At 54.8% G+C, this 119,643-nt stretch overlaps 3 protein-coding genes and 3 long non-coding RNA genes across 13 annotated transcripts; 3 read left to right on the top strand and 3 right to left on the bottom strand.

The window, feature by feature from the left end:
* The first annotated feature begins 9,432 nt into the window (after positions 1–9,432).
* On the top strand, positions 9,433–16,432 carry LOC133227912 (uncharacterized). Its single transcript, XR_009730004.1, has 2 exons — positions 9,433–9,698; positions 16,158–16,432. It is a non-coding gene; the product is annotated as an uncharacterized LOC133227912 (long non-coding RNA).
* Positions 16,433–19,413: 2,981 nt separating this feature from the next.
* Positions 19,414–24,254, bottom strand: LOC133227910 (uncharacterized). 2 transcript variants are annotated; one of them, XR_009730001.1, is made up of 4 exons: positions 22,891–24,254; positions 21,381–21,589; positions 20,631–20,733; positions 19,414–20,192 (listed from the first exon to the last, which is right to left on the bottom strand). It is a non-coding gene; the product is annotated as an uncharacterized LOC133227910 (long non-coding RNA). The 2 variants fall into 2 exon arrangements; XR_009730002.1 differs by having other exon boundaries at positions 20,631–20,703.
* A 95-nt stretch (positions 24,255–24,349) lies between these two features.
* Positions 24,350–27,504, top strand: PRXL2B (peroxiredoxin like 2B). The gene is made up of 7 exons (XM_061382987.1): positions 24,350–24,537; positions 24,732–24,936; positions 25,626–25,677; positions 26,231–26,294; positions 26,375–26,450; positions 26,744–26,862; positions 27,358–27,504. Exons 1-7 carry the CDS (start codon positions 24,475–24,477, stop codon positions 27,382–27,384), a joined length of 606 nt encoding a protein of 201 aa, XP_061238971.1. The 5' UTR covers positions 24,350–24,474; the 3' UTR covers positions 27,385–27,504.
* A 994-nt stretch (positions 27,505–28,498) lies between these two features.
* MMEL1 (membrane metalloendopeptidase like 1) lies at positions 28,499–67,319 on the bottom strand. 7 transcript variants are annotated; one of them, XM_061382980.1, is made up of 24 exons: positions 65,420–67,317; positions 63,347–63,509; positions 47,732–47,809; positions 46,965–47,024; positions 45,541–45,702; positions 45,286–45,366; positions 43,381–43,476; positions 42,882–43,000; positions 42,343–42,408; positions 40,949–41,116; positions 40,756–40,845; positions 35,051–35,187; positions 34,603–34,696; positions 33,197–33,325; positions 32,711–32,809; positions 32,186–32,269; positions 31,666–31,769; positions 31,323–31,381; positions 30,989–31,108; positions 30,398–30,531; positions 30,234–30,299; positions 29,555–29,650; positions 29,010–29,086; positions 28,499–28,937 (listed from the first exon to the last, which is right to left on the bottom strand). In XM_061382980.1, the coding sequence occupies exons 1-24, from the start codon at positions 65,450–65,452 to the stop codon at positions 28,838–28,840; spliced, it is 2,415 nt and encodes an 804-aa protein (XP_061238964.1). In that variant the 5' UTR covers positions 65,453–67,317; the 3' UTR covers positions 28,499–28,837. The 7 variants fall into 7 exon arrangements, with proteins under 7 accessions (XP_061238964.1, XP_061238963.1, XP_061238965.1 ...); XM_061382979.1 differs by having other exon boundaries at positions 40,919–41,116; positions 65,420–67,316; XM_061382981.1 differs by having other exon boundaries at positions 40,919–41,053; positions 65,420–67,313.
* Positions 67,320–70,458: 3,139 nt separating this feature from the next.
* TTC34 (tetratricopeptide repeat domain 34) lies at positions 70,459–95,435 on the bottom strand. Its single transcript, XM_061382978.1, has 9 exons — positions 95,267–95,435; positions 93,548–94,371; positions 85,279–86,113; positions 83,402–83,627; positions 82,062–82,266; positions 81,242–81,408; positions 76,186–76,456; positions 75,179–75,393; positions 70,459–72,305 (listed from the first exon to the last, which is right to left on the bottom strand). The coding sequence occupies exons 2-9, from the start codon at positions 94,326–94,328 to the stop codon at positions 71,778–71,780; spliced, it is 3,228 nt and encodes a 1,075-aa protein (XP_061238962.1). The 5' UTR covers positions 94,329–94,371; positions 95,267–95,435; the 3' UTR covers positions 70,459–71,777.
* LOC133227911 (uncharacterized) lies at positions 71,037–73,887 on the top strand. The gene is made up of 2 exons (XR_009730003.1): positions 71,037–71,120; positions 72,749–73,887. It is a non-coding gene; the product is annotated as an uncharacterized LOC133227911 (long non-coding RNA).
* Positions 95,436–119,643: the final 24,208 nt, after the last annotated feature.

Raw genomic sequence — 119,643 nt, 5'->3', positions numbered from 1 at the left:
CATCCAAATGCAGCAAGTGCTGTGCCCCCTCCTACTGCCTAGTGGCTTCCAGCGAGTCCCTGGCCAGCCCTCCATCACCACCTGGACCACCTGCTGTGACCCCTGAGAGAGCACCCAGGACAGCAGGGAGGCGCCCAACTCATCTCCCCAGGTGTGAAGGGACAAGGCTGCCACTCAGAGTCACCCCCAGCCAGGCAGGCCCCTAGGGGCCCTCGATGGCCAGGGTCTACAGGCTGCTGAGTCTGTCTAGGGGTGGGGAGGGCATTGGGGTCTCTCTGTGGGGATCCAAGCAGTGCTCGATGGGGATAACAATTTCAGTTTTTCAGCATCTACTAAGCACCACACAAGGACTTCCAAGGGCTTCTTAGGACTGCCCAGGGAGGGGACTATCCCTTCCCTGTTTGACAGGTAGCAACCAGGGGGTCATAGAGGTTAAATGTTGCTCATGGTCCCATGAACTCAGAGACAGCTGACATGATGGTGACGGTGGTGAGTCCACGTTTTTGAGCATTTATTACTAGGTACGAGGCAGGGAGAGCCCATAGGCACATCGAGAGGTTGCTGAGGCCACACGGAGGATGAGGGTGGGAGCTGGGACATGGACCTGCAGAGATGGGGTTGGGGAGGGGAAGGAGTGCAGAGTCAGGGCTGGGGGCCCGGGGCCCGGACGTGAGTGGAGCCTGCTGTGGAGATGGGACTGGGGAGAGGCAACATACTTCCCCCTCCCTTACCCCCGGGTGTGTGCGAAGGGGCACATTGATCGCTCCCTGGATCCCTGGCTGGAGCCACGCTCCAGATGGCGAGTGGCCAGAACTCTGGACAAAGGGCGGCCGCAGCTCCCAGGCAGGCTGCGAGGCACGCGGGCTGCCTTTGTGGCTTGAAGGTGGAGGGTCGGGAGTGTGGGAACCTCTGGCTGCGTGGCCACACTGCACTGCAGTGGAGGCGCTCTGGGGGAGGAGTGCTCTGGGGTGCGGGAGCACTCGGCCCTCCACTGTCTGCTCTCTTCCACCCTAGCTCCCCGCACCCCCGGAACCAGACCAGAGAACTGGATGTGAGAGGAGGCTCTTCTCCCCTCTGCCCACTGTGGATGCTTCCCTCTCCTTCCCTGGGAGGAGACACCTGGATGATGTACCTGGCCTGAGAGGGGACTGAGGCCTGGCCCCTGTCCTGGGGCTGGAGCAGGGCTAAAATTGGGGCTGGGAGACCTTACACGTAGGAGGTCACTTTGAGGGAGTAGTTAGCCTACCATGGAGTTACAAGGAAGAAAGAATGTCTACCTGACATTAGCAGAGAGGTTGGGGGAAGCTTCCCAAATGCTGACAGTTTGGGGCCAGAAACTTAGTTTTTCTTCTGTCTGCTTTCTTCAGATTTTCTGGAAGGAGCATCAGCTGCTTGTATAATTTCTAAATGGGCACATTTAGGCTCACTCACGGAGAAGGCAATGGCACCCCACTCCAGTGTTCTTGCCTGGAGAATCCCAGGGACGGTGGAGCCTGGTGGGCTGTCGTCTCTGGGTCGCACAGAGTCGGACACAACTGAATCAACTTAGCAGCAGCAGCAGCAGCAGCAGGCTCACTCATGGCCCCAAGGAGCATGGGGAGTCTTGGGGAAAGCTTGAGACACTGACATTTTTCAGAAGAGCCCTGGATTTAGAGGGCTGAAGAGAAAGGTGGGGATACCAAGGGAGGACTTTCTGGAGGAGGCGGTGCCCAAGGAGGTCCTTGAAGGGAGACTAGCTGTGTGCCTGGTAAGGAATTCTGAGAAGCTCTATCTAGGTAAAGAGATTGGGGGGATACAGACTTGGGGGTGAGCAAGGCAGGGATGGGTAGTCTCCAGGTCCGGCTGGAGGAGGCTTCCCCATGTGTGTGCCATGCATGTGTGCCCTGGCATGTACACCATGGATGTGCACCCATGCCTGGGCTCTGGAGGTAAAGGGCCTGGCACTGCCCCCAGCCCCTCAGCTTGGCTTGCTTCCCTTGGTAGGTCAGTGTGTGTACGCACCTCAGGCGTCCTCTCCTCCCTCCTGCAGCCTGGCATTAGGGGCCCCAACTGGAGGAGGACCCGAGTTGGGCTGGATGCTACTCTGGGCGCCCCCTCCTGAAGCAGGTGAACTCGGGGCCCTGGGTGGGTGTGGGAAGACCTTGTCTCTTAGCAGCCCCCATCCTCACTGTCTGGGGGTCAGTGCCCTCCCCAGGGCGGCACCACGGCTCAGCCAGGCCTCCGGCAACATTTAGAGGCAGGAAAGATTATCCCCATCTCACAGGGGAAACTGAGGAGTTGAGAGTGCCATGGTCCACCACCACCCTACCTGGGGCTGGGCCGTGGTGCCGGGCCACATGGCGGGTCAGTCAGCCCCCCTAGCCCAGAGGGGCTGAGGGTTCAGGGTGTCTGGGGAGGGGCCTCTCCCCAAGCACTACACTCAGAGCTCAGGACCAGCGCTCCTGGGTTATGTTGGACCTGGGAGGTGGACCGGAAGTCCGGGGATGGCAGGTGAGGGGATGTTTTCAAACAGCAGGAAACCCGAGGCCCGGGGTGGAGGGGGCGCACAGATGCCTCCTCCTGTCCCTCAGCCTGCAGCCCCCATAGTAGAGGCCAGGTTTCAGAAAGGGGGCCCCCAGCCCTCTCCCCAGGGCAGTTGGGGTTCCACAGACAGCTTCTTGGCCAATTCTGGGTGCTGCTGGGCGGGGATTCCAGGGGTTACCCTCTTCTGCTCCAGGACAGAAAGCAGGCTGCAGGGGGTGATTCGGGAAGTGGGGTGGTCTGCCATACTCTCTCCACAGCTCCTCCTCCAGTCAACCTGGAGGCCGGGCCACTCCAGCTCACAGGGCACTAAAGTAAAGCTGGCATTTCCTGAGCGCCCACCGCGCGCCGAGCCAGAGGAGAGGCTTGGTGTCTGACTCTGGGATCCAAGGATGATTATTATCATGTCCATTGCACAGATGAGGAAACTGAGGCTTCGAAAGAGGAGGGGTCTGGCCGAAAGCCGCAGACCGAGCCAGACAGCTGGGGCCCTGCAGCTCCTCCTGCCCGGAGGTCAGAGGAGGTGGCAGCTCCAGGGGCTGAAGCAGGGGCTGGCGGCTTTGTCTTCTGCACTCCTCTCTACCCAACCTTCGCTCCCGCTAGTTTTGTTCCTGTGCCCTAAGGCTGCAGAGCCCCTCCCCGAGCCTGCTTCTGGGGGTCAGGCTCTCAGCCAGTGCCTTGCAGCTTCTCCCCAGGCTCAAAGTTCTCCAGGCTGGGTGCCCAGAGACCCACTGAAACCCCTATCCAAAGTGGGGTGGTTTCCAGGGGCACCATTAGGGGCACAGACAATGCCCTTCTCGGCCCTCACCCCAGGTGCTGGGTGGGACCAAGTTGCCCATCCTGTGGTGGGGCAACTCTGCAGCCAGCCCCCAGTTTCTGGGGTCTGTACTGCCCCTGCCTGTGTAGACACAGACCCCCCCCCCCCCACCCAGAAGATGGTCTCCTTCCCTTTGGCATTTCAGTAGTACACTGAGGGGAGCTGGTTTTGGGGGAGGAGGGACTGGGCGGGATGGGCACAGGGTGTGTCCAGGCTGAGGCTGGGCTCTGCTTTTGCCTTCTGTGCCTTGATTTACCTGTGTAGGATGGGCTTTCTCTGCCAAGACCACCTGAGGCAGGGGTTGCTGGAGCTAACTGAGGGTGGCCAAAGGGGCTGGGCCAGGTCATAAACCTGATAACTGGATCATATTCTGGGATCCCGGAGCTTGGACCCTCCCCAGAAGTTGCCCTTGGATGGCTGCCTGGCCTCCCCCACCCCTTACCCCTTTCTCTCATCTCATCAAGGTTATGCTCTATCCTGGGGTTGAAGCAAGGTGTCCATAGATCTGAGGGACCCCTGCATTCCATGAGGGGGTGAGGGGTCAGCCAGGGACTGTAGACTTGGGGACCCCCCTCAGATTTTGCGGACCAAACAGGCCCCAGGTTCCCAAAAGAGCTGCGCTGCAGGCTTGGCAGACAGGAGCACAGACCCCGGGCTCCATCAGCCCCTACTTCCTGAGCTTCAGTTTTCCAGGTCTAAGGTGGTGGTGGTGGCGGGGAGGGCGGGGGCGCAGGGGGGTGGCCACAGGGACGCGCGGAGGTGGGCGGTGGGAAAGCGCAGGAGCCGCGCGTCTCACGGCGCCTTGGGATTAGGGGCCGCGCGGGCCCACGTGGCCGCGTCCCGCCCCCGCCCCGCGAGGCCAGGGCAGGGCCAGGTCGCTGTCCCCAGCTGGTTAAAAACCCCGCGGTGTCAGAGAGCAGCTCGTTCCCAACCTCTGAAAGGCAGACAAGCCCTTTATTGCTCTATTATAACGCGGAGCCAGATGGTCTTTTGGGAGTTGCCCCCCCTCGCCCCCCGCGGCCGCCCTCATTCATTCAGGGGCAGACCCCGGCGTTAATGCCGCCGGGAGGCTGGGGGCAGGGGAGCAGGCACGCTTCCGCCGCCGCCGCGCAGTGTGGGAACCGCCAGGCAGTGCGGACCCACAGCCCGCCGGCGGGGAGGGCACGGATGGGCACGCACGGAGCTCCCGCGGGGCTGCCCGCGCCCGTGGAGAGCTCGCGGGCCGGGCGGGGCGGGAGGACTCCTGGCGGCCCTCACCGGGTAGCCTGAACCCTACCGTGCCTCGGTCTCTTCATCTGTAAAGCAGGGAGGATGCCTGCGCCCACCTACTAGGTTTTGGAGTGCTGGGTAGGGGCGGGCCGCGGCCCTCCGCCATTTTCATGCCTTCCGGGAAGAGCGCTGTTACATGTTTAAATCCTTGAAAAAAACATCCAAAGAAGAAAAATATTTTGAGACACGTGAAAATGAGATGGAGTTCAAATTTCAGCATCCAGAAATAAAATATTACTGGACCACAGCCAGACGATCCCTCTGCTATTAATATGAGGAGTGCTGTTCTGGATGGAGGCAGACCCGAGTGCGTGAACCACAGGCCCCTAAACCCTGACATATTTACTGTAGGGCAGGTTCGCTCTCCTGCAGTCAGGAACGGCACCCACCACACCATCGGTGTGTTAACTGGTATCCTTACCACCCCCCACCCCCAGCTCAGGGATAGGTCTTGCCCCCGCCCCATCCCTTTTGCTTCTGGGGCTGGTGTGGGAGCCCCACTCAGAGGGGACACCTTGCTGAGGTGAAGGTTTTCATGGCCACTCTGCGTGCCAGGTTCCTCAGTCCATGGGATTCTCCAGGCAAGAATACTAGAGTGGGTTGCCATGCACTCTTCTAGGGGATTTTCCTGATTCAGGGATCACCCCAGGGATCGAATTCCAGTCTCTTAAGTCTTCCGCACTGGCAGATTCTTTACCACTAGTGCCACCTGGGAAGCCCTCATGCCCATTGTACAGGTAAGCACACTGAGGCCCAGTTTGTGGCTGAGACCAGACTGGACCCTGGGTTAGGGCAGATGGGGCAGCATAAAGCACCATGGTGGTCACTCAGCTCCTAGACCCCACCTGCATGTCTTCCACTGCCCGGGGAGGATCTTCCCCTTCACACCCGTTGGGAGGGGTCCATGCCCCAGCACAGGTGCTGTTGTGCACCACAGAGAAGATCCGTTTTGTGCTAAAAGCACCAGCTCCACCCACCCCCCCTTCCCGGGCTAAGGTTAATTCTCACATGGCTGCTCCATGGGCTCATTGGGGGCCCTAGGCTGGCTTGTCCAACCCCTTCCTCCACCAGTAGTCCAGCTCTGGGCCTCGGTGTCCCCACTGATGGTTGGATTGGTCTTGCTGATCTGTAAGGCGCTCCCCTGCCTTGTGCTTAGGTCACTGGGGGCTTGAGGGATGGGAAATACAAGGGGCAACAGCTCAGAGGAAGGGGGCTTTAGGCAGGCCCACTGGGGCCTGCCTGCTGTTGGATCAATTATGGGGGGATGCCAAGGAGACCTGCAGTTCTGGGGCACTGAGTTTGGAAATCCTTTCTCTTTGCCTCACTCAGCTGACCTATCCCCATTCCCTTGTCCTGTGATGGCTGAAAGGAGAAAAGAATCCAGCTCTGCAGGTATGGTCCCAGCCGGGACCCTCTGCTCCCAGGTATTATGGGGATCACAGATGTGAGGCTCCACATCCTTCTTGGTCATTCCTCTGTGATCCCTGGACCCTCAGTTCCTTCCCAACCTCCCCCCCAACAAGATCCCTGCCCTGATGCCAAACTACTACATCAGCATTCCCTGTGGGTACCTGCTGGCTCCCACCTCCTGCAGACCCCACGTTATAACTGGCACTCAGAGTCCAATGCCAGGGGCTCCAGGCTTCCAGCCCATTTAGGGGACCTCTCAGTGAGGCTCAGCAGTGGTCCAGGGCACACTTGGTGCTCCCTGAGCCACTGGGCTGGGGAGTCTCCTTGGACCCACTTAGTGGGGCAGGGGACACGATGCCTGGTTCACAGGTGAAGGCAAGTGTGGCCAAACCAGTCTTGGGCTCCTGGCCAGCCAAAAGCTTAGGGGAGGGGGCAAGATCAAGCCTGCCCACCCCCAGCTACTTAAAGTGGTGGTTAAATGCCAGGCAGGGTGCCCAGAGCCTGGCCATGGGGTCTCCACTCAGGTAGAGGTGAGGGCTCCCTTCTCTGGTTTGCCCAGGTCTGGCAGTGACCCCATCTTCGGTGTCCCACCTCTAGCCTCTGGGACTCAAGACGGCTCCTGGGCTCAACCACAGGTGTCCAGCAGGCGACCCCCTGGGTTCACCCAGTAGCTCTGGGCCCCATGGAGCAGCTGCCATCTAACCTGGAGCTCCTCGGTTTCCCTGCGTATGGAACAAGACAGGAGAACCCCAGTGGTCTTGCTGGCCCTGTGGACCCCTTTCGTCGGATGCTACTTGAGAAAGCCGGGGGGCCTGTGGACAGGGAGCCTGTGCTGCCCAAGGCTGATGCCGGCTCTTGGCTCTGGGGCTTTTTCTGAGCAGCCGCCCCGCAGCCCTGCCCACCCCCAGTCCGCGGGAATTTGGGCGGGAGGCCCACTCCGGGTGGCTTCCCACACCCCGCCCCCTGCTGGGGACATTCATCTGGCACAAAAGGCGCGTGCCCGGCGACAAACTCATTCACACGGGTTGCCGGGCTTTGTGTGCGGGGCTGCGGACCCAGAGGCCATCTGGGGAGCAGTCGTCCCAGCAGGGCGGGGCCCCGGGCTGCCTTTGAAGGTTGAGGAAGCAGCAGTGGCTGGAAGGCCACACATCTGGCCTGGCATCACCTTCCTGTCCCACAGCCCCCAGGGTGTCCCATGCACGCCCCAGCCTGGCACTGCTAGGATGACGAGGGGGTAAGGGGGACGCCTGCCTCCCTTCCCCAGCCCTTAGGATTGCTACCCCTTGGATGCACACATCAGAGAGCCTCTGGGGGCAGCATGGCCTCAGGACAGGGCTGTGGGCTCAGGACTCAAACCCAGGCACTGCGACTACTACTACCACTTAGTAGTAGACCTCAGTTTCTTCATCTGTAAAATGGGGCTAACAACAGTCCACCGCAGGACCATGCTGAGGACGAAGGGAGGGGATAAAGGCAGAGAATTCAGGTGGCCATGCAGGCGCTGCTGGTACTAATGCTTTTGTTTCCACCCACCCCACTTGGTTCCATTTCTTGGGTTGGTGATCCCTGTCTACATCTGGGCTGCGTGAAAGCCACCTGATGGAACAGGAAAAGGCTGGGTGCAGGGCCAAGGAGCACCCAGGACGATGTGACCTCAGCAGTGGCGGGGCTGGTCTGTCCTCTGTCCAGTAGAGCACAGGTGGGCCTGCCTTCCTCTCAGGATTCCAAGCAATTCCAGGGAGAAGCCGCATGTCCTGCTTGGTCTGCATGCCGTAGGAGCTAAGTAAGTGTGCCCCACTCTCCTCATTCAGGCCCCCTGACCTCCACCCTGGGCCTGCCCTGAGTCAGCCCAGGGTGGGCACAGCCCCAAGCATACCCTTCTGCTGACCAGCCCCTGAAGGGCTAGGGACCTGGACAATCTGAGGGGAGAGCCCTGAGGGGCAGGGTGGGGGGCTCCCTGAAAACCCCACCTCATGTGGCAGGCAGTTCTGAACTTGGCAGCTGGACGGCTGGGGGCAGGGAGAGGGGCATCAGGGTTTCCCCCACTCAGGGATCCTTCCTGTCCAAGGGGCTGTGGGGCCAGGGCTTGGCGGACAGGACCTCTGCGGAGGCGCCCTGCCCCCACCCCCGCCGGGAGGGATGTCCTTGAGAGGGTGTCCTGCAGGCCCCGAGATAATCCCTGCCTTTGAGAGGCTGTGAGAGGCTGGCCGAGGACTTTCCCACAGCCCCACATAAAGGCCGGCCGCCAGCTGCTCTCCCACAAAAGGCTCCCAGCCTTTCAGGGCCCGGCGGGTGGGGTGAGCAGAGGCGCAGTGCAGCCTACCTGGCCACCCCCAGGCAGAGCTTGCAACCATGGGGGCGGTGCCTGCCCACTGACCACCAGGGGCTGGGAGGTCCTTGTGGCTGGGCACTTGGGAGAGCCCTATGGGGCCACCCAGGCCAGCACCCGCCTCCCCCACCTCCCCCCGCTGGAAGCTGGCATGGTTCTTGGGCCTGTCACTCATTCTTGGCCTTCTCCCTCGGACCGGCACACTCCCGCTGCTGTGCCTGCCTCGCCACCAGCCTGCCCTCTCCCACTCTCCCACTGGCCTTAGATCACCATCACCCGCTGGCACGCTGCCTTGCTGCTCTCACCTCCTTTTTGCTTAGACACCTCACCTGCCCCAACCCCATTCTGCTACACCATGCAGGTGACAAGAGGGATAAATGGCGAAGGCAGAAGGCTGGGCGCAGCCTCCATCTTGACCTCAGCGTCCTCATCTGAGACATAGGACAGCACTGCCACTTCCCTGGGCTGGTGTCAGAGCCCCCTAAATTCAGATGTTTCAAAATACCAAGTCCTGGAGGAAGCAGGGGGTGGGGTAAGGGAGGAGGGGAGGCAGGGTGCCTGGCCTCAGGAATTAACTGCCCAGTGCACATCAGACAAGGACCAGCCTTGGGAGGCCAGGGGAGCTTCCCAGAGGAGGTGGCAGGTGGAGGCTGGCTTCTCAAAAGCAGGGAGGAGTGTGGGAACTCTCGGGGGCAGAGGCAATGGCCTCTCAGTGCAGCCTAGCTGGTAGGACCCTTTTCTGATTCAGGCTGTATCTCCATGGGGCTCCACATTCTGGGCACCCTGCACCAATTGTCGCCCAGTGAGGATGGCCTTCTTCAGAAGGTCCCCTGTCTGGGAGAGCTCCTGGTCAGGTGTGAGCCACTGGAGAGGTTCATAGGAGGGACCAAATGTGTCACCGGTAGACAGACAGCGACCAGAACGTGGCCAGTGGGGACGCCTGTCCTCAGTGTCCGGGAAGGAACTGATCCGTATGCCAAGACCCCAGGGAGGGACACTTTCTCTGGTCCTGAGTCCTACAAGGCTGCTGGCTGCTGGGGGCCGGGCCATGGGGCTTTGAGGACTGGTATCAGGAGCAGAGATAGCTCGCGCCCACGTGTCCCCGAGCGTCCCGCCCACACCCCCACCTGCTGGGGGCGGAGGCACTGCCTTATACCAGTCAGCGGCCTCTGGCGTCCAAGCTTCATCTAGCTCCGGCCTCCGATTGGCTGCTGAGTGAGCGTGGGGAGGTGGGGAAGCGTGCCTGCCCTTGGGCCCCCTACCCTAGTCCCAACCCAGTCCCATAAAAGCACCGCCACTACCGCCTTCCTGCCGCCCTCCTGCACCAGGCGCCCCAGCCCTTGGCGTGACCCCGTGAGTACCCCAGAGTGAACCCTGATCCGGGTCTGGTGAGACTGCAGCGTAGGGTGTCACCAGGGGTCCCTGCAGGGTCCAGCGTACACCTCGCTACCACTCTGCTCTCCCTCCTGTTCGAGCAGTTTGCGTGGGCGCTAGGTCAAGTCGGAGCCGGGGAAGGGACGTGCTGGAGATGGCGGTGGTACCATCCCTGGTGCGCTTTGCATCCGTCCTGGCGAGGGTCGCGGAGGGGTGTCACCCAAACCCAGAGGTCGGGCCCCAGACAGCCCTCGCTGCCCCCCACCCCCACCCCCGCGCAGTCCCCAGCTGGGCTCACTCTCCCTAACACTGTTCACACTGCGGATGGATCCAGGGAAAGCGTGGCCTGCGGCCTCCCAGAAGCCTTCCGGACTTCTCCCTGCACCAAGTGAGGATGGAGACCTAGGTGGAGCTGAAGAGCGCCTTGCGGAAGAACCCCCGCCCCCGCCGCCAGAGCCGCACGCGAAGGCACTCCCCTCCCACTAGGTTCCTCTTCTACTAGGGTCCCAGGTCGGGGCTTAGCCGTGATGGCCAGCTGCAGTGCTCCTCCCGAAGAAGGCAATGTGGTTCCCCTCCTTTTCCCGCCAAGGCTGAGGAGCCTGGCCTTCCACTGTTCGCTGTGGGCTGTGCCCAGGCCTTCACCTTGAAGAGGAGTCCTGGGGACAAGGGTTTTGTATATTGCAAAGGCGGTAAATGATCAAGTTTGTCCATGGCAGGGAGTGGGGTGGGGCCGGGGCGGGTGTGCCTGGTCATCCCAGCCGGGCCCTGCAGCTCCACCTCTCCTTCTTTCAGGCTGGGAGAGGACTAGATGCTTTATGTTAGAGCGGGAGTGAGGTGGTGGCGTGCTGTGGCCTTAAAGGGCATGCCCACCTGCTGGACATCAGTGGGCTAAGGGGCATGTGCCATTCCCGTGGGATACAGGGGTATGTATTGCAGAGGTGCAGGGTTCATACCATGTGTGTCTCAGAACTGGACCACGTGGAGCTTGAATAAAGCTCCTGGTCTGCAGACTCTACCTGGGTCTCTGCCCCACCCTCAAGTGGACCACCACCCCTGAGATTTGGGGTCCCTGCCCAGGGCATGGGGAAGGGTCTGGCCCTCCAGGGGGGGGGGGCATTGTGCCAGGGTGTCCTGGGCTGGATCCCTGCCCTGCTGACCTCTTCCCTGGAACCATGGTCATTGCCCAGTCTACTCCCTCAGCCTCTAAGGACAAAGAAGACCCTCTGTCTTCTGGGGCCACCCTGAGCCAGGCCTCCTAGGGGGAGCCTCCTGTCTCTGGGAGCTCCCTATGGTGCCCACGATGTGGGTTCTGAGCCAGAGCGACATTGTCCCCAGTTCACGGCAGAGCGTTCCTAGTGTGACCCTGCTGGCCCAGGGACCCTGCAAAGGACACACCAGGAATTGGGTGGGGGTGGGCTAGTGCCTCTCAGCAGTGGAGGCTGGCCCTAACCTCCCTCGTTCCCTTTCCACCCCTGTGGTGACCGCCCAACATTACTGAGCAGAGGAAGGACTGCGGCTCCCCCAGGTACCTCTTCGTGGACCCCTCAATCTGCCCCCATCTGTTCCCCATGATTAGAGCCCCCTCCTCCCTTGGCAGCAAGGCTGAGAAGTCAGGAGTCCTGGGCCCAGCCCGTGTCCCGCACTGAACCGGTATGGGAGGGGACGCGGGGTCACAATCTTAAAGGGAGTGTGGCCCCAGGCTCCTTCCCCTGGCCCGCTCCTCCCCTGCTCCCTGACTAAAGCCCATCCAGGAGAGACCAGGGCATAGATCTGGGGTTTGCTGCCCCCTGGTGTCTCCTGGCCTGGTCCTGCCGCCTGGAAGTGCTGGGCTCCCAGAAGGTAAGGGGCTCTGAGTTCCCTTGCTTCTCAGCAGAGGTGGAGGTGGAGGTGGAGGGTCCCTGGGCTCAAGCCTGCCCCAGGCCCGGTGTGGACAGACAGCCAGGGGCTGCCCCCGCCTGGGTGGGGCTTCAGTCAAGCTCTGGAAAAGGGGTGGGCTATGCAGAGAGCAAGCAGAAGTCAGAGAAGGTGGTCAGCGGGCAGAGGTGGTGACCACAGCAGCAGGCAGCAGCCTTGTGGATGGCGCCGCTGCCTCTGTGCCTGGAGTGGCTCCAGATGATGGGGTTGTGAGCCATCTCCCACCCTAATGAAAGTTTCCACCTCTGAGCCCCCTGCTCCACGCTCAGGGCTCCAGTTACTCCCCCTACCAGCAGGTCACTCCTCTAGGGGAGGGGGCAGCCACCAATGGGCCATCCCTCTGCCCCATTCCTCAGCATCTAGTAGGTGTTTAATAAATGTGGGTTACACAGAGCTTGGCTTCCTGGAGGCCTGAGGAGCCTGGACTCAGGGTAAGGCCCGCTGGCTCAGAGCCCTCCTGTTTCCCTATCAGAGGCGGGCAGAGACTCTCAACTGTGCAGCGGGTGACTGCCTGGTCCCTGGGCCCTGGAGGGCCCCCCTCCCCACCAGCCTATCTGGGAACCTTGGTCCAGGGACGGGGCTGGGGCCATGGACACGGTCCTCTGCTTCCAGGTCAATTGGGCAGTTGGTTAGCATGGCTGGCTGGAGAATCCAGGGAGCCAATCTGTCATGTGTCAGATATCTCAGCAGCAGAATATGGGGCATAGGTTGACCACGTCCATGTCACAGGTGGTGGAGACTCAGGGCTGCCTCACAAGTGCTGCTCAAAAGGACAAGAACCCGTGAGTTGGGGGTGGGGAGCCTCTCACCAGGCTGTGGCCAGACAACATTCCCCTCATGTCCCAGGTTTTCTTTGTGAAATGAAGCCCGTGACCACATTGAAACAAAGGAGACAGGCTGGGGGTGAGCAACTTTTTAATGTCCTGGTATCAGTTTGGGGGAAGGACATGATCATGGTTCACATTTAAAAAGGAAACCATAGCTCCTGAAGGTGGACAACACCAGGTCCCAGGCCCCGGGGCCCCACCCTCCAGCATCACCTCCTGGAGGCAGTGATTCCTTTTTTCTGGCCAAGGAAGGAAGCTGGAGCAACACCCCGGGGTGGCATCTCAAAAGTGCAGGGTCCACGGCCCAGGAGCCTGGTCAATTGGCCAACTCTTCCTGCACGTAGTGTGCAGACCTTTAGTTCACATGCTTCCTTTTTATTTATATTCTTTTAGTTGAACGTTTTGTTTGGAGATAATTTACAGGGAATTGTGTGAAGCAACACGAAGGAGCTCATGCACCCTTCACCATCAGTAACACCTCACAAAATGTTAGCGCAGGGGGACTTCCCTGGCTGGCCAGTGGTTAAGAATCCATGCTTTCATTGCAGGGGTGAGGGGGCGTGGGTTTGACCCCTGGTCTTGCATGCTGCATGGCACGGTTGGGGGTGGGGGGGGACAAACTATAATACAGGGATCAGATTGGGGGTGCTGATTGGGTCCAGATACAGAACATTCCAAAACCGCGAGGATCACTTCTGCTTTCTTTGCAAACAAAACATTATTGAATCATTAATTTCAGGTTGTGATAAAACATACATACATACTTTAAGTTACCACCTTAGCCATTTCTAAGTGTGTAATTCTGTGACCTTAAGGATATAAATATTGTTGTGCAGCCATCAGAACTGTCTCCAGAACTTTCTCATCATCTCTATAGAAACTCTGTCCCCATTGAGCACTCACTCCCCTTCCCCCTCTTCACCTGCTGTCTCTGTGGACTTGGCTGCTCTAGACGCTCACGTGACTGGAGTCATTCGGTGCTGGTCACTTGACGTCAACTGTCACGTAGCATCATGTCCTCAAGGTTCCTCCACACTGTGGCGGGTGCCAGAGCTCTGTCCCTTCTTCTGGATGAATAACCCTCCCTTGTATGGGGGTGCCATTCCTCCGTGGCTGGATTCCCGGGTGTCTTCCACCTTTTGATGCCAAAGGTGACTAACTCTGCTGTGCCACGTGAGTGTATGGAGCGCTGGACGTGGGTCCTGGGGGCAGGACTGGGCCTGATTCATTTCTGAATCCCACAGTCCAGTGCTGAGGAGTGAGGGCCCATTGTGGAGGGTGGGGGGTGCAGCAGGCAATGAATACCTGACAAGGCTTCCTTCTGGGGTCAGTATGGAGCTCCCAGGGGTGTCCTGGTCACGTGGCCTTGACCAGCAGTGAATGTTAATCCATGTCCTCATCAGCCTTTTTCTCATAAAAGTAAAACATGCAGTTCCCAAAACTCAGAGCCTGCAGAAGAGGATAGAGGAGAAAGTGGAGGTTGTCTGTGGCAGCCCTTCTCCCTCCCCCATACTCCCATCCCTCCATCCCCCATCCCCAGATCCAGCAGCTTTATCAGGCAAAGGGGCCCATGTGGGTGCCTTCCCTGGAAAACGGTGTCCCTACCCAGGGGGATTTGATGAGGAGTTTTACAGCAATGGTTCAGGGGTGGGATTGCTAAGGATCAGGGTGCGGGCAGGGCCTGAACTCCTTTAATCTGGCCTCAGTTGCTCCCCTCCATTGTCCCCTTCCTTCCCTGATTACCAACTGTCTGAATCTGCTCTTTGGAACTCAGGGAAGGTCATAGAGGCTGGAGTCTATTCCTTACAAACAAGAAATGGTGCACACAGAAAGGCTTTTGTGCCTGGGAGCCCCAGAGGCTCTGATAGGTTTCACTGTCAGGGACAGGGTAAGTCGATGATGGAGCATCTCAGTACATTCTGCTGAGCAGGTGGAACGAAGCTGGAGCTGAGGCTGAGGCAGGAAGGAGCAGCAGTCACTGCATCAGCAGGGTCACTTCTGTGGCCTGACTGCGATTGTGTTCCGTCTGCGGTCAGACCTGGTTGACATGTCTTTGCGGGCACTGGCTGTGCTGTTGTTCTGTTCACTGGGAGAGCAACGAGGCGGGCAAGCAGCTATCCTTGGCCTCACTGTTACCCATCGGGTTTGTTCTGAATCTCTGCTCGGTGCCAGGTGCTGGGGACACAGACAGCACTGAACAAGGGAGAAAGTTCGTGGCCCTCAGGAATTGCATTCTGCTCCGTGTCTGTTTGCCCTGAATCCCATCTACTCTGGATTCATGTGTTGAAGTGCTGACTCCCAGCATGGCTGTGTCTGGAGACAGGCTCTCAGGAGGTGGGTAGAAGGGAGGGGCGCTGGTCCCTGGGGACTGGTGTCCTCCTGAGAAGAGAGACATGGGTGATGTGGGTGAGGATGTGGCAAGAAGACAGCCATCTGCGAGCCAAGGAGGGAGGCCTCAGGCCGACCCTGGACACCTTGATCTCAGACCTTCAGCCTCCAGACCAAACCCTCCAGACTCAGGTACATTGCCATGGCAGCCCTCACCATTAGCCCCGCCCACCTTCCAGGCAGGCCCCAGCCCCATCTAAGCATCCCTGATCTCTGTTACTCGTGATGTCTGCCTGCTCCCAGATTTCACATCAATGCTGTCATGCAGCCTGGCTCTTCACTCAGCATAGTGACTGCAGGGTTCCTCTGATGCTGTGTGCACCAAGATTCATTATCTTATTGCTGAGTAGGGTCCCATTGTACGAATATGCCACGCTTTGTGTCTACTCACCCATCTGGGTGGTTTCTGGCTCTTGGTGATTACTGGGAAAGCTGCTCTGAACTTCTGTAAACAAGTTCTGATGTGGATGTGCGTGTGGACTCGGTCGCTTCAGTCGTGTCTGACTCTGCCACGCTATGGACTGTATGTTGCCCTCCAGCCTCCTCCGTCCATGGGAACCTCCAGGCAAGAATACTGAAGTGGGTTGCCATGTCCTCCTCCAGGGGATCTTCCCGACCCAGGGATCAAACAAACGTCTCAGGTCTCCTGCATCGGCTGACGGGTTCTTTACCACTAGGACCACCTGGGAAGCCCTCTGGTGTGGACACATCTTCTCATTTCTCTTCCTTTTTTACCCAGGAGGGGAATTGCCCGGTCCTGCGTTAGGTGTGTCTGTAAGTTCGTAACAACTTGCCAATCTGTGGCCCAAAGTGGCTGTTCCATGTTCCATTCACCTCTGGGAGTGTTGAGATTCCCAATGGCTCTGTGTGCTCCTCAGCATTTGGTCAGACGTTAATCTTGGCTGTTCCGTTGGTTTCAGTTTGGGTTTCCCTGTTGACTCACGATGTTGCACCGCTTTGCCGGTGCTCTCTATGCATCTTCTCGGGTTTGAAGGATTTGTTCAAATCTCTGCAAATTGGATTGTCTTACTGTAACAGTTCCCTGGTGGCTCAGATGGTAAAGAATCCGACTGCAATTTGGGAGACCTGGGTTTGATCTCTGGGTTGGGAAGATCCCCTGGAGGAGGGCATGACAACCCACTGCAGTATTCTTACCTGGAGAATCCCCATGGACAGAGGAGCCTGAAGGGCTACAATCAGTGAGGTTGCAAAGAGTCAGACATGACTGAACGACTAAGCGCAGATCCTGTAACAGTTATATCTTTTGGCTCCAAGATATTAATGTATGTGATGTATGTTTTCCCTGCAGGTGGTGTGCCTTTGCTCCAGCCCCTCTGCAGGTTGGGCCATGGCCAGCAGCGTTGCCACCCGCTCTGGATCTCACCAAGAGTGGAGCCGGCCACAGTGCTTAGCGCACATTCTTCCTCATTGTACACCTTTCTCACCTTGTCTCCCGGACTCCCAGGGCTCCTATTCATCCTTCAGAGCCCTGCCTGGCATCTGCTGCCCAGAAGTGAGCCTTCACCACATGAAGCTACTTTGGCTTTTTAAAAAATTTTATTTTTTAAAAAAGATTTACTTATATTTTTGGCTGTTTCTGGGTCTTTGTTGCTGTGCACTGGGTTTGTCTAGTTGCAGCGAGTGGGGGCTATTCTACTTGTTGTGAGAGAGTTTTCCATTGAAGTGGTTTCTCTTGTTTTGGAGCATGGGCTCTAGGTGCTCAGGCTCAGTAGTTGTAGCTCGTGGGCTTAGTTGCTTCACGGCACACAGGATCTTTCCTGACCAGGGATTGAACCTGTGTCCTCTGCACTGGCAGCGGACTTTTGACCACCAGACCACCACAGAAGCCTTACTTTGACTTTTAGACTTCATTTCCTCACTAGACCATGAGCCCAGGAGGCCATCCAAGGCCTTGCAACCCAATGCTGGGGTGTGGTGGGGAGGGGGCGGGGCAGGGGGAGAATGGTCCAGCCAGCAGTGTGGCTCCCTATTCAGGGTTCGACTCGCTGATGCGTGTGGGTAATGTTGGAGCAGTCCAAGAGCGAGATGAAAAAGAATTTCTGGACACAGAGCATTTCAGAAGGGAGTGAGTTTATTAAGAACAAAGAGCAGAAATAATGTGGGCACCGCGAGCGCAGCAGGCTGACCTCTTGACAAACCAGGGAAAATGGACAGTTTTTGTGGGTTAATAGCCAATTGTTATAGCAAAATTCCTGCTGGATGGTTGGTGTTAGGTGATTGGTTGGGGAGCTACAGGGTGCTTACTGGAGTGGGCATCTTTGCCTAATGGGGAGTCAGGAAGCTCCTTAGTGATCATCAGGGGCTTTTGGCAACAGTTACAAAGGGGCTCAGTCAGTTTCAGAGGTGACCTTGGTTCTGGGCTCTGCTTCTGTGGTCTTGGGGGGAGGCCTCAACAGGTAAGTCCTGCTCCTTGCTGTGCCTCAGTTTTCCTACGTGCCCAGCATGGGCAGGGTGAATGAAATGATCTCTGAGGATGTATCAGATGTGGGGGGGATTCAAGATGTTGGGGTACCCCTACCTGGAAGAGCACCCCATGAGATGGGAGGACAGTGAAGGCGTGGGAAGGAGCAGAGGAGGTGCTAGTGCCCCAGACCAGGCCCTAGGCCCCTGCCATACTATTGGGGTTCCAGAATATTCTAAAGCACTACTCAGAGTCCATCATGGCCAAGCCAAGGCTGCAGGGGGGTGCAGCCTTCCCTGGAAACACTGTGAAAATAGTGGGGCAGGAGCCCAATCTGATGTACCCTCCCAGGGGGATGAGAGCTGTGCTGGTGGGCATCTCATGGGGGCTCCCAAGCTGCTGGGTTGAATGCCCTCCACGCTGCCTCCAACCCCTGGAGTCCATGGGGCTGGAGGCCAGTCTGGGGGCCAGCTCTGCCTCTGAACTCTGGGAAACTTTGCAGAACAGGAAGGTGGTCAATCCCCGCCCCACCCCCATGACTGAACCCCTGCCGTATCCCAGCCTCTCCTCCTCAGGTTCCCCTGGAAATGGAGTAGGTGGTGACCATGAGCACATGGTGGCTGCTAGCCAGTTCTACCAGCAGAACTCCTGCCTGGGGAGAGCTGGGTAAAACTGGCTGACCCATGTGCCTGCAGCCTGGGGATGTGACCTTCCCGTGGAGTCCTGCCCTCCCAGCGTCCTGCTCTGTGGGAGGCGGGGCTCCTTACACCCTCCTTCTGCAGCCCAGAGGTCCCTGCCCCCAGGCCTACTCCCTGTCCATCTGAGGATTGCCAAGGAGCTGAGAAGTCTGGGTGGGGACAGCCCCAAGACTCATTGGACGGGAAGATCGGGGTTTGGGTCTGAGCACAGTTGGCTGGGGTTGCAGGGGAGACTCTGAGCAAGGCCTGTCCCTTTCTGAGCCCCATCTCCCCTTCAGCGAAGTGGAGCAAAACTGTCCAGTCCAGCCCTTTTCCAGAGACAGGTGGGGGTGGACACAGTGGGGAGCCCCTGTGGTCATCAGAGATGACTCAGTACACCATGCTGCAACTCACGAGTCCTCCGGTGGTCGGGAAGGAGCCACCCTCTGCAGAGCTGAGGGAAACAGGGTAAACAGCCAGAACCACAGCCTGGCCGAGGTGGGGACACGCACTGGGCACACTGCATGGGGGCTGCTGGTGCTTCTCTGGAGGACTGGTTACTGTTTCTGCAGAGTCTGAGACAGGTAAGGGGGAAGCCAAGCTGAGCTCCTTTGGTGGGCTCAGTGTTGTGGGGAGGAACAGGTGGGCTTTCGGGGGGTCAGAGCAAGGGGAGGCACGGATGACTTTTGGGGGTCACCTGCTTCTATAGGAACTCTAATGCATGACAGAGGGGGCAGGAAGCTGGTTCACTGGGTGAGGCAGAGGGGGGATCTGTGATTGTGGGGGGCCTCACCTCTCCACTTACATGCCCCTCCCCCATGTGGCTAATCAGTAAAGAGAACTTCTGCCATGCAGGAGACCTGGGTACAATCCCTGGGTCGGGAAGATCCCCTGGCGAAGGGCATGGCAACCCACTCAGTATTCTTGCCTGGCGAATCCCGTGGACAGAGGAGCCTGGCGGAATACAGTCCATGGGGTCGCAGAGAATCAGACTGAGTGACTAACACTCACTTTCACTTTCCCTCCTTTGGCCTGGTCAGCCTCCTGCCGCCCACACAGGCTGTACCCCTCCCAGCCTGACACTGGTCTCCCCACCTCTCCCCTGAGCATAGCCTGCACCTGACTCTGAGCTGTCACCAAGGGGCCTGCTCCCCCGGCAGCTGTGGGCCCAGGGGACACTGGGGACTGGGGAGCAAACCCTTCCTGCCTCAGGTGACCCCTGTGTGGCTTTCCAGGGGACTGCAGCCAGGATCTGAAGGGTCCTGAGGGTGAACATGGAGCCTCTGCGAGCTGGGGTCCACCACTCTGGTGCCCGGGGCCCAAGGCTGACAGTGGGAGCCTGGCGAGACCCCTGAGCCTCTGCCTGTCCCACCAGCCAGCCCTGTCCCCACTCCTGTCCCTTGGGTGCTCCCCAGTGACCCCCTCCCTCCCCAGTCCCTCCCTGGGCCATGTCCCTGTCCGGGCCATGTCCCTGTCCTGACCTCACTTGGCCTCTGTCCCCCAGTATCCAGATCTCCTGGACTGACCCATGTTGCTGGTGCCCAGTCCCCCTGACCTCAGGAGAGCCAGACCCACCCTCAGCAGAAGACCCCTCTGTGGGCCCCTCCCCAACCGCTCCACTCAGGAGTCTCAGGTGACCCCACTGCAGGTAAGGGCGCTCCCTGGCCTGGCTGCACTTGGCTGGAATGTGCTTTGGGGTGGGGCCCTGTGGCTGGCGCCCATCTCCACTCCCAGCTGGCAGCTGGTCCTGGGTGATAAGCCAGGATACTCCTGCAGCCGGGTGGAGACCACCTTCTTCTGGCCAGTGTGGCTCCCCTGCCAGTCCAGTCGTCACTCCTCAGGGAGGCCCCTGACGGCCAGGCAGAACCTGCTCTGGAACTAGAACCCCCGGCAGGGCTTCTCCCAGCCTCCAGCCCAGAGCAGTCTGTCCTTCCTGCCAGCCGGGCCTGCTGAGCCCCAGGCCCAGCGCAGGCCTGCAGGAAGGCTGATGGTCTGTCCAGCCTGGAGGGCCTTGGGATTCCTGGGGGTGGGGTTCCCACTCTGCCACAGGGAGGCTGTGGCCTGAGCAGGGCAATCATACTCAGCCATTCCTGGAGCTGGTCCTGGGTCCACTGTGGCATTTCTACAGAGCGTGGTCAGCGGCAGAGCTGCTGCCCCATTTTACAGAGACAGAGACTGAGGCCAGTGCCATCTCCCCTAGGCGCTGTACCTCTTCCTCCTGCATCTCTGTGCCCTGGCGATGACCCTGGGCAAAGAGGAGGAGATGGGGGCTGAGTGCTGCCCGAGAGCAGCCCTGGAAGGATCTCCTCTGAGGGGCTGTTTCTGGGGGTCAGCACTATGGGCTGAGGGCAGACACCCCACCCCTCCTGGTCCAGGAGCCCCTCCATTCACAGCGCCCACCAGCAGCGGCATGAAGCTCCTGACAGGGACACAGATAGGGACACCCCCTGTGGCCCCCATTCTTTCCCCCGAGATTCTCACAGCCACACTACACAGGGGACCTGGCCTGGGTACCTGCCAGTTTATTTTTGGCCAGAGCCTGAGGCTCAGAGCAGCCCCTGTGAGAGAACCATGCCCCAGGAGGGCCTGACATTCTCACAGAATGATCTGACATACCCCAACAGGCTCACTGTGGGGCCAGGAAGAGCTCAGGTGCCTTTAGGTCCCTGTGGGTGGGTCGTACCTGCCAGAAGTATCCAGGTGGCCGTGGTGGGTGGGCTCCCTTTGGCCCTGTCAGCCTTGAGTGCCCTGGACCCCTGAGAGGCAGGGTACGAGGTGAAGCAGCCCTGGGGGGAGTTGCCTGGTATGCTGTGTGCTCCCTGCACCCTGGGGAAGTCCACCATCCCCCTCAATGCCTGATCTAGGGTCTGCAGTGCTGTCTGTGACCCAGGTAGGAAGCTGACCCTAACCCTGAAATCCTGCTGCCAACTGATGCACGCCCTTATTCCAGGCAGATGTGCTTCAGCACAGAGGATATCACATGTGGCCACCACCAAGATCACTTCTGCGATAGCAGGAGTGGAGATGACTGTCCTGGGGCTTGCCCCACGCCATCTGCAGAGCAGGCCAGAGGTCTCAGGAGAGAGGTGAGCCAGAGGGGCTGGGCACCCTGATCCCCAGGTCTCTGGCCAGTGCAAGAGCAGCCTAGTCCCCTGAAACCCTCTGAAGACACAGACCCCAGACCCAAGCCTGAGATGGCAAGCCCAGCGCCCCCTCCTGACTGGGTCCTTGGGCCCCTCTGCCCGGCCCACTTGTTGCTCAGGCACTGAGTGGTAGGTAGGACAGGCTGTGAAAACTGCCCTCCTGGGATCTTCTCTCTTGCAGGACCCTGGAGGAGTGCCAGCCCCAGACCCAGTAGGTGGTCCTCGTGGTCTTAGCCCCACGTTCCTGAGAGGTAAGGGCCCTCCCCCAGCAGAAAGCCCACAGGCCTCACCCTGGCTGCTCCCCGTTGTGTGCCAGTATCCAGAAGACGTCACCTGCGCCCTGGGCTCACACACTCATCACCGCAGCAGAGAGAGCCAGAGCCAGCAGGTACCAGTTTCTTGGAGGTGGATGAAGGCCCTTCCATAGAGCGGATGCAGAGGGGTGCTGCTGCCCCTCCTGTGGTTCTGAGGTCAGGGCTGGGGGAGGGCTCCAGGGGTCCTATAAGGGAGGTTCTGGAAGTGAGGACCCCTCTCCTGCAGCAGGACCCCCACAGGCTGATCCCCTGGCCCCCGAGCTGACCTGGGTGCTCAGAGACTCTCGAGGGAGCCTGGGGTCACTGGGCAGGGGTGGGGAGACTGCCACAGTGAGGGAGTCTGAGGGTCCTCTCTCCCCACCCTGCACCCCCTTCCTCTTCCCAGGTCTGTCCCTCTGTCTGTGGCGTCGGCTCCAACAGTTTCCATCCCTGACACGGTTCTCTCCATACTCCTCCTCCTCTGGGTCTGTCTCTCTCCCACTCTGGGTCTTGAGGCCTCACTCTCCCCTCTTCCTTGCCCTCCCCTTACCCGTCTCTCCTTCCTCACTACATCCTGTTCTCCCTCCTCCAGCTCCCTCCTCTCTTCCCCAACCCCACCTGCCACCCTCCACCCCAGCATGGGGGCCGGAAAGTCAGATAGACCTGCACTCACACCCAGAGCTGCCCACTAACCATGTCCAGGCCACTGCCTCCACTTCTCTGAGCCCAGCTGTGGGGTGGGGACCCTTGTGGGCACATGAGCCTCAGGCCATCCAGCTGCTTTATTCAGGGAAGAAAATCAATGAATAAAGAGCTTGATGTGAAATAGGATATTTGCACAGTCTCAACATGTCTCCTGGAACAGGCTCATTGCTGGGAAGTGTCCTTGCTTCTCATGACTTCCCAGAAAGTTTGAGGAGAAATAGATTTATAGAATCTCAAATCATCTCCCCCCAAATATATCTTTTTAAAAATTAATTAAGTTTTGGTCATGCTAGGTCTTTGTTGCCGCACAGGCTTTCTTGGGTTGTGGTGAGTGGTGGGGCTAGTCTTTGTTGCAGAGCTCAGACTTCTCATTGCAGTAGTGGAATAAATGAACAAACCGATAACGGAGTGAAGCACACCTGGGGTCTTGGTGGGGACACAGCCCTGCTCACAGGACTGCTACATCTTTATCCCAGTGCCTCTCCCAGCTGCTTACTGCCTGCCCTGTGCCCCCACTGCCCCCTCAGGGTGGACAGGAGCTCGAAGTCCATGGCAGTGAGTGGGCATCAGGGAGGCAGAGAGCTCCCTGGGCAAGGCTTCCGAATCCTGTCCCCCCTGCCGTTGAGAGACCCCATGACACAGTGGCTCTGGCTCCTTGGGAGGTCCGTATTCCCAAGGGGCAAGGAATGCTGGGGGGCACTCTTGGGGTCTGCCTCCTCTGGGTCTGAGGGATGGAGCTTGGAGGGTCTTTGGGCTGTAACTCCTGGGGACCTGAGCCCAGATGGCCCACAGCTTTGCTCACCAGGTGGCTTTCTGGTTTTCAGGCCTGGCCAGTGTATCATGCCAAGTCCCAGACAATAAACGCTCCAGGAGGAACATGTCCTATGCCGTTGTGCTGTTGGTCCCAGGGCTTGCTTCCATCTCAGAAGGGCTGCTGCACCCTGGAGAGACGAGAGGTGGGGAGTGGAGCAACACACGTGGCACCTGGGTGCCCGATGACAGAGACCCCTGAGATACCATGGCCTCCGTGGTTGCACTCCTGGATTCCGAGCTGTGACATTTCCTGTTGTTTCTCCTTCCCTGGTGGACAAGGGGCTTCCTGCCGCTGTTAGTCTCTGCATGGCCTTTCCTTCCTGCCTTCAATACCCAGGAAATGAAATCCTTCTCTTTTTGACATAGTAACTCAATTTTGGGGCCTGGACTTCCAGGCACCCCAGCACCCTCATCCTTCCAGGCCCAGCGGCAGGTTGGAGGCAGCAGCAGCCATCTTGGGCCTTCGTGTTCCCCCTATTGGGGGCCCTGTGGAATACAGTGAGGTAGCAAGAGGGGGCGCCCCTCCTTCCAAACCCCAGGTGGGCTGCTGGCTGTGGCTTCCTTCTCCAGCCGAGTCTGGGGCCTGGAGCCGCCAGAAACCGCAGACTCTCCGCGGGGGTCAGGGGACACCCAGGTGAGACTCCGCTGTCCGGCTTGCCTTGGCTCCACCTCTCAGCCTCCGTGCTAAGGACCCTCGCTGCTAAAACTGAGCGATACTGGAAGGCGTCGCAAGGCTGTCGCGAGGAATGACAAATTCACAAGGCACCTAGCAAACTGCTGTTGTTTCTTTCAGGTCTATTTTACCCAAAGTTTGGGGGTTAAAGCAGATGTTTAGCTGGCATGATAACGGACAGTACTTTATGATGAAAGCCAACACGGACGTGTAACTCAGAAATCGCTGCACTGTCATGGACTTTCAAGATACGTTTTATCTTGGTCTTTTTAGACCATGGAAAAGCTAGGCCCTCGGGCTACCCTCGGGCTCCTCCACCAGATGGGACCCCACCGGAATCCCAGGACCCTGGCCGCTCCGCCCCTTATCTTCCCGCACACCAGGATCGAGCCCGCTGCCCCGGGCAGGTCGCAGCACTCTGCTCCGGCGCGTCGCGTGCCTGCGGCCGGGTTGCCAAGCTCCGCCCGCTACCAGCAGCACCTTTGGCTGGCGGGCTCACGCATATACAAAATCTAAGCACTAGCAAGTACTAAGCAGGCCCGACCCTGCTTAGCATCCGAAATCAGAAGACTTCGGGCGCGTTCAAGGTGGTATTGCGGTAGACACAAAATACAGGGGCTATTTTGCATACGAGCCGCTGCAATGGGCGGGGCCAGGGCGGAGCGGGGTTGTCGGGGGCGGGGGGTGGGCAGGGCGGAGCCGGGCCAGGGCTCTCCCAAAGTGGGGCGGGGCGACGCCTGGGGGCGTGCCCAGGGCAGAGCGGGGCCAGCGCACGCGCATAGTGGGGCGGGGCGACGTCTGGGGCGTGCCCGCGGCGGAGGCGAGTTGTGCGTTGGAGTGTAGGCGGAGAGGGCTGGTGGGGACCCGGGCTCGCGGCTGAAATCTGGGGCGGCCGGCGCCATGAGCACCGTGGACCTTGCCCGCGTTGGCGCGTGTGTCCTGAAGCACGCGGTCACCGGGGAGGTGAGGCCTGGCGGGCTTAGGGCGGTGTGTGCGCCCCGGCACTTGGCAGCGGCATCCGAGTCCCGCGTCTGGGCGGGGGGCGGTGGGGGTGGGGAGCTAGCTGGCTGGAAGTGAGCGGCCCTGGCGCGGGGCTCGGGGTGTGGACGTGCTCGCAGGCTGTGATCTGGCGGCGCTCCTTACCCGCCCACACGCAGGCCGTAGAGCTGCGGAACCTGTGGCAGGAGCAGGCGTGCGTGGTGGCCGGTTTGCGGCGTTTCGGCTGCATGGTGTGTCGCTGGATCGCCCGGGACCTCAGCAACCTCAAGGGGCTCCTGGATCAGCACGGCGTGCGCCTGGTGGGCGTGGGTCCAGAGGCCCTGGGCCTGCAGGAGTTCCTGGATGGTGGCTACTTCGCGGGAGGTGCCTGCGCTCCCCACCCTCCTCCCCCAGCACCGGCCCCTCAACTGCCCAACCGCCATGAGACCCCTCTCCTCCTCAGACTCAGGGCATTCGCCTGCCTCCTCCTCGTCCAGCCCTGATCCTTCTCTACAGGAGCGGCTTTGACATGCTCCTGTATCCTCTCCCCTGCCCTCCTCTCGTACTTCCTCCCTTCCCCTGCCCCCTCCAGCTGTGGCCCCTACCTGCCTGCCCAGCCATGATGTTCCTCCCACTATGGAGGGCTCAGTGGTGACTCTAGCCTGGAATCACGACCAAAAGTCTTTACTGTGTCCTCTGCCAGCCTCCCACCTCCCCAGGAGCCTGATCCTGAACTTCCTCGGATGTTTCCCAAGCCCAATAGTAGTGGCTGGGCCTAGAGCCCAGGCTGCACTGGCTCCCACCCGACCCCTCTGGCCCACCTCTCTTTCCAACCTGTAATATGCCCTCACAGAGTCCTGCTCCTCCCGTTTCCCCCTGTCCCCTCTGGGCCTCTGCCCTTCCTCTTAACAGTGGGGACACAGCCCTGTTCTGCCTCTCCTGATCATGGGTGTATGAGCTGGGATCCAAGGGTGGACAGAGGGGCGGATGCAGGAGAGTGAGCCCCCTGGGTGGGGGCTTGTGGGGGAGGGAAGACAGTCCAGGGGCACAGAACTGTGGTCTCTGCTTTCCAGAGCTCTACCTGGACGAGAGCAAGCAGTTTTACAAGGAGCTGGGCTTCAAGCGGTGAGCTGAGAGCTCCGGGCTTCACTGCTCCCCTCTTCTTCTGCCTGCCACCCTCTCCTTGGCCAAGCAGACTCTGAGCATCCACTGCTCCAGTCAGCCCTACCAGTCTCTCTTGGGTGCCTGTGTCTGTTATGGGCTATAGGTTAGGCTTCTCACCCAGGACTTCTCCCTAGCTGGCTCCAGCGGGGGCCTGGGCCTAGGGCACCAGTCAGGGGCCCCTCAACCACCTTGGGTGCCTTGCTACAGGCTGGCTGCCTTGTCTGATTGGCGGTGCCAGCTGAGCCAGATCCCCGGACTCACCCCGTCCACACTCCCCACACCCTCTGTGGGGCCCCAGGCCTGCCAGCCCGTGGCTCTGGCAGCTGCTGCTCCTGGGGCTGGGCCAGTTGCTGGCCTGGCTGTCCCATGTCCCCTGAGCCCCTGGAAAGTTGGGGTGGGGCTTGCTTGTGGGAACTGGTGGGTGCGTCTTGTGGAGTCAGGGTCGTGGGCAGGCTCTGGGGCCCAGTCTTTGGTGCAGAGTCGGAGCCTGCATGAGCCAGCTGTGTCTTGGCAGGTACAACAGCTTGAGCATCCTGCCGGCTGCCTTGGGGAAGCCTGTTCGTGAAGTGGCTGCCAAGGTTTGTGAGGGCCAGGGTTGTATGGGGCTGGGGTGCAGGGCTTCTGTCTAGGGCTTACCTGGGCTGCTCCCCTCCTCCAGGCCAAGGCTGTCGGCATCCAGGGGAATTTGTCCGGGGATCTGCTGCAGAGCGGAGGGCTGCTGGTGGTTGCCAAAGGTGGGCTAGGGCACGGGCATCAGGGCTTAATGTGTGGTCATGGGGTGGGGATTGCAGGGCCACATGCTTAGGTGGGAAGGTCTTGCTGAACTTGACTCTGCCCTGACCCTTCCTCTCTCCCTCCCTCTGGCTTGTTAATCACAGTTTCCCTCTTTGCAGTGTGGCCCAGCTCTCAGTGTCCTCTTAGCTGGACAGGGTGTGGCCAGAGCAGCTCACCCATCCCCATAACCAGATGGGGTGGTGGCTGCACAGGGGCACCCTGACCACTCCACCCCCACCTCCACCTGCTGCAGGTGGTGATAAAGTGCTGCTGCACTTTGTCCAGAAGTCCCCGGGTGACTACGCCCCACTGGAGAGCATCCTGCAGGCCTTGGGCATCTCTGCGGAGGTCGGCCCCAGTGAGCCGCCCCAGGTGAGCCCAGGCCTGGGGTGGGCACTGCACTAAGAATGCCTCCCCCCCAAACTCCCCAGGGTTGCGTGCTTGATGTGGCCAGACTTTGAGCTGGGCCCGGATGGCTTTAGGTGATTCTGTGCCCACGGCAGCCCCAGGATGTCACTGTTGCCTGCCCCACTTTGTGGTGATGGGCCAGGGGCAGGGTGACTGTACGGGCAGGCACAGCAGGGCCTCTCTGGAGGACAGGGGGTCACTCAGGGGCTGCAGAGAAGAGGAGTGGCCTGTCCTCTCAGCCTAGGAGGGCCAGGGTTGTCCCAGGTGACTGTAGCCCATATTAGCATGGTTCTGGTGGCCGACCTTCTGTGCTCTACGTGGAGGGGACTGTCCAGCATGCTTCTCCTCCTACTTGGGCCTTAGACACCCCTGGAGGGTCTATGGCCCTGGAGGGTGGGATGAGCGGCTCTTGGCCCCAGGGGCATGGCTGGCCTGATGGGGCCCCTGCTGCCTCCACAGTGCGATGAAGAGGCATGCTCGAGGTGAAGGTCCCAGGAGGTGTCACCTGCCCCGGGCACACTGGGAGCTGGATGTGAGCAGACTCCAGAACCTCTGGACGTCCTGGTCTGTGAGCAGCGATGAGCAATAAACTGCGGTCTCTGGGCAGCGTTTCTTCATTGCCTCTAAATCTTGCGCTCAGCAGCCAGGGCCTTGATCACTGATGGTTTCATCCGGGGCGGCGGGTGGTCGTGCGTCCCGAGGCTTCACTTTCCCCACTAGGAGAGTCACTTTCCCTGGTGGGTTGGTGGTGGTGGACATGCCCCTGGCAGTTTCTCTGGAGACCCTGGGCCTTTGGCGCCTGCAGGTCAGGGGTCTGCAGACAGGCCCAGGGTGTGGGAGACGAGGGTGGGGTGGGCTTCATCTGATAGGAAACACCCCAGGTGGGAGCCCAACCTGGAAGGCTCGGGGTCAGAGTTCACGTCTGGTGGGAGCTAGTTGGGTTCTAGGGAGCTCTGCTGGACAGCCGAGGCCTTGTATGGAAGCCCTCCTGGGGGAGGGGCTTGCCTAGACAAGGTCTAGCTCCCTGAGGCTCTGTCACATGGGGGTGACCAGCGCCTCAAAATTGACAGGTACAGAGCAGAACTCCTGTCCTGCCCGCCTTCAGGGCCTCTCATCTGAGTCCAGATGAGTTTCTCAGCAGCCCCGCCGTGTCCCCTGGTCTGGGTCTGAACAACCACAGGGGCCTTCTAGCTGTTCTCCCTGGCACCCAACCCCCTCACTCAGCCTCTCTGTGGTCATTTAAAACTCAGGGCACGTGACAAGCTTTAACCCCTCACCGGCTTCCAGTTACACAAAACCCCACATCCAGATAGTGGGGTGCAACTTGCATCCCCTCTGCCCCATCCCCCACCTTAGTTCCTCCCTGAGTCAGGAGCCCCCCGCCTTGTTTGAACCGTTGGCATGGGTGGGCATTTTGGGGCATCGTGGTCACTGCTGTGCGTCCAGCACAAGGACCCTGGGGTCTGTCAGGAGCGCCCTGCCATGTTCCCACTCGGCCTCCAGCTCTCAGTGGCAGGTGCAGCGGGAGAGGGGGCACTTTCTCGGGTACTGTCACCCAGACCACTGGCCCTGGGCCCTGCTACACAGACAAGGCAGCCGCTTCTTTAAAGCGTTTACTTAGCTGAAGTCTGAAGCTCGTGGACATCTGAGGAGGACGCGCTTTGGAGAGCGGGCAGAAGACGGATAACCGCGTCTACAGGGCTGCGGTGGGCGGCGTAGACCCTCGCGGGCGGGCGCAGAGGCGGCGCTGGGCAGGGCGGCGCTCACCTCCGGTTGTCTGAAGCGCCAGCTGCGGTCCAGGCCCGGTGCGGAGGCCGGGCGCGGCGCGGGTGGGTCGGCTGCTGGCTGCGGGGTCACCGCCGGCAGCACTGTCTCCGCGCGGATGGGACGCCTCGGGGCGGCGGGTGGGCGTGGGCCGCGCAGCGCGGCTCGGCCTTGGCTACCAGACGCGGCATCGCACCGTTGGGTGCATGGGGGAGCCATTCGCGCAGTGGAACGCGTCTGCGAAGGCGCCCAGGTTCTGCAGCGAGCCCAGCACCCTGTGGGTGGACGGAGGGGCCTGAGACAGCGCCGGCCTGGGCGCGGGGCGCGGGGACGCCAGGGTCACTTGCCTGTACTTCAGGGGACTGTGGACGTCAGTCTTGATGGACTGGATGGCGAACTCTGGCCGGTAGGATCCGCACCACACCTGTGGGCGCATGAGGGGCGTGGCTGCAGAACTGGGGAAGGGGCGGAGGTGGGATGCAGGGGTAAGGAGGACCAGAGGGGATGACCCCCCGCCATGTCCCAACAAGGGCCCGGAGAGGTGGGGCTCCCCTAGGGCTGTGGCAGTGCTGGAGTGTAGTCTCCTTCCTCTAGGCACAGAGGAGTTACGTCAGGACCCCCTGCTCCTTGGGTGGGGAGAGAGAAGGCAGCCGGTTGCCCCTTCCCTCAACAGCTACATCTGAATCTTCCCCAGCCCCAGCTCCCCTGACATCCTTTCCCTCCAGGAAGCCCTCTTGGCCCATTAGTTCCGGTTCTGCCCAGCTTGCCAGCCCACAGTGTCCCTGGAGGCACCCTGTAGTGAGGGCTCACCGAGGATAGGAAGTGGGAGCCAGTTCCCAGTGGTGGGTGTGGGGGCAACTGGGGAGGGTGTGGGTGGGGAACTGACTCCCACCTGCGCATAGTTGATGAAGAACAGTTGCTGGTAGGTCAGTTCCAGGCCTGGCAGCTGCTGGTCCTTGCCGCCTTCTGCCACCCACTTCAGGTAAGCCTGCAGGCACCAAACGGGTGCTGGGCCAGGGCCTGCCCTCCCCGGGGGCAGCACCAGCCTGGTCAGGACTCCTGCTCCTTGGCTTGGGGCAGAATGGAGGTCTGGCTCTCAGGCCTCCCCTTGTGAGGGTCCTGCCTCTGCAGCGTGGAGCTTCTGAGCACCCCAGGGACCATCTGAGCACAAAGCCTGGCTGGGCTCTGTGGGGGCTCACTGCCCAGGCAACCTGCCCCACAAATGAGCTCCTGACACCTAGTGCCCAAGGCTGTCAGTGCAGGGGTGTCACTGAGGCTGGAAGCTGTGCAGTGACTGTCACTGTCTTATTTGGCAATGGACAGTGGTCTCCGCAGAGTGCAGAGGCCTCAGCTAAGAGTGGAGTGAAGTGAGGGCCAAGTGGCTATAGCACTTGCCCACCTGTGGCCAGCAGGCTCCCCCAGGGCTCTGCTGCCTCCCGTCAGATGAAGAAGGGTCCCAGGATACACCTGGGCTTGGGCAGGGGACAGTCCCTGCCACACTGAGGGGCCTGTACCTGCCTGGGCCTGACCACTCCCTTCCACTTCCTCTGGGGGGCCCTACTTGGACCCACCTTGTATGCCTGCCGCACCCCTCCATTGTCGGCAATGTTTTCCCCGAGTGTGCTGAAGCCATTCACCTACAGGCGGGAGACAGGATTGGGGGGAGCGCCTGGGCTGCCCTCCTCCGCCCTCCCCTAGGCCAGGGCTGCGGCATGGTCCAGCGGTGGCTGCTCACATTCTGGTCATCAGCCAGGTCCCAGGAGTAATTGCCATATTGGTAGACCATGCACTCTGACTGCTCCCTGAAGTGCTGGGCAGAGAAGTTGCTCCACCAGTCCAGCATGTTCCCATTCTTGTCGAAGTTCCGGCCTGAACGGAGGTTAGGGGAGGGGTAGGCTACCCATGATCCCCAGCCTGCCCAGCGCCAGCCTCGCCCCCACGCCCTCCTGAAATCCCCATGTCTGGAGCCACATGAGCAGAGAATGGGCCCCAGGTGGGGGCTGTTCAGGCCCTGGGGGACAGAAGGCTTCAGTGGTGTCCACGCCACCCCCAAGGTCAGGGCCTGGGGTCTCTCTCAGGAGACTAGTGACTAGTGACCCTTGCTGTGATGTCCAAACTTTCCAAACCCCAGGGAGGGAGTGCATGCACTCTGGGGGTTCGGGGCTGCCCTCAGAAGATCTGGGTGGGCCAGTCCTAGGGGAAGGCCAACCTCCCTGGGTAGCAGCTTGAGGACCCTGGAAGCAGGTTGGGGGGGTCCCCCAGGCAGTGGTGGGAGGAGTGAGTGTGTGATTGGAGGTGCGGCTCAGCGCCCCGGGCAGCCCCCCACCATTGTCGTCAAAGCCGTGGGTGATCTCGTGCCCGATGACCATCCCGATGCCCCCGAAGTTCAAGGCTTGAGGCTGCTCCTTGCTGAAAAAAGGGGGCTGGAGGATCCCAGCGGGGAACACTGTGGGGGGGTGGGGGGTGGGGGGAGATAGAGTAAGCTTTAGGTGAGCACACCTGTGTGCTGGGCTTTGGGCGGGCACATCAAGGGGTCCTGCCATTTAACCCCACGGCCGGGGAGGTAGAGGTTATCACCCTCTCATTTTACAGAGGAGAAAAACCAAGGCTCAGAAGGCGGGAGGGCAGGACTAGAGGAGCAGGGTGGAGAGGGAACTTACCAATCTGGTTTCGGTTTGGAGAGTAGAAGGCGTTCACCACGGCAGCCCCAATGATCCAGCTGTGGAAGACAGGTGCATCGTTCAGAGCCCAGTTCTCCTGGGCCTTAACTCCAGGCCCCTCTACTTGGCTGACCAAAGCCCACTCTGACGCATGCACAGCGGTCACGTCACGGGTCCAGCAATGCCAATGGCCAGGGCTGGGTCTGGGCCAGTCTGAACACCTGGTTTCTTCCTGGAGCCCCACAAGCAGAGGGCAGGCACAAGGGGCTCGGAGTCAGACCACTGCCCTCCCCAGCTGGCCTGGCATCTGGCCCATCCCCCACCCCACACCATCCCCACTCACAGGTTCTGGTCCACCTTCTCCCTAAGCTTCTTGAGGCTCCGCTGGGCGCCAGCCTTCAGATTCTGCAGTCCGTTCTCAAAGTACAGGTGCTCTGAGAAGTTCAGCTATAGGAGAGAGGTGGTCATTTCTGGACATTTGTGCGGGGTCCTCGAGAGGCTGGCGGGGAAGGGAGGTCAAGGACGGCTGCAGACTGGCCTCAGGACTCGCCAGGCAGTCCTGCACGTGGCTCACAGGCTCTGGGTGCAGGTGGACTAAGGGCCAACCTTGGCTCTCTGTGTGTTTACTGGGCAAGATCCGAGACCCTCCTGGCCTCAGTTTCCTCACTGGTAACGGAAGGTGACACTGGAGCCCTGGCACATGGCCAGATGACTAAGTTAGGAGGGGTCCACCCCTGGTAGTTGAGGAACGAAGGTCCCCTGGGCTGGTTCAGGGGCAGGTTGGACTGGGGCGAGGGGACAGGTGGGGCTCTCGAGGGCCCCCGGCCTGGGGGTGGACTGGGGGGCCCCATTGGAACACGCACGTTGGAATACTCCTCGTCCAGATGTTTGTTCCCCTCCTCCAGGATGTAGTCAGGGTACCCAATCTGCTCCCGGATGTTCATGGCCTGGGTAGGAGAGGGGGCCAATCCATGCCCACCCTGCCATGGGCATCCTGGTTCTGTCCCTACCATATGGGTTAGGGGCTAAGGGACTTGGCTTTCCTTGCAGGCTGGGGGGAGGCTAATGGGGACAGAACGTGAAAGGGCTTGACTGGAGACTGACCTTCACCACTGACCTTCGTCCAGCTGCCAGCTGGGATCTGGGGTGGGGGTAGGGCCGAGCTGCCACGCTGCCCTCTGTCACACGGGCCCAGAGGGACCCCTGCTCCTTGCAGCCGTGGCCGTCCCACCACCCTCCCCCCCTTGCTGGGGGTGCCTCATCTCTGTCCAAAGCCCCTTCCTGAGTGAGCCCCACCCCCTGCTCATTGTCCTCTCTCTGAAGTGGGTGTGGTGATGGTCACCCCATGGCCCTCACACTGGGGCCGCCCTCCCTGGCCTCCTTCCCACCTTCTCCTGGGCCTTCTTCTTGGATGACTCATCCATCCAGCTCAGCTCATCCAGAGTGTCCACGAACACTGCCCGCACCTTGTCAATGAGCTCTTTGACCTGCAGGAGTGCACGGCCCTGGTGCCTGGGGGGGCCAGCACTGGGTCTCTGCAGGGGGCTGGTACCTCTGAATGTGGAGGGGATTTGGGATAGGATCCAACCCCCTGGGCGCTTTGTCCAGGGTGGACCTTCCGACCTCCTGGGCAGGGGCTTGCCGGGCCCTGGACTCATGCCTCGTACAACTTCTCCCCCCTCCCAGGCAGGCCATCAGGGGTCCTACAGGGGGCACAACTTCCCCGAATCCCCATGTGTGACAGGGCACTGGGGCACACATGTGCTCCCCAGTATGCACAGGCCCTGCTGGACAAGCAGGACCCCCTGACCAGGGGCCAGGAGGTCCCTGCAGGGAGGCTGCCCTGGGCCCAGGATGGGTCATGGAGCACCCACCACGTCCTTGCTGTCACCGGAGAAGGCCTCCTTGACATAGAGCGAGCCCACGGCGCTCTCCATGTTGCTGTTGACATAGCTGACGCACTCCCGCCAGCGAACCTCCTCCACCGTCGTGCCATAGAGTGCCTGGCATGGTTCATGTCGTCATCACGTTTACCAAAACCTACTTCCCTGGCCTCGGCCCCAGGGTGCCCAGGGACCAGTGGGGTACATGGGGGAACTCAGACACTCCCTTTGAACCCTGACCCCCAGGGGTGGGAAGACAGTGTGTGGTTTGGAGGGTGGGGCTCCCGGCACAGGCCGGCCTATGGAGGCCGGGGGCCCTCCTTGTCCCCTGTTCCTGGCCTGACTATTTGCTCTCCAGGAGTCCAGCCCCACCCAAAGCACAGGGTGGCATTGACCTTGGAGGCCTTGTCTAGCTCAACCGTGAGCTGCCAGCTGCCTGGGGCTCCGTTTTCCCATCTCCAAAGTGATGATGGGAATGCTTGTGGTCCTCGGGGACACAGGGCACAGCCCACCAAGCTCCTCTGTCCATGGGATTCTCTTGGCAAGAATACTGGAGTGGGTTGCCATTTCCTTCTCCAGGGGAATCTTCCTGACCCAGGGACTGAACCTGGGTATCCCGCATTGCGGGCAAATTCTTTACCGTCTAAGCCACCAGGGAACTGCCTGATTATACTTTTCCAATCTCCAAAGTGGCAGTGAGAATGTTTGCTGTCTTTGGGGACACAGAGCACAAGATGGAAACGTTTCCCCTGTCAGATTTCCGGCCCTGAGTCCTGGCCAGCCTGGAACTCTGGCCCTGCATCTGGGCCCACACTTCAGGGTTGTGGGGTCTCCTGACCCCAAAGCACTCTGACTCAGCCTCTCTCCACTGAGCTTCAGGCTCCACTCTCTTCCCCAGCTTGGCTGCTAGTGTCTCCAGCCTGGCTGCCCCAACCTGGCTACCACTCTTAACACCCCTGGGGCTCTCAGTGCCTGTGGGACCTGAGAGCTGCTCTGGCCCACAATTGCCGGTCCCCCACCTCATCTCCCTCCTTCCCCCATGTGATCCTGGGGTTGCTGCCCCAAGACCTCTGCACTGGCTGTTTCTGCTCCTGGGGAATCTGGCCGCAGTCTTTTCATGCCTGGGTCATCTTGCCTGAAGGTCTCTACTGTCTAATGGAGAGGCCCTCCCTGCCCTCATCCACTCCCTTTGCATCTTACTGGTTGGTTTTAAAGAGCAGATCAAGGTTTGTTCAGCTGGCCCAAGAGGACCAGTGTCTCATTAGCCTCAATTATGGCTCTGACCCCAGGGTGGACTTTGGTGCTTGGCCCATGGCAGGTGGTCAGTGTCGTAAAGGGACAAGTGGCAGGCCAGGTTTGGCATGTGGGGAGAGCCACGGAGGTGGGGTGTCACTCACCTTGCGGTAGCTTGCACGCGCTTCCTTAAACCGCTGGCTCAGGCTGCTGATGCGGTCCAGCACCAGGCGCCAAATCAGGTAGTTCTGCATGGTCCTAGGATAGGAGGCACAGGGAAGTGGATGGAACAGGTGGGTGGTGCTTGCCCAGGGAGAGGATGAGGTTTCCGGCCCTTGGACAGCAGGCTCCACACCAAGCAGGGAGTTCAGGGTGGTGGAGGACACATCCAAGATGACACCCACATACATCCTGCCTGCCCCTGGATGCCTCAAGGAGGGGTTTGCATCTCTAATATAAAGTTCCACTGGCCACGAGCATTTACCCCCATCATGTCCCTCACGCCTCAGAGTGATGCTTTATTGGATCCTTTCCTGAGAGAAGGAGCTGTTAGGGAGGAGTAGAGAGCGGGGGAAAGATGCCGAGGCCTCTTGGGGCCTTCCTTGGCCCTACCTGGGTGAGTAGACATCGATGATGCCTTCAAGATTCTGGAGGTAGGGGATGCCATAGACCACCACTTCTTCATTAGGCAGCAGATCAATTTTGACAGAGGATAGCACGGATTGTATGAAGAGAGTCCAGTTAAATCCCTGGGGACAGAGGGATGGGGAGAAAGAAGAGGAGGTGGAAAGGTAGACACAGTTCTTAGGCATCCAAGAAACCCACCCCTACCAGAGAGTATTCTGGTGGAGAAGGCAGGTTTCCTAGTGGCTCAGATGGTAAAGAATCTGCCTGCAATGAGGGAGACCTGGGTTTGATCCCTGGGTCAGGAAGATTCCCTGAAGAAGGGAATGGCAACCCACTCCAGTATTCTTGCCTGGAGAATTCCATGGACAGAGGAGCTACAGTCCTTGGGGTTGCAAAGAGTTGGACATGACTGGCTAACATGTTCACTTTTTCAGGGAGAAAGTGCAGGTAATCAGAATCAGAAAAGGGTGGATGACATTATCGCAAGCCTAAAAATGGTGAGAAGAGATTATGCCATATATTTGAAAAAACTCAAGTACAGTGGAAGAATTCCTGGAAAAGCGCACTTAGCAAAGACAAAAGAAGAAACAGAAAAAAAGTTTTATGTGTAATAATCTGGATGTGTGCATGGCTCAGTTGTGCCCGACTCTTTGGAGCCCATGGACTATAGCCTGCCAGGCTCCTCTGTCGATGAAATTTTCCAGGCAAGAATACTGGAGTGGGTTGCCATTTCCTATCCCAGGGGATATTCCCAACCCAGGGATTGAACCCATGTCTCTGGCGTCTCCTACATTGGCAGATGGATTCTTTACCATTGAGCCACCTGGGAAGCCCAAAGACATACAAAGGTAGTAAACTGGATATTTAATTAAAATATTTTCACATAGAATTTTCCAGACTTATCTGGCTTTTCCTGTGGATACTGACATTTAAGGAAGACATATTGTCAATGTCACTCAAACTTTTCAGAGAAGGGAGAAAGAAAAAACCTGTTTCAACTTGATTTATGAGATGAAGAATAATCTTAATATCAAATAAGGATATTACAAGAAAAGAAAACAATAGGCTAAGGACCTGCCAGGCAGTCCAGTGGTTGAAACTTTGCCTTCGGAAGCAGGGGGTGTGGATTCAAACCCTGGTTGGGGAGCTAAGATCCCACATGCTTCCCAGCCAAGGAACCAAAGCATATAACAGAAGCAATATTGTAGTGTGTTCAATAAAGACTTTAAAAAATGGTTCACATCAAAACATCAAAAAAAAAAAAAACTTAAAAATGCAATTAGAATTCATCCATACCAATATAAAATGATAATGCAACACAGCCAAATTAGATTTACTCCAGGAATACAAGTGTGGTGTAACATTTGAAAATCAAATCAGTGTTATTCTATATGATAACTGAATACAGAAGAAAGATCACATGGTAATTTAAGTAGAGGTGGAAAAGTTGTTTAAAAATGGACTATCTGTTCATGATAAAGACTTTGAGCAAATTAGGAATAGGAGATAAGTTCCATAATCTAATGAAATGATCTATACAACAGGCTAAAGAATGCTGAGTACCAAAGAATTAATGCTTTTGAACCATGGTGTTGGAGAAGACTCTTAAGAGTCCCTTGGATTGCAAGGAGCTCAAAGCAGTCAATCCTAAAGGAAATCAATTCTGAATATTCATTGGAAGGACTGATGCTGAAGCTGAAGCTCCAATACTTTGGCCATCTAATGCGAAGAACTAACTCATTAGAAAAGACCCTGATCCTGGGAAAGGTTAAAGGCAGGAGAAGAAGGGGACGACAGGTGATGAGATGGTTGGATGGCATCACTGACTCAATGGACATGAGTTTGAGCAAGCTCCGGAAGACGGTGAAGGACAGGAAGTCTGGCGTGCTACAGTCCATGGTGTTGCAAAGAGTTGGACATGACTGAGTGACCGAACGACGAATACAACAGGAACAGTGACAACAAATAAAACCCCACTCCACAGCAAGCAAAATTAAGTGAAAGCTTGCAACACCAAGCTTTCCTGCTGAGATCAGGAAGGAAACAAGGTATCTACTGTCATGACTTTAGCATTATGCTAGGAGTCGTAGACAGTTCAATAAGATAAGAAAAAAAATAAAATCGTAAGGATTGAAAAGGAAAAAACACATTTTTCATAAAGGATATGATTCTGTGTATATAAAATATGAAAGGATAAACTATTGGAACTACTACATACTTTGAGTAAAATTGCTATATACAAAGTATTTTTATTAATATATACCAGGAACACGCAAGACATATTATAGAATTATACCATTGGCAATGATATTTAGAAAACCTAGGAATAAATCTATTGAAAGATATGTAAGGCCTTGACATAGAAAACTATAAAACTTACTGAAACAAGAGAAAACATAATATATAAAAGTAAATGTATATGGAAGGTTCATGGATCAGAAGATTGAACTTTGTAAAGATGTTGACCTTCCTCCAAACTGACACTTAGATTTGAAGCAATCCCTATGGAAATCTCAGCAGCTTTGTGTGTGTGTGTGTGTGTGTAATTGGCTAGCTGACTCTGAATCTTGTAAGACATGTAAAAGTTCAAGAATAATCAATTTGATCTTGAAGAACAGAGTTGGTAGACATCAGAACTTATCATAAAGCTGTAGCAACAAAGGCAGTGGGTGCTGTGAATAAACAGAGACCAGTGGAACCGAAGGCAGTTCAGAGATAACACACGCAGGTGCGAACACACAGACACAGACACGCACGCAGAGGCGCACAAAGACACTCAGGCTTTAACAAGGGCGGCACACAGCGCAGGGGCTGATGAGGGGGGTCTTTTCAGTAAATGGTGCTAGATCATCCGGATGGCCACAGGGAGGAAATGAAACAATTCCTTCTCACTCTACATAAAATATCAGGACTTCCTTGGTGGTGCAGTGGATAAGAATCCTGCCAGTGCAGGGGACATGGGTTCGATCCCTGGTCTGGGGAGATGTCACACACTGTGGAGCAACTAAGCCCATGCACTGCAACTGCTAAACTCATGTGCTGCACCTACTGAAGCCGGCGAGCCTAGAGCCTGCGCTTCGCAGCAAGGAAGCCACTGCAGTGAGAAGCCTGCGCACTGCAGTGAAGAGCAGCCCCCACTCCCTGCAACTGGAGAAAGCCTGCTCGAAGCAGCAAAGGCCCAGGATAACCAAAAAGAAATAAATAAGTAAAATCACCTCAAGGTAGACTTTGACCTAGACGACCTGGACAGGCAAAGATTTCTTAAGCAGAATGCAAAGAACGCTAGACAGAGAGACAGTATCCATCCAACTTTGATAAATTGATAAACTGGACTGTTTTAAACCTCCTTAATAAAAAAGAACCAGTATGAGAGTAACATATCAGGCTGCCTGTTGGAGAGGACATTCGATACACAGAAACTGGCCCGGGGATCACATCCAGTGTCTATAAAGAACTAAAAACCGGCAAGAAGAAGGCAGAGGTAGGAAGAGACTTGAACAGACACTTAGGAAAAGAGGGTCATCGCTGGCCAGATGGTGTGGAGTAGTTCAGGGAACATCAAATCCAACTCAGAATTCCACAGCACATCCCTGGATGGGCTAGGACGGAAGGAATGGGCACACCCAAGCACCAGAGGGAGCATTTCACTCCTGTTGGGTAGTGTAAATGGGTATGATGGCTTTGGAATGACCTGTGTCCTACAACCTGGCCACTGTGCCCCTGGGTGGTTGCCTGACAGAGATGCTTGCGTGTGTGTGCTAAAGGACATGCAAGAGAATGAATGCAGCAACATCACTCAGAAAAGTCCTCAACTGGAACTGACCCAGAGGTGCAGCAAGAGTAGAAAAGATGCACAAACTGTTGTGTGTTCTCAGGGTCGATCGTACAGCAATCAGGATGAGTGGGAGGTCGCTGCTGCCCCGGTGAGGTGAGATGTTGGCTCGCCCAGGGAATGTGGAACAGGGCAGCCGGTACGAGTGTGTGGTGGGAGGAGGACAGCGCTGCTTCAGGGGAAGAGCAGGATGGGGGCTGAGTGGATGTGCTCACATGTGGCAGTTCTAAACTTTATAAACCCATTATCATCCAGACATTCTGAGCTCTGGGTTCCTGGACATGCCCCCTGCTCTTCTGGGGCCATCTCCTGGGCAACTTCTGGCCATCTTGAGTTCTGTTCCTCTCACTTCCCGTTGAGTGCATTTGTAAGTCCTGCCCCATCTCTCTCCCAAATCAACCCACAAGCCAGGTCTCTCGGCACTTCTGCTGCCGATGGTCCCAGGCTGCCACCTGTCTGGGTTATGCATGAGCCTCCTGACCTGTCTCTCTGCTTCTGGCCCTTGGTTCCCCTCCCTGTGCCCTCAACAGCCAGTCCTCTTCTCTGTGAGCCAAGTCCTGTCCCATCACAGCCAGAGCCTTCAGAACAGCCCCAGAGGCCTGACACGGTCCACCCTTCCCCCTTGGCCTCCACTTGCCCCCAGACATCCCGCAGCCCTGGCCTCAGGACCTCAGCACACACTGTACCTCTGTCCCCACCTTGGTGGCCCTCTGACATACTGTGCAGGCCACCTCTCTTTTTCCTGACCTGAGCTCCAGGCAGGGCTGCCTTCTTCGTTCATGGATGGAGCTAGTGCCAGAGCAGGGCTGGCCCTGAAAATGCCCGCTGGAGAGTGGGTTGTGGGTGAGGGGTGTCACAGCGGGCCATGGCTGAGAGCCGGGAAGGAAGAGTAGGATTGGGTGCCATGGGGCCTTCCAGAGCACCAGGTTCAGAGCCCTGGGTGGGGCCTCTCCTGAGTCCTGTCTTGTTCCCCAAGTCCTCCTCTCTTGCTCCCTGAGTCCCCTCATGTTCTGTGGCTCCAAACACTCAGGTTTTCTGGTCAGAGGAAGGAGCTTTCTGCCTCTGCCTTCCTCCTGCTGACTTGGTTCTGTCCCCAGCTGCATGCACCCTCCTCCCTCTGACTTGGGCCTCAGTTGCCACCTTTAGTTGGCAATGGCTAGAACGGCCTTCCTGTCCCTCCTCCCCCTGGGGGAGGCCCCTCTGACTGCTCAGGGTGGCCAGAGCAGGCTGTGGGTGAGTTGGGGGTGGGGAAGGGCCCAAAGCTGATCTCCTCTCTTCCTCGGCTGGGCTGCCTCTCCCCAGCCCCTGGCGCTGAGCATGAAGCTTGGCCAGTGGGGAGGGTAGGATTGGAGGGTCTGGCCACAGTGGGGGTCCTGAGCTGGGTCTGGGGACAGAAAGCCCCAGGTGGGGGTCTGCCCAACTCATCCAGGTGAGTCTACAACCCCTCTCAGGCTGTTTCCCGCTCAGAAAACTGGGGACGTTGCAGCAGCCACCTCATGGGAGGGCAGCCCCTCCATCCGGAGATAGCCAGCTGGTGTCTGTTCCAGTGTGAAGGTGTCCCTGTTGAGTGACCGGTCCCACGGCCCCTCTTGGGGGTGGGGGTGTATCTAGGGGTCCCACGGCCCCTCTCAAGGGGGTGTATGGCCCTTCCTGGAGGGCGTATGTGGGGGGGTCCCATCCCATGGCCCCTCTCGGGGGGGTGTATGGCCCTTCTTGGGGGGTGTATGTGGGGGGTCCCTCAGCCCCTCTCTGGGGGTGTATGGCCCTTCTTGGGGGGCATATGTGGGGGGTCCCTCGGCCCCTATGGGGGGTGTATCCAGGCTAAGAGGAGAGGCGGGTGGGCGGGGGCGGGGCTCACCTTCAGACCGAAGCTGTTCTGGAGCTGCTCCAGGTCCATCCTGTGGTACAGGGCGGTGACGTCATGGCGCTCTTCCTGGGGGACCGTGGCCTGCGGCAGGGCGGGCGGTCACGGGGGCCGGCGTGGCACCCCCCCGCACCACCCACCTGGGGCGCGGCCTCACGTTGGCCAGCTGCGTCTCCAGCTCCAGCACCTGGGCCATGTCTTCCTGAACCAGGCCGCTGTTCTCGGGGAGGTTCAAGTCCGCCCGCAGCATCATGGCCACTGACACCATGAACTGCAGGTAGGCTTCCCGTACCTGGGCCAAAGGACGCAGGACAAAGTCTGGTGGCCTCGGCTGCCATGGCCCCCACGGTGCTCTCTGTGGGGGTGCGGTGGGCATATGACAGAGAGCAGCCCTCAGGTGCTCACCCGGGCAGGCATTCCAGACAGCTTGTGCCTCCCAGAACAGGGCCCTCAGCGCTGGGGCTCACGCTCCCCACCAAGCCTGGGTGGGTGGCTGCGAGCTCTGTGTGGATGGTGCCTGTGTGACCCACACCAGGCACTCAGGGCCGGGCTTCCCACTCCATCCCTCCTGTGTGTGACCAGGGCCTGAGACCTAATCCAGAGGACCGCATAGCCACGTGTGAAGTGCAGGGCACACAGTAGGTGCTGGAAAAGGCCCAGGGCTCAGGGGGGCTGCCCCACCAGGCTGGCCTCAGCTGGGCACTGGGAATCAGTCCTGAGGACGTGTGCCCGTCTTGGACCCACCTTCTTTGTGGCCCATCATTTGTGGGCAGGAACCACAGAGGCCTTCTCCTCCCAGTTGCTTGGTGTCAGGCTGGGCTACTGCCCAGAGGCTAGTGGTGGTGGCCTCTGCTCCCTGGCTGCCAGGTGTGAGCCCATCCACATGCTCCAGCCTCTGCTGCTCTGAGCTGGGTTCCTTGGTCTGATCTCCCACTCCATGGCCCCTCCACAGGTCCTGCTTTTGGTCACCCTTGTCCTTTCTCTTGGCTGGTCCCATCCTTCACAGTCTAGCTCACAGCCTGCCTCTTGCGGGAGGCCCACCATATTGCTTCCGGGTCATGGGTTATGTCATCTCCTGTCTTCCCAGCCCACTCCCAGTCTTTCCTCTCCAACTTCCCCCTCTTCCCCTCACTGGCCCTGTCCTAGCCACTATTTGGTTCCCTATTTCTCTCCTTCTGCATGCACAAGCAGGCCTAGTTGGTGGCTGTATTCAGATCTCTACAGGCCCTGAGCTGACCGCACGGACTCTAGTTCTGCCCTGACAAGGGGGCGGGCAGGGTGTGCCCCTCGGGGCTGCAGGGCTGAGCTGATTGCCAAACCTGGCTCCAGGGGTCCAGGGGCACCCCTGCAACAGTGACAAAGACAGGGGTCCACGTCTGCATGTCCAGCCCTCAGCACCGGGATTGAGCAATGCAGGTGCCCACAAAGGCTAGCTGTGGGACAAGGGTGGGGCAGACACACAGGGAGCTGGGCCTCAGGGGGCCCTCAAGTGACATGCAGGGGGCACCCGGAGCAGAGGGGGCAGACAGGAAAGTGCCGGGGGTACCGGGCTGATCCAGCATCAGGCAGTCCCTGACTCACCTTCTGGTTGTTGCCCTCCTTGAAGTAGTACTCTCGGGACGGCATGCCCAGGGTGGGTTGGTCTATCTGCAGACAGAGCATGGGAACCTGGGCACGGAGCTAGGTCCCCAGCTTCGCCCCTCCCCCAGACTGTGCCTGGCAGGAACCTGAGTTCCATGTGGAATGCATGCAGCCCCAACTCCTGACCTGGGCTGGACTGTGGGTGGGCTGAGGGGAGGCCCACCTGCACAGCCTTGGGCACCCTCTCCCGCCCCCCAAAGTGAGGGCACATTCCACACGGGTCCTCTGTGGCCTTCTAGCTGTGGCCAGTGGTAGCTGTCTGAGGTCAGACTTTCTGAGCCGGTGCCAAAGGCCTGGACAGAGTGTCCCGAAGACCAGCTCAGTACATGGGCTTACTCCTGGTCAGGACCTGGGTCCCAGAAACCCAGATGGTTGGCACTGGTCCCTGTACTGCAGGCGTGGATGAGAGCAGGGCCCCGGAGCACATCAGGCCCACCCGGCCCTGTGGAGCCCCGCCTCCCCGGCCCCCTGGCTCGTACGTAGATGATGTGCCGGCTGGAGTTCTGGTCGTCGTTCCAGATGAAGAGGTCGATGAGCACCCGCCGGTTGAACTGTGCGTTCATCACGGCCAGCTGCTGTTCCAGCTCCCACTGGGGGCCTGAGGGTCAGCGCCTCATGCTGGAGACCGGCCGGCCTTGGGGTCTAGCCCAGCCCCTCGTCTGATGGGGAATCCCAGAACTCGGGGGTGTAGGACACCCTGGCTTGTGGCAACAAGCACACCAGTGGGCCTTGGAGTGGGGCTTGGGGTCGCCCTTCCCCACATTGTCCACAGGGAACAACGGTGTGGGAAGCAGAGCCTGCCCTGAGAGCTGGAGCCCTGGGTCTCTCCTTAGGGCTCTGGAAGGGATGCCGCTCTGTAGAGCTGGAAGGGACTGGCCACTCAGAGCCCACTAGCAGCTGCTGTACACTCCCCAGCTAGGGCCTAGAAGGCCTCGGCTCCAAGGAGCCCCAGGCCCAGGGCCACCTGCCCTGCCTTACCTACGCTCTTGTTCCACTTGTCCATGGCCACTGGCCAGCCTCCCACCACCTCCAGGATATTCAGCAGGGGCTGTGAGTCTCGCTTCTCTATCTCACCTGAAAGGGGAGGGAGTGATCACTCACCTGATGCCCGAGGGGTGTGTGTATATGTGTGACACCTGCTGCACACCCAGGTATGCTGACACTCAGCACTATGTCTGACCCTCCCTACACAGACACTGCAGAGTGGGACATGTGGGGGCCCTGGAAAGAGCAGAGACAGGACACAGGTGGGGAGGGGACCAGGGTTGATGAAAGCCCAGGTACCACCAGGACGAGGGTATTGGGGGCTGTGACCTGGAGCAGGCGGGACTCAAGAGGCCCAGGCAGCACTCTGGGCAGGGGTGGGGGACCAACTTGACGGTGGGGAAGTCCTCGAGCCCTCCAGTCCCAGCATCGGGTGGCTGAACTGCCGACAGAGCTTGACACACAGCCTCCCAGTGGGGTGGTTCAGGAAGCTTGGGAGAGCCTGGGTCAAGAATCAGTGTGGGTGGGAACAGAGAGGCCTGTGGAGTAGGCAGAGGCTCCGGGTTGGGAGGGACTGGCCAGCCACTTGATCTGGATGGGCTTGAGAGCAGGCTGGTGGGGGAGCAGTCCAGGGGGAGGGGGGCCAGGGACTGGGGGAGTGAGAAGTATGGTATCCCACATGGCTGGTGAGGGCACACTGGGCTTGCTTTCTTGGGTCCCAAGCTGAGAGCAGGTTCAAAACTGAGGGAGTCCTGGCAGTCTCGGGTCGGTTGTGACAAGAGGCACTGGCTTCCTGGGCTGGTTCCCATAGGTAATGGACTGGCCACCAGGCTGCAGGCCATGGGTCACACCTGTACTTTTATATTCAGTCTGGCATTGTCCTTTTGAAGATTTGGTCTCTCAGGTCAGAAACTCTATACATGTGGGAACCGAGGACACCGCCTTCACCTGGCAGGTGCTGGCCAGACCAGATCAGGTGACCTCTTGTTTCCATGGGAGGAGGGAGTGCACCAGCCAGAGATTGCACAGAGATACCCAGATGATGCTGGGGTCCCCACAAGTCCAGCTCTCAGGTACACCAGGAGCAAGCCCCTCCTTCCAGAGACCCTGGGGAAACAGCCAGCTTTGAGCCCTGGCACCGAGGAACTGTCCCCAGAGCAGCCAAAAGCACGGGCTAGGCTTGAACGCTCCATGGCGGGTGGCCAAGGGAAGATGGCCGGAGGGGCCCAAGTGTGTGAATCCTCTTAATAGGGACCAGCGCCCCGAGAAATCCCCCAACACACCCCCATCATACACACAGGCATACACATATTCACACAAATCACACAGACACACAGACACATATACATATACATACATACACATACAAAGACACATAAACACACAAACATACAAAGACATGCACACAAACACGTATGCCTATACACACAAAGACATACACATGGCGCATGTATATAGGCACACCCACACACATACACAGGCACACACAAAAACTAAATACACATATCCACATATATATGTATACACACATACACACAAATGCATAAATACAGATAGACATACACCAATTCACATTCAAATGTATACACACACATTCCTACACACGCATATATACAGAATCACACACACAATAGATATACATTCACATCTATGCACACACATGCATCCCTCACTATCTCCCTCCAGCCTGAAGACATGTCGTCCACAAGGGTCAGGGGGTGAGCTGGTTCTGGGTAGCTGGCAGTCAGCCCGTGCTTGCAGGAAGCCTGGACCCTATGGGGGAGGCAGGGCACATGGTCCCCCCAGGTGAGTTTGGAGTGGTGCCCTGTCCCTTGCTCTGCCGAGGGCCGTGGGGTCCTAGAACAGGGTCCTGGCAGGGCAGCCCCACTGGCCACTCACTTTCGTTCATGCAGGAGCGGTAGAGCATCTTGGCCTTTTGCACGGCCGGCCGGTCTTTGGTGGTGGAGTTCTCCAGCACCGCTGCGGGCAGAGAAGCCAAACAGAGGCCTCAGGTGACTGCTGGTGGGGGGGGAAGGGTCAAAGTCCCAGCCCAGGGTGAGGCTTCATCCCAAGGGACTCTGTCTCCCCAGCCCGCTGGGTGAGGAGGGCTCTGCTGGCCGTCTCCCTGCTCCCCGTGGTGGAGGCTGTGCTCACCTTTGAGGATGATCTCCAGCTCATCCCGGAGGATGTCGAAGACGCTGTAGCGCGAGTTGGTCTCAGGGATCACGTGGCGCCGCAGCCAGCCCCCGCATGCGTACTGGTAGAAGTCGTTACACGGCTCCATGGACGGGTCCATGTTCTGGAGGATCCTGGCAGCTGTTCGTCCCCAGGGATTGCAAAGGGAGACCCGGTGTGGACAGCCCGATGGGCAGTTAGATATTCAGTCACAGCCAAGTGCCCTTGGGAGCGTTAGTCACCCTGGGACCTCAGGGCGGTTGTAAGCAGGGGCTCCAGCTCTAGTGTGTTAGTTGCTTGGTCGTGTCTGACTCTGCGATTCCATGGACTGTAGCCCCCAGGCTCCTCTTTCCATGGGATTCTCCAGACAAGAACACTGGAGTGGGTTGCCATTTCCTTCTCCAGGGGATCTTCCCAACCCAGAAATTGAACCTAGGTCTCCTGCACTGCAGGTGGATTCTTTACTGTCTGAGCCACCAGGGAAGCCCCCAGCTCTAGGGACTCCAGTTATCAGCCACACAACCTTGGACCCCTGTGACTGCTCTGATCCTCCCCTTCCACATCTGCAAATCTGCAATGCTGGTGGTCTGAGCCCACCTGGCTTGCAGCAAGTGCTCGATGCTGGCCCTGCCCCAGAGCCCTGTAACGGGTCACTGTGTCTGTGGGGGATGGTGGCTGTCATCTACCACGGGGCTTCATTTCCTGCTGGAGGGCTGTCTTTGCCCCCAGAACCCCAAGTGGTAGGGACAGTGGTGGGATGATTTCAGCTGGGCTGGCCAGGCTGGAACCCCACCCAGGACCCTCCCTCACCTTCTGCTTTTTGTGGCCGGGACGTCGCAGGAGACAGCACTACAGGGGTCTCTCCACGGCCCCAGTGTGGGCCGAAGAATTACATTGCTGAGTTCTTACACTAGTGTTTCTTTGTACCATTTTCACTGAGTTTTATTTGCACATAGCTGCACATGGCACCCAATTTTAAGATGAATTCCTGGGAGAAAACTCGAGAGTGTGTGTTTGTGTGATCTTCTTTCTGTAAATGCGAAAAAGAGCATGTGGGGTCCCTGTGCTAGCTTTGCTGTGGTCACAAGGGCCTCAGCGGGCAGGGAGTGGCTTCCTGGGCGGCACAGGGGATGAGACACCTGCAGAGGAGTCCCTGCCTATGTTCACAGCTGGGTCTGCGCACCAGCGCTGTGTGTGTGTGTGTGTGTGTGTGTGTGTATATGTGTATATATGGGTGTATGTGTATATGTGTAGGTATGTGCATGTGTGTATATGTGTGTATATATGTGTGTGCATATGTGTATATATGTGTGTGTGGCTCCTCCTGGCCTTGGGCAGTGCCTACACCACCATCACCGCCACCCCCCTAACCAGGGCAACACGCGGCAGGGAGGCGGGCTTACCTGCCATCACGCAGCCAGGGGTGGTGCAGGTCTCGACATTGTCCTTGGAGGGTTTGATCTCTGCAGGTAAGGAGTGATGAGCGTGAGTGCAGGACAAGGATGGTCAGGTGCCAGTAGGCCAGGCAGGGGTTGGTGGGGCACCCGTGGGGTGGGGACAGCTGAAGTGGGCAGGGTCAAGCTTCAAAGTCATCCCGCCCCCATGTAGCCCAGACTGGGCCCTGAGGGCATCCTCCCTGGGTTGCCCAGGCCTGGGCCTTAAGTGAGGGTAAGCTCACTCTGGCTTGACCCCTGTAGTGACCCTGGAGCCCCTTTACACCCTCTGAGCCCCCTCTGAAGGCTGAAGCCAGCCGTGGTGCCCTCTACCCCATGGGCCCAGCCATCTCTCACCCATGAGCTGTCACCTCCTCCAGGCAGTCTGCTTGTGCTGCCCTGTCGCTGTGCGCCCCTACTCTCTTCCTATTCTCAACCCCCGCCATCTGGCCATGTCTGTGGAGCAGCTCCCAGTAGGGCTGCAGTGTGACTCCTGCCGGTCCCCAGGCTTGGGGAAACATCCTGCATCTAGCAGGTGCTCACGACTGCATCCCTACCACTGCCTCCCCCCACCTCCCAGACACTGTGTCCTGGGCAGGACCACCCTCCTGCTGCACACTCCAGCTTGCAGTGGAACCCGGCCTGGCTATAGGCTCCACGGCCCTTGCTGGTGGCCTGGCCCATGGGGGTGCTGATTCCTAGCCCCCTCCCCGTGTTGAGAGGGGAGGTGGGGCTACCTCGGGGTGCTCGTTTTACAGTGTTCTTCTCTTCCTTGGAGAAGCAAAGCCGGCTAGAAAAGAGTGGCAGCCGCTTCCCTGGGGAGAAACACAGCACTCAGCTCTGGGGTGGTAGGGCCTGTGTGGGACAGCACAGGCACTCTCCTGTGGCAATGGGGGCAGGGGGCGAAATCGTGCATGGGGTGGTGGCCTCTGCCCCCTCTAATGGGGGCAGGTCACCAGTCAACCAAGACGGGGCCCCAGCAGAACTCAAATCTGAGTGGAGGGGGCGGGGCTCCCCTGGCTTGCCAGTCTCTCTCCGCCCGCCTGCCTGGCCCCCGCTCCTGCTGCTGGACCCACAGGGGTCCTGAGGCAGGACCTCCTCCCCTAATGAAGTGCCTTCTGACATCCTCCTTGACCGGGGGATCATGGGCCTCACCCAGGTCAGGGTAGGCAGCTTCTGGGGTCTGCTAAGGCAGGGACAATGCACTCCTTTAGGGTGAAAGGATGTCCTCTGGGGGCGGGGGTAACCTCCTGACCCATTCTCCACGCCCTCAGCTCCAGCCCCGCCATTTTTTCTGGCAGCTGAGAATGCAAAGCTGCCCTCCATCATTTGTCTACTGCGTGGGAGGGGCCACTGCTTGGTCAGCATCGGCCTGAAGGGGTTGTGAGAAGGATGGGCCAGTGGCAGGAGGGGGTTGATCAGGTCCAGGGAGAGTGCCCACCAGCCCTGGCCACCTTCCCCACCAGGGAGACACATGGAGGGCCTTGTCCAGGTCAAGGCTGTGAGCACTACAACTGTGGGGGGTGCAGGAGGCCCTGGACACGCTGGTGTCCCCTGGGGGCTGTGATTTGGGATAGGGGTGGGGAGAGGAGTTTCCCCGCCATCTGTTTCTTCGTCCGTGAGTCCAACTTGTGTTCATATTATCAACCAGCCCTGGTGCTGGACCCTGGAGAATCAGATCTAAGGCCCACACAGGCCCTGCCCTTAGGGGCCCCCGGTTCAGTGGAAACAGGAGAAAAGTGATACGTAGATTGAGGCAAGCTGTAAAAGCAAATCTGAGCTTTGGAGATGAGGAGGACGGTCGCACAGATCAGAAACAGAAACGCAGTGCTGAGTGATTGCCACATCTGTCTGCCCCATGGGCATGTGCCAGTTACAAAAACCCACAGGGCTTCCAGACAACGGCCATGCCTTTGTGGAAGGGTGGACTAGCTATCTGAGCTCTGGCCAAAGAGACAGTGGTGAGTTGGGGGTGGCAGGGAGGACAGGGAGGAAAAGGCCTTTGCTTCTGATTAGGGCGCGGATTGTGGCTCCCATCTGAATAAGGACAGCAAGCTGGAGAAGCAACATGAGAATTTTAGAAAACAGCAGAGAGCTGAAGACAAAGAAACCCAAAAGAATTCCACAAAGAGCCAAGCCCTCCCAGGATCAGAGGGACCTGTGGCTGTTTCACCTGTGCCTGGGGCAGGAGGAGGGACAGGGGGAGGGGCAGGAGGAGGAGCATGCCTCCTACAGAGAGGAAAGATTTGTAACAAGCCCTTTGCACCTGCTGGGTAAACAATCTGTCTGCAAAGCAGGAAACACAAGAGATGCAGTTTTGATCCCTGGGTCAGGAAGATCTCCTGGAGAAGGAAATGGCAACCCACTCCAGTATTCTTGCCTGAAAAATCTCAATGACAGAGGAGCCTGGCGGGCTACAGTCCATGGGGTCCCAGAGAGTTGGACACGACTGAGTGGCTAAGCATGCACGCCTGTATTGCACCTGCCCTTGGGCTGGTGGGAGGGATACTGGGTTCCAAGGAGCCCCCATCATGCAAGGCTCTGTTTCTTTCTCTGGGGCCTCCCCTGATGCACTGCAGTGATGCAGATGAAGGCAGGGCCAGGGCAGTAAAGCTGGGAGAAATCCTCCCCCATAAGGAAGCAGGCAAATGTGACCCATAACCAAGAAAATAAACAAAAGCCCAAAGTGGATTTGTTGGTGAACAGATATCAGTTATATAACAGATAAAAGTTATTTAACTTATTTAGCTTCTATGCAGAGTATATCATGCAAAATGCCAGGCTGGATGAATCACAAGCTGGAATAAAGATTGCTGGGAGAAATATCAACAACCTCAGATATGCAGATGATATCACTCTAATGGTAGAAAGTGAAGAGGAACTAAAGAGCCTCTTGATGAGGGTGAAAGAGGAGAGTGAAAAGCTGGCTTAAAACTCAACATTCATAAAACAAAGATCATGGCATCCAGTCCCATCACTAGATGGCAAATAGATGGGGAAAAATTGGAAACAGTGACAGATTTTATTTTCTTGGGCTCCAAAATCACTGCAGATGGTGACTGCAGCCATGAAATTAAAAGATGCTTGCTCCTTGGAAGAAAAGCTATGACAAACCTAGACAGTGTATTAAAAAGCAGAGACATTTTTTGCTGACAAAGGTTCATATAATCAAATCTATGGTTTTTCCAGTAGTCATGCATGGATGTGAGAGTTAGACTATAAAGAAAGCTGAGCACTGAAGAATTGATGCTTTTGAACTGTAGTGTTGGAGAAGACTCTTGGGAGTCCCTTGGACTGCAAGGAGATCAAACCAGTCAATCCTAAAGGAAATCCAACCTGAATATTCATTGGAAGGACTGATGCTGAAGCTGAAGCTCCAATTCTTTGGCCACCTGATGCGAAGAGCCGACTCACTGGAAAAGACCCTGCATAGTATACACTCTCTGGTATAAAGATCAATGCAAAAAAATAGAGGATCCAGAAATGAACCCACACAAATATAGTCAACTGACATTTGACAGAGGCACAAAGGCAATTCAATGGAGATAGTATAGCCATTCAATAAATGTTTCAAAATGAACAACTGGACATTCAAATACAAAAACAAACCAAAAAATTAGAGACAGGCCTTATGCCTTACACAAAAATTAACTCAAAATGAACCACAGAGGTAAATATAATATGCATAGTTTTAACATTTCTTGAAGTAGACAGGAGAAAATCTACATGACCTTGGTTTGGTGATGATGTTTAAAATAGGACACAAACAGCATGATCCAGGAAAGAAAATACTTGACAAGTGAGACTTAAAGAATTAAACTGAGACTTGAGAATTAAAGTGAAGAACTTCTGCTCTGTGAAAGTCTTGCTAAGAATGAAAATATGAGCCACAAACTGAGAGAAAATATTTGCAAACATGTATCTGATGAAACACTGGTATCCAAAAGTTACAAAGAACGCTTAAAACTCAAAAGTAAGAGAACATAAAAGATACGAAGACACCTAACCAAAGAAAATATACAGTTGAAAAGTAAACATATGGAAAGATGCTTAACATCATTTTTCATTAGGGAATGTACATTAAAACAACAGTGAGGTAGCATAACAGACAAAATTTGAATGGACAAAATAAGCAACTGATGATATCAACTGCTAGTGAGGCTAGAGAGCACTGGGAACTCCCACTCATTGCTGGTGGGGATGAAAAATGCTACAGTTGGAGCTGTTGTCTTACAAGGCAGTTTGCCAGTTTCTTACAAAACCACAGTCTTACAACATGACCAGCAACTACACTCCTAGGTGGCTACACTACTGACTTCAAAACTTATGTCTATGCAAAAACCTAAATGTGAATATCTACAGCAGCTTCATCTATAACTTCAAAAAACTAGAAGCAACCCTGATGTCCTTCAATAGGATAATGAATAAACTGCATTACATTTATTGAATGGAATTATCATTCAGCAATAAAAAGGAAAAAGCTATCAAGTCACAAAAAGATGTGAATGAATCTTAAGTTGTATATTGCTAAGTGAAAGAAGCCAGATTGAAAAAGCTACATACATTGATTCCAATTATATGATATTCCAGGAAAACAAAGCTACAGCGAAAGTAAACAATGATTGCCAGGGATTTGGTGGAAGGTCTGAAGTAGAGGTGGTGCTGGTGGATGCAGGAGAGGTGAAGCACAGGGAAATTTAGGGCAGTGAAACTATTCTTTCTAATACTATAATGGTGGATATGACATATTAAAAACTCGCAAAAACCCACAGAACTTTATACCAGAGAGCGTAAACACTGATGTACATAAATTTTAAAAAGACCATTTAGAAGGTCAGGAGACCCCAGGATGAAGTGCAGCATGAGAATTTAAGTATATCACAGTGCGTGCAGTAACCTCACTGAAAGGGGTAGGGGCACAACATGCTGAGCTCACTCACCTTGGAAATGAGTAGATTCCATCAGACTGAAGGCAAAAGAGCTGTGTGTAGCACTGCGTTCTAGCTGATAAAGTTCTCCCCCATGGGAATACACGTTAACAATTCTGAAACCATGATACGAGTATGTTGGAATTGAATAAGTAGGCAAGTAAATAACAGAAGGCCAGGTGCATCAGTGCTGCAAGAGGAGTTACAGATAAACAAGGAGAGGGGGCAGAATGATCCATGTGGTCATGGATTAGAGGTGGGGACATCAAAATAAATTCATGTTTATAGCTTACATACACAGACAGATACATACACAAATGTTTATAGATAAAATGAAAGACATTAGCTTACAGATCCCCAAACTGCAATATATCTCAAGTAGGACAAATACAAAGACACTGCATGTAGCAGCATTAAAATCAAACTACTAAGAACTACAGACAGAGAGAGACATTTGTAAAAGCAGCCAGAGGAGAAAAAGACTTCAGTTCACGGGAGCTACAGAAAGATGGGGCTTCCCTGGTGGCTCAGTGGTAAAGACTCTGCCTGCCAATGCAGGAGACGTGGGTTCAATCCCTGGGTAGGGTAGATTCCTGGGAGAAAGAAATGGCAACCTGCTCCAGTATTCTTGTCTGGGAAATCCCATGAACAGAAGAGCTTCATGGGCTACAGTCCATAGGGTCGCACAGAGTTGGACACAACTTAGCAACTAAATGACAGCAACAATAAGATTAATGGCTGGCTTCTCATCACAAATTATGTTGGCCAGGAGATGACGGAATGAAGCCCTGAATGGATGTATGAAGAAAACAAACTATCAACTTAGAATTCTATATTCAGCAAAAATTTGGTTAACAAGTGAAAATGAAATAAAGATATCTCAGGTAAAAATCGAGAGAATTTGTCTCCATCACAGATGCACTCACTACAACAAACATTGGGTTGGCCAAAAAGTTGATTTGGGCATTCTGTAGCATCTCACAACTGAAATTTTGGCCTACCCAACACTAAAGAAAGGATTCCCACAGGACAAACAGGTAACCAGTTGGAAGCACAGGTTTGTGGGAAGGAATGACCATGACCAGAAAGGAAAGCAGAGAGTAAATGGGGTGAATGAAGCATCATGGGGACCCAAACAGTGCATCTGTCTGACCTGCTGCCTGTCTAGTCAGACAAAACCAGAACCTATGACCAGCACTGTGGGGGTAAGTTCACTTCTTCTCCATGCTGCGTCCCCCTCTCATTTCCTCCACTGCATTCCCAGCACAGGCTGCTGTAACTTTCTGAGTGGGGAATATTCCTCGGGTAAGTTCATTTGATGCTACAGCTCAGGAGTTGCCCGAGGATGCAGTGGGATATTAACAAACGTTTTTGAAATGGAATAAGGCAAGACCACTGTATTTGTGCACATCACCTGTAACTTACACCGCCTCATTTGTGTCACCACCTCCACTTTCCTGATGAGAAAACCAGCCGGCATGCGAAGTCATGCACCTGTGGCCAGTCACTAGTGAGTGGGCAAGTTTGGCCTTCCAGACTCCATATTTCATTCATAATTTGTTCTTCTGAGCAAGAGAAAAAGCAAATCAGCAAGGGTTTGACACAAAGGCTGAAGAGGAATGAAGTCTTCCTCTAAATATAAAACGGGATCAATGGACACAAGCAAACAGACCCTCAAAAGGGATATTTCCCCATTGATTCCAGAAAGAAGTAGCCTTCCTTATACCAAACTGATGTGTCCGTTCTTTGTTCTTTTTTATATATGCTTGAATAATTATTTTCATACAGACTCTCTACATTAAAAAATAACTAACTTTTCCTTTGAATGATCGGTTCTCCTAAAGGTTGGCCTTGATGTGAATAATTTGTTACCTCTTTCTGTCTCTCTGCTCTTCCTGTTTCTGTCTCTATATCTAACAAAAGAAGGCAAAGAAGAACTTTATTGGGTGGAAAACAACTGTCCTCCCTGGAGAATGTATAATCCCAGGCTGATTGTCATGCAGGTGTGGAGCATGAGTCTACAGGATCCTGTGGTCAAGGAAACCTCAAGCTGATAAATTAATTTTAGGCTGGTAGTGTCTCCAGGTGCCTGATGGAGATAAACACACATATTCTCTGGAGGAAAACTTAGCTCAAGTAACAAAGGATTCTCATAGACAAAGCCAGTTTGAACATGCACTTAGGTTTAGGAAAAGACCAGCTTCCATGAGTGAGAAACAACTAACAGCAGGACTAGAACCCCAAGGATTTATATTTTGGGACTGTCTGATCAGAACGTGTGGAGGCTGGCATCTCGGGCCCCAGACCTTGACATCTCTCTGCCGCTCTGCCTTAGTAGTTGGTGCTCCCGAGGAGGCAGGAAGTATGTCCTCCCTCTCTTCAGTGTGGGTTTGCCCCTGTAGCTTTGGTAATGATGTGTTCCAGTTGTGAGGCTAGGCCCTGAGTGTGCTCCTACTTGTCTCCACGAATTTCTACACAGAGAAGGATGTGTTTGCTTGTCCTCATAGGAGGATGAAGTTCATTGTACAGACCTGCCCCAGCTGAGCCTGACCCACATTAGGTGAGCTGCTCCCAGCCCACGGGTGAATGTGTGTCGTGATAAATAATTGTTGTTTTAAGCCCCTGAGTATGGGGGCAATTTGTCAGGCAGCAGTAGCTAGCCGATGTAGAAATAACTCAAGTATGTTTGAAATATTTTTTTAAAAAAGAAAAACATCAATTTGGAAAAGAATCACTTGGAAATTAGAGAAATAAAAAATGTAATTGTTGAAATTAAATTTTAAATAATCCAAAATGGATGGGTCAGGTGGAAGATACAACCGAACTGAAGACAGATTTAGTGAATTTGAATGTAGTTCTAAAGAATTTACCCACAATGTGGGGCAAAGTCAAAGAGACAGAAATTTTTCTCTAAAAGATATATGGAAGGTAGAGTGAGAAAAATCGAGTGCATACACAATCAGAATTTAAGAAGGAGAAAAAAAGGTTACGCGGGAGCATGTGTGTGCGCTTGTGCCAAGTCGTTTCAGTCATGTCTGACTCTGTAACCCCGTGGACTGTGGCCCACCAGGCTCCTCTGTCCCTGGGATTCTCCAGGCAAGAATACTGGAGTGGGTTGCCATGGCCCTCTCCAGGGGATCCTCCGGACTCGGGGATTGAACACACATCTCTACGTCTCTTGCATTGGCAGGTGAGTTGTTTACCTCTAGTGCCACCTGGGAAGCCACAATATTAAAAAGACAGTAGCGACAAGTTTCCAAAATTAATAAATGTTATTAATGTTCAGATTCAAGAATCACAACAGACCCAAAGCAGAATAAATAGAGTCCCATGGTTTAGGCGCCTCATGGTAAAAATGCGGGATACCAAGGGGAAAACAGTTCAGTGGGGAAAAAGTTCATCTGACAAGAAGGACAACTCATAACAGCAGCAGTGGAAATCAGAGACAGTGAGGTTAAGTATTCAGGATGCTGAGTCTATAACTAAGTCCAGATTTTTTAACCAGTTAAACTATTACTGAAGGATGAGTACCAAATAAAGTCATTCAAATAAACAAAACTAAGGTTTGCTATTGAAAAGAGTATTTCAAAGCTGTGCTTCCCAAACCTGCTTGATCACAGGAAAGGCCTAACATGCTGGTTATATATAGTACAGTTTCTGAGGTCTTACCTTAAAAGATTTCTTGGTTTTGCCCAGATGGAGGCCTGTAATGGACTAAATGTTTGTCTCTCCCTCCCCACTCCCTATTAATGTGTTGAAGCCTTAACCCCCAATGTGACTGCATTTGGTGATGGCAGTCAGGAGGTGATGAAGGTTAAATGAGGCCATATGGTGGGGTCCTGATCCAGCAGGGCCAGTGTGTTATAAGAAGAGGAAGACACCCCAGAACCGATCCTGTCTGCCACATGAGGGCATAGTGAGAAGGTGTCTATCCACAAGCCAAGAAGAGTCCTCACCAGGAACTGAATTGGCCTGTACCCCAACCTTGGACTCTTAGACTCCAGAACTTGGGGAAATAGATTTCTGTTGTTGAAGTCACCCCAACTATGGTATTTTGTTATGGTGGCCCAAGCAGTAACAGTTAGGACCAGACATGGAACAACTGAGTGGTTCAAAATTGAGAAAAGAGTATGACAAGGCAGTATATTGTCACCCTACTTATTTATCTTCAATGCACAGTACATCATACAAAATGCAGGGCTGGATGAATCACAAGCTGGAATCAAGATTGCTGGGAGAAATATCAACAACCTTACATATGCAGATGATACCACCCTAATGGTAGAACATGAAGAAGAACTAAAGAGCCTCTTGATGAAGGGGAAAGAGGAAGTGAAAAAGCTGGCTTAAAACTCAGCATTAAAAAAACTAAGATCATGGCAACCCATCCCATTACTTCATGGCAAATAGAAGGGGAAAAGTGGAAACAGTGGCAGATTTTATTTTCTTGGGCTCCAAAATCACTGTGGACAATGATTATAGCCATGAAATTAAAAGATGCTTGCTCCTTAGAAGGAAAGCTATAAGAAAACTAGACAGTGTATTTAAAACAGACATTATTTTGCCAACAAAGTCTATCTAGTCAAAGCTATGGTTTTTCCAGTAGTCATGTATGGACATGAGAGTTGGACCATAAAGAAGGCTGAGTGTCAAAGAATTGATGCTTTTGAATTATGGTGTTGGAGAAGACTCTCGAGAGTCCGTTGGACTGCAAGGAGATAAAACCAGTCAATCTTAAAGGAAATCAGTCCCGAATATTCATTGGAAGGACTGATGCTGAAGCTGAAGCTCCAATACTCTGGCCACCTGATGTGAAGAGCCCACTCATTGGAAAAAAAACCCTGATGCTGGGGAAAAGTGAAGGCAAGAGGAAACACGGATGACGAGAAGGCAAGAGGACAAGATGGTTGGATGGCATCACCGACTCAATGGACATGGGTTTGAGCAAACTCCAGGAGATGGTGAAGGACAGGGAAGCCCGGTGTGCTGCAGCCCATGGGGTCACAAAGAGTTGGACACAACTTAGTGACTGAACAACAAGCAGACTGAGATGGGGCCGGAGGTTCCTGGGCAGACAACTGCCCCAGGTTCCTCTGATTATCAAGCAAGTTTAGCAAATGCCATCCTAATCAGCACTCCCCAAATTTAAGTGCAGAGGATCCCCTGGGGATTAGGTGCAGGTCCTCACTGAGCAGGCCTAGGGTGGGCCCTGAGTTTCTGAATTTCTAACAAGCTCCCAGGTGACCCACATTGTCTGTGGGCACACTGTGAACAGGAGACTCCAAAAGCATGTACTTCAGAAAGAAGGAAAACTACTTCATAAGGGCTGCCGGAGAAGTAGGAAGAGCGATGAGCAAAGAAACTGGTAAGGACATGGAAAATCTAAATTAAATTGACGGTATTAGAGAATGTTGCCTGTGTGCAGTAAATAAAAAATAAGGTGGAAACCACGGACGTATCCACAACAATATGTGATCAGGGAGGAGGACAAGAAGAGTAAAACTATTCTAAATGCTTGTGTCGTTTGGGAGAAACATGAAGATATTGACTGAGTAAGTCAAATATGCACATAAGATTTAAAGTATATTAGTTTAGCTTTCTGCTTATGACATCAAATGCCACAATAGAACATCATTCCCTTTGTAACAATAGGAAAAGTCTAGATAGTCTACAGAAATCAATACTTTTCTGGAGAACTTCTAGGACCTGAGGTCAGAAGGGGACCCAGAAAACAGAGTGACAACCCCATCCAGCAGAGATGGGACTGTTATTGCTTTGACAGGCCCCAGGAAGAGTAAGAGACGGTCACCATACAAGTGACAAAGTAAGAAATCAGCCAATGTTTTAATGAATTCTTATTTTTAAAGGTCTGAAATGTTCTTTTTAAAGCTATTTATTTTTGGCTATGCTGGGTCTTTGTTGCTGCGCATGGGCTTTCTCTAGTTGTGGTAAGTGGGAGCTACTCTTTGCTGAGGTGCACAAGCTTCTCACTGCAGTGGCCTCTCTTGTTGCAGAGCACTGGCTCTAGGCTTCAGTAGCTGTGGCACGTGGGCTCGGTAGTTGTGTTTCCCAGGCTCTAGAGCACAGGCTCAATAGTTGTGGCACACGAGTTTAGTTGCTCTGTGGCATGTGGGAACTTCCTGGATCAGGGATTGAACTCGTATCTCCTGCATTGGCAGGTGGATTCTTTACCACTGATCCACCATGGAAGCCCCTTAATGAATTCTTGAAGGCCAAGTGTGAGTTAGCCAGTGTGGAACAGCTGGAGCTTCAACACAGGGGATTTTGCACTTATTCACCAGCTATTTCCATGGATCCTTACCAGGTGTTGATGAGAAAGATTGGGGCAGTTCTCAGGAGGCCAGAGGGAGTCCCGCTCAGTGGCACAGGCATGCAGGAGATTATCTGCTTCTGCTGTGGGGCCTGCACTTGGGGTCTCAGGCTTGCCTGCACTCTCCTCTTGTGGGAAGCAAGAGCTTTACACCACTGCGGGGAAGGGCAGTACACCTTTTCACCCCCAGGGACCAGGTGAAAATCTACTGGTCTGGAGGAGAGCCTGATGTAAAAATCCTCTGCTCATGGGAGAGGCAAAGGAGAGCCCTGTGGGCCCAGGATCTTAGCTGAGGTCTGCTGCTACTAGGTACGGGGGAGGGGACTCAGGGATACGGCAAAGTTTGATGGACATGGGGATCAGGGCAGGGATGCTGTGACAGCTCCACTCCAAGACCGAGCCTGGGCCAGGACACCAGAGCTACCCCCCCCCCCACCCTCTGCCAGCATAAGCCAAGTACTAAAGAGCAAGGGCAACCTCCCAGCTGTGGAGGGACAGAGGCATGGAGAGAACCCTTCTGTGTCACACACATTAGGGACTGCTGATTGCTGAGGCTGGAGCAGGAGCGAAGTGGACCCAGAGGTTCCTTCTCTGAGCGCAGGTAATCATCACTCACAGCTGGAGAAAGGTGAAGTCTGCAGGGCACCAAGGGTGACAGGGTGAAAACAAAACCCCAAGTCAGCTGACTCCTGACTGGATGGGTTCAACCATTCACACTAAGGCTGGCAGAACAGGTGTGCTTACTGCCGGGTGCAACTACTGTTTACTCCAGTCTCTGTATTTAGATGTGCAGCGTTCAGTAAAAATGTGTGACACACAGAGACACACACATACACACAGGAAGAAAAAGCAATCCACTGCCATGAGATAAATTAATCAATAAAACTAGACTCAGAGATAGCTCAGATACTGGCATCATCAGAAAAAGACTTCAGGATAATTATGATTAATATGTTAAAGCATCTAATGGAATAGGTGGATAATATGCATGAACAGATAAGAAATTTCAGCAAAGAGATGGAAGCTATAAAAAAGTGGAAAATGGGAAACATCAGAAAGGAAAATCATGTTATTAGAGATGAACTTAGAATTTCTTTAACTGGCTGACCAGTCCAGATACAGCTGAGGAAAGAGCCAGTGAACCTGGAGATTAATTAGGATCAAACTCTTCAAACTGTATCACAGAGAGTAAAAAAATGAATGAAATCTGAACTGGGCATCCAAATACTGTGGGATAATATCACACCATCCTACAGACATGTATGCAGAGTCTGAGGAGGGTGGAAGAAGCAAGAGAAAAATGAGAGTCCTTAAACAAGATTGCTATTAATAAGAAAACCAAAAATAACAAGGAAAGGAAATATAATCCAGCTAGTCTTCATAGCTCAGCTATGAAAAATCCTCCCTCAGTAGAACTATTGTAGTGATGAATATGGATTTATCAAAGGCAATGAGGTAGCTATACTCGGACCATAGAAGCCTGGGTGGCTTAAGGAGCCAAATCTGCCTCATATTTGGGATGTCAATATTAATACTGATAGAGGATCAATTACAAATCTAACATTCTATTACAAAATCTGATCATAATATCATGATAGACGTTTTTCTAAGTGTTTTTGATGTGTTTGAACCCTCAAGTAAGCCTCTAACTATGTTATGTTCCATTTTACAGATAAGGAAACTGAAGCACAAAGCTGTGATGGAAACCCTCCAAGGTCACCCTCCAAGGTCACGTAGGTGGGATCTGGGGAGGCTGGCAAGCCACCAACCTGTCAGCCTTTGGAGCCTGGGTATTAACCACAGCCTTATAGGGCCCCCTTGTGATCTAGCAATGACAGTAAAGAGAGAAGAGTCAGAGATGAAGTTTAGACATTCCAGTACAGGGGTTGGCAGTATTTTTCTGTAAAAGGCCAGATAAATATTTTAGCCTTTGTGAGTCACATACAGACTCTGTCTCACCTACCCGATTTAGCTCTTGTAGCATGAAGACATCCACAGGCAATATCCAAGTGAATGGACACAGCTGTGTTCCAATAAAACCTTATTTAGGAAAACAAGCAATGGGCCAGAGGTATCCAACCTCTGCACTAGACAATGAATATGACAGCTCCTGAGGAGCATAATTCCAGTATGGGCAGGAGTATAGGCCTGGGACTGTATTTGCTACTGTATATTTTATTTTAAAAAGTTGCTTTTATGAAAAAGGCTTATCTATAACTTTTGAAAAACATATTAAAATGAAAAAATCTGAGATAACCTTTAAAAGGATTAGAAATATAAAACTTTCAAGCTAGTTGAGGTAAAACGGAGTGAAAAATAATAGCCGAATCCAAAACAAGGTGAGAAAAAAGAAAAAAGGCATCGAAGCACAAAAGAACACAACAGAAAAAAACATACATTTTTGTGTGAATAGACAGAGACAAAATCCTCCAGGTAGAAGATAGAGACCAAAATCCACCTTTACACGGTTCCAAAAGACACACATGTAAAGCTAAAGAGACAAAGTTTCAAAGAAAAAGAATGGAGGAAATAAAGAGCAAATGCTAACTCAGATCAGATGAGACAGAATTGAAAACAAAACACATTAAGGCAAAAGGCTAAGACATAAAGGGGCCCTACACCATTATACAGCCTTCACTTGTGGCTCAGCTGGTAAAGAATCTGCTTGTAATGTGGGAGACCTGGGTTCGATCCCTGGGTTGGGAAGATCTCCTGGAGAAAGAAAAGGCTTCCCACTCCAGTATTCTGGCCTAGAGAATTCCATGGGCTGTATAGTCCATGGGGTGGCAAAGAGTCTGACACGACTGAGTGACTTTCACTTTCACACCATTACACTGAGTGAAGATACACTGAATCTAAATTTGCATCCATATAATAATGTAGCTTTTTTTTTTTTTTTTTGGCCATGCCCTTGGTACTGAAAGCATGGAGTCCTAACCACAGGACTGTCAGGAAATTTCCTTAACGTAGCCTGCCAATGCAGGAGACTGAAGAGACTTGCGTTCAATTCCTGGGTTGGGAAGATCCCCTGAAGAAGGGAATGGCAATCCACTCTGGTGTTCTTGCCTGGAGAATCCCAGGGACAGAAGAGCCTGGCGGGCTAAAGTCCGTGGGGTTGCACAGAGTTGGACATGGCTGAAGTGATATAGCACACAGCACAGAGGGTCTTAAAACAGGCAATTGAATATTTGACATAACTACAAGGAAAATTGAAGGTTCTCTAGGGCTAAGTTTTAGTACACACATCTTTCAATAATTAAAAGATCAAGAAAATGGAAAGAAACAAATATATAGATTTGATTGACCTAATAGATGTACTAAGCCTCTTCTGTGTCTCCACTTTCACCTAACGGTGATTGGGTGTATTCCACATGCACACGTGGATTACTTATAAAACTGACCTTGTATTGGCCCTAAAGCAAGTCTCAGCAAATACCAATGAATCAGTATCACAGAAACCATGGCTTCTGATGACAATTCAGTTAAGTTAGAGACCAATTACAAAAGGCAACTAAGAAAAAAACCTCCACACATCTAGAAATTTAAAAGAGAGATTTCTAAGTAATCCATGAATCAATTAAAAAAAACAACCAGTGGATGAGAAAGTACTTAAGAATAAGCAATAACATAGCATATAAACCCTTCCACAGGCTCTATTAGGACCTGAGGCAGAGACTGGCTATGGGTCATTTGTGGGGGTAGGGGAGGACACAGGAGCCCTGGCAGAGACCCCACTTGTATTTAGGGAACCAGGAGGAGAAGGGAAGGCCGTTGCAGTCAGGGTGGGCTCACACTTCTCAGTACTGCCTAGATGAGGACTGGGGTGGTGTGCGGGGTCAGCCCAGTCCCCAGGAAGCCCCTCAGCTGGGTTTCTGCAGCCCAGTAGCTGTGAACAGATTCCCTGGGGTCTCTCTGAGAGCTCTGTGATTCAGTGCCCATCTACCCTGACAGAAGACTCAGGATGGCCAGAGACCGAAGCAGCTGGCAGGGTCCAGCCGGGCACCTGGTCAGGCAGGAGCAGCCCTGGGGGGAGGGGGAATGCCCATTACATCTGGGGGTGGCGCCCACTTCTAGTTCAGAGAAACAGTGCTGCCCAGCAATGTCTGGATGGTCCCATAGCAGTGCAGGTGGCTCCCGTCAGTGAAGGAATATTCTAGTACAAAGACTGCCACTGCCCTATTGTTGAGGGTGCTGGGGTTGGGGTGGAGATGGTGTCTTTTCCTGCAGATCCTCCTGAGTCCTGAGCCCACTGCCCACCCACCCGCCTGCAGAAGGAACCTAGAGTACCTCCCAGCTGGTGTCCACCCATTGCACATAACCCTTGGGGCAGCAACGTGCTCCAGTGAGGACAGTTCACACCCCAGGGTTTAACCTGGGCTACCTGGTGCCCAGGTGCAGACACGTGAGCGCCTCCCCTTGTTTCCCGTGCCTTGTGACCCCATGAGGGGACAGTTTGGGCTCTGTGAGTGGGGGTGTTCCAGCAGGGCGCTCTCGCTCCTCCATCTCCCTAGGACCCCAGCCTGCTCCCTGCCACCCCACCAAGGTTTGAAAAACAGAGCCTGAGATGCCATGAGGCCGGGGAACCAGGGCCGTCAGGGGCCGGGGAGGAGGATCCCAGCGAGGTCCCTGCGGGGGACAGCCAGGGAGGCGGCAGGTGAGCGCGGCGGTCGGAGGATGCTGCGCCGAGAGTCCCAGTGCTGGAGCGCGGGCTCCTGCTGCTGGGCCGGCCGGGAACTGCAGCGCTCTGTGCGGCAGCCGAGGGGAGGGGGCGCGCAGATGGGGCTGGGGACAGGGTCTACAGCTTCTCGGGAGTCCGGCAGAGGCCCACCGAGTCAGAACCAGCCTGGTGCCAGCCCGCGCCTGGGCAGAGCCTTCCAGAAAGGTCCCCGGTCCCCACAGGTCAGTGCCCCTCATCTCCAGGCTATAGCACAGCCGGGCCGCCCCCGGTGCCCCGCGCAGACCCCGCCTGCCCTGCTCGCCAGGCGGCTCCTCCGAGTGGGCGGGCGCGCAGACCTTCCGGAGGTCGGGTGCGGATGAGCGCGGTGAGCAGGGTGCCGGTGGCCCGTCCGGGGGAAGGGGGCGCCCCCACTCACCTCTGCTGTCGGCGTAGAGGAGGCCCAGGGTGACCAGGGCGCCGGTCACCAGGAGCAGCAGCAGCAGCAGCCCCGCCTCCAGGAAGCCTCGGTGCTTCTGCCCCGAGCGGCCGGCGATCTCCACCATCCCCACTGGGCTCTCGGGCTTGCCCATCGCAAGTCTCTAGACGGGGAAAGCGCACAGCGGAGGAGCCCCAAGGCCAAGGCAGGGGCGGCGTCCACCCGGGGTGGGGCGTCAGGGCAGCGGGGGCTGGGTGTGGCGCTAGGGAGGCCCTGCCCGAGGCTGGAGGGTGCTCGGCCCTTTTCTCCATCCCAGGTCCTGCGCCTGAGGGCTCTCCTCTCTTTCCCAAGGAGTCTGAGTGCCGGACCCCAGGGGTGGGGCAGGCCCGGCCCTGGGCCGTTGGCAGTCCCTTTTTGAGGTTGGCCTCTCTACGTCTGCTTTCAGGCAGAGATTGGTCTGGGGTCGCTCAGCTCACAGCTTGGGGTGGGCACGCAGGACCCAGGAGACCCAGCTCCCAAGTTGTTGAGGGGCTTCTGCAGCGGATCCTGCCTGGGGCTCTTGTCCCGATTTGGGGGGATGTCCTGGAGCTGTGGGCCTCCTGCATCAGGGTCACCCTCTGGGAGGTGGCTTGGGCCACTGCGCTCCCTGCTCACTGTTCCTGCCTGGAGCCCAAAGGGTCTAGGGGGAGGCGAGAGTGACTGTGGTGACCAGGCAAGCCAAGACAGGACACGGCAGGGCAGCTTCAGCAGTTGTCCCCCAACCCTGTCACTACTGAGGGGACGCCTTCTCCAGCCGGCCAGGTGGTGACAGCCAGGCTCCAAGCAGCATGGAGGACACCCGGGGCTGCAGTTGTGGGCACGAGAGGGTGCACTGCCCGGGTCAGTGAGGACAGTTCACAGAGGGCTGCATGAGTCCCCTGTGCATGTGAGTGTGCGTGTGGATGCACACGTGTGTGTGAGTGCATGGGATGAGCGTGTGAACATGCACGTGTGCATGTACACACGTGCACGTGCTCCTGGGTGTCTGTGTGTGTGTGCTCATGTGCACGCCTCTGCTGCTGGCACTCAGGGCCCTGACCGAGAAAGGTGCCTGGGTCCCCGGGGAGAGTGGGCTGCCCTCCCAGCTTCAGTCCTCACATGAGCTCACATTCCTGATGTCGGGACTGGGGCCCAGTCTACACCAGCACAGAGGACAGACCCAGTCCCACCTGCTGGCAGGTAAGCGTGGCCCAAGGCTGCCCATGACTGGGTTAGCTGTTCTCAACGCCAACAGGTGTCCACACTCACTGGGGGGTGGGGTGGGGGGTGGGTCTCTCAGCCCTCTGACATCATTGCCACACAACCCAACCAGGGAGGAGCAGCCAGGCCTCCATCACTTCTCTCTGCTCCCCTCCCCTTCTGGAAGTCCCTGCTTGAGGTCCCCTTAGCCAGGCCTCCCCCTGGCCCACCCCCAGACCTGAACTGCTTCACCACCTCACCTGTGGTTCAGCTTCTACAGTCCTTATTTCTATTCCCATTGCCCACCTCCCCATTGGGGGTGTCAGTGTGGGGGTCACAGGGCTCCTTCTACCTGGTCCTCAGGACCTAGGTGGGTGCCCATGACCCTGGAGGCATCCACTGACTTGAATGAATGAACGAAAGGATGAGTCAGGCTGACTGATCTGAGCCCAACTTAGCACCTGTGGCCCTGGTTTCCGCCAGCGTCTTCTTTCTCTGATTAGATCTAATGAGTCTACTCATCACTCAGTCAGTCCACTTCACTGTGTCCTGCTGACTCCAGGGGACTCCGCATAACAAAGGTAGGCATACAGTAAAAACTCTCCCTGAGGACTGAGGACAAAGCCAGGTACCGACAGGGGGAGAAGCTGGGGACCCCACCTCCCTGGAGACATGGTCATGGCATCTTCAGGCCTCTGTGGCCAGCTGGGCAGACAGGGTTCCTTACAGGAGTTGGGGGGCTGTGCTGGGCTGCTTGTCTGGGGCCTGGGCAACCGGCTGGTGCTTGGAGGGTGTTCTCCTGGCTGCGCTGCCCAGGAAAGCTGGCCTGGCAGGCAGGCCCCTCCCTTGGCTCACCTTTGGGTCACTCAGAGCGGCCACCACAGACATGTCTCAGAAGGCTGAGTCAGGAGGGCTCCCAGGGGTGGGAGACAGTGGCTCCAGGAGGGGCCAGGAGAGGCTGGTGCGGCTTCAGGCCTCTTTGTGATGCGAGCAGGGGTTCTCTGGAGGCGGACCCTCCTGCTCACAGTAGGCAAGTTCCATCTGGGTTTGGTGTGGGGGAGGGGCCAAGAGCTGCTCTGGGGGCTCTAGGCTCCCTGCTGAGTGAGCGAAGTCCCTGGAGGCTGAGGGTACCGCCTCCTGCCTTTCATCCATCCTTGCTGTCCCCTGGGTTCAAAGGGGCCACAGGACTCCTGGGAAGGAAGGCCAGGCCCTTCTCCTTACCCTGCTCACCTTGGCAGAGAGGTTGGAACCAAGAACCACCCTGGTCACAGGGTTCCTTTCTCTTTTGTCTCCAGGGAGGGTCCAGTGAGGGTGCTGGGTTCTGGGGGCCTTGCTGGGCTGTGAGGGGAGCAGGCATCCCTGCTCATCATGATGGGGTGGGGGTGGGGCCATCAGGGAGGGTCCCCACTCAGAGACACTGACCCCCAGAAGGCAGGTGGCCCTGACTGGGGGAACAGGAGAGGGCCTCTGGGGTTGGCAGGGGCACCTCAGTGCTTCGGTGTTAGTTAGGCACCCCTGGCCCATGATGGGGTCAGAGTTGGGGGCTTTGGATAAAGGAGGCCCCAGTCAGAACCCAGATGTCCCTTCTCCAGGCCTGACTTGGTGACCAGCATGGTTCTGCTTCCATTTCAGAATCTCACAGATGGAGGGATCCCCTTGGGCTCCTGGGACTCTGTAAGAGTGTCCAAGGCTGGGGCCAGGCCACAGAGCCAGGGATCTGGGGTCAACAACTGCTCACTCCATCCCCTCACCAGAATACCCACCCTGGGTCCTGTTGGAACGTTCCAGTCCATGTTCTGGTGGTCTCTTGGGTTGGCCCCTGAGCTGGGGGGAGGGCCATGCTTCAGGGTCTCAGATTCCAGAAACCAGTCCTAGCCCCCAGGCAGGGCTCGCCTCAGCGCCCTGGTTGTCCTGACAGACCCCCAACCAAAGGCCCAGAGACCCAGCCTAGCAAGGAGCTACCCAGGCTGCTGGTCTGAATGGGGACAAGGCCAACGTCAGGGGACTGAGAAACTGGAACTGCCCTTCCTGGGAGCCAGGGCTGGGTCAGGGTCCAGCCTGCTGGCTACAGATTCCTTCCCAGAGTGTGCTGGCTCTGGGGACCCAGGCTCTGTGCTGTCCAGCCGGAGATTCCCCCTCCCTGACCCAAGGCCACCCGGATGCAGGGACTGTCTGGTCTCTGAGCTCAGCTGCACTTTCCCACTCATGCTGCCCCGTTCAGGCTCCTCCCTGTCTGTAGCTCTATCAATGAAAAAAACTGCATGAGCAAGGGGCCTGGGGCCTGGCCTTGCCTCCTGGTGGGCACTGCACTGAGGCCAGCGGGTTCTGGGGGAACCCAGCATAGTGGTACTGGGTGCCCTCCAAGAGAATCTGGAAAAAGGGGGGCCCACAGGCCAAGGACCTACAGACTCCCAGCCAAGTCCCTGGATGGGCCATGACCTAGCTGCCTTGAACACAACCCCCCAAGGTGGACTTTAGTCCTTTCTCTTAGATGAGCTCAAGGGCCAGTGAGGGCTCCCTGTCCATCCCTCCCCATCTCTTGGGCAGTAGATGTGGGAGGTGGAGGTCTGAGCCCAACCTCAGCTCTGGGGTCCAAGGAGCCAGCACCCTCATGAGGGCAGGGAATGGGGCGCCCCTCCCCTCCCCAGTCCTGGGACCAGGGCAGGTCTACAGGGAGTAGCCTCTGGCCCTGGGGCTGCCCTCAGACCCTGCAGACACCTGCCCTTTACTGCTGGGTCCAGTCCTTCCCTGCCCCATGCCCTTGGGCCAGGCGGTTTGGGGAAGATCCTATCGTCTGCCCGAAGCCCAGCATCCCCCGGCAGGCATGTCTCTGGGCCTCAGCCCAGTGGGAAACGACCTTCCCTGGGTCTGCCCACCCATGCTCCAGGCAGGCGGGAGGTGCCCCGCTTGGAGAAGACAGGCTGGCTGGAAGAGGTTAAGTATTTCGAGGCAGTCGGAGAGCTGAGCTGAGAGCTGGGCCTCTGGGAGAGCCCTGCACGCTGTCCTGTTCACTGCCTCCTGGAGTCAAGAGGCAGGCATCCTAGACAGGAGGAGGGGGTGGGGCAGTCTGACTCTGCCCTAGGTCTCCCATCACCAAGCCCCACCCCCAGCCCCAACAGCTGGAACATCAGACCCTCCTCTATATGATTTGTCTTGGAGTCAGACAAGAGGACAGATGTGTGGTGCCTGGCACAGCTGTGTGGTTGGGAAACACCTGGCGGGGGTGGGGGTGAGGGGCAGGTGCAGAGGAGCTGGAGGGTGCACTGGTGGCTGACAGCCCATGCGGAGGGGCTGTCATCTGTCTTGGAACTCAGGCTGCTACTTTTGTGATCCCTAGTTATTTTACTCCCGTATCCCTGATGCTAGGAGACTGAAGGCTAAAGGAGAAAGGGGCAGCAGAGGATGAGATGGTTAGATAGCATTACTGACTCAATGGACATGAGTTTGAGCAAACTCTGGGAATAGTGGAGGACAGGGAAGCCTGGTGTGCCGGACACAAGTTAGCGACCAAATTAACAATTAAGACCCTCATAACTAACTGTTCTTTAAATTCTCGCTATTTAAATCACTCGTGTGGTTTCTGTCTCCTAAGTGGACCCTAATGACACATGAATTGGCCACTAGGAATGACCCCAGGAGGCACCCCCAAACATGGAGTTTGGGAACCAGCCTGCTTGTATCCTTGGGCCTGACTGTGGGACTGAGCGCCTGGGAGACGTGACTTGTGGCAGCGGCTTTAGGAGTGACTGAGCTACCACCGTGCTCGGCTGTGAAGTGTTAGCTGAATCTGGGCCCAGGGAGCGAGGGCTGCGTGCTGCTATGGATGAGTGGCCCCAAGGCCCCTGGTGTCCTGCACACTCACATGGAGACGACAGGAGCTCAGGTCTGGGCTCAGCTCCACCACAGCCCTGAGAGGCCCTTCTGTCTCACAAGCACGGGGCTGACAAGGCTGAAAGACAGACACAACATCTGCTCCTGTGAGTAGTACAATCAGTGCTGGGACTTTCACGGCCTCCCCAGGCTTCTTAGGAGAAAGTTCAAGCACTGATTGGGAAGGATTGGGACCCTGAAACTAGGAATGGGATGTCTGGTTGGCCTCAGATGGGGCTGAGAACCTTGAACCCCTGGGGCCTCTGAGCCCCTCCCATGTCCAAGGAGACAAGCCCCTTTCACTATAAACCCTGCGAGAACCTCCTGTGGACCAGATACTTAGAAAGAGGCTGCTCATTCTACTCAATGTCCATAGTTAGCCCTCAGACCCACAAGTATGGTCCAATCTCTGCATGCTTAGGGTGGGGGCGAGTATAGGGTCCAACCCAGAATAAAACAACTTACAGTAATAGATCCAAACAATTTCAAGACATAATTAATCGACGCCAAGAATCCTGGGGATTATGCCGGGTCGGGTCAGGGGTGTCAGACCACAGTGGAGGGAGCACAGCACTGAGCTGGGCTGGCACCATTCACATAGGTGCACCAGCCAGAGAGTCTAAATTTGTGTGTTGGCTATGGGCTCCCCTGGGGTTCAGCGGTGAAGAATCGCCTGCCAAAGCAGGTGATGCAAGAGGCATGGGTTGGATCCCTGGGTTGGGATGATTGCCTGGAAGAGGAAATGGCAAGGAAATGGCAATAATTCCAGTATTCTTGCCTGGGACATCCACGGGACAGAGGAGCCTGGTGGGCCAATGAAGCTGAGATGCTAGAACCTCTCCTGTGTAACGTAGAGGAAGGAACCCAAGGGCACAGGGAGGTGACATGTTGGAGAGGACTTATCATTCATGACCCATGCCTCTGATACAGCCTCCGGTAGGGTCACAGAACTTACTTTAAGTATTTCTGTGGTTAACTATACAAACACATTTCCTGATTTTGAAAAACCCTTGCATTCCCACGTTATGTTGCTGTCGAACATTTTGTTGAATTCAGGTTTGTTGGCACTTCATTTAGTGTTTCTGAACTGATAATTTGTAAATGAAATGGGTTTGTGGCTTTCATTTGATTGAGATTATGCTTTCTAAAAAAAAAAAAACTTGGAAGGGAACTATATTTGGTATTTTGTAATAAAAAACTATAATGGAAAAGGATAGAAAAAAAGAATACACATACATATATACGTGTAACGGAATCTCTTTGCTGAGCCCCAGAAACTAACACAGTATTGTAAATCAACTATCCTTCAACAGAAAAAAATAACTTGGAAGCTTTTCTTCTTTTCCTTGGCTGTGAAGGAGTTTAAAGCAATTACGAGCTGACTGTTCTTTAAAGGCTGGCAGATCTCCCCGACACCATCTGGAACTGGAGCTGTTTTGGGGGAAGCTCCCTAACCACCTTCTCTTTTCCCTCCGCGATAATTGTCCTGTGCAATTGTTATATCTACTCTGGAGTCAGTTCAGTTAAATAATATTTTCCTGGGAACCAACACATTTTATCCAGGTCTTCAAATTTATTTGCACAGAGGTGAGAAAAGTGATGTCTTATGATTCTTTAAATTTCCTGTGTGTTGTTTTTACTTCTAAAAATTTTGTGGCTTTGTTCCTTTCCTGTCTTTCCAGATTAAGTCAGATACTGGTTCATCTGTTTGATTTTCAAAGAACTGTATTTTGGATTTTTGAGTTCTTTCCCTTTTCTATTCCCAATTCATTAACTTCTGTTTCCTGTTATTCATCCCTGCCTGTTAATTTCCTCTATTTCACTGTCCTTTTTAAACTCAAGTTTAGGATGCACTTCATTTTGATTGGCTAGTGATGCACTAAGGATGTGAACTTTCCTCTGGGCACTGCAACTCATAGGGGCTCCCCTGGACTGCTTTTTTTTTTTTTTTTTAAACTATTTTTCCAATATTCTCCAATTCCAGTTTTGATTTTTTTGGATCCAAGAGGTGTTTCACCTGCAGGGAATTTTAAAACATCAATTTACATCTTTATTGTCTTGAGAATAGGTAATGCTTTCTGTACCACATCATAAACATTTCTTGGTAACCTCAGATTTTGAGAAAACAAGGTGCAGCCTGTGTTCTAGGGGGACAATCTGATTTACACTGAAACCACCTGATTATTCTGCCATGATGGAGGCCATCCAGGGCCTGTGAGTTCTTGTCCACTTGGGCGCCATGGCAGGAGGCTGGGATATGGCCTCACGTGGACCTGCAGATGTGGTAACGACCCCCAGCCCATGTGGAAGTGGATGGGGAGGACTCGGGGTGGGGGTCTCTGCCAGCTCAGCAGTGAGGAACTGGGGGGTGGGAGACTGGTTGGGGGCTCTTCCAAGACCATCAGCTCCTGGGAAGCTGTGGTGAGTTAGGCATCTGCAAGCTCACTGTGATGAGCCTGGCCTTGAGTGGACAGAGGAGGGCAGGACATCTTGGGGGGAGGAGAGCAAATGCACCCTCTGTCCCTTGCTTTACTCGATGGCCTGTCCAGCAGTTGTGTTCGTGAACAGGAGAGAAAAACTGCACAACTCGGACCTGGCTTCTTTGAAACCAACAGCAATGGGACCAGGGCTGGACTTCTCCACTCCCTCCAGGAGAAGTTTTCCAAGCCAACTGTGGTGGGAGTGGGTAAGTTTAATTATGTAGGAAGCACCTTTACATCCGACAGGAGATCAGATGCCAAGTAGACGCCTGGCTGCTCTGCTCATTGGAGGCCCCTTGGGGCAGGTGTCTCTGCTTGGCAGGGAAGGGAGGCCATATCATCCTCCCAAGGTGCTGGCTTCCCTGGAGAACAACCTTGATGAAAGCATAGGTTTTGGGCCCAGTTTGAGAGTTTTTTGCCTTTGAGGAGCTCCAGGCCCTGCAGGACACCTGGCCAGAGGTCAGGCCAGGGTCAAAGGCTGCTCCACATCTGGAGAAGGGTTTCCTGGGCTGGCACCATCTCCCCAGGGCTACGAGGGGCCAGCCTGAAACCCACTCAACCTGCAGGTCCCAAGCCAGGGATAAGGAACAGGACTTCTCTCTGAGGCCCAAGAGGGCCAAGAGGGCCCCAGCTTTGAGGACCAGGTCGCTGTTCAGGGAAGAGGCTCTGAGCTTCCTAGGATGGTTGCTCCAGGCAGGTGGGGAACTCTCTCCTCTGCTTCCCGAGGCTGGCCATCTGCCAACCCACCCAGAACTAGGAAGAGGGAGAGGGTGGGGGAGCACCTCCTCAAGCAACCTCCCCAGGGGCTGGTCGAAGAATGATGATGACAGGGTGGCCTCACAGCTGGGCCTGGGGAGTGCTGGTCAGTGGAGCCGGCAGCCAGAGGACGCCTCCCTCCGGATTCTCGCCTTCAGCCTCTTCAGGCCTCTGTGCTCTGGGTCCAACAGCAGGCCGGCCTCTGCCACTGTCCAGGCCTCGCTGTAGCGTTGCTCAACCAGGCAACACCGCGCCTGGCACAAGAGTATGTGGGAGGCTGGAGCCCGGCCTGGCCGCTCCCACAGGCTGCTCTGGGCCTGGGTGGGTGCCAGATGGAGGGCCTGGGCGAAGGCCCCCGCAGCCCCAGCCTCATCCCCCAGACCCAGCAGCAGGCGGCCCCGGGAGCAAAAGTCCTCCACCTGTGTCTGGAGGTCGCTATCCCTTGAGCCCTCTCGGAGCACGTGGTCTAGGTCCCCAAGTGCCCGGCTAAACTCCCGCAGCTCTGCCAGGCAAGTGGCCCGACGGCGCAGGTGACAGGTGCTGCTGCCACCTGCCAGGACGGCCAGCGAGCAGTAGCCCAGCGCCTGGCGGGGCTGTCCCAAGTTCAGGAGGGTGTCAGCTTCCTGGACTGCGGCCTGCACAGAGGGAATGGAGGGAGGGAGGTCAGGCCATCCCCTCCGAGCCCTGCACAGCCAGCCGCTGCTCGCTCCCCCATGCAGATGCTGTCTGCTTCTTCTGGGGGGTAGTGTATGGAGGCACAGGGCAGTGACCACCCCCTTGCAATCCCTTCACCCTGCTTGGGTGTCCTCCTGCTTCTCACAGCCCTACTGTCCCACCTGCGGTCCCAGCTCCTCTTACCTGGGTGACCTCCTCTCTTCCCTCTGCTCCTCCCCCTCTGATGGGGCCTCGGCCAGCCTCCCCCCTCCCCTGGGATGGCTGCCCAGCCCCAGGACAGCAGCGAATGCCCTTCAGCCCAGCCTGTTCCCGGAGCCCCCTCCTGGACCCCAAATCAGAAAGGCAGGGTCTGCTCTGTGCTAGCGCTCTTCTCACTTCCCTAACCAACTAGCCACTCCCGCAGGCCCAGTGGAGCCAGAGTCAAGGCCAGGGAGACACTCTCCAGGCGCCCCCGGTGTGTCCAGGAAGGCTGTGGTGGACTCACCCTCTGCTCATGGATGCAGCAGGGCAGGACCAGAGGTCAGAGGGCGCTGTCCATCCTAGCACTCTTTCCCTGGGGACTGCTGGACTGAGGCCCTGGCCGCCCCCGTCTGGGTGGAGCAGCTCCAAGGGCCAATGCCACCCCTCTGCCCCCCAGGCTCACTTTCCTTTTTTGAGTGTACAGGAAGCCCATTCTTCAAACCTGCCAAAATGCCTTACCTCCCCTCGCCAACTGCCCCGGATAAATCCGCTTGCCTCCCTTGGCTCCTCCTGCTCTCAAGAACCCATAGTGGCTCCCCAAGGCCTGATGGGGAACAAACCAGATGCTGCCTCTCCCGCTGTCCCTCCCTCTCCCATGCAGTCAGGTGATACCAACGCCCCCGGCCCCCGCCTGTCCCCAGGAAAGCACAGTGCACCCAGCAGGTGAGCGCGTGGTCTTGTCTTCCCGGCCGTGCCACAGAGGATCGGCGACTCTATCTCTCAGTGCAGCGCCCTCTCTACGGGGGAGGTCAAGAGCATCAGCAAGAGAGTCAAACCCTCGCGCGGCCCAGGGCAAGTATTCCATTTCTTCTTGCTTCACCTACGGCTTCTGCGAAATAGGGGTGGAAACTGACAAGGCACCACCAGCCGCGCAGGCGTAGTACCGCCGGAAGCGGGGCGCCACTACTTCCGTCTCACTTCCTGGTTGGCCCGCGTTGCCCAGCAACGGCCCAGCATCTCAAGAATTCTCGCTGCAGCGAAACCGGTCTCCAGGCGGCCAGGCCCAGCGCTCATCTCCCGGCCCAGCCCTTCTAAGAACTCGAAGACACACCTTTGCCCAGCCTTGTCTTGTGAACTCCGAGACCTCAACCTAGCTCCCTTCTCCTAGCTCACAGCCCTCCTCCCCTTCCTCTGGGATCTGAGACTCTAGCCCAGGACCCGCCTCTGAGATCTCTGGGTTTCTCAGCCGCCCCTCTGGTTCTCGGTCCTGGTAACACGCTGCTTGGTCGGCTCAGGGCTTCTTTGATAAGTTCTTTGACTTCCCTTGTAGCTCAACTGGTAAAGAATCTGCCTGCAATGCGAGAGACCTGTGTTCGATCCCTGGGTTGGGAAGATCCTCTGGAGAAGGGAAAGGCTACCCACTCTAGTATTCTGGCCTGGAGAATTCAGTCCATGGGGTCGCAAAGAGCGCAAAGACACGACTGAGCGACTTTCACTATCAGTTTTGGCCTGCTCAGCACTACAAGGGCCGCCCCCCTACATTGCCCATGGCTCCCTTAGCTCTTTCTGTCCCTAATGCCCATCCAGCCAACTTCCATACTGACCCCTCGTTGAAACCCCTAGTGTGGTTCTGTTTTCCTGATGGACCTGGAGTGACAGAGCCTGTGGAAGCATAAAGAGGTGAAATTCTTGCCCCAGGTCGTGCAGGGGTTCTTGACTGGCCTGCTGATGCTCTTGGCTTCTACCACCTACTGGTCCCTTCACTGCCCACCCCGTCCCCTGCTTCCTCAAAAAATAAAAATAAAAAAAAAGGGTTAAATTCAGCCACTGCAGGGAAATCCATTCTGCTGTCTGCATTCCCCCAGTCCACCTCCTGTACCTGCCTGGCTGCTTCTGCCTCCAGCAGGTGAAGGGAGGGGCCCTTCCCTCTGTCCCCACCCTGAGCCTCTCATGCCCCTTCCCCTGCACTCCACACCAGCTGCATTTTGATCACCTGTTTCTTGAACACTCCCAATTCTTTCCTGCCTCCAGTCTTTTGCCTTGGCCTCTGTATTGCCATGGCAATGTCACCTCCAGAGCTGCCTCGCAACCCCACTGCCCTGTCTCATGGTCTTCCTGCACTTTCACCCTCTGAGGTGAACCACCCCGCCACCACGGTGGTACCCCCCTGAGATGCGAGGGCCATGGTGCTGGCAGTGGCTCCACCCAGGGCCTGATGGAATGTGCTTTTACCTTCTTGTCAAATGAGCAGCCGAAGGAAAAATCCCCTACCCAAACAGCCTCAGCCCAACATACCTTCAGGGTCCCCTTCAGTTCACTAAGGGTTCACCTGCTTGCTCTCTGGACGGATGTCCCTCACATGGCCTGACTAGGGGGTTGGGGCAGGGTTCCAATGAGGGCCAAGTGTTCCTGCCTGGCTCAATCTGGCTCTGAGGATGCCGTCCCCTCCCTCTTCTCAACCCTGAGTCAACTTATATGTTTTACACAAAAAAGACACCCTGAGGGTGTCAGGGCTTGAGCTGGCCAGACCGAGGTGCCTTCTGATCAGGTACAGGGGGCTTGCAGCGCTGCACAGGGCCCTGGACCTGGGGGTCTCACACCTCAGGTGCTGGAGAAGGGCTGAGCTGGGGACTCCGAGGGGTGCTGTGCCCACCTGGGTGAGGCTCTGCCGCTCCGAAGCCTCCAGGAGACACAGCAGGAAGCCGAGGTCCTGGGCATCCATCTCTGCAAGGCACTGCAGGTCCTGTGCAGCGGCCACCACATCCCCCTTCTTGAGCCGGAGCAGCCCACGCCGGGCGCGGGCTGCCTCTGATGGAGGGGTGGGGTGCAGGACTTTTTGCAGATGGGCACCAGCCTCCTCAAAGCTGCCTGTCAGAGATTGGGGAAGGACAGTCACTGTGGGGCTGGGGCGGTGGTGGGGGTGGGGGGGACACAAGTAAGCTCACTACAGCATTTCTTGTTCAGCGCTGGCTCTGGGAGTGGCTGGTTAATGGAAGGCCTTGGTCCCAGAAGGAAGGAGCAGGGAACAGAGGGGCAAAGTGATACCTTTCACCTGATGACCGAGCCCCCCACCAAGGGGGTGTCATTAAATTCTATGACCCCCAGGTGGAGCAGTAGGCCTTGGAGTTCCCTCACCATGGTCACTCCAAGGACCTGCTGTCTCTCCTGAGTAGGGCTGCATGGGATCAGAGCAGCCTCTGGGGTCCCCAAAGGCCTTGGTGGGGGTACCTCACAGGCTTGGAAGTGATGATGACATGCCAGGGAAATGCAGGTTGCAGAGAGAGCTCCCTGTTCAATTTAGCGCTGAAATATTCTCAGGATTTTGCAGTAAAGACCAATGTTTTGGTACATGTGGGCCTAATACAGTCTCGCCCAGAACCGGGCAGTCTGTAAACTTCTGAATAAATGCATGAATTAAAGAGGAGGCCTAAGCATCTGAGCCTTTCACAAAACCCCACATCATGGCTTCATCTCATCTCCCAGTGGACAAAGCTGCACAGGGGACCCACATGGGAACAGGGCACAAGTTCTGGGACTCAGGGTGGGAGGTACCTTAGACGCCACTGAGTCCAGGGTCTCTTTCTCCCATTTTACAGGAAAGAGTTCAGGATGGGAGGAGTAGGGACGATGCTCACGTCCCATGTCTGGACAGACACATACCCACCGCAGCGAGCGCATCTGCCAGGAGCATGTGCCAGAGGGGCTGCCTGGCATCAATTTCAATCAGTGCCTTCCCCGCAGCCAGGAGGTTCTGGGCGTCCTTGTCACTGAGGCGGGCCCCTGTGTCCGGCAGCTGACTCAGGAGGGCCCGGCAGCGGGAGGAGAGGCTCTGGGTGATGAGGGCCTGGGCTTCTGGCTTCAGAGAGCGGATCTCGGGAACTGCAGTTTTCGGGCTGAGCCTCAGAGCAGAGAGGATGTCGTCCACAGCCTCCTGCAAGGGGAGGAGGGCAGGGTGGGTGGCAGAAGTCATCCCATATTTGTGTTCCTCTCGGTGCCCTAGTGTTGGGGACACCAGAACGGGCAGATGGCCCGGTCCCTGCCCTTTCACCATGGGGTGAGGGTCAGTCAACAGGAGGGCCTGTAGGGTGAGCTGTCAAGGCAGCAGGTGGCGAAGTTACAGCAATGGTATCAGAGTTCTGGACAGGGGTGATGGTCTGGAGCCCCAGAAGGGCCATGCTGATCAAGAACCTGCTATGGCACAGAGTGGGGTTTGGGCTGGCAGCAGAAGGGCCAGAGGCCAGGGGCTGAGTCTGTAGCTCGGAGGTGAGGGGGGGAAGAGGAGTCTGGAGGCCCTGATGGTGCTGTGGAAGCACATGAGGTCCGGTGAGGCTGGGCCCTTTAGGAGAGCCTTGACCCCAGTGAGTCATTTGCATATGACCTCTGACCTGGTCAAGAGTCCAGAGCCATGAAACCGCCCTCCAGTCCATCCTCCTGTTGGTTTTCTACTTGTCCTTTTCTTTGTACTTTGATGTCTTTCCCCTTCCTTTTCTACCTTCTTTTAGGTTAACTGAAAAGGTTTATTATTTTATTTTAGTTCCTCCTTTAACCACTTCACTCTGCTCTTTTTGGGAATTCCCTGACTGCCCTGAGGTTAGGACTCTACATTCTACTTCAGGGGGCACAAGTTTGATCTCTGGTCAGGGAACTATGATCCTGCAAGCTGCGCTGTGGCCAAAACAAAAACACAACACAACAAAACAAGAAACTCTGCCTCTCTTTAACACTTTCTAGCTGTTGTCCTATAGGTTACAAAGTTGCTTGCTCAGTTGCTCAGTCATGTCCGATTCTTTTGACCCTATGGACAGTGTCGCCAGCCAGGCTGCTCTGTCCATGGGGTTTTTCAGGCAAGAATACTGGAGTGGGCTTCCACTTCTTCCTCCAGGGGATCTTCTCGACCCAGGGATTGAACCTGTGTTTCCTGTGTTTCCTGCATTGGCCACTGAGTCACCTGGGAAGCCATAGGTACAAAATGTGTCTCTAGAAATGGCATAGCATCGTCTTCTGGCTTCCACCGTTTCCATGAGAAGTCAGTCATTGCTCACACTGCTTTTCTGTTGCTCAGTTGTCTCCGACTCTGCAACCCCACGGCCTGCAGCACGCCAGGCTTCCCTGTCCTTCATCTCGTTGAGTTTGCTCAAAGTCACGTCCATTGAGTTGGACTGTTACTGTTGTTCTACTATATGTAATATTTCTTTTTCTCTCTGGCTGCCTTGAGTATGTTCTGTTTATCTTTTGTTTTCAGAAATGTGATCAAGGGGTGCCCAAGCGTGGTTCTGCTTTGTGTTTGTCATCTTGGGATTTGTTGAGCTTCTTGTAAAATTTTTGGGCATTATTTCTTCAAATACTTTTACAACAACATATACATATATTAATATAAATACATGCACACATATTTGTCCCATTGTTTCTCCTCTGGGACTATAGTTATACATATGTTGGACTTCTTGGTATCATCCCAGAGGTCACTGAAGCTCCCTTCATTAAGAAGAAAATCGTTTCCCCCACTCTGTTCTTCAGACTGGATAATTTCTACGGATCCATCCTTAACTTTACCAACCTTTTCTTTGGCAGTTTCCAACCAGCTGTTAGGCCCATCTGGTAAATTAAAAATTTTAGATACACCTTTCAGCTCCAGAATTTCTACTTGATTCTTCTCTATAGTTTCTGTTTCTCTGCTACGATTTTTCATCTGTTCATTCATTATGAAAAATTTTCCTTGATGTTCTTCACATGTTTATAATCCCTGTTTTAACACCCTTATCTATTAATTTCAGGAGAAGGCAATGGCACCCCACTGCAGTACTCTTGCCTGGAAAATCCCATGGGCAGAGGAGCCTGGTAGGCTGCAGTCCATGGGGTCTCGAAGAGTCGGACAGGACTGAGCGACTTCCCTTTCACTTTTCACTTTCATGCATTGGAGAAGGAAATGGCAACCCACTCCAGTGTTCTTGCCTGGAGAATCCCAGGGATGAGGGAGCCTGGTGGGCTGCCGTCTATGGGGTTGCACAGAGTCGGACACGACTGAAGTGACTTAGCAGCAGCAGCAGCTATTAGTTTCAACATTTGCACCATCTCAAGTTCTGTTTCTATTGAGTACTTAGTTTTCTGATTATTGGTCACATTTCCTGGTTCTCTGTGTGTTCAGCAGTTTTTTGATTTGGGCCTGGAAGTTGTGGATAGTACATGGTAGAGTCTGGACTATGTCACCGTCTCATAACGGAGGTTGTGTTTTATTCTGGTGGCTCATTTTGTTTCTGTTAGATTTGGTTTTGTTCCTTGTGAGGGCAGATCCATTTCAATTTTGAACTTAGTCCTAAAATATGACCTTGACTTGGCCTCCCTCGTGGCTCAGTGGTAAAAAAATCTGCCTGTCAAGCAGGAGACATTGATTCGATCCCTGGGTTGGGAAGGTCTCCTGAAGAAGGAAATGGCAACCCACTCCAGTATTCTCACCTGGGAAATCCCATGGACAGAAGAGCCTGGCGGGCCACAATTCATTGGGTCACAAGAGTCGGATGTGACTGCAGTGACTAAAAACATGACCTTTACTTAGGACATGGTCTCAGCTGAGTGCCTAAGGTATTCAGAAAAGTCTCTACTCTGGTGGGGTCAGGATTCCAACATCTCCTGCCACCTGTGAGCTCTGTGGGGCCCCCGCATGTGCAGATCAGTTCAGACAAGAACCCACCTGGAATCCCATGAAGACTTCGCCCCTCTGCATAGCCCCAGTTTCTCCATTGCCCTTCGTTGCAAATTTTAGCTACTGCACCAGCCAGGAATCCCAGGCTCTGCCTCCTCAGCTCAGCAAGCCGACTGCCCCACCTCCTGGTGAGTAACAGGAAAGGCTCCCCAGGCAGAAAGTCAGGTTATTGTGGGGCTCCCCTGGGGCTCCCCTTTTGTGGTTTCCCATCTCTCAGGGATGGCAGGTCTTCACTGTCTGTTGTCCAGGGCCTGAAGACAGTTGTCATGTATTTTATGTAGGTATTTTGTTTTCAGAAGCCCAGTATCTATTACCCCTTCTAGCCACACACTTTAAAAGTCCAGAAATGGAGTTCTCCTGGAGCACGTGTGTGGGGGACAAGGTCTTAGAGAGACAGAGTCCTTAGATGGCTGGATGAAAGTATGGTCCTCTCTAATCCTCCCTAGACCATGACCTGGATCCTACCTGACCCTGGTGCTGGCCAGTGGCAAACCTACTGGCTGGTTACCTTTGCAAGGAAAAAGTCCAATTCTGTGCTGGCTCATGGGAATTCCAGCTACCACCCATGGAGCCCTCACTGAGGACCAGGCACCAGGCTGAATGGGGCTTCCCAGGGGGTGCAGTTGTAAGGAATCTACCTGCCAATGCAGGAGAGGCAAGAGATGTGGATTTGACCCCTGGGTCAGGAAGGTCCCCTGGAGTAGGATATGGCAACCCACTCCAGTATTCTTGCTTGGAAAATTCCATGAACAGAGGAACCTGGCAGACTATAGTCCACGTGGTCTCAAAGAGTTGGACATGGCTGAGCATACTCGCATGCACCAGGCTGAGTATCTGACAGCCTTGAATAAGCACTTCTACCTCACGGCTGAGGATCTGATGACCTTGAACAAGCACCCCCTGCCCCCATTTTACTGATGTTGAAACAAAGCTCAGAGATGTTGCAGGATTTGGTCAGAAAGTTAGAGGTAGGGGAGAAGGGTTCTGGATTCTGGACCCTCGCAGGCTGACTCAGAGCTTCTCTCTCAGTGAAAGGCTGGAGGGCTTGTGGGCACTTGGCCTCAGCCCGTCTCCAGGAGGAGGAAGTCCGGGGGTACAAGGTGGGGTAGCCTCTGCTTAGAGATGTTTCTGAGGCACCTCTCAGAGGAGCTGGTGGCATGCTGGGAGCACCCAGGGGCGCGGTTCCAGGGGTCCGCCTCCTGGCTGAATCCCGTCTCTGAGAACACAGGTGCTTTCCCAGCACAGGAAGGGCCCTGCAGAGGGCTGGGTTCCCAACCACACGTGCGTGCCCAGGCTGGAACAGACACCAGGTGCCAGTGGCCTCGGGGGAAACGCGATACCCTGGCAGGCAGAAGCACCGTCTGCAGATGCTCTCATTCCAGTGGTATCTTGTATGGATCACTTTTCCTTGTCTTCTGGGACTCCAGTCCTTAAGGAATTCAGAAACCTGGCAGGCTGGTTACCTCTGGGTGTACTTTGACCCAGCGAAGCATCAGAGCAGACAGTTGGTTTCAGTTTCTCACCCATGACATCGCTCTTGGCTGCAAAGTGCCCTTGTCCAGGGCTGTTTGGCTGTGGCTGCCTCTGAACACAGCTTCTCTGTGGAAAGTACCTGCCCTGGGCCTGGCAATGGACTACCTCCCACCCCTGCCCCTGCAAGCCAACAACCCGAAACCACAGGTCCTGTATAGACAGCTGAGGGTGGCACCCAAGAGGCAGCCAAGGTGTCTTTACTCTAAGGTGGGATCCCCCAGTAAGCCCGAGGCCTTGCATATCTATCCACACTGATGGATGCTGGGAGCACAGGGACTCTTCAGATGAGAGCGACAGGCTACCTGAAACCATGGATGTGATGGTGAGGCTCCGGGAGCCCCAGAGCGGGCGGGGTTTTGATGCATGTGTCACACTCGATGCCTGGCTCTGCGTCCTCTCTCCTGGGGGGCTGAGAAGGAGGGCAGTGCCTCTCCTGAGTACCACCACCTGCCCTGTCCCAAGTGGGGAGCGTGGGGCTGGTACCTTCTGCTTATCCAAGGCCAGGTGCAGGAGTGCCCGGCCGCACAGCGCCTGTGCGTTCCCCGGCTCAGTCCTCAGCACGGAGGTGAAGTCGAACATGGCCGTCTTCTTCTGGCCCAGGAAGCCATAACAGTGGGCTCGGGCAAGCAGGGACTCAGTGGCCTGATTTCCTGAAGGAAGGGGGCATGGCATCAGAATGTGACCTCTGCCAGGCACGGCCAGGTTCAGCGTGTGTGCCCTCACCCAGCAGTTTCTGCACCCACCCTGGTGCCCAAAGGGTTGGGGAAAGGGTGCGCCAGCTCTGGGGTCACCTGGGGAGCTCACAGACTGCTGCACACCAAGACACTCTGGCGAGCAGTCTGATTGGCCTGGGGACCCTGGCTGTGGAACATAGCCTGGCTCTGGGAGCCCAACCCAGATAGGTGGTATCTGGGAGAGTTGGTGGACAGTCCGAGGGGACTTCCTAGAAGAGGGGGCACTGCAGCTGCATCTGAGGTGAGATGAGGGGAGGTGGATCCGAGCAGCTGGTCATGGAATGGCTGCAGGCGTGAAAGTGCCAGCCTGGTCCCCCTACCCTCAGGGCCTGGATGTGTGGTATGGAGCCCAGGATACAGGGGAGGGTCCCAGCTCAGGCCCCAGCTGGCTGGGCCTTCTCCTAGGCCTTAGCATGAAGGTGACCAGGAGTCATGAAACACCTGTGAACCAAGTATGTGCTCAGACCGCTGGTGCCTGACAACACCCCTTCTCCACACGGCACAGGCTCCCCTTATCCCCAGGTACCTGGCAGGATGGGGGTGGGAGGAGGGGGCCGGGAGGCTCTTACCTGAGGCAAAGATGGCCAGAGAGAGGTAGGCGATGGCCTCCCTGGTGTGGGCCCCGCCCTCGGCCCCTCCCGGTCGTGCCCGCAGGATGGCCAGGGCCCTCGCGTGGCAGTGGCCCCAGAGCAGCTGCCTGTCCTCGTGACAGAAGACGGCCAGGGTGGACTGGAGGCAGGCCGTGTCCCCGGACTGGACCACCTTTTTCACCAGCTACAAGGGAAGGGGTGTCACCACTGGGTCCTGTCTGAGGCCCGCCCAGACAGCTCCACCCCTATCCTCCGCGTAGGGGAGTGGCTCAGGGAGGCGGCTTGCAGGGGCGTGGCAGGCAAAGGTGTGGCTCATGGGGGCGTGGCTCTCGGGGGAGGGACTTCGGGCTGGGGTGGGGGTGGTGGTGAGGAGGGGTGGTGGTCTTAGCCTCCTCAAGCCGCGCCTCCTCCTCCATGACCGGCAGGCAGAGATCTGGCCTTACGGACCTGCGCACGGCAGGTCTGAGAACTTCAGGGAAAGCGGGCTTTCAAACTAATAAAGTGACAGAGGCCCGGGGAGTCCTTCAGAAGGCCCCAGGAGGGATCCTGGGACCTGTCCCTGCTCTGGGCGGAGTGCGTAGGGAGGGGGCAGGACATAACTTCACAGAAACCCACCCGGTGCTGCCCCTGCCTCCTGCACATGTGTGGACGCCGGTCCCAGCGCAGGACAGGCAGGACCAGGGCATCCTTCCCTCCCACCCTTACGGCCCAACTCAGGGCGACCAGAGCCCAAAACAGGCCAGAGTGGAAGAAGGAGGCTGACAGGTTCCACAGCCTTGCCCCAAAGTCTGACATCTCTTCCCTGGGAACATGATCTTCTGCCCTCACAGGACCTGAGGGAGGCGAAGTCACACCGCTCCTGGGAGTAGAGTGGTCTCCGAGGGAAGAGAGCAGGGCTGGAGAGTCTGGGGGCTCCTCCACCCTGGGACAGGGTCACCAGCAAGCCTAGTTTACTTGGGAGATTTGGGACTAAGCTCCGCTGACACTCAGCTCATGGCTTTTTCTTCATAACAACAAAAGCAAATACAGAGCGCTACTGCATGATGGAGGTCGGCTGGGCCTTGGGGTACCTCCTGCAGCTAATTCTCATGAGAACCTGAAAGGCCAGGGTACAGTTGAGGAGACTGAGGGTCAGAGAGATGAGGACCTGCTGGAGGTGGCAAAACTGGGGCTGAGACAAGCTGTGCCTGGGACAAGCTGGGGCTGGGACAAGTCTGGGTGCAGGGTGTTCAACGAGGGGCCAGTGGGGGCCTGGTGCCCTCCACAGCACTGTGCCCTGTGTCGAGCTGCCCTGCTGTGGCCTGCCGGGGCCCTCTCACCTGGTTGGCATCGTAGGAGAATCCCCTCCGGAGCTGCAGCAGGGCCAGCCGCGCCAGCACAGGGGCCGCCTGAGGCCTCCGGGAGAGGGCCGCCAGCAGGGCCTTGTGGGCGTCGTCCAGGCGGCCGAGGCGATACAGGGCGTCAGCTGCCAGGAGGCGCGAAACCTCATCCTCCGTGTCCAGTTCCATCAGAAGCGTGGCCAGCTGGTGCACGCCGTGGGCATCCCTGTGGAGAGAGCAGCTGGGGGAGAGCTGACCCTTCCCTATACCTCTTCCATCTGCCCAGGAGGTGGGCTGCAGGCAAATCCTACTTCCTGCACCTTGTACAGGCAGCTCCCTTCCTGCTGCATCTCAGAGACCAGGTTTCTGCTGGAGGGTGCCTGCTCACTGGCCGCAGAGCCCGGAGCTGCCCTTTCTGACCCTCTCCCGGCCTATGGGGCAGGCATTTCACAGATGAGGAAGTGAGGCTGTATGCTGACCCCCAGCCCACTCTGCCCCAGTTTTCTTTTCTGCAAAAACAGGTAACAGTGTTGGGCTTGCAGGGCTCAGGTGTGTGGTCTGCAGAGCTAGATAACGCACAGGCGGCACTTGGAATGACCCCGGGGCCCTCTTGGGAATGAGCTTGAGCTCCTACTGGGACACAGCTGGAGCCTGGAATTGACGGTCCCCAAGACAACAATGGCACCCCACTCCAGTACTCTTGCCTGGAAAATCCCATGGATGGAGGAGCCTGGTAGACTGCAGTCCATGGGGTCGCTAGAGTTGGACATGACTGAGTGACTTCACTTTCACTTTTCACTTTAATGCATTGGAGAAGGAAATGGCAACCCACTCCAGTGTTCTTGCCTGGAGAATCCCAGGGACGGGGAAGCCTGGTGGGCTGCCGGTCTATGGGGTTGCACAGAGTCGGACACGACTGAAGCGACTTAGTAGTAGCAGCAAGAGAACAGATATAAAGGGCCCCAAATCTCCTACAAGAAAATTCCTCCTTACCAGCAAATAAAGCAATGCAATTGAAGGAACTGGGGCCGAAGAAGCCAGTGTGTGTGTGTGTGTGTGTGTCTGTGTGTGTGTGTGTGTGGTGTAGGGATGAGGATGCTGACATCAAACACACCAGGGGCCCCCCAGCTCAGTGTTGTTAGTTTTGCTAAAATACCTTCTCACCACCTCCCAGCAACCAGAGAAATGCCAATCAAAACATCTGCAGGTTTACCTACTGGGCTGCTGAAAAAACTTGCAGAAGGAGCATCAGGGCTGGAGCGTGTGGCATGATTGGCAGGTGGACAGCTCCAAGGTCAAGGGCCTCAGAGGGAGCTGTGCCCTCTGACCCCAGAGCTCAGCTTCTGTTGAATCTTTAGGGCAGACTAGTCCAAGACTGGATGTTACCTGGGTAGCATTATAACTAAGAGCAGAGGAGCTGGGAATACCCGAAGCCCTGATGGGGTGTTCACAGGATGAGCTACCAGGCTGTCTGAGAAAGGTAAGTAGCAGCAGAAGAAATGTTCATGATCCAGTGAGTAAAAACGTGGGTTATATTTGCATATTGAGCACAAATTCAGTTTTGTGAACTCTATTTTATATGGACAAAGAGAAACAAGGGAATGCAAACAGTGTGATGCTGGGTAAGCTCCGTTTTTTTCATTTCCATTTTTGAGTTTCTGATTTTCTAAGTGCATAATGTATCTGCCCTTTGGGACCAAGGATCCAAGATCTGGGCCCCAGGACTAAACCCCCGACCAGTGCCTTAGGGAAATCACCCAGCAACTCTCTGCCTCTGTTTGCTCATCTATAAATTAGTACTGCACACACCCCGACTACCTTGGAGCAGACCAGAATGAAGCCTCAGCCCCAGGTGGGTGTGCGGGGCTAGTGTTTACCCTTCCTGCACAGCGCGGCTGTCTGTCTCCGCGGCCTTAGTCCGGCGGCCCCGCCAGCTCTTGGGTCGTGGCTCTGGCCTTCCCTGCAGCATCTTGCGGCCCTCCTCGCGTAGCACGGTCAGGAGCAACCCCCGTTGGTTCCAGGGCACGTAGGTCTTGGTGACGAGCAGAGTTTCCTCGGGGCCTAGGCGGCAGGCGGTAACGTAGTCCAGTGCGCCCAGGAAGGCGCTGCCCGCCAGCACTCGCAGCAGCCCGCGGCCGCACAGGGCGCGCACGCAGCCGCTCAGGTGCGGCGGTCCCAGCTCCACCACCGCCTGGAAGTCCTCCTGAGCGCTCCCTGAGTCGCCAGAGTGTAGCGCGCAGAAGCCGCGCAGCGCCATCAGGGGCGCGCGGTCCCCGGCGCGGTCCGGGGTGCGCGAGGGCCGCAGCAAGCGCTCGCACAGCGCGCGGGCGCCCGCCGCGTCCCCTGCCAGCAGCAGGCACTCGGCCAGTCGGGCGCCCAGTGCCGGGCGCGCCCCGGGCGGGGCGACCCGACACAGGACCCGGAGCGCGCGGGTCACCGGAACCAGCAGCTCACGGCCAGAGTCCTCGCGGAGCTCAGGGCGACTCCTCACGGTCTCCTGGAAGTGGGAGAAGCCCAGGTCCGCAGCCTCCTGCACTTGGGCGTGCAAGCGCTCCCGGTCCCCGGCGGAGAGCACGGCCTCGAACTGCCTCCGAGCCCCCGAGGGGCTCTCGCGGAAGGCCCAGTGCAGGTCCCGAAGCAGGTCTTGGGCCCCGCTGTCTAAGAAAAAGGTCGCTGCAGCGCGGGTGACCAACAGGGTGGCCAGACGCTCACCTGGGGAGAGAACAGAGGCGTTGGTCTGTCTGTTGGGCCATGTCCTCCAGGGGAGCCACCTGTAGACTCCAACCCTCCAGTGGAGGACCCTCTGAAGCATCTCATGCCAAGCCCCTGGAGTCTCTCAGTGGCCAAGGACACGGCATGAAGAGGATGAGGGCTGTCAGGAGGCTGGGAGCCCCTCCGACAGTTCCTGGCCTCTAGAATACAGGTTCAATAGTTGTGGCACACAGGCTTAGTTGCTCTGAGGCATGCGGGATCTTCCTGGATCAGGGATTGAACCTGTGTCTTCTGCATTGCCAGGTGGGTTCTTTACCACTGAGCCACCAGGGAATCCCTGGGTCAATTTCTGTTGACTTCTTTATCTCCTGACTGTGGCTCACCTTTTATTTTTGTTTCTTTGCATGTTTAGTAATTTAAAAAATTGTACACTAGACATCTGGTTGATTTTTTATAGAGACTCTGGGTTCAGTTATGTTTCTTTGAAGAGAATTGAATTTTGTTTTAGCAGGCAATGAGTGTTCATTGGAAGGACTGATGTTGAAGCTGAAACTCCAATACTTTGGCTACCTGATGTGAAGAGCTGACTTATTTGAAAAGACCCTGATGCTGGGAAAGATTGAAGGCAGGAGGAGAAGGGGATGACAGAGGATGAGACAGTTGGATGGCATCACCGACTCAATGGGAGATGAGTTTGAGTAGAGTCCAGGAGTTGGTGATGGACAGGGAGGCCTGGCGTGCTGTGGTCCATGGGGTCGCGAAGAGTCGGACACGACTGAGTGACTGAACTGAACTGAAACTGGCTAGGTTCAAACTCCAAATTCTGTCTTCTAAAGTGGGCAGCAGCTGAAAATCCCATTTAGTTCTTGCAGCTTCCAGCTGTTGCTTTTTCAGGCAACCCAGTCTCTCCTGTGTGTGCAGGTCAGTGGACAGCCAAGGATTTAAGTGGATTTAATATACAGATTTAATCTCCTTTCAAGAAGACCAAACCAGTCATTCTTAAAGGATTAACCTTAAATATTCATTGGAAGATGCTGAAGCTGAAACTCCAATACTTTGGTCACCTGATGCGAAGAGCTGACTCACTGGAAAAGACCCTGATGCTGGGAAAGATTGAAGGCAAGAGGAGAAGGGGATGACAGAAGATGAGGTGGTTGGATGGCATCACTGACTGGGTGGACATGAGTTTGAGCAGGTTCTTGGAGTTGGTGATGGACAGGGAAGCCTGGTGTTCTGTAGTCCATGGGGTCATGACTTAGTGACTGAACAATGAAGGACAGCAATACATGGATTTGGGGTCTTATCTCTTTTCCTCCCTGAATGTGGCTCTCTCCTTTTTAGGATTTCCCCTCTAACTTTGCAACTACTTTTTTCATCCCTAGTTTCTGTCATATGACATCTCAAGTGAGTAAAATGGCAACTTTCTGTCCTACATGGATTGAGGAGTCAAAAGCTGCAAAACTACAAATCTCACCTTGTGTAATCTTCATCTTTTAGGGTCAGTCTCTGGTTTCTGCCTGCATTTGGTCATTGTTCAATTGCCAAATATTTTCACTTTATATTTTGCCCCAATTTTATAATTATCTGTGGGACACACAGTTTAGTCCAGCTACTGCTGCCGCCGCCACTGCTAAGTCGCTTCAGTCGTGTCCGACTCTGTGCGACCCCATAGACGGCAGCCCACTAGGCTCCCCCGTCCCTGGGATTCTCCAGGCAAGAATACTGGTGTGGGTTGCCATGCCTTCCTCCAGTGAATCTTCCCAACCCAGCGATCAAACCCAGATCTCCTGCATCACAGGCAGATTCTTTACCACTGCTGCTGCTGCTGCTAAGTCGCTTCAGTCGTGTCCGACTCTGTGCGACCCCATAGACGGCAGCCCACCAGGCTCCCCCGTCCCTGGGATTCTTCAGGCAAGAACACTGGAGTGGGTTGCCATTTCCTTCTCCAATGCATGAAAGTGAAAACTGAAGTCCAGCTAGTTCAACATTATTGAAATCCAGAATCTTTTATTGTTAGATTAAAAAATTTTGACAATCTGGTGGTGAGGGGATATAACATGCTATAATGTTACCACTGTTCTTTTAATTTTCATCTTCCTGATTGCTGGTGAGGCTCATTTATTTAAAAATACTTTGCTGCCAATCTGGTGGGTAGAGAAAGTGGGATCTCATTGTTTTAATTTGCATTTGTATCATTACTATGATGTTGAATATTTTCCACATGTTTATTAGCCATCTGTGTTTTCTCTTTTGGGAAATGCATTTGCCAGTTCTTGTACTGATTTTTTCTCCCTTATGGATATGTAGGAATTCTTCAAATACTCTGGGTACTCATCTTTTATCCTCTGAATATTTTGCAAATATTTTCACTCTGTTGTGGATTGTCCTCTCATTTTCTACAATTATGGGCAAAATAGAAGTTTAAAAATTTCAATTCAATCAAATGTATCAAACTTTTCTTTATTGTTTCCATTACTTTTGCATCTTAAGAAGCCTAGCTGTACACAGAACCTTAAGATAGTCTCTCATATTTTCTTTTAGAAAATGTAAAGCTTAGCTGTTAACATAATTCACCTGGAATTTACCTTTTTTTTGCATGATTTGAGGTAAAGAATCAGTACTATGCATTGAATCATGGTCCTCTTTTTTTCCCCTGTAGCTTTGCAATGCTCACTCTCATATATTAAGTTCCAGATAATTATAGGTCTGTTTCTGGCCTCTCTAATTTGTTTTATTAGTTCATCTATTTCTTAAGTCAATATCTTTCTGTATTGATTAGTATGCTGCTGCTAAGTCACTTCAGTCGTGTCCGACTCTGTGCGACCCCATAGATGGCAGCCCACCAGGCTCCCCTGTCCCTGGGATTCTCCAGGCAAGAACACTGGAGTGGGTTGCCATTTCCTTCTCCAATGCGTGAAAGTGAAAAGTGAAAGTGAAGTCGCTCAGTCGTGTCTGACTCTTCGCAACCCCATGGACTGCAGCCATATAGCTTTGTATTAACTGGTAGAGAAAATCCTATACCAGTGTCTTCTTCTCCATCTTCTTCCCTCCCCACTCCCCTTCTCTTTCTGCTCTTACTCCTTCTTCTTTGTCTTGTCTATTATTGGCCCTTTGCTCTTCTTCTATCATATCAAATATTTCTATCTGTAGACATTGGCTATCTCTCTGCTTACAGAGGCATTATTTATTCTCTTTTAATAAATTTTTACAGTGTTCTCCGTAAAGTCATATGACTCATTGAAATAAATTATTTTCTTTTGCTCCAGTAAAAGGTGTACTTTAAAACCATTAAGCTCCTATTCATTGTTGGTGTCTGTAAACATAAATACTTTTTGTATCTCCTGTTAAATTCTACTCTTATATCTAATACATTTTTGTTGTTTCTGTTGGGGTTTCTACATAGCTAATCATATTGTCTGAAATAATGGTTACTTTATCTCTTTCTAGACTTATTATTTCCCCTTATTGCATTGGCTAGCATCTCTAGTGCAGTGAGGTATAAATGGGGGAGTGGGCAGCCACCACATTCTTGGTTCTAAAATATCACCATTAAGAGTGATATTTTGGTAGGTTTTGATAGATTTTATCTTTTCCAATTAAGTTTTCTTCTATTCCTGGTTGTTTAAATTTTGGAGATGTTAAATATTATATAATACTTTCCCCTAATTTATTCCCTAATTTCTTTTTTCTTCCATGAATGAATGTTGTAAATTATATTATTACAGAAACATAACCCTATAAGTCCTGTATTATTTAAGTCAGTTTTGGTTAAAAGATGCGTCAAAAACCAATGCTTTGACTCAGCATGCAGTTGCAGCAGCCACTCTTGCTGTGTAACGAATTGCCACAACACCTAGTGACTTAAAGCAACAACTGTTTTCTATTTGCCATGATTCTTCTTCCATTTGGGCTGAACTGGCAGTTCTGTTGGTCTTGTCGGGGATCACTTCGGTGGCTGAAGCCATCTGGTGGCTTGCCTGGGCAGGCAGGTGTAAGGCGGCCTTGCTCACGTGTCTGGGGTTTTGGTGTTGGCCGTGGGCTGAGCCTCCTTCCCGGTGTGTGCCCTCGTGATTCACTAGTTATCTTCCATGCATGGCACTGGGGAGGTTCCAGGAGGATGGAGATGGAGCCTGGCTTCCAGAACCACACAGCATCACTTCCACTGTTTTCTGCTGGTCCCAGCTAATCTCAAGGCCAAGCCAGCTCTGTTTTCATGCTGGGTGAACCATGGCTATGTCTCCCACCTACCGCAGGAGTTCTTAATGAGGAATCTTGAACAAACAGGAGACGGCCACCGGGGACTTTCCAAAGATAAGCAGTCAGGGAACTTCGACCCCAGGGAGACGTGACTCTTGTTCTGTGTCTTGTCCTCATGCATCGAGTGTCTCTGTATTGTTGTCACTGTTTAGTGGCTAAGCCATGTCCAACTCTTCGTGACCCCATGGACTGTAGCATGCCAGGCTCTCCTGTCCTTCACTCTCTCCCAGAGTGTGCTCAGATTCATGTCCATTGAATTGGTGATGCCATCCAACCATCTCATCCTGTTGCCCCTGTCTCCTCCTGCCCTTAATCTTTCCCAGCATCAGGGTCTTTTCCAATGAGTCAGCTCTTCATATCAGGTGGCCATAGTATTGGAGCTTCCACTTCAGTATCAGTCCTTCTGAAGAATATTCAGGATTGATTTTCTTTAGGATTGACTGATTTGATCTCCTTGCTGTCCAAGGGACTCTCAAGAGTCTTCTCCAGCACTACTCTTCCCTGTATCTCCATCTACTAAGAAGGACTGAGGATATTCCCAAATATGGAAGACTTTGTTCAATGTTTCCAGGGACTTTGGATAAGTAGCCTTGAGAATAGAATACATTTGTTATAGGAAACTACATTTGTAAAAAGTCTGTTATAGCAAAATGCATTCATTCACATAGTAAGCCATGCTTGTGCAGGTGTGATAAGGTGGCTCCCAGTGATGGAAGTGATTTTGGCCTAATTAAGGTGGTGATTTGTAGGGAAGGTTCTCCTGTCCATGTCAGAGCCCAGGCAGGACAGACAGCTTCCTGCTGTCTCTAGGGGGTGGGGAGCAGAGTTTTTCCAGAACATGTTCTTCGAGGCTGCAGCCCATTGGAGGCTGTGGATTTCCGTAGGGGCTCTGTTTTTTTTTTTTTTGTGCTCAGGTGCTTCAGTCGTGTCCAAATGTTTGCAACCCAGTAGACTGTAGCCTGCCAGGCTCCTCTGTCCATTGGATTTTCCAGGCAAGAATACTGGAGTGGGTTGCCATTTCCTTCTTCAGGGGGTCTTCCCAAGTCAGGGATTGAATCCAGATCTCTGCATTGCAGGCGGATTCTTTACTGATTGAGCCACCAGGGAACCCCAATACATCCGGGTTGTCACTGGTTCTTCTGACCAACTGGCTATAAATCAGAGGTTCCTCTGAACCCCTCTTTGTTTAGTCGCTCACTCCTGTCCAACTCTTTGTGACTCCATGGACTATAGCCAGCCAGGCTCGTCTGTCCATGGAATTCTCCAGCCAAGAATACTGGAGTGGGTTGCCATGCGCTCCTCCAGGGGATCTTTCTGACCCAGGGATCGAACGTGAATCTTCTGCATTGCAGAAGAGGCAATGCCTCAGGTGCCCACTGAGGCACCTGCAGGGGCTCTACTCGTCATTAAAGTGACAGACCTGCCCCTCACCCGGGAGCTGCTGAACGACCCCAGCTCACAGGCCTCTGTGTGTCTGTGCTTTGGGCACCAAGGGCCTCCTACTCAGGATTCTGTTGTGACTCTGTTGAGCATTTTTAGGTCATTGATAGTAGGAGGACTGCAGGGTGTCTGCTCTGGCATATTCCTAGAAAGAAATCTGCTCACTTTTCAGTTCTGTCTGGTTCCCGTCTCACCTTGGCATCACCAGGAGCCTCACAGGCACACTGGACAGACATGCCCCACCTCCTCTGCATGGATTAGCAGAGGCAGCTCTTTCTCTCATAAACGCAGGTGTCATCACCCTGCGGGCTCCTGAGTTCCCTTCTTCTTGTCCTCCTGTCCCCTTTGCTGGGTCCTCTTTTGTGGGGAGCAGCGTGGTGGGTAGTTAGGAGCACATGAGGGCCAAATTCCAGCCTCTGTGAACACTCCGTGTGCCCTTGGTGGCCCCATCGGTGGAGTGGATATCCTGCATCCAGCTTCCAGCGGTGCTGTGCAGTGCCGTGCACACATGCTTCTCATACCTGAGCAATGGGTCCGCTCACTGAGTGGCAGCTCCTGGCCCCTGCCTCTAGGTGTCCAGCTGCCCTACTCTGTCCTGGGGGCTCTTCCGATCTGGACCATGACCATCAATCTCTTCCAAACACCTTGAGACCATGACCCGGGGATCTCAAGGCTCATGTGTCCAGCTGCCTAACTACACATCCGGTTGATGGACTCTAGGAACATTTTGGAAGAACTTAGTGGGTGATTGGAGAGCACTTAGTGGTGACACCATTTTCAGGGTTTGATACACAATTTCACTGAATCTGCCCAGTAACCTTCAGAAATGGGTGCGACCACCACCCCCACATGTGCACAGGGAGGCCAGTGGGTGGCAGGGAGTTGGGAGTGGGGTGGCAGGCTGGTGTGTGGCTCCTGGGTGATCCCAACCACGGCCCCACTACTTCCAGGCAGGAGCAACATCTCAAACTGGGGGTGTCTTCATCCCCTGAGGCCCCCTTTCCTGTCCTCTCTTCTCTGTCCTCTGCCATCCAGCTGCTGAAGGTGAACTCTTAAAGATCTTCCCTGTGCGCACCCCCCGCCCCCGCCCCCAGCCCCTGCCATCACTACATCCGGCCAGTCTTATCATTTCTGTCTCAGTGATAACTCAGACCTGGACCGCATCCAGCCTCTGGCAGTTTCTCTTCTCAGTCTGGCCCCCAGGGCATGTTCTGTGCACAGCAGACAGACTTGAAAAATGCAACTCAGAATACCTCACTCCAGTTTAAAACCTCCCTGACTTCTTGCTGCTCTGAGGAGAAAATCCAAAGTCCTCAGCCAGAGGGCTTAGCCACGGCTACTGCCTTTAGAGCCTTCTGTTGCCCTCTGCCCCCACCCACTACCCCCTACCAGCCATGCTGGATCCATTCAGTGGCATGGACACCCCAAGTTCTTTCTCACATCCTGTTTCTGCTGCCAATCCTTCAGTCTCAGCTCAAATGATGCCTCCTCCAAGAAGCCTTCCCTGACCAGCAGGCTAGAACAGCACCTTGCATAGTCGCACAGTGCTTTCTCAAAGCATAAATGTTCTTTTCTTGGTGCTCTGTAAGGTCAGGGACCTGTCCGTTTTGTCACTGTGGTGTCCCCAACGCCAGCACAACCCCCTCCCCCACCATAAGCAGGACTTAACCATGCAGTGAAGCGACAGCAGGAGCAACTTTTGACCTAGTCCTTGGCGGGTGTGGAGGGCATGCCTACCTTGGGGTCTGCAACCCGTTGGGGTGGCCTCCAGGGCCCGGCTGCAGGCTGCCCAGCAGTCCTCATACCTGCCATGCTGGAGCAGGGCTTCAGGTGACAGGGTAATGCTCCAGATGCCCTCAGGGTCCAGGGCTGCAAGGAGTCCCTGGCAGTTGGTCACCTGTTGGCTGGCACCATCCCCAGCCTCCTGATGTTCTGAGATGTAGTCCTGGAGGGCTCTGACCAGAGCAGGGAGGTAGGGCTGCTGATGCGTGTGAACGAAGGCCACGGTCCGGTCGGCGCTCTCCACGAAGGCCTGGAGGTAGTCGGCCACCCCGGTGTGCACCTGTGTTCTGGACAGGACCCAGGCCAGGGCGCGGGTCAGCCGCAACTCCAGGCTCTGCTGGGAGTGGGCGTCCAGCAGGACCCCACAGCGCCGCACCACTTCCCCGTGGTGCCCGTGTGCTAGCAGCCCAGCCAGGGAGTGCAGGGCTGCAACAGGGTGGTCGGGGCAGAGGGTGGCCAGGAAGGCGCAGGCCAGGGTCCCTGTCAGGGAGACCACTGCCATGCCGTCCCAGTGGATGGCTGGTATCTGGCTGTCACCTCGGCACCAGGCCTCTAGGGTGGCCACCACAGATGACCCCCGGGTCTCGGGCAGGGCGGCCCGGACACTCCGCAGGGCCGAGGGAGCGTGGCAGCTGAAGGCAGCCAGATAGAAGGCAGTGGCCAGCGGGGTCTCCCCCAGCGCCAGGTGCTGGTCACCCTCTCGACAGAGGCAGGCCACGAGCTCCTGGGCCGACATCACGCCCGCACCTCCGATGGGCCCATGTCCATCCTCACAGCACCTGGAGGGGAGTATGGTTAGTGCATAGATGGCCCACCTGGCCTATGGGCCCCCCCCATCCTGCTTCAGGGCTGCCCCCTTCCCCTTCCTACTGAGACCTCAGGGTCAGCGCGGAGCCCCCAAATGAAGACAGGGTGAATTCAGCCACCAACGGGTGTCTGGGGTGCCTGCCCCGCAGGCATCTCCACCGGGCTGGGGCACATCTCCCAGGCCAGCCCCCAGTTGCTGTTTGCCTCCAGGCCTCAGTTTCCTCCTCTGCAGAGGGGGCCATGACCCCGCTCAGTGATCAACACTCAATGGACATCTGACTTCTGAGTATCCACATGGGGAGGAATCGGGCAACCTGAGGGGTCAGGGACCTCTGGCCCTCACTCCAACTGCTGCCCCTCCTAGCACAGAGCCGCTCAGGAAGGTGGGACCTCCCACCGCCAATCTGGGTCACACAGGCATCCCCTACGCCTTCTCAGGGCTCTGAGTTTCCACTGACCTCCAGCCTCAGGACCACAGCCCTGCCCACCTCCCACACTTGGGCAAGGTGGGGGGAGGGGGTGGTGCAGGTAGGGCTGGGGTGGTGAGGGGCACATGGCCAGCTCTTGGGTGGGGTGGGGAGCCATGCTGGTGAGGGGGGCAGTTCTTGAGGTCAGTTCCGGGACCAATCCTGCAGAAGGCCTCTCTCTGCGACCAAACCTTCCCACCTGAAGAATGGCTCAGTGGCTGGGGATTTCTCTCCTGGTTCCCACGTGCCTGCAAACAAGCCCCCCACCTAATGTTTGCTCTCTGACACACACCCAGACACAGACACACACCCGTTACACACACGCACGCACTCACATGCATATGCACACACACGGCACACACGCAGGTGGCTCCCAACGTGCACACGCGCTCACACTCGCCTGTGCTCCGAGGCTGTGCGGGGTGCGCGGGGAAGGAAAAGGCTCGCCACCCAGACTTGGGGGGCGGACAGGAGCAGGGGCGGTGGATGCGGCTCCGGCGGAGGGTCCGCGGATCTGGGCTCTCAGAAGCGCCGGGGTCGAGAGGGCGGGTCCGTTTCCCTGGAGACTGTCAACAGCCTGGCCTGGCTGGCGGCTCAGCCGCGCCCCCAGCGGTCCGGCGCGCCCCCGCCCCGGACCCCGCCCTCTGTGGCCCCTAGCCGCTGCAGCCAGACCAGGCTGGGCTAGGGTAGGGGGCGTCTGGACGCTGGGGAGGAGCTGCCCACAGTCTAGGACGCACCTCCAGACCCATCCCCACACAGGTGGGGAAGGAGCTCCGCGGAGGTGGGTGGGCCTGGGGGCCCCCCGCCACCCCCAGAACTCTGCCTTGCTGCTTCAGTGCCCCTTTCTATCGTCCACGCCCCTCCTGCAGGGTGCTTCTAGGAAAGCAGCCCCCAGGTCACCTGTTCACTTGGGCTCCTGTGGGTCTCCCTCCCTATCGTCTACTCTCTGCTGAGCAAACAGACCAGATCCCCTTCCCCACCACACCCAGCAGAGGGCCTGTCCCCTCCTTGAGATGAGGCCTGGAAGGTGGCCCTAAGGGGCTGTGACATGCCCTGCTGGCCCAGGATCACCTGGACTGTGGTGGAGGAAGGCCGGTAGCATCGGCTGATATTTTAGGAGTTGACGCCCTCCCAGTAGGGAGGGGGATGGGTGGGAGGAGGCAGCAGAGGTGGGCAGGGCAGAGCTGGACTGAGGCTGTTGCCCTGGGGTCTGAAATGCTGAACCCTGCCCTGGTGGGGCCCCTAGGGAGGTGGATAAGTTGCACCTCCCTGGAGGGGTGGTCCTGTTTAGTGTGAGGGCCCCTCCTAACTCAACATGCCAAGGTTCCCAGATGCCAGGCTCATCCCTGTCCTTGTGGGGCTCAGGGGACCAGGTGGAGTGACCGCTCAGGCACTGGGTGCTGTGGGGCAGGGATGTCCTCCCCAGGGTCCTGGTCCCTGGCGAGTGGCCCCCCCAGCCTGATAGGGGGCTCCCAGGGAAGAGGCGGAGTCTGGGCTCTAGGTCTGCAAGGGTCAGATGGCTGTGGTCAGCATGGCCTGGCCCCCCTGTCTGGCTCCTGGCCTGCTCTTCAGCTCCTTGACATTCACAAAGGCACGGCACCCAAATGAGCGAGTGGGGACCCAGCGGTGACAGCTTATGGAGAGATTTCCTGTGACTTTGATTACTTTCATTTTATTACCCTAATTAAGCGAGCCAGTAATGGAGCAGGCCTGTCGCAGGGCTGTGGGGAGGGCCTGGGGCATGGAGGCGCAGTGCTGCCTGACATCCCCCATCACATTAGCCCGAAGGGTCCCCCGAGCCTCTGCTCGGGTGCATGGTGCCCGCAGGCCCTAGGGCGCTGGCCAGATGAGCCCAGTGATCTCGGTGGGCCGGAAGCTGTGATGGTGGCCCCCACCTGGGAGCAGTGCATCTGGATACAGGTAACCTCAGGGCACCTTTGGGATGCAGAACCAGGAGCAGTTATCCTGTATGCAGAAATGTGTTGCTTTAGGTGCCAGTGTGACCACTGAATTCAAAAGGAAGGCGTTTCTTGTCTGCATCAGCGGTTTCACACTGTTTCTGACTGGCGTCCAATTGGAGGTGATTCTGGGCACTTGTCCTTCGCACCACTGTGGCCCGCAAAACCCTGACAGGCCAGGCCACATCTTTGTGGGGAGTGTGCGACTCTTCCACAGGTTTAGGGGATGTGTGGGGTGTCATTGTGATGGAAGTGCTGAGGCTCCAACTGAACACTCTTGGGCAGATGCCCTGCAGAGCCAGGAACGGAGCAGGTGTCAACCCTGGGCCCGCAACCCTCAGCATCATCAATGCCCACCACAGGACGCGGCTCTGTCCACCAGCTGCCCCAGGGGACGTGGTCAGACCTGGGCGGGTTTAGGGGTTCTGCCCAGTCCCCCACAGAACTCCCTACGCTCCCCAAGATGGCCGTGAGACAGCTGCCCCGAGGGACACGGGCGATGCCGGTCTCGGTCCCAGTGTGCATGTGGTTGCTTTCCTGGGGGCATCCTAGTCATACCACTGACTGGGTGATCAGTGGTGGTCAGATGGTGGTCAGACGGTGTGAGCAGAGGCACGGCAGAGAAGTTGGAAATAGAAGTAATTGGTGAAGGTGGTTGGGTGGTGATGGCTTTGCAACTGACCTTGTATTTGTGTGACTTTTACCTCGTGTGAGGTGGGGTGTGATGAGTGCTCCAGGCCCTTTTGGTAGGAAGACGCAGAGCAGTGGAGTTGCTTGCCTGGGGACCAGCTCCCTGGGCCCAACCAGAGCTCAATCTGAATTTTCAGCAGCGCCTCCCCCGGGGTTCCTCTAAGAGGAACTGGGCGGGGGGTGGGGGGGTGGGCATTGGTTTACCCATCAGCTCCACTGAAGCAGGTGCTGGTCCATTCCCTGCCTGTACACCTGCCTCTCCAAGGTCAGGCCTGATCCCAGCGCTGGGCCCAGAAATCACGAGGCGGTGCTGGGTATGTCCTGCTCCTACTGTGGCCCTGCCTGTAGACCCCGCTGTGACCCCTGGAGGACAGCGGGTTGGAGGCCGCGCCTCCTCTGCTGTCACAGAGACTGGGCCTCCACGCCTGGGCCTCCTGAAGCCTGTGGGCTGCTTCCACCGCTGGGCCTCCAAGCGGGGGCCTTGACACAACCCAGGAGGCAAGCTGGTTTTGTGCTCCCCTGGCCATTAGGGAGGAGGGGCCAGGCATCCCCCACCTGTCTCCCTGGGAGCTACCCTGGGGACCTCTAACCTACTGACTTCCTCACACCTGCTCCTTCCTCCCCAGGCACCAGCTGGGAAGGCAGGCTTCTGGGGGCTCTGCCAACCTCAGTTAGAAAGTGCAGCTCTTAGCAACAGCCTGTGACTACTCCCAACGCCCCCAAAAGTGACTGTGGGTTCTTGGGGTGACTGCCTCTCTCCCTAGGAGCAGCTCTAGTCATCTCTCTGGGCTCAGTGGTCCCCAGCATCCTGGACTCCCCAGGGGGTCTCCCAGGGTGTGTAAGCCACCCAGAGCCCCCTAGCTGCCAAAGTTCAGGGCACCATCATCCCTCTTTATAGCCCCTCCGTCAGCCCCGAGAGGCTTACCTGTGGAGTAGCGGCCAAGTACACCAGTGCACTGGTGGGGAACACGGTGGGGAACACCAGCAGGATCCCGGGGACCAGGGTAAGTGAGAGTCTGGTTGTCACTAGATGAAATTTCAGCTTCTCATCCCTGCCACCCGTGGGCAGGAACTGTAGGCAGAGCACGCCTCTGGAGTCTGGAGCCCGGAGCCTGGGGAAGGGGGAGATCCACCGGCCTGGACCCCTCCCTCCACTGGCCTCATCCTGAGCTTCCCGAAGGCCCGGCAGCCCTCAGACTGGCACAGGGGCCACACCTGTCCCGTGCATCATTCTTCATCAATAATGCAGTGGGGGAGGCGCATCCCCTTATCCACTGCCCACCTGTCTCTTAATCTCAATTACAGTGGCTGCAACTTGCCAAGGCCACCTCTGCCTTTCGGGCACTAGAGTGGGTGAAGCTTGTGTTTAGGAAGGAGCAGGTGTGTGATGTTGAGGTCCTAGGCTTTGGGGGATGGGGCCCCTTTTTTATCAGGGAGACTTTTGGGGCTCCCCTAAACCCACATCTCCTGCCCGTGGGACCTGCCCTGCCCAGTACCCTTGTCATTCAGCCAAGACATACTGGTCCCTTGTTGTGCCTGCCCGCCCTCCCCCCCGCCTCCCCGTACCCCTCTCCCTCTCCACAAGTCTGTTCCTGCCCCAGGGGCTTTGCACTCCCCTCACTTCCTTCTCTGACTCACTTCATCTGAAGTGACTCCCTGTTCCCCTCTGTTCCCTTGCCTGCTTCACTGTCCGGCACTGTCCACTTGTCTGTTATTGGATTTTGTTGTTGGAATGTTGGCTCCAGGAGGGCAGGGTTGCCACAGCCCAGCAGGTACCTACCTGACACGTGGGAGGGGAGGAAGGAAGGAAGGAGCAAGGCCAGGCCTGGCTCCCAGAGAGGCAGCTGGCCTGGTGTCACAGAGCTCCCCAAATTCGGCAACCTTAACCAGACACCAGCTGCTGTGGCTGCGAGAACAGATTCTGAGGAACCGGCTTCTGAAAAGCAAGAAGTTTGGGAAGTTCACTCTTCTCCAAAGCCACCCAAATTTATCCTTTGCCTTTTGCCTTCGTCCAAAGCTTTTAGCCATCAGGGAATGGGGGAGATTGATGGGCCGAGTCCGTTGGCTGGTTTGTGCACAGAGCCTGTATTGGTTTCAACTAACCAAGTTTATCAACCAGGCACGGAATCATTAATCACACAGAAAAATAACACAGTGAAATGACTTTTCAAAATGTCGTTGGTATAATTATCAGCTTGCCCATTACACTAAATGCCGCCATTTATATCTGTGATGCTTAAGTATGCAAACAGTAATTAACGTGGTAATGAACTAGGGGCCCCAGAGCCTCCCCTCCCCGAGCTAATTTGCATGTTAATTATTATTAGCGACCAGGGAAACAAGTTATAAACAGCCTAATTAGCAGCCGGATCATTTTTACAAGAAATTGCCGTGCACTTTGACATGCGAGTGAGCGTTAGATTAATGGAGTCGGGCTGAGCTGCCCTCCTAGGGGGAGGGGGTGCCCTCTTGGAGTCAGTACCACGGTACCACGTTGGATGCATTGCAGCTCATTGGAGGCGGGTGCCCAGGTGCCCAGGGCACGGCCCCCTCCTTCTTGGTTGTGGTCTCAGGACGGACAGGAAGAGCCAGGGATCTGGCGGGGTCAAGTGTGACCAGGGTGGGGGTCACCATTAGAGAAAATATCCCTCTAACAAACAATAAGGAAACCTTCATTCTGGGCTGCTGCAGCCGGGGAGAGGAGTCAGGCTCCTGTAACAGGACGAGGGGGTTACAACCCAGGAGCAGGACTAGGGTGTGAGTGGATGGAAATTAGAAGGGCAGCCGTCAAGGGGAAGGGGCTCTTGCTAAAGGCGGACCAGGGTGATCAGGATGGGGGGAGGGGATTGATTGGGTAGGGATGGTGATCTGCTCCAGAGACTAGGGGCGGGGGTTCTCCCCTAACTGACTCAGCAGCTTTCTTGCTCCCCCTGGGTGTGGCAGCCTGAAGGCAGGGCCCAAGAACAAGGCTGGGTGGAGGATGGGGCTCCAGGAGGCTGCCTGTCTGGGGTCTGGTCAAGAGGAGATTCCATGTTCTCCAGGTTTGCACCGGCTCCTGTGGGGACCTGCAGCTCCTTGGCCAGCACCAGGTCCGGTTGTGGGTCCCGCTCTGCTCTGTTCTGCTCTGCTTCTGGTGCCTTATACCCCCTCTCCCACAGAACAGCCCTGTGAGCAGGTAGCTGTGGTGTCCGGAGAGCACTGGGTCACCTCTCTGACTGTGCCACTCTCCAAGGGGGGTTCCTGCCTCAGGACCTTTGCATCTGCCTCTCTTGTCTCCCAAAGTCCCCACCCTCCAGATGCTGGTTTGGCTTGCTTGTGCTATTCTGTTAGGAATTTGTTAAGATTCTCGTCTTCAGGGAGACTGCCCGCTGCCCCATCCAGAACCCAGCGGGTCATGCATTACACTGTCTATCTCACTAGCTGAAAGTTCAGCTCACCAGGTCAGGGAGGTTCCCCTGGACCCCTGTCTTCCTAGTCCCTGGTACAGCCTGGCACGTGGCAGGACTTAGGGAATTCTGGGGAGCTGGGGTCAAAAATGACTGAATGTTAGTCCTGAGCAGGTATGGCCTCAATAGTAAGGAGTTATGCTTCACGGGTCAAGTCTCTGCCCAACAACTTGACTCTGCCACTGGGGCACAGAGGTGGCCACAGACAGTCAACACTTGGTGGACGGGCTGTGCTGATAAAACTGGACACTGACACCAAATCTCATTATTTCCATGAGTCACAAATTATTATTTTTTAAAAATATTTTCCAACCATTAAAAAGTGTGTAAACCATCGTTAGTTCAAAAGACCAGAGAGTAGGCGAGATTTGGGCATTCTTCCATGTTTTCCTTTCCACGTGGACTTTAAAATCTGATTGGTTCTGGGATTTCCCTAGTGGTCCAGTGGTCCAGGGCAGGGGGTGCAGGTTTGATTCCTGGTCAGGGAGATAAGGTCCCACATGCCTTGCAGCCAAAAAATCAAAGCAAAGAACAGGAGCAATATTTAACAAATTCAGTAAGGACTTTAAAAATGGTCCACATTAAGAAAATCTTTAGACTGGTTCCAGTAAAACCTTGCATGGCATTTTAGGGGGATTGAGATTTTTTTTGTATTGGAGTAGAGCTTTCACTTTTCACCTTTATGCATTGGAGAAGGACATGGCAACCCACTCCAGTGTTCTTGCCTGGAGAATCCCAGGAATGGGGGAGCTTGGTGGACTGCCATCTATGGGGTCACACAGAGTCGGACACGACTGAAGTGACTTAGCAGCAGCAGCAGAAGAGCTGATTTACAATGCTGTGTTAGTTTCAGGTGAAGAGCAAAGTGATTCAGTTATACACATATATGTATCTGTTCTTTTCCGGATTCTTTTCCATTGTAGGTTATCACAAGATATTAAATATAGTTTCCTGTGCTATACAGTGAGTGAAAGTTGCTCAGTTGTGTCCGGTTCTTTGCGACCCCATGGACTATACAGTCCAAGGAATTCTCCAGGCTAGAATACTGAAGTGGGTAGCCTTTCCTTTCTCCAGGGGATATTCCCAACCCAGGGATTGAACCCAGGTCTCCTGCATTGCAGGTGGATTCTTTACCAGCTGAGTTAGGGGATTTTTTGTTAATTGTATTGATTAGTTTGGAAGCCTGGCCAATTTCATCTAGATCTTGCATGCTTCTGAATCACCTGCAGCTACTTAATCTTTTCCTGTTGCTATTTTACAGATGTTCTCTTCCACTGTAGCTTCAGGTGGTTGTTTGCCTATAAGAGAACCAGGAGTTTCTTTGTGTTAATTCTGACTCTGGTCACATGGCTGATGTTTCCTGTTGGCTTAGAACCACCTTTCACTGATTCAGAGGATTTTCCCCATGCCAGATTGCGACTCTGGAGGTGACTGGCTTTCCTTCCTCTTCTTCTTGTTTAGTTGCTGAGTCGTGTTCTATACTTTGCGACACCATAGACTGTAGCTCTCCGGTCGCCTCTGTCCATGGAGATTCTCCAGGCAAGAATACTGGAGTGGGTTGCCATGCCCTTCTACAAGGGATCTTCTTGACCCAGGGACTGAACCCACATCTCCTGTATTGTCCGGCGAATTCTTTACTGCCAAGCCACATAACGCCTCCTGCCTGGGCATCACCTGAGCACTGTCCGGGGCTGACTATCAGTGATGCAGCTTTCCTTTGTGGCCCTGTCAGCGATGACCCTGTCGGGAGGTCACTGTGGCCCCAGCCTCTGGGTTCTGCACCTGCTGCTTCAGATGCTCCCATGCTCTGTGCAGACCCTCCAGCCACACCTGCTCTTTTCCCACCCACAGAGGTGTGGGCTCTGACCCCTCCTGGCACTGGAGGGCCTCCTGCAGAGTGGTGCCCAGAGTCTGCGGAAATGGGCACTCCCAGGGTCGGGGGAACTGAGATGGCCATCTCACCAACTCAATGGACATTAGTTTGAGCAAGCTCCAGGAGATGGTGAAGGACAGGGAAGCCTGGCCTGCTGCAGTCCATGGGGTCTCATGGGTGAGGTACGTGGGGGCCTGGCCTGGTGACTGCCCACCCCACTGCCCTCACCACTGCTCTCAGGTGAGGTAACAGCTGCAAAGCCTCACTATTAGGCTGCTTTTTCTCTGGGGCCCAGACCAAGGTGGTCCTGGACTGCAGACCCTCAGGAGGGGTGTTAGAACTGACCCTTTATTGGTCTGGGGCTCACTGGGGAGTGGGGCGGTGATACCACCAGACTGCAGCCCCTTCCTGTGGCTAAGGCTCTCACCTGGGGTCCAGGTGCAGTGGAAGGCAAGATGCTGGGCATGCAGTAACCATGACCATGACCTGAGCGAGTATAACTGTGTCGGTGAGGGATGTGGCTGATGGCCTCCCTGTCCTGTGCTGAAAGCCTCAGGGAGAGAAGACAGTGAGCTTGGGGGGCTGATGGATGGCAGGGCTGTGGGAGGGGAGGGACGCCATCTTGCCTGGTCCCCTGGAAGCTGTGGGCAGACTCCACTGAATGCAGCCTAATGATGGGCAGCAGGGCTGCAATGGTGGCTGGGTGCTTGGCCTCCGAGGGTTTCCTTTGACAGGGAAGGTCCTGATAGCAGAGGAACAGATAGGTCCAGATAGCCCAGAGAACTGGGCTGGGGAAGTGCTGTGGGTGTGCTGGAGGCTCTTGATCTGAGGGCCCCTGGTCCTCCTGGCAGCAGAAGCAGGCCCCCACTCTGTAGAGGAGCACAGGCCCCTCCTCTGCCACTGGAGATCTCAGGAGATCTCAGCTGAGGCCGTGCCTGCTGGACACCCCTCTCTCCTGGGGCTCCTCCCTATTGTCTAGGGTGGGCTCAGCACTGCCCCAGAGGGATGTGGAAGGAATTGCAGGGCTGGCCAATGTACAGGATGGTGGACCATATGGGCGTGGACCCTGCAAGTGCTGGGCTGGGCATGTGGATGGAGTTGGCTGCCCATGTGGGTGTTCTGCAGCTTCAGAGTCCATGCTGTCAGCAGCTGTTGGGTGTTTCCTTGGAGCGTGTGAGGTGAAGATGCTGGTACTTACTCATGTGGTCCTGACGGGGAGGCTCTGGGCAGCGGTGATGTTAGGACACCCTCCAGGAAGTGCTGTTCTCTACAGCAACCAGGACAAAGGGGTGGGTGGGGAGAACGAGAGAGTCGTTAAGGAGAACTGTTCACTGAGTGTAATGGTGGAGTCACGTCCTCCCCAAAAATGTGCTGGAGTCATACTCACCTTCCCCCCAACCTCAGCATGTGACTGTATTTGTAGATAAGATCTTGTTGGAGGTAACTGAGTGAAAAGGAGGTTGTTAGGGTGGGCCCCAATCCCATAGCACTGTCCTTGTAAAAAGAGGTAAATTTGGACCTAGACACACACAGGGGGGATCACGTGAACAAGGAGGAGAGGAATCAGGGTGAGGCATCTACAAGCCACAGAACCGAACGCCGAGGGTTGCCAGAGCCTTGGAAGCTGGGGAGAGGCTCAGACAAGATTCTTCCTCACAGCCTCCAAGGGGAGCCAGCCGTGCAAACACCTGGGTCTTGCTCAGACTCCCAGGCTCCAGACTGTGAGAAAGTCAAGTCCCGTTTAAGCCACCAGGGAACAGATGTGCTGAAGTTTTGAATGGGGATGGGGGCCAGGGTTGACAAGAAGCTTCTTCCCTCAGGGAACCAGTGATGGGGGAGGCTCCAGACCATCCCTGTAGGTGCAGCTGGGGCTCTGTTGCTGCTGCCGCTATCCTAGCTCTGGGCCTCAATGCTGGTGGAAACTCCAGAGCTGGGAAGCAGGGCCACGTGGGCTCCCAGAATGAGGAGCTTCAGCTCCCTTCCTGGTGCCCTGTGGGCTCCCCCAGCCTCACCGAAGGGGGGCTGGTCCTCTGGAGAGGGGACCCCCGGCACCACTCCTAGTACATGTAAGGCACTCAGCTGTTGGTGGGGTGGAGTGTGGGGACACATTGCCCCCAGCACTTGGGGCCCCCATTTACTGCCCCTGATGAGCCTCTTGGTCTGCAGGGTGTCAAGGAGCCCTGCTCTCCGGGCAGGGAACCAGTACAGAGGGCGCCTTGGCCACCATAGAGGTGGCCTTCCCTGAGGTCTTGCAGATGTGATCTGTTGTTGTTCAGTTGTGTCCGACTCTTTGGGACCCCATGGACTGCAGCAGGCCAGCCTTCTCTGTCCTTCACTATATTCTGGAGCTTGCTCAAACTCATGTCCATTGAGTTGGTGATGCCATCCAACCATCTCATCCTCTGCCAGCCCCTTCTCCTCCTGCCCTCAATCTTTCCCAGCATCAGGGTCTTTTCCAATGAGTAAGTTCTTCTTATCAGGTGGCCAAAGGATTGGAGCTTCAGCTTCAGCATCAGTCCTTCCAATGAATATTCAGGACTGATTTCCTTTAGGATTGACTGGTTCGACCTCCTTGCAATCCAAGGGAATCTCAAGAGTCTTCCACATCACAGCTTAAAAGCATGCATTTTTCAGCACTCAGCCTTCTTTATGGTCCAACTCTCATATCTGTGCATGACTACTGGAAAAACCATAGCTTTGACTAGACGGACCTGGGAAGACAATAAAAACAAGAGGGTCTCTGGAGGGTGGAAGCAGGAGCCTGGACCGTGGGGATCAGGCTTGGCAGCTGCACTGGGTCAGGTTTGCTGGTCACTGATTTCTGCTTTATGGACTATGCCAAAGCCTTTGACTGTGTGGATCACAACAAACTGTGACAAATTCTTCAAGAGATGGGAATACCAGACCACCTGACCTGCCTCTCGAGAAACCTATATACAGGTCAGGAAGCAACAGTTAGAACTGGACATGGAACAACAGACTGGTTCCAAATAGGAAAAGGAGTACATCAAGGCTGTATACTGTCACCCTTCTTATTTAACTTATATGCAGAGTGCATCATGATAAATGCTAGGCTGGAAGAAGCACAGGCTGGAATCAAGATTTCCAGGAGAAATATCAATAACCTCAGATATGCAGATGACACCACCCTTATGGTAGAAAGTGAAGAAGAACTGAAGAGCCTCTTGATGAAAGTGAAAGAGGAGAGTGAAAAAGTTGGCTTAAAGCTCAACATTCAGAAAACGAAGATCATGGCATCCGGTCCCACCACTTCATGGGAAATAGATGGGGAAACAGTGGAAACAGTGTCAGACTTTATTTTTTTGGGCTCCAAAATCACTGCAGATGGTGACTGCAGCCATGAAATTAAAAGACACTTACTCCTTGGAAGGAAAGTTATGACCAACCTAGATAGCATATTGAAAAGCAGAGAAAAGCAAAGCATACTTTGCCAACAAAGGTCCGTCTAGTCAAGGGTATTTCTAGTCAAGATTTTTCCAGTGGTCATGTGTGGATGTGAGAGTTGGACTGTGAAGAAGGCTGAGCGCTGAAGAATTGATGCTTTTGAACTGTGGTGTTGGAGAAGACTCTTGAGATTCCCTTGGACTGTAAGGAGATCCAACCAGTCCATCCTAAAGGACATCAGTCCTGGGTGTTCATTGGAAGGACTGATGCTGAAGCTGAAACTCCAATACTTTGGCCACCTCATGCAAAGAGTTGACTCATTGGAAAAGACCTTGATGCTGGGAGGGGTTGGGGGCAGGAGGAGAAGGGGACGACAGAGGATGAGATGGCTGGATGTCATCACCGACTCGATGGACGTGAGTTTGGGTAAACTCCGGGAGTTGGTGATAGACAGGGAGGCCTGGAGTGCTGCAATTCATGAGGTTGCAAAGAGTCGGACACGACTGAGTGACTGAACTGAACTGAACTGAACTGATCTGTTTAATGGGAGATCTTCAGGCCAGGGGAGCCCTGGTCCAGACACAGTCCCTCCATGAGGTCCTGGATTTGAAGCAGGAGGCCAGGATTGAAGGGACCTTGTGGGGCATTTTCAGGCATCAGGAAAGCAGATGTTTGTGGCCAGGTGTTGGGATAGGCGGTGGTCTTTCCCCACTACTGCTTGCTCCCTCCCACCACACCTGCTTCCCAGTGAGGGAGTGGCTTTCTTCCCCAGAGACATCACGCGTGGCCACATGACAAGCTTTGGAGAATGGGATGTGAGTGCACATGCCTTGTGGCTCCATCAGGAGGAGCTGAAACAGGATGTGCTTTGCCCCTCATCCTGAGAGAGTTAATTCTTAGGTAGGTTGATAAGGAGTCAGGGGTCCTCAAGGAGGAGAAAGGGACAAACATTTTTTTCTACATTCTTCGTCTTAGTCACATAAGAACGTTTTTTTTTCCTTAAGCTCTGAGTTATTATGACAACAATCTATTTCTTCTAAGGCTAACTTCCTTTGAGCCCAGAGCTAACCAATTGCATGACAAAGCGGTGCATCTTGCTCAAGGGTATGTTTTTCCTTAAGCTCTGTACTAATGGTTATGTAACAACAATGTATCTTGCTTGAGGACCTGTTTCTCCTTCTTAAGAATCTTCTGACTAATCCTGTTATTTTAAAATGTATGTTGGGGGAATGGGTCTGGTAAGAACTTTCTATTGTTAGTAACCAATTGAAAAAGTATATAAGGCCTTGATAAGACTGGCAAGGGGGGCACTCTCTGCCCCCTTCTGGTGTCTGTGTCAGAAATCTTCTCTGTCCGTTTCCACTTTAGTAAAACGTTTGCAACATGAAGCTCTGAGTGACTGAAGCAGAGTCTTTGGTCCTGAAGTGAAATTTTCTCCTTCTGAGATCACGAATCCAACACCATTCACCCGTACGCCTTCAATCTCTTTCCCCTTCTGTCAGCCTCCTGCAAAAACATGGTCACAAATATGGTGGCATGATTCAGCTGGGTTAAGTGCTAAGTCACTTCAGTAGTGTCTGACTCTTTACGAACCCATGGACTATAGCCTGCCAGGTTCTGGTGTCCATGGGATTCTGCAGAAAAGAATACTGGAGTGAGTTGCCATGCCCTCCTTCAGGGGTTCTTCCTGACCCAGGGATCGAACTCTTGTCTTTTATTGCATTGGCAGGCACATAACCCAACTCAGTGGTAAAGAATCCACCTGCCAATGCAGGAGATTTGGGTTGGATCCCTGGGCAGGGAAGATCCCCTGGAGAAGGAAATGGCAACCCAGTCTAGTATTCTTGCCTGGAGAGTCCCATGGACAGATGAACCTAGCAGGCTACAGACTGTGGGACTGCAAAGAGTCAGACATGACTTAGTGACTGTGCTAAGTTGTTTCAGTCGTGTCCGACTCTTTCCGAACTCTTGGACAGTAGCCCTCCAGGCTCCTCTGTCCATGGATTCTCTAGGCAAGAATACTGAAGTGGGTTGCCACTTCCTCCTCCAGGGAAACAACAACGGCCCAATCAAAATTTCTTCCTTATAGTTCTGGAGGTCAGCTGTCCCAAATGGGCCAAAATCAAGGTGTGGGCAGGGCAGCTCCTCCTGGAATCTCCAAGCAGCATCAGTTTCTTGCCTCTTCCAGCTTCTAGAGGCACCCACATCCCTCAACTTGTGGCCCCTCCTCTATCCTCACCATCAGCAGTCCAGTGTCTTCTCCTCCCTGGACGCTGCTCCACTCTCATTTGTCCTCTTTGACTCGGACCCTCCTGGTCCCTGGAGACCCTCATGATGACCCTGGACTCACTTGTATAATCCAGGATAACCTGCATCCCATTGGCAAAGTTCCTGTAAGGTCACTCTACATGGATTCCAGGCATCAAGAGGCGGGTGTGTTTGGGAGGTCATTATCCTGCACAGCGAACTGCGCACAGATCATCATTGCCCAGACGGAGGCTGCACCTCAGCCTGGGATCTGGAAAGAGAAGGTCAGGTTGAGCGGAGTTGAGCCCAGCTCAGTCTTCCCCAGGGAAGTCTGGCGAGCTGCAGTCCATGGGGTCACAAAGAGCCGGACACGACTTAGGGACTGAGCAACAATAACAACGGTCTTCTCCAGATGTGTCCTCTTCACCACGGTTTCTGCTAAGAGCACCTCCATCCCACCACTGGTCTTTACAGACAGTGGGAACCCTGTTCCCTGACCTGGTCTTTGTCCCCAGGCTGGGTCTTCATCTGAAGTCTTTTGCTTTTATCTGAGAGGAGGTGCATCTTTGACCCTAGAATTTCTGGATGCCCCTTTCCCCCTCCCGTGAACAGACCTTCTTGCGGTACTTCTGATCAGATGTTGCTGGTCAAGGACAACTCAGTGCCAAAGATCCACCTCTGAGCCTCTTCCCCAGGGCCACATGCGTGCTGGGTGCAGACCTACCCTCCCGGTTGTCTCTGGCATATGTTTTAGCCATTGTTTGTCTACGCTGTGGCATGGTCATAGCTCTGGCAGCCTCCTACAAGTTTTCCCTCCACCAAAGCCAATGTTGAGATGCTGTCATGGTCATCATTCAGGTACCACTTTCTGCATCTGTCAGCTCAGGCTGCAGCACAGACACTCCCAGCATCTCAGACACTCACAACAGCTGCTTATTTCTTGGTTGCCTTCCGTGGGGACTGCAGGCTGACTCCTCTTGTGCTCCACCTCCCGCAGTGAAGCACCCAAGTCAGGAGGATGGACAAGCTGTGCCCATGGAGGGCTTGGGAAAGGAGGGGGAACAGATAATTGTGAACAAACGATCAGTCATCAACAGGGGTTACATGAAAACAATGAACACAGTGAATACAGGCTTAAATACAATTAGACGTGCTTTCTCGCTGCAAGAATTCTCAGAACCTTTAATAGGCCAACTGTTTGGTATGTTCCCAAAGGGCACTCTGGAACAAAGCCTCTTACAGGTACCTTTAATCAGAACCATCCCCCTGACCTACAGGACTTACTGACAGGCTGCCAAGCCCACCTGGGAGATGCTGCAAAGGGTGAATTTGGAACTGACTTGAGGCACAGAAGAATTGCCGCTTTTGAACTGTGGTGCTAGAGAAGACTCTTGAGAGTCCCTTGGACTGCAAGGAGGTCAAACCAGTCAATCCTAAAGGAAATCGACTCTGAATATTCATTGGAAGGATTGATGCTGAGGCTGAAGCTCCAATACTTGAGAAGTGCCGACTTGTGGGAAAAGACCCTGATGCTGGGAAAGACTGAAGGCCAAAGAAAAAGGGGGTGGCAGAGGATGAGATGGTTGGATGGCATCACTGACTCAACAGACATGAGTTTGAGCAAACTCCGGGAGATGGTGTAAGACAGAGAAGTCTGGCGTGCTACAGTCCATGGGGTCACAAAGACTCAAACACAGCTTAGAGACCAAGCAGTAGGCACTTTGGGATATTGTGGGTTTGGTTCCAGACCATGGCAATAGAGCAACTATTGCAATAAAGCAAGTCATATGAAGTTTTTGGTTTCCTAGTATGTATGAAATTTATGTTTATATCACACTGTCACTTACTAAATGTGCAATAGCATTATGTCTAAAAAAACAACATATGTACCTTAACCAAAAAATATTTTATTGCTAAAAAATACTAAATGATTGCAATAGTAGCATCAAAGATCACACAACAAATATAATAATAATGAAAAAGTTTGAAGTGTTTCAAGAATTCCCAAAATGTGACTCAGACACACCAAGTGAGCAAACGCTGTTGGAAAAAGGGTGTTGATAGACTTGCTTGGCACAGGGAAGTCACCAACCTTCAGTTTGTATAAAAACCCGCGGTGCCTGAGAAGCTTAGTGCAGCCAGGAGTGCCTGTGCCCAGTGATGGCATGATTATACGGAGACGTTGGGTGTAGCTGTGTCAGCAGGGTCTGAAGCCAAGGGAGGTGGCAGAATCCAGAACGGTTTTATTTCCTGTGGGAGCTGGGGTCCTGCCCCCTGGGGCAAGGGCTGGGTGAGAGGCTGTGACACGGCTGAAGGGCGTGACAATGGCATCCAGGGTCTGTGAGGGACGACGTGACAGTGTCCAGGATCCATTGCTCCAGCTCAGAAGATGCTTCTGTGTCCCTAGAGGGGCAGCGAAGGTGCACTGGTCGTTCTGGCTTCAGGAACAGCCCAGCCCAGCATCTCACTGGCTCACAACAGCTGTTTCTTTCTCGGCTGTATCACGCGAGGGCTTGGTTGACCCCAGCTCTGCTGGACTCTGCTGGTCTTGGCCTACTGGATTCCAGGAGCATAGTCAGTCCTGGGCTGAGCAGGAGTGGCCGGCTTCCCCAAGGGTGCTGAGTGATGACTGGATTTAAACCCGTGGGCCTGGTCTGTGATTCCAACCCTTTTTAGGACTGGAGCCTGCCATGGGGCGGCTATAAAAAGCTCAGCCACTCGGATCATGAGAAAGGTCACTTGGGAGTGGGCAAGTCATGGTTCCCTGGTGAGTAACCATCCCTGATCCCTTGGAGAGCAGGAATCCAGCAAGGAGACGACAGTACAGAGAAAGTACCCACAGTAGCTTATTGTTAAATTTAGAAATAATCACTTTTTGGTGTATTAAATACTTGCAATATCTAGGAGAATCTGGGATATTCAATTACCCAACAGACTAGCCTTCTGCTTCTACATTAAAGTTATAAATAATTGATTCAGGTTTGTAATTTTAAGTTGAATGACATAGGGCAACTTCACTAAGTGTGAACAGTATTTTAATTTGAAGATTTTTCTATATTTATCAGTTTAATTTATTGGGATTATATGGGTTCAGTTCAGTCACTCAGTTGTGTCCGACTTTTCGTGACCCCATGGTCTGCAGCACGCCAGGCTTCTCTGTCCATCACCAACTCCCGGAGCTTACTCAAACTCATGTCCATTGAGTCAGTGATGCCGTTCAACCATCTCATCCTCTGTCATCCCCTTCTCTTCCTGCCTTCAGTCTTTCCCAGCATCAGAGTCTTTTCCAATGAGTCACTTCTTCCCATCAGGTGGCCAAAGTATTGGAGTTTCAGCTTCAGCATCAGTCCTTCCAATGAATATTCAGGACGGATTTCCTTTAGGACTGACTGGTTGGATCTCCTTGCAGTCCAAGGGACTCTCAAGAGTCTTCTCCAACACCACAGGTCAAAAGCATCAATTCTTCGGTGCTCAGCTTTCTTTATAGTCCAATTCTCACATCCATACATGACTACTGGAAAAACCATACCTCTGACTAGACAGACCTTTGTTAGCAAAGTATGTCTCCGCTTTTTAATATGCTGTCTACGTTGATCATAGCTTTTATTCCAAGGAGCAAGTGTCTTTTAATTTCATGGCTGCAGTCACGATTTGCAGTGATTTTGGAACCCAAGAAAATAAGGTCTGTCACTGTTTCCACTGTTTCCCCATTTATTTCCCATGAAGTGATGGGACCAGATTCCATGAACTTAGTTTTCTGAATGTTGAGTTTTAAGCTGACATTTTCCACTCCTCTTTCACTTTCATCAGGGTTTTTCTTCTTTGCTTTCTGCCATAAGGGTGGTGTCACCTGCATATCTGAGGTTATTGATATTTCTCCCGGCAATCTTGATTCCAGCTTGCGCTTCATCCAGCCCCGCATTTCGGATAATTCACTCTGCATATGAGTTAAATAAGCAGGGTGACAATATACAGCCTTCATGTACTCCTTTCCCAATTTGGAACCAGTCTGTTGTTCCATGTCCAGTTCTAACTGTTTCTTCTTGACCTGCATACAGATTCCTCAGGAGGCAGGTCAGGTGGTCTGGTATTCCCATCTCTTGAAGAATTTGTCACAGTTTGTTGTGATCTACACAGTCAAGGGTTTTGGTAGAGTCAATAAAACATAAGTAGATGTTTTTCTGGAATTCTCTTGCTTTTTTGGTAATCCAATGGATGTTGGCAATTTGATCTCTGGTTTCTCTTCCTTTTCTAAATCCAACTTGAACATATATGGGTTATTTAACAAATAATTGGAGGAGGTTTGTTTCATCTTAATGTGGAAGTATTTCAAGAGGAAATGCAATTTACTCCCTTCATTGTTGTTCACTCGCTAAGTTGTGTCTGACTCTTTGCACCACCATGGACTGCAGCATGCCAGGCTTCCCTATTCATCACTATTTCCCGGAGTTTGCTCAAACTCATGTCCATCGAGTCAGTGATGCCATCCAACTGTCTCATTCTCTGTTGCCCTTTCTCCTCCTGCCCTCAGTCTTTCCCAGGATCAGGGTCTTTTCCAATGACTCAGCTCTTTGCATCAAGTGGCCAAAGTATTGAAGCTTCAGCTTCAGCATCAGTCCTAATGAATATTTAGGCTTGATTTCCTTTAGTATTTATGGTTTGATCTCCTGGCTGAGCACTCCCTTATCAATGTTTAAAATGTTTACAGAAATTTAACAACTATCCCTTCTTTAAAAATTATGGTAGTGGGGCTCTTCCCTGATAGTCAAATGGTTAAGAATCCACTGCCAAAACACAGGACATGGGTCTGATTCTTGATCCGGGAAGATCTCACAGCCTCGGGGCAACTTACCCGTGCACCACAGCTACCAAAGTCTGTGTGCCCAGAGCCTGGGCTCTAGAACCAAAGAAACCCACGCAACGAGAAGCCCGAGCACCATGACGAAGAGCAGCCCTGCTTGCTGCAACAACCGAGAGCCTGCACGCAGCAATTAAGACCCAATGTGACTAAAAATGATAAATAAATCTTAAAAAATTATGGTTGCAATTTTAAAGTAAGGTACAGAATAATTAGGTTTCTCTGTGTTACTCAGATCTTAAGAAACAGCTGGAGTTTAACTTTCTGAGTATGAGACCTCTTAGCTGGATGGCTGTGGTGTGGAGTGGAGGTGGGTGGGGATTAAAACAAATTATCTGATAAAAACTGTTAATGTCATGTAAGAACAGCTGGACAAAAGCTCTTTCTGTGTCTCAATACTTGAGAAAATGATGAGGAGGCTCCTATTTCTCCTAATATCTGTCTCTGACCCTTCTTCAAGGGAACCCATCTGTTATCAGTTAGCTGCAGCTGCATAACAAACCACCCCAACACTCAGGGCTTAAAACAGTAAGTGCTGGCTATCGTTCATGTCTCTTTGGTCTGCAGTGGGTCAGGTAAGGACCCTGCAGGCCGGGCTGGCTCCCCTCACCCCATGCTCAGGGGTTGACTGGCTATAAACTGGACACCTCAGCCTCCTCCACAGGCCAGTCTGAGCTATTTTTGGAGCAGAAGTAGGGTGAGGAGAGAGGCAGAGAGAAAGAGCAGTTTTCCCAGGCTGCTTTGGACCAGCGTACTGCTGCCTCGCTCAGCCTGGATCCAAAGGGTGGAGGCGGAACTCCACCCTTGTGAGATGCTTGCAACACAGGCTTGCTAACGAGGTGTTGGGGGCAGAAGAAAAGGCCAAGTTCTGTGGACTCTGAGACTCTCTCTGTTTTTTTTTTTTTAATTATTTTATTTTTAATTAGAGGATAATTACAATATTGTGATGTTTTCTGCCATACACCAGCATGAATCCGTCACAGATATGCATCGTTCTCCCACCTCCTAAACCACCCTCCCGTCTCATCCTCATCCCACTCCTCTAGGTCAGCACAGAGCACCAGCTTTGAGTTCCCTGCATCATACGGCACTTTCTGTTCTTAAGGGACTGCTCTTGGTGTGCTGGCAACAAGCCATCATGGTCATTTAGAGTTTTCTGTTTGTTCCCTGGGTCTTGTGTGTTCTGCATGGAGATCCTCACGAGACTATAAACTTATTGACCCCTCTGCCACCCAGTACAAACTTCACCTTGCTGAGGCTGGGGCTGGAATTCCTCCTGTACACGCTTTCCACGGCCATTTGGCTGTGGACTGTAGCTCCCATGGGCAGTCCATCTAAACTTCTGAGAAGCTCTGTGCAGATTTCATAAACCCAGCGTTTGAATCATTGACTCAGATCTCATGATGTGAAAGGTGAAGTGTGGAATTTTCAGAAAGACTGAAATCATGGCAGTACACCAGCATATCTTCTAGCGTCTTGGGTCTTAAATGTAGCATGGTATTATGGGATGCCAAGATACAGGGTCCTGGAGAGCAGGGGTGCTTTGCCTGGGCCAAGCCTGCGGCTGTTGCTCCCCTGAGAAGCCCCATCAGTGCCTTTCCACGTCCCCAGGGATGAGGCCCAGCCTCCCCTCTAAGTCCACAGGCTCTCGGCTGCTGTGGCAGCTCTGACCTTGACTCTATGACCCTGCGGTGCACCAGAGTGCTTTTTGTTCTCAAACAAAAGCCTCTCTTGAGCTTGTCTGGGCAGGTGGGGGTGAATCACCCATCTCTTCTGGGGGTCCCCACCCTGCAGTGTTGCAGAAGCCTCCAGGCCTTTCCTAACTCAGAGCTGGGGTTGCATGTGCTGCCCTCTGTTCTGACAGGCCCTTGGGAGCTGACTGGAGGCCTTGCTGCTGTGAGCGGGGTCCTCAAGACCCCCTTAATGGGCACTGCAGAGACCCAGGACCCCCTCCCTACACTTCCTCTGCCCTTCTTCCTCCTCACCTGGATGCCCTGAGCTTCTCAGAGTACCGGCAAGACTCTGTGTACGTGTGTGTGTAAATGTGTGTGAATCAGCATGTGTGTCTGCAGGTGAGTATGTGGGGCTGTATTTGTGTATGTGTGCATAGGCTGTGCATGTGAGTATGTGCAAGTGTGTAGGTGTGAGTGTGTGCTGCATTCAGTGTACCTGTGTATATATACTCATGTGGGCACATGCGCACACATGTAGAGGTGTGCATTTGGGTGTGGGCCTAGATATGTGTGTGTGCACACAGGTGAATGAATCCATGTGTGTGTGAATGTGTGCGTGCTGTATGTGAGTACGTGTGTTCCCAAGTGTGTGCCCATTGTACCTGTGAGAGTGCACACGTGTGTGTGCAGACAGACACCTCAGGCTGAGTAAGAGCTTACACCTACGCTTGTAGCCATGGCCTTAAACTCACAAGAGCCGAGAGGCTCACGAAAATCTCCGTGTGGAGGGTTTTCTGGGGGTGAAAGTGGGGTGTCTGTCCTGGTCCCCACCCATGCGCACAGGCAAGGCTGGAGCGCTAGGACAGGGTCTGGGGCCTGGGGACCAGGGAGCCCGGCTGGAGGTGGGTCCTGGGAACAAGGGGCTGTGGGTCTGCGGGTTGGAGGTCTGGTGGGTGGGGTTCGGGGGACAAGGGGTTATGGTGGAGGTCAGAAGGCTGGGAGGCTGGGGGCCAGGGTGTCAGGAGGCCTGCGGGTGTGGTGACCTCACACCCCCAGGGACCTGGGCCTCTGGGAGGGTGGGGTGGGGTCAGCCTCGGAGGTGCAGCCTGGCTGGAGCCGCGGCCGTGTTCTGCTGCAGCCCTGCTAGCGGTGATGGTGCAGCAGACAGAAATGGCCCAGCTTTTCCCGTCAGGACAGATAAACAGTAGGCCTGCTGTTTATTTTTCCGAGACCACCGGCTCCTCTCTTCAGAGTTGAGGGAGTCACCCAGGACGTGATGAAAGAAGCTCTTCATCTGCCTGGGACGGCGGGTCCTGTTGGCCGCCCACTGGACCTGTGGTGGGGATTTGGGACCTGAAACCTCTGAGCCCGGCCAGTATTGGCTCCAGGCCGGGGCACCAGGGAAGGGGTTCTGGGCCTCCGGGTGCCTCTGGCGGTGGGGCCGGTGCTGGACACTGGCTGGTGGGGTCAGGGCCGTGAACGCAGAGCCCACAGCGGTGAGGGCTTGGGGGAGGCACGTGGAACGGGGGGTGGACTGAGCTGTTGCGGGGCCGGAGAGGGGTTCTGGGGGAGGTCCAGCAAAAGGCAGAAAGGAGGCTGCGGGGCGACCCACGGGCCTGCAGCCGGTGCCTCTCCCTTGCCTGTCCTGCCCCACCTGGGCTTCTGGCCCTGCCCACAGCTGCTGGGAATGGCATCTCAGGGGTGGGAGAGTGGCGTCTGGGGCCACCTGCCGGGGTCCACCCCAGCCCCTGCTCCCTGTCCCCACTCCCCTCCTTCTCAAGCGCCCCAGACCAGCACCTCCAACCACGACGTGGCAGAAAGTTACTGATCTGGCCGGCAAGTGACTGGGAGCCTCACGCCTGTGTCTCCACCTGGGTAGTGGGTGGAGGACGATTGACGACCCAGATGCCTGTGAGGTTCTCCTACCCTGTTGGGGGGGTGGGTGGCAGTGGCCTCTGGAGAGAGGGCCCCCGCCCGCCGAGCAAGCCTCGTCTCGGATCGCTGTGTGTCCCCGTGTACGCGGTTTCCTTACCAAAACAACAGTCTAACGACGCCCCCTCTAGGCTGTGGGGGTAGGGGTCAGGGAGAACACAACCCCTCCCCGGGACAGCTCAGTGCTGCCCTGATCGTGGTGAGCACTTGGAAGATGCTGGCTCTGCCCACTGTGGTCAGCGCTGAGCCTAAACGGGCTGCGTCAGCAGCTTTGGTCAGCCTAAGGGGTCAGCCTTCTGAGCCCCTTGGTACAAGGCCTGACCCCGTCGAAGCGGCGGGCGGATTCCCTCGCATGGTCATTGCACACAGGCACCAGCAGAGGGCGCCCGCACTCCACACACAACTTGGTCCTCCCAGCGGAGGCCGCCTGGGGTGTGCGGGAGGCTGGGTGGGGAGCCCGCCTTGGATATGGACACGCAAAGGTGCAGGGACTGGGAGCTTGGGGCCTTGGACCTGGTCTCCGAGATGTCACCATGACTGGGGTGGGAGGGACAGGGGTGAGGGGCTGCTGGCCCATGCCCTCCCGGCTGGCCTGCCTTTCGAGCATCCACGCTTGGCCCTGCGAAGCTAATTCTGGTGGACGGTGCACAGAAGGCGTCTGGGCCGCCCCATGCTGCTCCACAGTGCGGGCAGGGAGACTGAGGCAGGCGGGCCAGGGGCTTGCTCAGGGACACACAGCCTGCAGCTCTTATGGGGTCTCAGACTGAAAACCGAGTTGGCAGCCCCTTCCAGGTTCTAACCATGGGGGTGGTCCAGGGATGGGAGAGGGATTCTGACCTTTAACATCCACAGAGATGGCTTTTCTGCTCCATCTTGTTTTGATCTGAGTCTCAGTTCCATGAGAACCAGAGTTGGTCCAACCTACCTGGGGTGTGGTGGAGTGGGGCTCACTCACTGTAGCCTGCTCCACCTGGTCTGAGAGCAGCCACCCTTCCTGGCTGAGCCTGGGTGGACAGAGGCCTAGGGGTGCCCTTCAGACTGGGGGGAGGGCACCCAGCCTGTCTGCTGTGAGGCTGGTACCATTAGCACAGAAGAGCCCAGGTGACCGGCGGGCTCTGGGACCTGGGTGACACAGGCATGGGACCTGTCTCCTGCCGAGGGCAGCAACAGCCTCCACCGAAGTAAGCCGAGATGGGAGCAGCTTGTCCTTCAAAGTTGGCTGGGACGCCCTGGAATGAGCAGAAATGAGTATCCCTCCCCGGTCCAGAGCTGATGGGGTGGGGCTGGAACTTTTGGAAATCATTACAGAAAAACATTTGGACCCAGAGACCCCACTACTTGGAATGCATGCAAAGGTAGTAACGTGGGGGGGGAGGGTGCGGTCACTGAGAACCCGGATGTCTCTTGAAGGGTTAATTTGTGAGGCCCCCCAAAACGGCCAACATTGAAGGAATGGCTAAAGAATCGCTACATAATCATAACATGAAATTCTTTTTAAAACTCAGAGACATCACTTTGCTGACAAAGGTCCATATAGTCAAAGCTGTGGTTTTTCCAGTAGTCATGTACGGATGTGAGAGTTGGACCGTAAAGAAGGCTAAGTGCCGAATAATTGATGCTTGTGAATTGTATTGGAGAAGACTCTTGAGAGTCCCTTGGACTGCAAGGAGATCAAACCAGTCAATCTTAAAGGAAACCAGTCCTGAATATTCATTGGAATGACATGCTGAAGTTGAAGCTCCAATACTTTGACCACCTGATGGGAAGAGCTGATTCATTGAAAAAGACCCTGATGCTAAGAAAGATTGAAGGCAAAAGGAGAAGCCGGCAGCAGAGGATGAGATGGTTAGATACAATTACTGACTCAATAGACATGAATTTGAATAAACTCCAGGAGATAGTGAAAGACAGAGGAACCTGGTGTGCTTCAGTCCATGGGGTTGCAAAGAGTCGGAAACAACTTAGTGATTGAACAACAACAACAAAATGAGTCATATTGAGAGGAAAAAAAAAAATCAGGATGTGTGTATTACTTGCCTGTAGCTGCTGTAACAAATTACCATGAACCCAGTGTTTTAAAACAGCACATGCTTATTATCTTAGAATATCGATGGTCAGATCCTATAGGTGTGGATGAACTTGGGGCCCTCCTGGGACTCCAGGGAGATGTCTGCTTCCCCACATGTCCAGCTTCTAGAGGCACCTGCACTCCTTGGCTCGTGGCCCCATCCTGCACCTTGAAAGCCAGAAGCTCAGCATCTCCCAGTCTCTGTTTTCACCCTCACCCCTCTCTTTCAACTCTCATCCTCCTGCCTCCCTCTCATAAGGACCCCAGTGACCACATTCAGTTCAGTTCAGTCACTCAGTCATGTCTGACTCTTTGTGATCCCATGGACTGCAGCACACCAGGCTTCCCTGTCCATCACTGACTCCCAGAGCTTACTCAAACTCATGTCCATCGAGTCAGTGATGCCATTCAACCAACTCATCCTCTGTCGTCCCCTTCTCCTCCTGCCTTCAATCTTTCCTAGCATCAGGGTCTTTTCCATTGAGTCACTTCTTCCCATCAGGTGGCCAAAGTATTGGAGTTTCAGCTTCAGCATCAGTCCTTCCAATGAATATTCAGGACCGATTTCCCTTAGGATGAACTGGCTTGATCTCCTTGCAGTCCAAGGGACTCTCAAGAGTCTTCTTC

This window comes from Bos javanicus, chromosome 16 (genome assembly GCF_032452875.1).
Source record: "Bos javanicus breed banteng chromosome 16, ARS-OSU_banteng_1.0, whole genome shotgun sequence".
Taxonomy (NCBI): domain Eukaryota; kingdom Metazoa; phylum Chordata; class Mammalia; order Artiodactyla; family Bovidae; genus Bos; species Bos javanicus.
Note: the sequence above shows the minus strand (reverse complement) of the source record. Positions and strands in the feature narration are given on the sequence as shown.

What these genes read in the sequence shown, in the direction of transcription:
- TTC34 (XM_061382978.1), bottom strand. Translation starts at nt 94,328, where the DNA reads ATGTCGGCCCAGGAGCTCGTGGCCTGCCTCTGTCGAGAGGGTGACCAG. An exon ending in TGGCCTTGGATAAGCAGAAG is followed by an intron (nt 76,457 to 81,241) that starts GTACCAGCCCCA and finishes CTCCCCTTGCAG; the next exon opens with GAGGCTGTGGACGACATCCT. An exon ending in AGCGGCAGAGCCTCACCCAG is followed by an intron (nt 72,306 to 75,178) that starts GTGGGCACAGCA and finishes CCCTCTGTGCAG; the next exon opens with GCCGCAGTCCAGGAAGCTGA.
- PRXL2B (XM_061382987.1), top strand. Translation starts at nt 24,475, where the DNA reads ATGAGCACCGTGGACCTTGCCCGCGTTGGCGCGTGTGTCCTGAAGCAC. An exon ending in TTCGTGAAGTGGCTGCCAAG is followed by an intron (nt 26,295 to 26,374) that starts GTTTGTGAGGGC and finishes CCCCTCCTCCAG; the next exon opens with GCCAAGGCTGTCGGCATCCA. An exon ending in GCCCCAGTGAGCCGCCCCAG is followed by an intron (nt 26,863 to 27,357) that starts GTGAGCCCAGGC and finishes CTGCCTCCACAG; the next exon opens with TGCGATGAAGAGGCATGCTC.
- MMEL1 (XM_061382979.1), bottom strand. Translation starts at nt 65,452, where the DNA reads ATGTCTGTGGTGGCCGCTCTGAGTGACCCAAAG. An exon ending in AGAACAGCTTCGGTCTGAAG is followed by an intron (nt 35,188 to 40,755) that starts GTGAGCCCCGCC and finishes CTCTGTCCCCAG; the next exon opens with GGATTTAACTGGACTCTCTT. An exon ending in GGGTGCGGCAGGCATACAAG is followed by an intron (nt 29,651 to 30,233) that starts GTGGGTCCAAGT and finishes TGGTGCCTGCAG; the next exon opens with GCTTACCTGAAGTGGGTGGC.